Genomic DNA, 144,179 nt, shown 5'->3' with positions numbered 1-144,179 from the left:
TCCTGTGGCTGAAAACAAGCTGGCTCATGGATAATCCAACTCTGCATTCCCATTAGCAGAGATAAGGAGTGAAAAAGGAGAGGGTTGTTATCTGCTTCTTGCTGTTCAATGACAGAAAACGAGTCAGTGGTTAATGTGCAGATATGCACACACAGAGACATTATGGCCAGAAGAAAATTACACTATGAACTCTACTGAGCTGTTGGAGGCTTGTTACTTGCCAGCAGAACAGACCCTTGGCAGCCCTTGAGGGGAGATCTGCTGTGGCATTCCTCTCTGCAGGAGACACTACACTACTTACCCTTTTTCCTGCTGTCTTCTGACTCTGCATTTGTAGGACTTCAATACCTAACTTCAGCAAGGATAGCTGGGCCAAACTCTATATGAAGAACCACGAGTAACATATTTCCCTTGCTGAAAAGTATTCACTTTATTCAACATCCAAGCAGTAAGTAAGGCACGTGAAGCTCCACCTACCAAAGCATTAGGTCCCATGGCTCTTGCAGGGGACTCAAAAGTGCAGCTGAGACTTTGGTAACTCTCCTGTTTCTACACATGTGGCTGTCTCTCAGGTATCACAGTATCACAGTATGCTAGAGATTGGAAGGGACCTCGAAAGATCATCGAGTCCAATCCCCCTGCCGGAGCAGGAACACCTAGATAATGTTACACAGGAATGTGTCCAGGCGGGTTTTGAATGTCTCCAGGGAAGGAGACTCCACAACCTCCCTGGGCAGCCTGTTCCAGTGTTCCGTCACCCTCACTGAGAAGAAGTTTCTTCTCAAGTTTAAGTGGAACCTCTTGTGTTCCAGTTTGTACCCATTACCCCTTGTCCTATCATTGTTTGCCACTGAGTAGAGCCTGGCTCCATCCTCGTGACACTCCCCCTTTATATATTTATAGACACTTATAAGGTCACCCCTCAGTCTCCTCTTCTCCAAACTATAGAGACCCAGCTCCCTCAGTCTTTCCTCATAAGGGAGATGCTCCACTCCCTTAATCATCTTCGTTGCCCTGCCCTGGACTCTCTCCAGCAGCTCCCTGCCCTTCTTGAACTGAGGGGCCCAGAACTGGACACAATACTCCAGATGCGGTCTCACCAGGGCAGAGTAGAGGGGAAGGAGGACCTCTCTCGACCTACTAACCACCGCCCTTCTAATACACCCCAGGATGCCATTGGCAGTTTGACTGTTGGCTGGTGAAATGGCTGAGGAGCACAGCAAGGCTTCCAGCATGCAAAAACCTGAAGTGCCCTGGAAGGTTCCCTTGCATGCCGTGCTCACAGGTTCACCATCTGTGTTGTACGGGTTAAAAGGCCTACAGAATACAGACAAGGACAGAACACTGTCCTCTGGCTGGAACTCAATTTGGGCACCCCTAGCTAAGACCAGGCAGATAGTGGCCTCTTTAGCCCCTGTGATGACCCTTCAGACCTCCTCTCCAGCTTTACTACACCTTCTTGCAAAAGTCCAGTTAAGTAGCACTCTGGGATTATGTTTACAGGTATAACTTGTCACACATGTAGAAGCAGTGTCTTCTGAGCTTTTCAAGGCTTTGTTCATACTTTTTTTCAGCGTCTCTGTGGGGTTTTTTTCCTGTCTCTATTGTAACATATGGTAGAGAGCATGACAAAGCTTTCTCTTGTTCATCACTTGAGCCATGGCTCCTGTGTGCTTTCACCAAAGTAGAGAAACACTGATTGCTAATGGCTTGACATCTGTCTGGTTGAAAAAAGACAGAAAGCACCTCTTAGGAGCTAGTGGTGCATTTCATATCTATTGAAACAGTCTGCTTGATGATTTCAAGTGCTGCTGATGCATGACTCATACACAGATGCTATTCATTTTAGATGCAGGTCATGTTGCCCTAATGCATGACAAGTTATATATGGCGCCATAGGTCATGTATCATGATACTTTCCTGTTTTCAACAACATGTATAATATTTTTAGTTCCAGTACATCTTGCAAACAGATTCTTTTATAAAGCAGAAGTACAAAACTGCAGCCATTTCATACATACCCAAAATATTTGGCAGAATCAGGTTATTATTCTACTTCCTTAAATGTTATAACTATGTAGTAACTTTATTTGTAGTGAGTGGTCAAATAGTTTAATCGCATTAGCTACCATGAGTATTTAACGATGTTTTGTTTCTGAGGTCTTTGTAATTTGGTTTAACACTGCCCAGGCTGTTAGACATAATGCATTCAGTAGTATCATCTGTTGTACAGTGAGTAAAGCCTGAAGAGTTAGTAGCACACAGTAAATAAAAATGTAGCCCAAAGCCTATGGATAAAGCAAATACTTTCGATGAAATACAGGTAGAGAAAGAAGTTTTAAGCTTTAGTAAAATATATGTACTCTTGTCCTGGGTTCAGCAGTAGCAGTCATTTTTCTCCTTCTTGGTAGCTGGTGCAGTGCAGGGTTTTGACTTTCGGCCTGGGAACAGAGCTGATAACAATGATGTTTTGGTTTGGCCAAGGACTTTGTGAGCCTCATGCTCTGCCAGGGAGGAGGGGAAGCCGGGAGGAAGCAGAGACAGGACACCTGACCCAAACTGACCAAAGAGGTATTCCATACCACAGCACGTCATGCCCAGGATGTAACTGGGAGTTAGCCGGAAGGGCTGGGAGACTGCAGGGTTGGAGGAGGTATCGGCTGATGCTTGGTCAGGCTGGGGAGGCCGAGTTATCGGTCAGCAGGTGGTGAGGTGTTGTATTCTATTCCCTTGTTATTTCTCTTTATTATTATTATTATTGATAGTAGCAGTAGTGATTTGTGTTATACCTTAGTTACTAAACTGTTCTTATCTCAAACCGTGGGAGTTGCATTACTATCTTTCAGCTCTGGAGCAGGTGTTTGTTTATTGCTTCATTCATTGAAAACTGCTTTGTGACTGTTTTTTGGTTTTTTTTTCCCCACTAAAATACTGTGATTTGTATTTGTCCTTGTTAGAGGATGTATAGAAATGTTCACTGTGGTGGTTTAATGAACAGAAACTTTGTACTTCAAAATATCTTTCCTAGTGCCTAGATTTCCTCTTGGTATCTCATGAGGGTCTTTGCCTTTTACTTTTTTCTTTGTCCTAGGGACCTCAGTTAGGAGCTCAGTCCAAGCTGATGTCTGTATTCAAACATTTGAGACTTTGATTTAGGTGGCCAGATTAACTGCCTGCCTGAGCAATTGCTGTGGTCTCATTGGCCACCATGGTCTCAGATGACCCAGGCAGGGATCACATGTTATTGACCTGAGATGTGGTGAAAGTACAGTTGAACACATTAAAGAACAGCATGACTTTCCATGTGTATTTGCCTGTGTATTTGTATTTAACAGCTGTGAGGCACTTCCACTGGCAAAAAGCTACTGAGCACAATTGGGAGCCAGTCTTTTTGCCAAAATAATGTGTGGTTTCTTCTCTTCAGTATATCAAAGAATTTTAACATCCCTTGTGAAGAGATGTTATTCTCTTTTTCATTGAAGGACTTGTTGATTTTTAAATGACAGAAGTTCTCACAGCAGTTAATGCATACTGGGTGGGTTTTTTTTGTTGTTTGACTGCAAAATATTAGCTTTCCTTGCTCTTTTTCTCTTTTTTTCTTTTTTAAAATTGCACTTACAGAATATCATGCACCAAGCTGGTAACTGGAAGTAAATGTGTTTGTAAAACAAACCCTAAAATCTGTTGAGTTTGTAACAGAAGCATGATATCAATATAAGAAGTTCTATCAGAACACATGAAACAACTGTAATGACCTTAAGTTCTTCATGACACAAAGTTAACAGCAGTTTATGAAGCATTTTAGATTAGTTTATTTTCCTTTTGAATAAAATGTAGGTCTCCTTCTACTCCACTAATAATTAAGAATAATGAGACTAGAGATGAGGCAGTTGTTCTAGACAGTCTCGGGATGAGGACAGGTTGGGCTGGGCTCTGAGCGGCCTGGTCTACTGGAAGGTGTCCCTGCCCGTGGCAGGGGGTTGGAACTAGGTGATGTTTAAGGTCCCGTCCAACCCAAACCATTCTGATTTTCTGATTTACGGGGAGCCATCCTGTGGCTTTTCCCTGTACAGAATTGGTGTTTCACAGCTGGTTGGTTTCAAGTAAACTGAAAATACAGAATTGAAAACTCTGAGCAAATGTGAAGCACAGCAAAATCCTAATTAGCTATGTTCTGTTTTGCCAAAGCAGACTTACAGATTTCATACAGTACCAGTGAACACACCCAATCTTGTTACTTACAGAGCAACAAAAGAGATCAAAGACAAATATTTGCATTATTAGACAGGGATGCTAAATCTGTCAGGATCAGAATGTATAATAGTGCTTGCAGGTATTTCTGTTTTCTGTTTAGAAAGAAAGTAAATGCTACATTCAACATTTACACTTTAATTCCAAAAGTATTTAGGAAAAAGTTCATATTAAAAACTGCTACTGAAATATTTTCCACCCTGTAGAATGAGTCACTTACAACCAAGAGTTAATTAAAAAAAAAAAACACAAACAACCCAACAATGATTGACAAGTTCTCTAAGCCTCTGATGTATGTAACAGATAATATCAGTAAATGTCAAAGTCTTTGACAGCTTGCTTTTAAAAGCTGGAGTTCCTAATTTTGGGGACAAAACATTGCTCTTTTGAACACCAAAGTATAGTTCTTTGTGTCTTCTCTGTGATGAATGAGGAATGAGTGGACACACCTTCCCTGTGGAAGTTGTCACAGAAGTTACATCAGTGATTTGACTTGTTTATTTTGGAACTTATCTTACTTTCTAATATGTTTACTGTATTCCAACCCTGCTTTTTAGTTAGAGATGCTTGGAGTGAATGTGACTCAACTGCTTTATGGGCTTGCCTGAGGAGATGGGATTTTAGAGTTTTTCAGTGGTTGATCTGAAGTTATTACTAAGGGATAACATGAGAAAGATTTCCTGGGAACTGTGATCATCTGAAAGGAGGGAAGGTGGCCTTGGATCTTATTATAGTGACTCACATTCCCTCTGGAACAGACACGAAACAATCTGTGAGGAACTACCTCCTGCACCAGCTAAGACATGAATGCAAGTATAGCATTAACTTTTAGCCACTTTTAAAATTACATTTAAAACAGCACATGGTATCAGGACTGTGTGATTTACACTAGCTGGCTATTACTTTTTTGGCTAAAGTTACCACTTTACTTACTTTACTCAACCATGGTATACAAAAGAATTGAGTCGGTCACCCTCTGTTCAATTGTCCTTCAGAGGACTTCAGGTTTGAAACATTCTTGGTTGAAAAGTCCTCCCAGTCTTGGCAGTAGCATAGTACAATAGTACCTGGTTCTCTGTAGAGGTAGTAGTGGCACCAGAGTTCATGTCTTAAGACAAAAAGGGAAATTGCAGTCAGTGTTATTAGTGGCTGTCTTCACTGGGAGCAGGAAGTAAGGAGTAATTAAAGATGTACTGTTTTCCTGTACACTTAACTTAAACTAAGTAACCGGAGCCTAAGGTGGCATGTTCTTTCATGTATGTGTTTGCTGGGGATGGAAAAGCTGCTGACGATTACATCTCCTTGAAATTAACATCCTGGCCCCTGTCATCTTCAGGGGGAACAGAGGCCAAAGCTGCAAATCCTATTGGATGATCATAAATGAACCAAAGAGTTTCAGTATGCAGTAAAATCCTGCATGGCTGTGATTCAAGAAAGTACCCAATGTTTTTTTGTTAGGGAAGTAAATAATGTAGAAGCAGTTTCAACTTTTTAAATGCTCCTCAGGAAAACAAAACACAGTTTTGACTGTGCAGGTTTTTGTGCTCCACACCTTCATGGATTTTTTCCACCTTGAGGATTTTAAACTTTTTTAATCACAAAAAAGCTTGTTATTTTCTTGAATATGTTACAGTGTGCATTTGTTTCCACAGCGGATCACTGAAACCCCAAGAAGGCAACAGCTGCTGTGCACGTATAATCAGATTGCTCAGTTAATTTGTGGTTTTAAATGGATATGGGTTTTTTCTCTGCCCCCCCCCCCCCCCCCCCCCCCCCCCCCCCCCCCCCCCCCCATGATTTTAGCGTTGATGACACTGTTAATAAATTCTTAATGAGCAAGAATGTTATATAAATGTTGGGTAAACTAGGTCTTCTTTTATATTCAAAGCATAGCACGCAATTAAAATGTACCATGGATAGCTTCATTTAACTCATCTCAACCTACCCACTCTGTGCTGAAATGAATACAGCCTGCTTTTCATCCTGTTGCGTTAAATGTACCATACTGATCTAAAAGTGGTAAATTCTGAGGGTACCCAGTATTGTTATCAGAGCCAGATGCTGTACGCTTGCAAGACATGCCTCTGTACAGCTCTTCTAGTTAGTCCTTTCAAAACAGCTTTATAATCAATTTCCTTGCAAAAAAAACCCACTAAAAGCACAGTTTTCCCATTAAAGCTGACAATCTATTAATCGTTTTTTTCTGTAACGTATTCTGGTTTATTCATGGTGTGATCCTGGTTAACCAGCGAATAGCAGTGCAATCTGTAAGGCTTTTTAAAAATCAGCTGTAAATCATTGCTATTAAAAACCGATATTCAGGATCACTTCTCGACATTCATTTTCAAAGCATACTGTGGGGTTTTTTCAAGGGTTCCCCCCAGATTTACAAATGTGATTTTAAAGATAGAGTGTTATATTTAAGAATCACCAACCAGAGGTTGAAATCTTCTGAAAGCCTTCCTGTGGCAACCTCTGCCAAGTATTGCTGGCAAGTAGGGGGAAAAGAAATCCGAACAGAAAATGAGAGCCCTGCAGATTTTTAAAGCACAAAGAAATGTTTAACAGTTTGAAGTGTAAATGAATCTAATTTCTTCAGTAATCTGAATTTTTTAAGGAAATACATATTTATGGTAAATCCTCTTTTTTTTTTTTTTTTTTTTTTGAAGAGAACGGACATGTGTCATAAGTTCTATCTCTCTCACCAGGATTTTCCGGTGGAAAAATCCTGCTGTGCTGTGTGTGTTGTTAACCAGCCTCAGAATACAGAGAATTATTTAGCTCTTGTATACTCCAGGGTAAGGAAGGCTCTGTAAGCTTCCACTTACCATACCAGGCCCCAGAATCTGTGAAACAATCTTCCTATAGATCATTACATTTGCTCTACAATTCACAATGTTTCTGAAAATACTAAGTATTAATTTATTTGTTAGCCTTCTGTTTTCAAAGAGTTTGGTACTTTCACTTTCTGTGCTTTGATCCTCAACTCTAAGGGCATGGGTAATTCTTAAAGGGGAAGTGGGGTTTCTTCGTTGGCCACATAAATGCAAGAGCTGGGGTTTTATGAAAGATGAACTTTCATAAAGATATTATGAAACTAGAGATGAACTCATCAGAATTAGCGTGGCTGAGAGGACAGCCTTAGGGCATGAGAAGTACTAGGTGTTAACGAACAGAGTGAAGGGGGAAGATAAATAATTCTGAGCTCTGGCGTTGCATGCCAAAAGCCAAGTTACCTGCACTGAGAGTTCAGCTTCACTGTTCCTTTTCATTGCAGGCACCAAGCAAATATTTTCTTACATGCACCCGTTTAAACATGATTGGCTTGTCTATAATACCGGGCAGAGATTTATCTTATTTACCTAAGGTCGGTCGGATGATTTCAATCCACTTAACCACCTGTAAAAGATTTGGTACTTATGTGTCTCTAAGGTTATATTTTCTTTAAATATGTTGTTCACTCAACAACATGCTGAATATATGCAGTAACAAAGTTACATTGGCCTACGTGCAGGGGCCAGAGTTGTAGATCAGAAAGGGAAAGAGCTTTTCAACTGATATTCCAGCTGTTGTCATTGCAAATGTTGGAGTGGTGCCTGTGCAACTCAGTAGGTAAGCCCTGCCAATCTATTAGCTAAATGGTTTAACATGGAATTTGATTGACTTTCATTCAAATTTAATTTTTCTTGGAAAACCTAGCTGTTTGTTTTCTGGTTTTGCTACAGTTGTGGCTGATATCTTGAGATCTACATTATAACATGAATAAATAGATGATTGTATTGATATGGATTTTTGTTTGGCATCAGCAAGCTATATTCATGACTGCCACCAGCAGCTGAAGCAGCCAGATGTGTGTGTACGTGCGTGGTTTTTCAACCGCATAAGCTTTTGCACAATAAATCCATTAGGGCTGATTGCTCCCCTTTCTGTAAAAGGCTTTGCTTTTTCACTTCATTTTACTATCTCTAAGTCTAACTCTAAGTCTAATTCAGCAAATAGCTTTTAGTAAAACCCTAAAGAGTAGGACATTTGTGAATTATAGAATTTAATGCATTAGTCACAAAATAGCAGATGAACTTGTTAAGGGTGAATCATGACTTTATTGCCTGCATCTTTGAGATGTAAAACGGACCTTTGTGGCTTTATTTTTTTTCTCCAACCTTCTTTATTCTGTTGTGAATGACAGAGACCTCATCTGTTTTATGGCTAGGAAGACATGCTGTATGAAAAAGGCACCCGCTTTCTCTCTGGCTTTAGCCTGCATTTTTTATTGTGTTTGCTGATTACTATGTGTGAAACCTCACCCTTTCCTATTTCTGAGCAAGCTGTAAATATGGCTTCAATACACACTATGTTCAATGCAAGCAGGGTCTGTCTTGGCATTTTGCACTGGGTCTCAGAGTGGCTTGCAGAAGAGGGAGAACACCCCTGGTCCAGCTGCTGCTAGTGGTGTGTCAGAGCACAGCTGGGGCCAGCAACTGTGTGTAGTACAGTCTCTCAGCGGCAGAATGTCCTCTCTTGAAGGCATAATTTCAGTTTCCAAATTATAAGTCGCTCGATGGCAGTTTATCTCCTTGGCCTTGAAATGAAGCTCACAGCTTGAGAGTCAATCTTCTCTCCCAACAACTAGTATACTACTTCGGAATGTGGCAACCAAAGGCACCTAAAGGGAGAAGTGATTTCCCCGTGACCCCCATGATACATTTTGTACATTTACTGATGTGTTTGTACATTTCTCAGCATCCAAAGCTGCATTTTGTAGCTAAATCGTTACAACACGTCCCTGCCAGCAGGAAGAGATGTCTTCCTTCCTCTCCACATCCCTCTCACTGCCCAGTTCCCAGCTCTCCCTTCTGCCCACTGCTACTTATGAGACCAGTCAGGGAGCTGGGACAGCCCGGTGGCTTGGCAGCGCAGAGCCAGAAGACAAGGAAGGAAGGGAAAGCTGGGGCATGGGAGAAGATGCCATCCCCTTTTGGTGGTTCTGAGATAAGCTTGTGCCAAGGCCATAAGGCATGTAGCTTCACCAGAGTTTCACTTTTCCCATCCCATAGGTGGTTAATCGAAGAGTTTTTCTCATTGCCATGCAACACAGAAAAGGGTTTTTTTGAAGACTTGGGAAAAGCATCTGGATGATAATAAGATTTGAAGGTATGTGATGGGTTCTCCTCAGGGAATAAGTTGTCACACTTTCTTCTCAAGATCCCTGCCTTTTTTATGGTCTCCCCAAATACACCCTAAAGCAAGAGACAATGCATCTTCTTCATGGGGTAGATTCAGCAGATCCCTCAATACAAGGCCTGTGAGTCAACCTCTTACTCATTTCCATGCACATGCCAAAGAGTCTGTGTTTTAAGGCATGTACTTTCCAGGCAAGTAGTGCCATCAGAAATAATTGTAGTGATGCAGCTCTCTCTTCAAAACAAACCAGCATTTCTTAGTTCACTGGACATAGTTGGCAGTGCCCTTTGATTAGCGAGCTGAGTCAGAATTCAGATTATGCCTACAGGTGCAGAAGTAGCCATGCACTGCTTTTGCCAGGAAATATCTTGCTGCTTTCTCTCCCTCTGTGTGCCTCCTATTATGCCTCTTTGCCTAGTATGCTATGTCCTTTTAAAATTTTAATTACTGAAATTACTCCTCAGTTACCGGACCTTCTGTTATCTCCACCATCAGGCTTTTCCCTCTGGAATAAAGCCCATTTGGCTCTTGGCATATCATTTCATACCAGCCTGTCTTGGGTACTGTTTGCCCATATTCTGCTTTCTGCACTCCCAGCGTGTAGAAACTATGTGTGATTAACTATTTTTCCACCTCTCCCATGTTCAGCAGCAGACAGGAACCTGGAGGAGCACAGACATAGTTCAAAAAAATAACACCCAAATCTCCTCAATCCTCACGGAGAGTCCATCCTTGAAGACCAGGCCTGGCTACACTTTATGGACTTTGTGAGGATTTTGTAAATAAAGGCAATTCTGTTAATGGATAACAAAGTCAATAACAAGACTGGGAAAACTGCTAATGATATATTTTCCTGAGAGCAGGGCAGAGCAATTTGTGTGATGATGTGGCATATCCACATGCATACACAGACATAGCCCAAGGAGAAGTGGGCAGAGTATTACAAGTGGCACGCAAGGCTTCCCAACTCACTGCACAAGTAATACAGTCAGGGGAGCATCACTGAGAATGAGTCCTTCCAAAAACCAGTATTATGTAAAGTCAAAATTCACTCCAGTCGTGATAGGTTTGATTTCATCTTTGCCTGCCCACACTTTGGATGAGAGCGATAACTTGTGCGAGTCCTTGACCTGGAAAATCCGGGTCCCTGCATGTTGTTGTGTTGACTGGACGCTTCTGTTACGTAAACACTGAATCATGTGGAATACAGACAAAGAAGAGAACTGGTTTGCACTGGGATGTAGCCCTATGGCATTCAATCATCTCCATTTCAGCCCCACCTCTGAAGAAGATGGTTGCTTTGCTTGGGGCCACTGCCTAAGTGCCAGCTGTTGAAAATTAATGACCACTTTGTTCCCTGCCTTTGCATCGGAGAAGCTGATCGGCGTCTCAGAGACCTGCCCATTATCTGTGTGGCATTTGTGCTGGGCCTGCCACAGTCAGTACATTCCAGCAGTACTTCTGCTAATTAGCAGGGCATGGTTTTGAGAGACCTCTGACCCACCATGGGCATCTTCTTCTGCAGGCTGCGGAAGGGCTGCTGCACTCTCCCATCTTTCACTGCCTGTCTGTGGGCCTCACTCAGTAACAGCAGATGATGCTCTGTTCAAAGGGAGCTTTCACATCTGTCTGTAACCATAGTGACCAGCTTGGTCATAGTGTTTTGGTTTCCAGGAGCTAGAAATGCAAGTGCATGTGTAATGTTTCTCTTCTGTGGCTTCTCCCATTCCTGAATATACCTGAATGTATATACCTTCATATTATAGCCATGAAATACAGCAGGCTTATGGAAAGTAGTTCCCCTTGTTTTTAAAATACTTTTGGAGCCTCTTTTTTATTTCCAAAGGAGAATCACTTGGCTTCCAAAGTATGTGTTTAAAACAACATGACTACTTTGACCATCCTTCACCCACTGGATTTATATAAATAGCATCAGTAAAATAAATACTTGAAGGATTACTAATACAATGCAAATCATAATCTTAAAAGGTACCTGTCTCTTGCTCCCTCTTGTATTACAAACTCTGTATTTGCTGGGTAGTTTCCCTTTTCATTAAGAAGACTTATCGCTGCTTGGCTTTCTGCCACTTCTCATTGCTTAACTCCTTTTTGATAATTAGCAGCTCTCCTGTTTATTAGGTTTGTATCAGTTTAATGAGGCATCTCCACCGAGCACTGTTAAATCTCTCTTGAGCAGCGCTCCTTGTGCTTAGTGACTAGCTTCTCTTGTCTCTACAAGCCCATGTAGTGAAATCCTAAGTATCTCATCCTGAGATGATCTTAAGGTCCTTTCCGACCCTAACCTTTCCATGATTCTAAGTGCAGCACACAGTCAGTGTTACAACATGCAGTAGTGGAGGGAAATGTCCTAGTCACAGGTTGACCTCACAGCCCACTACTTTCGTACATGAATCCTGATCCTGCAGTGGCTCCTATGCAGTTAAATGACTGTCCCCACCACTGGAGGCTTTGCAGACCCCTGGAGATCTGCAGGCAGAGCAGCACATGAGTGAGCCCCAGCTTGAGAGGAACACACTGACATAAACCTTTTTTAAGAGGAGCAATACAGACACGCCAAATTCCTTGTAAATTATGTGCATAGTAAAGTTAGAAAGTTACTGAGTACCAGAGTGACCAAAGGAGGTGGTGTGAATTCTGCTGGGCAAGGAAGCACAGCCTAGATAACTATTTTCGCTACCTCTCCATGCTCTGTTTTGTCTGTTAGACTGATTATACTTAGCCTGTCATGTACACAGCTGCTATAGGAGTATGTATGTAAACATTCACTAAAATAAATGTACCAGCTTTGACAAACACACCTCCTCTCAATGAACCTGACCAGGTAGCATAAATTAGTACAGATATTAAAAGCAGAGATACTAAGTAGGAATTTCTCCTTTTGTGTGTAGATGCCAGTAAACTTACCACCTTTGCCATGATAGTGATACCTATACCACAAGCAGTCTATAGCCTAACACACTGTCTGCACTGTGGAGATGGAGGAAAGGAGGGTTTTCCTCAAGACAGACTTAAAAATAAGAATTTAATCCTTTAACAAGACATAGGTGGCCTCATATTTATTCACTAATCCTTCAGAGCATAGAGTGTGCCTAGGACCTCCATTCATCTGCCATAGAAAACAATGGACTGTGGGAGTCACAGCCAGAGCTGTGTTTACCGTGCTATCACACAGGCAAAGCTCCCACAGTACCAGGCCTCTGCAGCTCCTTGCTCCCCTTGTTTTCTGAGGCTCAGTATTACAAAGTGACAGAGCAATTCTGGCCATGCTGAAATCTCTCAGCTTCCATGGAAATTAACTGAAGTGGAAAGTGCTAAATACTTTCCAAGAGTTACTTGACACTCTGCAAGCTGAAGCTGTAGCAGTTTGTCATTTATTTATCTTTCATTTGCATGTTGGCCATCTTGCTGCATGGAGCCTGATGTGTACTTGTACTGAGGTCTCTCTGAATCACTCCAGCATTAAGATGTGGTGATGAAACCTCAGCTAGAATGCAGGTGCACTTGTGTAGTTGTTATACAGTCTTCAAAGGCCAAACTACTCTCTATCATTCTGAAAGGCTGGGGCTAAACCATCACATGCTGCTTCTTTGCTGGGGACTGTCAAATAAAAGTGCTCATGAAGTGACAAGTATTTACAATAAAATCTGATAAATAGAGGAAGGAGGCAAAAAAGAGCAAGCAAAGCTTGTTACCTGCATACCACATAATTGGTCACTGGCATTCTGAAGTTCCCTTAAGACAACTGCATCCTTTCAAAAGAACAGATGTACAGCTTATGGTATCTGACGCTTGCCGCAAACTGGAAAGTTTGGAAACTGAATCTGAGGACCTGTGCCTACTGAAGTCTGACTAATGCTTTGTGTCTTTGTTACACTGACTTGATCCACAGTTCAAATTACGGCTCAGAAACTGACCACATAATGTGGTAAAAGAGAAGTTTCTTTGTATCAGACATAACCTTTGCATCTCTTATGCCTAGTCTATCTCTGGGTGAATGAAAAAGGAAATAAACTATTTCCAAATCTTTTACCCATCTAAGAGCTATCTTTGCTCAAGCTTACCCTACTTCTGTTTTCCTTTTATTTTCTGCCAACATTTGCAAAAGGGATCTCTTTTTACTTACATTTCAGGGAGCTTTTTTTTCATGGGCCAGTGTTAGATAAACTCACTAGCAGGCAAGTGCGTAGCAGAAATAACACATATGATTTAGCTGACGAGTCACATGAAACAAATAATGAATTATGGATAGTACAAGATAAAAGAGAAGTCACAAGCCCAACGCAACATTTAAGTCCTGTTCCTCATGCTCCTAGGACAGGGGATGTAGAAGTGGCATGGGAGGAGCAGGGCTGAGCCACCCTGTTTCTCACAAGCAAACAGAGCTGTGCCAATCTGGCGGCCTCTTCCTGCTCTGGCTTGTAAGGCTGCTGCCTCCTCCCCTGCCTGAGGCAAGGCAGCTGCCTGCTGCGCTCCACCCCTGGCTGGCCCAGCCTGCCGGAGCAGTGCTGGGAGATGCTGGCACTGGCAGTGCCTTCTCCAGCACCTGTGAGTCTTCTCAAGCCTGCCTCAGGAGCTCCATGCCACCTGGTGCCAAGGACATTTGGAGGGTGCCCCAAAGCTGAAGCACTGGGCCACACTGCGGGGAGTAGAGCAGGGTCTCTTTCACCTAGGCTCAGAAAGACAAAGCAGAGCACTTGACATTCCCAGCTGGTTGATGTCCATTAAAATCAACCAAGATGCTGTTTTCCTGCTAAGACTCTGCTAATGTGCTTAGGTTTGGAGGGTCTTATGGCAAAGAAAAATGCTGGGGATGGGTCTGTGAGAAATGGTCCTGGAGGGCTGGTGCTCATGTAGAAAAGGCAGAAGGATGCCTCCTTCTCTATGCCCTTTCCAAAACACCTTCCAGCCCAGTGCAGGGGCTTTGCACCATCTTGTCATCCTGCTTCTGTAAGGAGCTGCGTGGGTCTTGCTGTCACCTTGGGACCTCCATCTCTTCCCTTCCCTTAGTGTGGGGCTATCAGGGGGTTTTGAGAGGCTGCTGGAATCTGTGTTTGCAAAAGCAGCTTCTCCTACCCTCTGTTCCAGACTAGCCTGCAACCAGAGGTAGCACAGTTGTCCCCTTGTTGCCATAACAAATAATGTGAGTCCTATGCCTGTCTTGCACCTCTGCCACAGAGTTGATTTTAACAATTCCATACCCTCTCAGGGCAGAGTCTCAGCCCTGAGCTGCTTGCTGATGCAACCTGCTTTAACCTCTGGCTGAGGGCAGTCAGCCACCCATCAGGGTGCCTGCTTACAGAAAAGCCATAGGAAAGTGAGGCTGGGTACTGCTCAGAAAGGTAGGAACTGCTGTAGGTGAACTGCTGTTTATTTGTAGCATTTACTTTTACTCACAACACAATGTCACTCAAATGAATACTTTTGGTCAGTTCCATCTGGCTGATCCATTCCTATTTAGAGGTAAATTTCATGCTGGAAAACATGTGAAGTCACCTGACAGAAAGGGAACAAAGGCAAAGCTTTCCTCTGTTACACAGAATGATGATTTTGTTGTTCAAAATGATGCAATTATAATGAGCCTGATTAATTAGCTCTCTTTAAAAGTCATACACCTTCAGAGATAGTGAGTTTTACATTTAAATTCCATTTCTAAGTGACTTGGTTTGACCTGTTTTGCTAGGAATAGTAATCCAGTTCATGAATACCATCTGCCCATTCAGACTGCTCGTGCACCAGATGTCTTCAAGGCTGGAGCTTACGGCTTTAACTATCACATGATACAGTCCCATGCCTCTTAATCAGAGCATCAAGTGATTTATTCAATGTGCTTTTTTATTTCCTGCCACAGCCTGCCCTCTCAGAGGTTTCCAACAGCTCAAGGCAGCCAGAATTCACTCTCAGGGCTGTCTGTTTTCTGACTAGCAAAGCTTTTAGAAGCAGCGGCCTTTTCTGCTTTAGCTTGCTGGGCTTGTTTCTCTTCCTACAAACGTCCCACAGAAGAGTGAACATTGTCAGACGGAGCATGCAATTCCACAATGAAGGCAGCAAGATCTCCCCTGCCTCCATGCATTGCAACCTGATTTAAAGAAGTCATTTATTTGTACAACACTTGGCACACCGGGACCCCAAATGGGCTAGCCTTTAGGCTATACCACAGTGTAAATGTTAATAGATTGACAAGATTGCATGAGTAAAACTACTTGGTGTTTCCGTGTCACATTGCTACAGAAAAGCACAGCCTGTGAGAATTTGGGAATTGGCATTTTTGAATTTACATGGCTGTGATCTGAAAATGGCATCTTGTAGGAGAGCCATGTGTCAATCAGTATGCCACTGTATGCTTACTCCAAGTTCACTAGTAAGATGAGCAGCCATAGTCATTTAGATGCATACAGAGCATTCAGTTAGTCAAATTTTCTGCTGGAAATGTGACTAGACCTGGTTGTGCAAATATGGTCCAATCATCAGACATTTGATCCAGCATTTTTTATATCAAAATCCTGACCTTTTCCATCTGTATTGAAAGCATGAGTCAAAGATCTGTTCAAGGAACAATTTGGCCAACAATGGAGAGATGTTACAGAAAGGAGGAAAGAAACAGATTGTTGGGTCCCTAATTGTAAATGTTTTATCTGTGTAGGACAGTCTGCTTATTTGTTATATTTCTTATTTCACATCAGTTGTAGTTGAGGTTTATGCATCAGACCCAGCTTTGATGTGAAATTGCTGTTTGATAACAGGGCGGGCTCAGTGCACATACAGCAGGGGACCGGGCAAGGATGGACAGGAGGGAATCCTGCATGACAGTGTACATTTCTTTGTAAGTCTGTGAGCCAAACCTTGGGGGAAAAGGGCTAGTAGTGAAGTTAGAGCACTATCCTAAGTTCAGCCTTCTTCTAGGCATGAAGGACAGGTAATGTCCAGGGAGAAGGGCATGATACCATGTTCCCATGGGAAACCTGTGTCTCCAAACATATGACAGGTCTTGGCTTGAATGATCAGATTAATAACAGGCAATGACATTACACCATTCTGACTATAAAGTGCTTCTGGATAGGTCCTGTATATAAACAGTATTTCCCTAGTGTTGATCATAACACGGCCTGTCTTCATCTCCTCTGACACCTATTTTGGTGGTAGAATCACTGTCAGCATTTTCCCCAACTAACCCTCCTGGAACATCTGTGCCACAGTCTAAGAGCAACAAGCTTTCCCTTTGGATCACTAACAAACATACACGTTTCTGCCTTTAATTTCTGTGTAACAGGCCTGTCTTTTCAGACAGAAGTGGTTTGTTTGCAAAAACTTTGCAAAGTCAAGGGTCTTGCCACATTAAAGACCTGATGGTGTGGACAGAAACCTTGAAGGCATTTTTTCACATCTTAAAAGTTCTTAGAATCCCGTAAGCTAAGGAAGCACATCACTCACTATTTCCTAGGGCAAACAGAGACCAAAGCTATTGAGGAAAATATTTGAAAGCTGAATGTTGATCTCCTGACTTGCTGCCTGTGACTCTAATAATCACAAGACCATCCTTCCTCCCCAAAAGCAGCAACCAAAACCAAATTGAAATGGGACAATAAAGTCTCTCATTTGAAAGCACTTAAATACTAAGATCAGGGATGTAGGTTGCTGTCTTTTTTTATTTTAGGTCAAGGTGAAAATAGGGAGGGAACTATTTTAGTATTTCCTTTTGAGATAGTTATTCCCTGAATGCAGGTGCATGGTTTGATTCTGGCCATTTTATCGAAATGACAAGTTCCATCTATGACTGAGTTGCACTGTGTTTCTCTTGCAGTCCTGAAAGCAGAATATAGGAGCTGTTACACTGTACACAGGGTGGGGAGGGAGGCTGTTTTAGAGCAGTGGAGCATACAGCCAGGGATACCACCCCCAGCCCTTCTTGAATCTTCGATGACTTTCTGCATTTATGTGTTTTAGGTGGAACATCACACTGTCACTGAAGAAGTAGAGCCCTCCAGGATGAGTCATTTGTGTATCCTGTGATTGTGGTTTTGTTTATCAGCCTGCCAAGATTAAGATTAGCATCCTTTGAAGGGGGACTAAAAATTGTTGTATGTTGCAGCTAAATCAGCATTGGCTGTCTACGTTAGTATTATCTTCTAAATTTTGTAGTCTTTCTCATCCATCTTTTAGAGATTTTGTTTTACCAGAAATAGGCATCTAGCTTTCTTAAAGGGCCTAGCATTGCTACTACTGGACAGGACAGTACTGTTGAGGTGAAACTTATTATGACATCCAAAGTGTTAGAGCATGATTTCCTAAATGTGTTCAGTATGAGAAGGAAGTGTTAAAGCAGCTGGTATGCAGACTGCATTCCACAGGGGAGACCCTTCAGTCTCTAGTATTGCCTTGTGAAAAATATGTATTCAAGAACTGACCTGGTAAAGTCAGAATCAGCATAAGCAAAACTGACCTTGCTTATGCACTGTAAAGGCTTTATTCCAGATGCAATGGTCTTCCTTCTGTCTCCATGGTGTTCCTATCAATTCTGTCTATAGTCACAGTGACTTGGACAGCAGTCCCAGCTACTTGAAGCAATAGCTTCTCGTAAGTTTTCAAATGGAAGCCCTGCTGTATAATGGGAGAGGACAGAGTACTATTATAATCTGCTGGGCTACTCCACTCAGTCCTGTAGTGCCAGCACTGCTTGAAAGCTCTTTTCTCAGAAGAGAGATGAAGGTGAATGGTAAGTTTTTATTTCCTGCTGGTCATGAATAGCTGAGAGATAGCTGAGAAGTTTTCAGGACAAGCCAGAACTCTGTATGATGAGACAGAGACTCAAAGATAGCTCCCAGAATTCATGATGTTGTCATCAGACACCTTTGAGCAGCAGTCTGACAGGATGGCTCCATGGTGCACCTGAAAGAGCTCTTTGCAACCTCTTTTAGATCCAGACTCTGATCATAAAATGGTGTTGCTGGGTCCCAAAATGGAGAATAGCAACTGCAGAACTGCTGGATGGTGAAATGAGTTTATCCGTGTCCTTGTCAGGAGCACTACTGCATCACCACTCTGCCAGTTTGAAAAGGAGCACAGTGGTGGCCACCTGGAAACTTCTGTTTTCCTCTTGGCAGCATCCCTCAGGCAGTGGCTTATGGCTGGGAGACCACACAGCGTTTGGAGGCAGAGGTGAATGGTACAGCAGCACTCCTGAGAAATGCAGGTAGATGAGCTCCCCAAGAAACCTCAAGAGGAACTTAAACTCTTTGGTTCTCTTCTCCAACAAACCCTGTGGAATCATAACTTAAACCAGCCTGTGGTGATGCGGATGTTAGAGTGCTGCTGTGGTAAGGGCTGGGACATGAATATCTTGTGACTAGACACACTGCATACAAGAATAGTCCATACGCTCTCTTTCCAAGTGAACTACACTGAAGCTATTGTTACTGTCTTGCTGAGCATCTGACTGAACATAACAAGCATTGATGAGAATTACTTTTGACTGCTTGGGTAACCATGAATAATTTTACTTGTGTTTTCAACTAACTCTCATACCAGGATGAAAATTACTAGAAAGTGCTGAAGAAAATGACTGAATGAATTTCTGTAACCAATAGTGGACATCTGACACAAGTTTTCCTCAGGAAAGCAGCTGTAATGAATGAGCTGAGTAAGTTATTTAGAGATATAATCACAAAAAGTGTAATGCCACAGTCATTAAATCAGGTACAGAGAGAACTGAGCAGCTTGTCAGATAATGGTATAATGTGATATTTGGAATGGATGAATTTAAAGACAAATGTTAATGGGCTCCTTTATTTTTCAGTCAAAGCACGACTTCCAATGTAAACCAAAACTAATTGTAACCAATACACTTGTGGGAAAACCAAGCATTTTCTGTAATAAAGATAGCCAACAAAATACCTAGTGCAATAAAACCTGATGAGCTATGTGATATTTTCATGTTTTGGTAGATAGTCATAGCTTCATTAAAAACTAGTAATATGCACTTTGTTTTCGATTTGTTGCCAGAGTAAATTCTTAAAAAGAAGATCACAGATACCTTGGGTTGTGAAGTAAGCACAGTGCTAAACTGAGCTAACAAGAACATCCTGCAACTAAAAAAAGAAAGAACAGTCTTCTGTGTATCAGGAATAATAAAAGGAGTGAGAGCTATGATCCTTTATTAAGCTGTGCAGCCACTTACTAAGTGCTAATCAATAGAGACAGATTTAGAAACAAATGTTAAGTCATTTCCAGCAACAGAAGTAAGCAGAGGACTCGAAAATAGCATAGCAACAAACCTGCTGTGCCTGGAGGAGGCCATTTCCATCACTCAGGCTTCATTGCCGTCAGCTGTGACACATGCAGCCCATGGAAACTGTACCTTTCAGTGCTAAGTGCATGCAGCATTTAGGCTTTTCTGTTCCCAAATTACACATACTTACAATCTGGTCTAAGCAGAAGTGTCTGTTTAAAACTGCAGTCATGGTAAGATTTATGTCCTACCTGGACTGGAGCCAGCAAGTGACAAATCGACTTTGTACAACATGCATATAGACTTGAAAGCCTGATGCTCTCCATCCCTGCCAGAAGAGCATTTCCAGACTTTAAGGTGCTGCAAACTTCTGCACCTTCATCAGGCAGTTGTGCTTGTCTCCAGCACATCCTCAAGATGAGCAGGATCTAAACTCTGCCCTGGCTTCAGACCTCTGCACTCATGCTCAGTGTGTGGATCCTCTGCCCGTAATAGTCACCTACCTGAGAAAGGAGACCCCGTTCCCACTCCAGTACAACTGCATAAGCCCTGGGACTTGCCAGTGACCTAAGTACAAGCTGTAGCAGACCTCCAACCCTATGGATCCTCTGGTTACCTGTTCCATAGGCAAATAGTAGCCCAAGAAGTTAGAAGAAAACAGGATTGCACAAGTTTCAGACAGACCTGTGCATAGCTTAGACAGTACCTAACACAGCTGTATATTACCCTCACAGGCCACTTCATCCCCATGAGTCTGGGTTTTCTTTGGTTTATATGAGGCCCTTGATGAGCCCAGACGAGCTCCTTTCTTTCTTCAGTTTAAGGCAGTTGCCTTGGCTTCTTCTACCGTCAGCGTAAACAGAGGGAGAAGGGTATTTTCAGAGGCCAGTTCACCCTGTTTATGCAACATACCTGTGCTAGGATGGACTGATTCATCTTCTGGAGGTTCCTATCTCACCCCATGGACCATATAAGAATTTTGGTTTAGACTGCAAGTCTAATTTGCTGGGGGAGAATTAAATGAGACAAACTTCAAGCCTCATCTGCCTATTGCAGATGTCCAACTTCCAAGCAAAACTCTAAAGAGCCATAAACATTTGTATAAATGTCCAGGTAGATGTATAAACAGGTTGCCTGCTCATCTTATGACACAGATACTACAGGGCCATGCAGGAATTGTTTTAGGTTTCTGTGTCAGACAGAAAATTCCACTATAGTATTTCATAGCCTCCTGTGCCAGGTTTTGTCTCCTTGAAACTGAGAAGCAGCTTTCTCTTGGTATAAAAATAGGAAAGAATTTTACATCTGGAGAATTTCCAAGAGCTTGCCAAAATTGAGAAGACAAACTAAATAGTGATTACTTGTTTTCAGCAACATTGCACTGGCAGTGATCTACATCTTCTTCCTTCACACAAGCTGGTTCTTGCACAGGGATGCCCAAGTTATCCCTCAGACAACATAAATTTGGAGTAAATCCTCTGAAATTAAGGTGTTGCAGTTCTGGTGACTGTAAACGCAGACTTAAGCACAATACAACTGTGCTTAGCCAACACCTGCAATGTTTGACCAGTGTATGGTAAACTTTGCCTTCATGGTGAGGCTTAGGAGATTGACATGCTGACTGATATCAAAATGGATGGTGCTGCCCTTCATCTTGCAGATGCATGTCCCCCTCTTCCCTTGCAGTGGCATGGTACTCGTGACTTTGCCGTCAAGCAGGTCAGCAAGCTGATCTGGTTGAAAACTTGCCCTAGAAAAACAGAAGATTGTTTTTCAGCTGGGTCAGTGGGCTGATCCAGCCGACGATGGGATAAGCATGAGCACTCCCTTTCCAGCACCTGGGCTTAGTGAAACCATGCTCTGAGATGTGGCTATGTAGAAAGTAAAATATGAATGTGCCCAGCAAATAGTTGAGGCAAAACCCAAGACCATGTTGTACTGACAGGAGAAGCCATCAAGGTAATTCAGTATATTAAGACTAATGGGTCAATTGTCATGATGATATGTGGCAGGAAAGCTCAAAGAAGCAGTCTAAACCATCAATTCTTCATGAGAAACACAAATATGATATTGAGTGCTCAGCTAGTGCTCAGGGAGGTGCATCAAGTGTCAGTGACTTCTCGGTTCTAGCTGTGCTTTTGGCACTTGTCTGCTGCCAGTGCACTCACAGTTGCAAAGGTAATCTTTGTACCTCCTCCAAGGGTTCATGGCTCTGGATCTCTTCCCATTTAGCTCAAACCAGTGCACTTGTGTTTGCCATAAAACAGTTGGTGCCTATGAAGTTGGGATCACTCACATAAGTAATTTGGTACTTTAGAACAAATACAATTTCCTTATTGTGACTAGAACAGGAGGATCCTAGCCTTGCCGTCCTTGCAGATGGAAATTTAAAAGGAGGCATCTAAACCCGCAGGCTCAGAGATGCGTGTGTGCATGTGCAGATTTTGACTTTCATGGTTTGATCAGCCGTTCATTATTTTTATTATTGTGCTCAGAGAAATGACATCACTTGGAGACCAGAAACTTTTTTTCTTTTAAAATCAGCTCAGAATTGCTCACTGAAATTTTTTTTTGGCAGAACAAGACAGAGTTTTGTGTTCACACAGTCATCTCAGCTCATGAATGGGACCTTAAGGCTGAACTGTTCCTTTTTTATATGTCTATATACAATACTCAAGCAAACAAAATGGAATGGCATATTGGAAAGCTTTTAGCATCTTGTACCACTTAGCCCAATTTTTTTAGCTGTCTGCATTGTTTACTCATCCTCGTGCACCACTGACAGTAAAAGCCTGCAGGAATTCTTTTTGTCTTTGTTTCCCTTCCTCTTTTTTCCCCCACCAGCAGCACTGCAGACACAGTAGCACAACCAATTCAAAGAAAAACAAACCAAAGCAACCTGCAAATTCCAGACCTCTGCAGGACAAGCTGCTTCTGTGAAGCTGAAAAAGAGCCAGAGCATACAGCAAGGAGGCTGGGATTTCATCCAGTCTGACAGAAACTCTGAGGCCTCACTGCAGCACTTTGTGCAGATGCAGCAGCATCCCTCTGACCGGATCCATGTGAAGTGCTAGCAGAAGAGTCCCTAGAAGGAGGATGCCCAAGCAATTCTGTGTCACTGCGCCCTTGCTTTTTAGTTGCAACTCTCTGAGGAATCAGGTATGCTCTACAGGTTTTTAAACTGTTTTTATTCCTTAGGATGATACCTAATTTCCAAGGGAAGGGTAAGCTGCATGGAAACGGGGAACACCGATGAGGGAAAGAAAGGTCCCCAAGGAGGGTCACTCACCCCCACTATGGGGTAGTCAGGTTTCTTGTGGGAGGAAGTGCAGGAGAAAGAGCCTGAGCAGAGGTGGCAGGGGCATTTGCCAGGGTGCAGGCTGGCAGGGAGGTTTCTGGTGAGGTCTGTGTGAGGGCTTAGAAGTGAATAGCATGTTTTGGTGCTTGCCTGAGGACTGATATTTGTGGCTTGATATTTGTTTGTCAGCTTGTGTGTCACATCAGAAGGCAGGTGAGCACTGCTGGCCAGGTGGGAAAGAAGGTTCAGGATGGTGTGTGCTGGGTTAGAGAAACACTGAAGCTTATAGCAAACCCATTTGCATCAGTGTGACTTTGCTGTGACTGCTCTAAGCAGTAGAGTAATGCTGACAAAACTGTGAACAGGATTTGGCCTTATAATGTGAAAATTGGAAGATTTGGCAGAGGGCCTGGAGGGCTGCTGGAAGCTACTCTCTGGATGTATAAATGCATGTGTTTCTAAAGAAGTCTGTGCTGGTTGCTGGATAGATATCTGAAGCCCTACGAGCATGCATCACCTTTCATAGGAAACAAAGAAGCTGGAGCATTTCAGACAGCCTCCCCACTGAATTATTCAATGCAACTAAATAACTACAGACCTCCACTGAGTCACAGAAAACTGCAAAACTGGCTCCCATCCTTGCCTTGAATCGATGCTATTTCATCTTTCTGAATGCTACAGTATAGCATCAAATGGATGCCTTGGAGCAATGCTCAAGACAATTGGAGAAAGTCAGAAAACACAGTAAAATGAGGATGGAGGGGAACTGGCATAAGACCAGCAGAAAGGTTCAGACTGAAGCACAGATTGCTGCTGGTTGTGGGGAAATGACGGCATCTGAAATAGAACATGCTTTGTCCCCTGTTGTGTCTTCAGAGCTAGTGCTTGTCCAAAAATGCTAATCTGGAGACAGCACTACCTAAAAGAAAGCAGAAAAGCACAAAGGCTGAGTGGTGTTACAGTGACTACTTCATGTGCTGGGTTTATTCCAAAGCAGGTGATACAAACCATGCATACCATCCACACTGGCTCCTTTGCACCCTTTTGCTTGCTCAGCATCATCACTCTTGTCAGATCTTCTCACTGTGCCAGAGCTGAGCCTGGTATATGTACCAATGATTCTAAATGTCCTTTTTCCAGAGCTGTCAGGCTGGGGGGGAGCAGCCTGTCCCCATTAGAGCAGCCTAAGGAAATATTCCTTTTGCAGTGCTGACACAAACTCCCATGAATAGGTGAGGAAACAGGCACTGAATCAGCCCCTCACCTTCCCCTGACACCACACCAGTACTTTCTGCATGGGGGGACAGGCAGCCACAAACCCCTCAGTGCCAGAGGACTATTTGAGAACAGCCCCATAATTGCTCTGTGTCTGCTTTACCAGCAGCTAAGGAGCATCCCAGATGCTCCTTAGTATTCCATGCATGGAGGTGGGATACTGCTTCTGAAGATGGAGACATCCAATGTTCTAATCAGAAAAAGCACGTCTATAAATACAGAACGTTTACCTTTGCTGAATTACCTTTCCTTTTTCAGCATAGATAATCCACTAACAAATGCACGGCTGGACTGAAAAAAAACTATGAGATTGCTAATCAGAAATCACAGGGAGAAGTGCAATATGAGTCTCATGCAGGAGAAGAAATGTTTTAAACAAGTTGGTTTGAGGTTTTGTTATGCAGAGTTAAAATGTTTGTAAAAATCACGGTCAGTTTGCCAGAAAATTCTAATGTTTATCTCATGATTTATTCATAGTGTTGTGATTAACTTTGTGTTGTTGATCTGGCTTATCTATTTTCCTTTAAAAAAAACAACAAAAGGTAATCAATAGAGAGTATGTATGTGTGTGTGCGTGAGACAAAGTTTTGCTGCTGAATCCTTCTAATGCAACACTAACTATCATGAAACTCATTAAATTTGGAAAGGCCCAGCTTTAAAGAAGAAAAAAGAAAAAAAGGAAAAGAAAAACGGTTATCACAACAAATGCTTTAAGTTTGTCTTTATGTTTATATTTCAATCATAGAATCATAGAATAGTTAGGGTTGGAAAGGACCTTAAGATCATTTAGTTACAACCCCCCTGCCATGGGCAGGGACACCTCACACTAAACCATATCACCCAAGGCTCTGTTCAACCCCGCCTTGAACACCGCCAGGGATGGAACATTCATAACTTCCCTAGGCAACCCATTCCAGTGCCTCACCACCCTTACAGTAAAGAATTTCTTCCTTATATCCAATCTAAACTTCCCCTGTTTAAGTTTTAACCTATTACCCCTTGTTCTATCACTACAGTCCCTAATGAAGAGTCCCTCCCCAGCCTCCCTATAGGCCTACTTCAGATACAGGAAGGCTGCTATGAGGTCTCCACGCAGCCTTCTCTTCTCCAGGCTGAACAGCCCCAACTTTCTCAGCCTATCTTCATACAGGAGGTGCTCCAGTCCCCTGATCATCCTCGTGGCCCTTCTCTGGACTTGTTCCAACAGTTCCATGTCTTTCTTATGTTGAGGACACCAGAACTGCACACAAGACTCCAAGTGAGGACTCACGAGAGCAGAGTAGAGGGGCAGGATCACCTCCTTCAGCCTGCTGGCTGCTTTTGATGCAGCCCAGGATACGTTTGGCTTTCTGGGCTGCAAGTGCACACTGAAGGTGGCTCATGTTCGTTTTCTCATCAACCAATACCCCCAAGTCCTTCTCCACAGGGCTGCTCTGAATCTCTTCTCTGCCCAACCTGTAGCTGTGCCTGGCATTGCTCTGACCCAGGTGTAGGACCTTCCACTTGGCATGGTTAAACCTAATGAGGTTGGCATCAGCCCACCTCACAAGCGTGTCAAGGTCCCTCTGGATGGCATTCCTTCCCTCCACCGTATCAACCGAACCACACATCGGCAAACTCGTCCATGTCACCGACAGAGATGTTGAACAAGACCGGTCCCAACACTGATCCCTGAGGGACACCACTCGTTACTGGTCTCCAGCTGGACATTGAGCTATTGACCACAACTCTTTGTGTGTGGCCATCCAGCCAGTTCTTTATCCACCAAGTGGTCCACCTATCAAATTGATGTCTCTCCAATTTAGAGACAAGGATGTCCTGTGGGACAGTGTTGAACGCTTTACACAAGTCCAGGTAGATGACATCAACTGCTCTACCCCGTCTATCAGTTCTGTAGCCCCATCATAGAAGGCCACCAAATTGGTCAGGCAGGATTTCCCCTTAGTGAAGCCATGCTAGCTGTCACCAAGCACCTTGTTGTTTTTCATGTGCCTTAGCATGCCTTCCAGGAGAATCTGCTCCAAGATATCTGACCTGAAGTGATCATAAAGAGTTGCAGAAATACTGACCAAATTGGTAGAAACTGTAATATGTAATATAGTTAGCAGGTGCATGAACATGTGTGATACAGTGAGGACAAAACTATATAGTCTTTGTAGAACAAAAAATATCTCACACATCTCCTGGAGTTTCTGGGGAGGAGGGAGGAGAGAGGAGTGATCTGTGAAGTCTCAGAAATCTGCTCCTAAGATTTTTTGGCATAGAAGTTATCTGGAAAAAGAAGCATAGTTTGAGGTGAGAGAACTTCCTGATGGCAAATTACTCTAGGCAGCAAAAATAAAAGTCAGCTGGAGAAAGGATAAAGCTATGAGTTATGGGGTTAAAATGGCAGGAAAAAGAAATTAAAAAATCCGCGTTGATAACAGCAAAGGAATGCACCCCAGTCAAAACAATCCTGCCTTTGCATGGAGAGAGAAGTGTTGAAAAGGGAATTCCCATTACTTGGGTAGAAGAGATCCCTGAGTTACGGCACATAGTTTTATGAAGTTGTCATCCCAGTGCTCAGTGGTGGAGGAGGGAAAGCAGTATAACCTTAGGAATTATGAAGGAGCGAATAGAGAAGAAAACATAAGCATACTATGCAGGAAATCTGTGATGAACTCAAATATTGTCTGCAGTTCCAGTTCCCTTGTGCTAAAAAAGAAGAAGAAAAGGTTCAAAGAAAGGCTGAAGCAAATGGTACACAGAATTATTAAATAGTCTGGGACCCTCCGGAGTGGAACAAAAGGAGCAGAAGGGAAATTTGACAAGTCTTAAACCATGAGCAGTGTAGAGAATGAGGCTAGAGAATAATTATTTCCTCTTTCACAAAGCAGAAGAACTAGAAGAAACCAAGAGAAATGGGCTGGTTAAAAGTCCCAAATACATAAGAAGAGGTACTTTTTAGCCAGCTCTGTAACTGAACTTTGGAATGCTGCAGGACTTGGTGGGTGCCAAAGACTTACACGGGCTCCCACAGCTACTGGACAAATCAATAGAAAGAAAAGTAACTGAAACTCACAAACCAGGAGGATACCACATGTGTCCCAGGACATTAGTGAGCAGCAGTCTGCTGCAAGCTAGAACAGATACTACATGTCACCGTACACTTTTGTTTGTGTAGCTTCCTGCAGGCAACTGCAACTGATGTTGGACTGAACAACCCTAAGGTCTGACCCAGTCTGGACATTTTTAAGACACGTCTGGAATCCAGGAGGAAACTGGAACAGTGAGAACGCCATGGAGGTATTTGCATTGAAACAGAACCAAAATGTGTATCCCAGTCCCCACCAAACTAAGCAGCAATGAAGAGAGGTTAGCTGTCGTCAGAAGAATAAGCAGCCTCAGACTGTTTCAACTGTGTCTAGGCAAAATGAACAATTTTTTAGTTTTCGCAAAAGGAAAAAGGAGGGGTACACCAGGAGTGGGAGGGACAAGGTGAAAGGATTCAACATGAAAGCTTGGCTAAGCTTTGCCCAGGCAAATACAAGGTGCTATCACCCCTACAATACAGTCAGTGGTGTTTGGTCCTGCAGTTTCCAGATCTACCACTCTGATGATTTGCTCCTTTGAAAGACAGATTGTTATTCTGATAAATTCTCATGGATAACCTTTATTGTGACATGAATGGATGAGCAAGTTATGACAAAAATATGCATATGGTAACAAGGTCATTTTCAGGGGCCTCTTTGTGCTTTTGTGAAGTACTTAATTTTGGTCTTGCCTTTTCTTTATAAAATATCCACCCATCCTAAACTTTTCAGTCCAACCTTAATTTATTACTTTGAGAAGGGCAAAAATTCAGAAGTGGTGTATGAGTGGTGAACATGAAAATCTGAAAGGCCTTTTCCTATGAAACAGTTCTAACAAGAAATTAAAAAAAAAAAACAAAAACTTATTTCTATGAGTTAGCTAATTTCATAATGTTTATTGGGAAAAGGTAAGTATTTGTTATCGTGAACTACAGATACTTTTTGCGTTAGATCAGGGAGATAAGGAGGTCTAATATTTTTGCACGGGTTGTAGATCCAGCTAAAGACAATGGTGGCCCTGAAAACTGAAAGCCTGACATGCCTTTATTGAGATCTCATCTCAGCTTTACCTCTTGAACTGACTCAATTCAAAACACATCCTTCATCTGATTATTTACTGTAGAACAGGGAGGAGTCTTTAGACATTGTTACAGACACATAGAATCGTAGTATCATAGAATAGTTAGGGTTGGAAAGGACCTTAAGACCATCTAGTTCGAACCCCCTGCCGTGGGCAGGGACACCTCACACTAAATCATATCACCCAAGGCCTTGTTCAACCTGGTCTTGAACACTGCCAGGGATGGAGCATTCACAACCTCCCTGGGCAACCTATTCCAGTGCCTCACCACCCTAACAGGAAAGAATTTCCTTCTTATATCCAACCTAAACTTCCCCTGTTTAAGTTTTAACCCGTTACCCCTTGTCCTGTCACTACAGTCCCTAATGAAGAGTCCATCTCCAGCATCCCTATAGGCCCCCTTCAGATACTGGAAGGCTGCTATGAGGTCTCCACGCAGCCTTCTCTTCTCCAGGCTGAACAGCTCCAACTTCCTCAGCCTGTCTTCATACGGGAGGTACTCCAGTCCCCTGATCATCCTCATGGTCCTTCTCTGGACTTGTTCCAACAGTTCCATGACAATGTATAACTGCAAGAGACCATGATCTGGTGTAATTCACACATTTGAGAGCCATGAGAAGGTGCAAATTAAAGCTCAAAGTCCTGTATATAGGTTTTTACACCATTTGCATTTCTCATTAGGCTTCTCTCATTCTTTGTAGTGGAAATAATTCTAGCTTCAATCATTTCTATAGGAATTGATTTCAGTGAAGTTTTGTTACCTCATTCAAACTCACTGCACTAGAGGCAATTTAATCCTAGCTCAGCATACATTGCAGCTAGTGATTCACCTCCACTGTTTTTGAGTAAACTTTAAACTGGATTAATTCCTCCTAAATGAGAAAGCCAAGGCCGGCCAAAATAGGATCACTGGTTCAAAACTGACAATGCAAGTCTTTTTTAATTCTTTCATCTAGATTAGACACTGAACAAATTTAGGGGCCGTACAATGTGCTACAGCCAGGCTATCTGGCTACCTGTTCTTCTATTCTGCAAACAGGAACTAGAACCATCAGTAAGTACATACTTACACCAGTGTGTGCTGACCAGGAATTACATCAATAAAATCATCAAGCATCTCTGGAAATCAAGCCCTTACAGTAGGCAAGGCTAAACAAGGATTACAAACAGCTAGGGAAGGCTTCCCACAGTCCTTATTCTTTAAGTAAGTTCCCTTTTGGAAGCATTTAATTCCACCTTTGTAATAGCTTTCTGCCTGCTGAATTATGCTTTCCTTTTCTCTGTGGTCTTTCTATACCACTGTAGTCAACTAGTCAAACATGAAGAACGCAGACATGAAACCTAACCAGCTTGGATTCCTTTGTCCTCAAATTTATTCAACAGCTGTCTCCTCCAACATTGATCTGGAAGTGCATCTACTCAGAGACTGTTTCTCCTCATGATGTTCATAGACCCACATCTAAAATTGTATGTTTGGGTTGGGTTTTTTTTATGAATCCCTCAACCACCCCTTGATTTCCTAAGTGCAAAACTATTTGTCTATTTTATTCATTTTACATTTTATTCATTTTTTTACAGTGCCATAGGAAAAAAAAATTGAGTAATGTGCTTCTTTGGGAAAACAGACCATTATTCTTTCCTTGCTGAAAGACTGCTCATCTCAACTGACAAAAGATACCCTTTCCAAAAACCTCTCTGATTTAAGATCGTGGATTCAAGTCAGTTTGCATATTGTATGTGTTACTCTATGGTTTTTATTATCAACTCTATCACATCAACTCTATCACATCATTAAAACACAGGTCAATTTTCCTACACAGCTGAATACTGAATTGGAAAGGAGAGAGAGAAAACAAGACTGTAGAAATGGGCCAAAAAACTCTAGGCCTTACATTATCTTTGTAATGCTTTCAGCTGAAACTTTGATGGAGTCTTATGAAAAATGTGTAGTGGGTGTTTAGGGAGTTCTGAGAATGGACAGTGGCTCATTGACCCCAACATTTTGGAACCGTTGATCTAAATCTACTGTCTGTGAACATTAATACCACATACTGATAGAATTTGAGGGCCACTATGACTTGTGCAGATCTCAGTACTGTGGGCTTGTTGTATGTCCAGGAGAACAGTAGGGAAATACAACTAATCTTCTTCTCTCTTGCTTGCTTTCCATCTCATTACATTCTTCATATATGCAGAAGACAGAAAATTACAGTAGGAATTCAGAAAGAATTATGCTGAAAAACTTCATAAATTTATAGTGAGATTCAGATACTTTGGTAGAACAGAGTGAGTTATCAGAGAATCAATGTTGATGTTAAAGTTATTCTGCCATGAACTGGTGTCATTCTATTCAGTTTCATGGTGCTGCTGCAAAATTATATTGAAGCACATGAATTCAGAATGCATAGTACTCTTCTGAAAAAGTCATATTTAAAACTGAGCAACAGGCATGCTGTCATACCTGTGGCAGGATCTTTAATTACTACAATTACAGGAAATCTGCAAGAGCTGGAAGATATGTTGCACTTTGAAGTGTTCAAGTGAGAAAGGTCATCACTGTTCTGATGAAATCTTTAACTGCACCTACTTACTTTTCTCAACAATTTTTTAGTCCAAACAGTTTCTAATATTTTTTTTTTTTTTTTAGCACACACATGACAACAACTGCTTTCATGTATTTTGATTTAGGCTATGGCTAACTTCTTTTCAAAGGTTTTAATAGATACCTTGCAAAAATTGACTCAGATGTTTGTGTGTGGTGGCCAATTCTCATCTGAAAACTTAGTTTCAGTAAAATGTGTTACCAAGCTAAAATGTTTCTATTCTTTGAACTTTAAAAGCTAATATTCTGAGGGTGAGCTGATGTACTGTTGGCTGATGGATTCATTTTCATTGCTGTTATTTCAGTTCTGCCATAAAACAGGCTCATATGGGCTGCTTCATTTCACTGGTCTCCTTAAGAATACCATAGACAATGTGTAAATGTTGAGCATCATGTTAGCTCTGCCGTACATCTGCTGGTAAGGAAAACCAAGCAGCAGCAAAAGTACCAGCAAAGAGCCTTGGAGTTATTGGCAGGCAGGAGTTTCATGGGAGAAGCCAGAAGAAACCTGTCTTCCTGCCACTGCCAGCACCGAGGATGGACACATGCGTGTAGTCTTCCTTTGGCAGCTGAAAGATCTGAAAGAAAGGTCAAACAGCTCTACCTCTTCTTTTTGGTAAACAGGAAACCCTGGTTCAGAGATAAAAGAGACTTCCCTTTCTTCTCAGCTGCAGGAAGTGGAGTGGCTTCACAAGAGCATTAGGGAGTTTGCTTCAGGTCGAGGACTCCCTGAGCCCAGGGTTGGGAATCTTGGTTCACTTTCTTCCTCAGTAGATGAAGTGCCAGCAGGGATAGGCTGGACCAAATCCTACCATGTTCTCCAGGACTGAAAGAAAATCTAGCTTGAAAGTAGGGTTTAGTCTGCCTGAATTAACATTGGCGACATAGACAGTGGGACTGAGTGCATCAAGATCGCTAATGACACCAAGCTGTGTGGTGCAGTCAACACACTGGAGGAAAGGGATGCCATCCAGAGGGACCTTGACACGCTTGTGAGGTGGGCTGATGCCAACCTCATGAAGTTTAACCATGCCAAGTGCAAGGTCCTACACCTGGGTCAGAGCAATGCCAGGCACAGCTACAGGTTGGGCAGAGAAGAGATTCAGAGCAGCCCTGTGGAGAAGGACTTGGGGGTGTTGGTCAATGGGAAACTGAACATGAGACGGCTTCAGTGTGTGCTTGCAGCCCAGAAAGCCAACCTAGGGTACACCTGAAGAAATGTGACCAGCAGGTCGAGGGAGGTGATTCTCTCCCTCTCTCCACTCTCTTGAGACCCCACCCAGAGTACTCAGTCCTAGAGTGCTCAGCACAGGAAAGACGTGGGCCTGTTGGAGTGAGTCCTGAGGAGGGCTAAAAAAAATGATCAGAGGGCTGGAGCACTTCTCCTATGAGGAAAAGCTGAGAGAGTTGGGCTTGTTCAGCCTGGAGAAGAGAATGCTCTTGGGACACCTTTTAACAGTCTTCCAGTACCTAAAGGGGGCCTGAAAGAAACATGGCCATAAGTAGATGCCATGGGGAAGAGTATGAGAAGCAGGGTATACAGGCAGATTGAAGTTTATAATTGCAAAAGACATAACTGCTGTTACCTCGTGTGTATTTAAACTTACTTTGGCAGGTGGGTCCTGGGATTCTGCTGTCTGAAGCATTCCCAAGGTCTGTCTCTGTCCATCCGTGTAATCCTTGCAGGCAGCGTGGCTTAAGTGTTGCAAATCCAATGTGCCACTGAGGTAGCCAGTGGGCCTGAGATGGTAGCTGGAACACAACCACAGAGCTGAACCAAGTCCTTCCCAGGAGAGGCAGCAAGGCTCAGGGGAGGCCAAAGCAGCAGCCAGAGGCCTAAGGATGTGGGAGGGACGTGTTGAGGTAAGGTCATGCTAAGGTCTGATTTCAAGAATCGGGAAGGTTATGCCAAACGTAGGCATGTTTCAATATATGGAACGTATGCTTGTTAGCATCATGGGTAACGTGCTGATGCCATGTTCACAAAAGTCAGTAAGGGCCCTGGCTGTGTGAGGTGAATTCCCGGTGAGGGTGAGAGCACTGAAATGGAGTCAGGGCATGTTACTGATTTATTTGCACACATGAACCAACTCTGACAGGGCGTCTGATCAAGTGGCATTCGGGGCAGTCCTTTCTTCCAGGCGCCTCAGTTGAGCGCCAAAGCCTGGCTCTGCAGCTCTGAGAATTTACTTGCAGCAAGGAGCACAAACTCTCCAGGTCAGATATAAGGAAGCAGCTCTTCCCTGTGAGGGTGGTGAGGCCCTGGCATAGGTTGCCCAGAGAAGCTGTGGCTGCCCCATCCCTGGCAGTGCTCAAGGCCAGGCTGGACGGGGTTTTGAGCAGCCTGGTCTAGCGGAACGTGTCCCTGCCCGTGGCAGGGGGTTAGAACTGGATGAGCTTTAAGGTCCCTCCCAACCCCAACCGTCCTATGAGTCTGTGAAACTCTCCTCTGCTTGCAAAGCCCGTCACACCCCGAGCTCTTTGTCGCGAGTCGAGCAACGGGGCACAGCGCAACTCGGGAAAGGGCTTGCAGCCACCAGGCAGCACCAGGCTCGAGCACTGGCGCCGGCGTGCGTGCTGGGAGCCAATGATGGGACACGGGCGTCACGGGCGTTTTTAACACTGGCGTTAAAGCGGGGTGAGGGGGGGGGGGTGTCTGAACCGTTACGTGCGGCGCACCCCACCCGCGCGCTGACGGGCTAGGCTGCACGCGAGCACACTGCCCGAGCCGCCGGGGGCGGTCTGGCGGAGGAGTCAGGTGGGGCGCGGGGAGGGGCGGGGCCAGGGGCGGGGCCACGGGGGCTGCGTTGCCCGGGAGACGAGGGCGGGCGGGGCTGTCCCGCCATGGGCTGCCGGGACGCTGTCAGCGGGATAAGAGCGGAGCTGGGGTTCGGGCGCGCTGGTTCTGGCGGGGCGAGGAGCGGGTAAGGGCGCGGCGGGTTTCACCGCCTCCGGCCTCGCGTTCCGGCGGCTCGGCTGGCGGCGCGGGGCCGGGTGGGAGGCAGGAGGCTCGGAGAGCACAAGCACGAAGGGGCTCCCCGCCACGGGCCGGGAGCCGCGGTGCCTGGGCCGGGGCGGGTGGACTGTCTTGTCAGCCAGCGCCGGCCACCGCGGCCGTGCGAAGATGCCTGCTGGTTGCTGCAGGGCGCTCAGAGCAGGCTGACGGCGGCGGCTGTGAGAGGCGGAAGAAGCGGCCGCTGGTGGCGCAAGCGGGGCCCTGCCCGCCCCGAGGCTCCCCGGGGCAGGGGCCTGGCCCGGCCGGGCCGCGCTGTCCGTCGGCGGCGGGGGGTGGGAGGGGAGTGCGTGCTCGGTTCCCGCATGCCTCACAGAGACTGGGGTCGGGGTTGGCCCCGTGTTTGGTAGCTTCGGTGAGGCGGTTTGCGGCCCGCAGTGTTTCTTCCTGCCTGTGACCTCTGCTTTTACAGAAAAGCAACATGTAATTCTGTGTGCGGGTGGTGTGTGTTGTGCGTTCCTTCCCGTGTTGCCGGGATGCTGCGGGCTCCGCGTCACGGCAGGCTGTGCTTTGTGATGCGTTTGTGCAGTACCGGAGCGCAAAGCTGCGCTGACAGCAAGGCGTTTGTCGAAGGCAGGAGATAGCAACTGAAGAAAAGCAGATCTGGGTTATGCAGGGAAACGCGATAATGTTGACGGCCGTGGAATGCTATAGTCGCAGCACCTGAGCCATCCTTTCCTTTTTTTAATCGATGACTGAACAGAGAAGCAATGAGAACTCTTCCAGGTAATTTCTGAGCGTGGAAAAAATGTGCGAAGTCCCTCTTGGGGGAGGGGGGGTGGGAAGAGGGAATAGAGTTGGGCGTTACTTGGTATCCCTAAATGAATTGAAGAGCTGCCTTTTACTTACCTGTAGCGTGTGAGAGAAGACGGAGTAAGCAGGTGCATCACTGAGAGAATAAAGCTTCTTGTGTAAGAGAAAGCTTAAGTAAGCTGAAGAAATTCACAGGGAGGATGACATCACCAAATATAGTGACCTAGGAGCTGGAAAAGCATCTAATGTGGTTATAAATGGGAACGGGGTAAAGAGGAAAGTGTGGATGTGAGACTTCTTAGTGTAGTAGTGCTACATGAATCGGTAAGAATCCTTATTAAGATCTAGAGAAGCTTAGAATTAGTGACACAAGACTGCATCACTAGCAATTGTACTGTTGCTTATGAGGTGCTGGGAAAACCTTTGACAGAAAAAGAAGGGACATCTGTTTTAGTCATTTATCATAATAGGGCTACACTGTGTTAAGAATTTGGGAAAATACTCTTAGTCTCCTTCCTGCTTTTAACTGCAGGCTCACACACTGGTAGTGGAAAGAAGAAAGTATCCTCTTGGATGCCTTAGAAAATCTGTGATTTAGTGCCACTGAGAGTTTCTGGTGGGTGTTTAAAATAGAGTGAAAAATTAGAATGCCTTCATATTTTGTCATAAATAAGGAAGAAAAAAAAAAATCAGCTGTTTGTAGGGTATTTTAAGTTTACTCTTTTACCTCATTGTCCTGTCGACAGAGAATCTTGCAAGCTAAGTGCAAGTAGCTTTCAATGCCTCTACTTCTAAAACCAAAGTTAATAGTAAATGAGACCTCAAGAAGCCAGTCATCACTTGGTTTGTAAGACTGCGTACAGATTTCTTAAGAGGAGCTTCTTTAATGTCACTCTCTGCTTTCCCTTTTCTCCTTCCCCCATTACATTTCTTTTTTTTTTACTGTACTCAAAGACAGCTTTCCATTCAAATGTTTAATCAATCATAAGATTTTTTTTCTGTTAGGCTAGTAATCATTTAATTAAAATTCCTCTTAAATGCTTCTTTTGCTTTTTCCTTTCCCTTAGTCCCTTGTATGTTTTACTTGTGTCTCTGCATCAGTTTTTAATGCAGTTTAAGACAAGAGAATAGACTGTCAGTGCCTTGAACAATAGTATAGGAACTGTTGGAAAGTAAGACACTTGATACATAAATATCAGGAAAGAGAAACTGCATACTGAAAACTTATTTAAAGTAAGTTGCTGCTTTTGTTTATTTCTCCTTACAGTTAAGCTCAAAGAGCATAAGCAAGTACTTGGAAATATGAACAAAACTTGAGGAAGCTATCAGTTCTGTATTTTTATTGTTAGTGATTTCTTTAATAGACTGTATTAATGTACAGTTGTACACCTTTGTAGCTTCTGCAGGGAGCTAATTTCCTTTTTACTTGAAGAATTTTGCCAATTTCATGCTAGTCTCTTTTCAAATAAGATGAAGTTGCACATAGAGGAATTCTGAAGCAAAACTGGCTTTAATACTTGTCTTGTGAGGGCAGAAGGGTACAGAGGGAACGCGGGGTGAAATGATTTGGTAAGAGGATTCTGTCAGCCCAGGAGGTGCTTGCTGTCCAGGACATGCTTGCTTGTCCTCTGCAGGTGAATTTAAGTCCTTTGGAGTGAACAGTCTTCATCAGCAAGACCTCATTAATATCTATTGATTCCTTTTTAAGGCCTTACATTTGAACAAGTCTTTTAGTGACTTGTTGAAACTGGTGCATGGCAGTGTCTTGCTTCTAGATAAAGCACTCTGTACTAGAAGTGATACTAGAATGTGTTAAAGGGAAGGGAAAGAAGAAAGTGCTGTGTGAGAACATGCTGTCTTGAGGATTTTCTTACTATAAGCTGTTGGTTCTTCATGGTTCATGTTTGCAGCCTGGAGTTACCAGGATGCTGCAGGCTCCGTATTACAGCATGCTGTGCTTTGTGATACTTTTGTGAAGAACCAGAGCACCCAGGAAGCTGAGCTCCTTGGCTTCGGTTGAAAGCATCACTGTGCTCCATGTAAAAGTATGGGAGCATGAAGTATTAAATGTGAGGTGGGAGGAGAGAGTTCCTGGTTCTGGAAACCTGTTACCTTTCTGCTTTCCAAAGAGAAAATTGGGAAAGTGAAATATCAGAGGGAATTACTGTCAGGTAATGCCAGTGCAAAGCTTTATTGGAAGTATTAAAACTGATATTAACTTCATCCAGTTTTATTTCAGCAAATGTCTAACTGCGTCTCTAGTATTGTGGAGGCATTTACTGAAGATCTGTGAAGAATTTTTTGGGGGGGGCAATAAATGGCAAAGAGCATCAAACAAGGTCTGTTAACCTCAGTAAGCAACTGATTTGGTTAAATTTTATTGTAGTAACTGAAAGATGAGTAACAAGTAACAACAACAGCAGTCTGAAGAGATGAATAGTTATCACTATTAAGATCAATAATTCTTAATTCTGGAAAAGTGAATTGGTAAGGAAAATATTTAAGACTTCAGGATATATTCCTGATAGTTAATAATTGTATTGCAGCAACTGATGGAACTCCAACTTTGTTATACTTTCATTATAGTGTTTCAAAAGTTTAATTTTGCCCAGTTTTGTTTCAGTAATTTGACACTGGAATAGTCCTAAAATTAACTCAAAAGTGCAACTCTTTCACCATCCTGTTATCTTTCCGTTGGAAGGCAAGGGTTTAACAAACCTATTTTCCAAGAATTCAGAGCAAAAATTCTTATGACTTGCTGTAGAGAAAAGAAAACAAAAGCCCCAATACGTAGGACTTTGTGTGCTACCTGAGTTATGTATTTATCTTTGTATTGCTTGCAACTTTCAATTTTGAAGGGATATTTGAGTCGCTGAAGAGTGTGCGGTTTCTTTCTTGATTTTTATGTTTCAATTAACAAAAGATTAAAGGAAAGCAGAATTTCCTTTATGTCTGGATATATAGATGAAATGCTGTGTGGGGTCTTTTCAACTCCAGAAATTACTCCTAATTAATCTGTAACTATTTTTGGAAGTCTAAATTATTCCAATTACAATGTCAATTTGATTATTGGAGTCCTGCTAAATGCTTGGCACTTGCAGAAAAATTGTGTTATGTTTGGTTACTGGAAATACTGCTTGGATGTGTAAGTGGCCTTCACCTAGCACACTTCATCCATCTCCTGAGTCTTGTTTGTGTGTGCATGTGTGATAGACATTTAGTTTGGGGACTTTTTAAGCATAGTTTGGTTATCTTGTGCGTTGTTGAATTGATGTATTAAGGGTTTTCTACAGTGGTTCAAAATTTTCTTAAATATTTTTCTATCTAGTAGTAGGTATACTGTGAAACTTTATGCTCTAAGTCATTATTACGTGAAATTAAGTATAATTATTGATTATAGTTTCTCTATACTGCTTGACTTGAATGCTGTTTAAACTTTGAGAATAAAATTAAAATCCTAGCTGTTCCTTGTTTGTACTCCCACTGGAGGAAAGCTACCTGAAGTGAGATGTTACATGACTAATTTTGCCTGTAGCTTTCTTGGTTGATGACTGGGTCTTCTGGGGGATGGTCAGTGCCAGAGGGGTCAGCACAGCTAGAATGAATACTTCTTTTCTGCGAAGTCTGGGGGAAGCACAGGCTCTGCTTCCCTAAAGTGACCGAAGCTCTTTGTACTTAGCTAAGAAGCTGTCAGACTGAGCTTGGCAAGGATAACTGCGTATGAAACTCTCAGATTTTTAGGTAAAAACATACCTGTTTTAATACCACCTGCATTGCTGCCTGCTGTCTTGTCTGCATTTGATTACTTGTAGAAATCACTTTTGATTGCTTGTAAAACTGACCAGTTTTAAAGTCCCAGAAGCAGAGTTAGTTGTCATCGTGTTAACTCTGATCATTGGCCTTCCTCTCATTTAATTACTTTTAGTGGGCACTTTGAACACAATACTAAGATTTTACTTTATAGTTTTAATCCTCTAACAGCTAAGCTTTCAGTTTCAGTAACAGCCTTTGCTCATTCACATCCCTTCAGCAGAAATGCTTCAAGGTGCTGCTCAACTTCATTTTGCCTCTTTCATGTATCTGAGTATTGGTACAATCAAAACTTATAATCTTCTAAATTGCAGAAAGTTTCTATGGTCATGATTTATGAAAAGGTTTCTATGATCATTGAGTGGTACATCTGTTGTTTAAAATAATCTCCAGGTAGACTCAGTGTATGCATGCTTGTAGTGTGGTCACAATTACAGTGATTTTGCCAGTTGTACTGGAGGCCACGCTATCTGCCGCGCTGCAGGTTAATGTAAGATGGCATTCACAAAGTCTGCATGGTCTGTGCAGGCTTGCTGCTGGAGAGGCCCTGAACTTCTGACTGACCTTCTGTTGTAGCCTGCAGCTTTCCTTTCACTCCACAGAGTCTGTGGAGGTTATTGATCTCCAGATTTAGTTATTAGTCATTGCTACGCAAGCATGGCTGTTGAGGCTTGGTCTGTAGTCTGTTCGTGGGATAAATATCAAAAGCTAAGGTTGAAAGAATGTTTAGGACTATTACCTATATATATTTTAATTTGGAGAAGAACATGTTAGCAGTCTGTGAGTAGTGTTCAGAAAAAGGCTCACTTGGGAGCTATGCTGTTTCAGCCTTTTCCCTGCTGAATTATTTTACAAATCTTCATCCTTCACACAGTTTATTTTCTGCATAGATTCTGTCTTGTGGTGGAATATTTGTTGATTCCTTTCTCTAGTATTATGTGTTTCTTTTAGATGTTGTCCTCTGGAACTCCAGATAAGATCTGGAACAGATCCTTGTCTTCAACTCTACTAGCAAAGCTTGCTTTAACATTTTCATGCTGTTGGTAATACCATGGTATTCTTCAGTGTGTTATAGCTGGTCTCCATGATCGCAAATGTATTTGTTTCTAACATATTTAATGTTGCAATGATTATCTTTGAAGGCCCCCAGCTTTCCCCATGCCTCATCTAAGGAATGTTTATTCTCTGTGCCTGCATGCATTGGTCTGAAGTATGGGAGTTTTAAATGAACTGGATTCAATGTGGTTAACTGTATTATAGTTACTGATTTTAGATAGTATAAGATCACAAGCTAAATATAAACTTGATTAGTGTATGTACAGGCTCAGTGCATTACTTGAGTGTGTAGGTGGTTGGTTGAGAGCTTTCATTAGTGCTGTACATTTTATCTTGTAGATGAATCATCTTTCATCTTTAGCTTCATTTCAGACTCAAATGCTTTCACAGGTGTTTTGTATTGTTTGATGACTAAATAAAATTTCATGTTACTTGAGAAGCTGTCCCCAAGCATTTTTGTAACATGCAGCTAGCCTGTGTGATTCTTTGCCATTAACTCTGTCTCAATGATATTTCATACAGACTCAAAAGGAGGAAATTGTTGGTAATCTGCTAACTTGTAAAGGGGATACAGATCTTTATAGCTCAAGGCAGAACTTGATAACCTTCTGAATTTTAGCAAGAACAGCCTTCCTGTCACTGATCGCTTAATCTCTGGTGCTACTTTCTTAGCATATAGTTGATACTACATTGCACTGTTCCGTTATGTCAGCTTGCATTTGTTGTCATTGCAGTGAACACTTCTTGAAACTGCACCAAAGACTCCTATACACCTTATTCTAAAACTCTTTTTCCAAATAAGAGTCAGATATGTCAAGTAGGTATTATGTGGAAAATCTAGGATGACATGGAACTAAAATGTGTTATTTTTTTTGCCAACACATTTTTCCCTTCCCCTTTCTTAGATGTTGGTACATGTAGTCAAAAATTTTGATAGTGTGTTATACAAGTAGTCAGGTGTCATTTAATTCTAGTTCCCCAAGGTAAGAGTACTTTCCAAGAAGTATATATTAAGCACAAATGGGGTTTGGTGGTGCTATTTGTGTCGATTTTCACAAATTCATTTTTAAAGCATCCTGAAATTATAGCAACAGAATGATCTACTTGTAAAAGCCCTGTCATGAGGTAATTTTTTTGCAAGTAGACTTAAATGAAGAACAAATCATGTGAATACTTCACAATCCGGTAGGACAAGAACTTGTAGATTAAGTTAATGTTGATGAAATGCTGTTAGTATTTCACTGCTGTAAATGTCTCAGTAGCTTATGATGTACTAAAAGCTGCATCAGAAGATCATTGGTTTGACTTTAATGAGATATTCTTAAAACTCACTCTCATTAGAAAGCAGACCAATGAACAAAGTACAGTTGCTATACAGAATTATGTTAGGGATTTCATTTAAGACATGCACAGCTGTTGTCCATGTTCCAAAGTATTACATTGTTGATGTGGTGTGACTGAGCACAACTAACACTGAAGAGAAATTAGGATGAGAGGGGGTTGTTAACCCTCTCAATCTCTAAAGCTTGCTAGGATGGAGTAACATGTAGGTTGGCTTCTACCATACTCTAGTGTGTGTGTGTGTATGTGTGTGTATATATATATATGCACAGCTGTGCATTCTCTCCCCAGATTGTGAGGCCTTGGTAGGCTAGGGCTGTTGTTGAGATCCTAAGTTTTGCCTGTAGCTTTGTGATGGTAGAATATTCATTATAATCATAATGATTATGGCTTTAACCTTTGGAATTACAGACCTTTAAAGCATCATACAAAACTGCGTATGCCCAACTTTATTTTTAGATCTCTGGTGCATTGCTTATATGTGGAAAAGTCTGCAGTTAGTTTGTGTGTGAACTGGCTTCCTTTTTGGGTGCTCAGACCTTTAATCACTTGATCTTTTCTTGCTAAGTTATCTTACAGTTTTGGTAGCCCCTCTTTGGTCAACCTTTGAGCACAGTTTATTATATCTTAATGTTCTTGACTTTGTTTCCAGTCACCTGTGTGCTGATACTAGTTACAGTTTTTCTATAGTCAGTGGCAGCTAATAAATTAGAAACTTGCTGGTTTGAGATGATAGCCTCCAGTGCCATTGTAGGACAAGCTTATGTGCTTCACGGCCATTAGTACATTTTGCATTTAAGGAACAGACATCTTTGTCAGATACACAGACTAATGAAATGACGGTATACAGTGGAAACACTGGAGATGTAAATCAGAGTTCATTTAATGGACGTCATGTCTTAAAATCACACTTCGGAAACTGTTAAACAGGAAAACACAGTTGTGGGTAAACGAGGTGTTCTGGGGTTTTTTTGTTGTTTTTTTTTAATCTGTAAAAACATTGCATACATATTAATCTGTTGTGCCTTTGAGTTGAGCTTCTGTCATTCATTCAGAGCTGTTACTAATAATTATGCTAGAGAAAAGCAAGATTCTAGAAACAGGCTGGGGAGAGCATGACTTAAATACTTATGGATCAGAATATATCCAAGGATACAGATCAAACTCCAGCACATACATTTTAGGTTAACTTTGCAAAAATAAACTGGCCAAGTTTGGGAAGTGTGGTCTGGAAGAAACTTTGTGCCCAAAGAAATTACCCATGTGCTTCATTTCTAATTGTTAAAAAACAAGAGGCCTGAAAGTACACGGCAAATGATTTGGGGTTAAGGAAGAGTTTGGATTTCTTCTTCACTGATATTCAGGGAGGTGCACCACAGGTCTGGGTGTTGATCAAAAGAATGACATCCTTGAAACTGTTTGAGTTGACCTGCTTGTACATGTAATGCCACTTTGTGTATCTCTAGGTGCCTGTAACCTTGGGTGTGTTTTCTAATTATGAGTTTGATGACTTGTTTGTAGATATCTGACTGGTATTTTGGAAAGTGCCTCTTTCTTTAATGTTTTAAATCTAGCATAGTATTTGTATGATCTTTTACTTCCTTGGCATTCTTATTCTACAACAGGAATGGTTAGTTTAGCCATCCATGTCACAGTGTTTCCTGACTATATGCAATATGAAAATGAGGGGTTTTACTACTTTAAAGGCTTTTATTTTCAGAAAGCATAGATAATGTAATTCCTTAAAATTCTTCCCCACCCTCCCCCAGTGGAAGATACAATATTTTCACATCCACTTAGAGACAGAAATTTTCTAATTCTTAGATTGTATAAGCACTGAGCTTCATGGACTAAATTTTGTTTTAATTACCCAGGCAGCAGAACACAAGTAGACTGCATACTTACAGGAGGATTAAAATACTTTAGTATTGCAAGGCAAGCATCCCACATAGGTGAGGTGGAAGTTAAATATACTTCTGATCTTACATAGAAGTAATATTAGTAAGATCATGTATGTACAAACACCTGCATGCACAGCAACACCATTGCTATGAAGATCTTAACATGTCTTTCAGTGTTCATTAAAGTAATGCTTGTTTACCATCTTGTGAACTTGACACCCTTTTCCCTTGGTTAGCTAAAGGGATATTGCATGTGCTATTTATCCAGAAGTACTAAGCATTTTTATTTTTCACCTTTTTATTCTGGGGAGAGAGATTCTGAGTAACTTATTTGGATGTCATACTCATCTAATGAATTACACAGAAGACTAAAAGCTAGCTACTGAAGGCCTTGATAAAATAAAGGATTTTTTCAGAAGTAGAACTGCACTCTTATGAGAAGTTCTGTACGTTAAGAGGTTTCTTTGCATGTGCAACCTAATGACTGGAGCAACACTGCCTTAGTATGTTTTAATAAGATGTCTGCTTCTGTAACTCCAAATAGTTAATAATAGGAGAGAGAAGGTGGTTGGAAATTGAGTAAGTATGAGCTCTTTTGTGGAGCTGGAGTGTTGTCTGGTGTCTCTGTTTTGCAAAAGAACCAAACATGAAGTGTCGTGGTTTTGCTGTTGTTTGCTCATGTTTTTTAATATCAGAGTTGTTGGATGGTTAGCAAATGTTCTCTGCCTTTTATAAGCTAGCTTTTGGCTGATTGCCTTGTGCTGTAAAACAAGGCATCAAAGCATCTCAAGTATCTCAAGTTTTCTGTTGATGCTCTGCTTGAATTGCAGGTTCCTGTTTTCTTCAAAGGCTTGTGTGTTGCTCCCGCTGTGTAACCTATTTTGGCAATGTCAGCTGTGTATTTGTTTGTAGCCTGCTTAAAGTTTTGAATGATACCAAAAAGAAAATGAAGTGTGCTGATCTCGGCAACATGATAGTTTGAAGCTTTGCTTGCATTTCACCACTAAGTACAGACCTGAAGGCTGCACTATAGGGTATGCTCCAGGCCATGCTGGAGTCATATTCCTATTGCACACTCACGTGCTCTAATTTCTTTTTCTTCAGTTTGCGCAGAGAAATGAATCATATTGTTCCCTTATTGTTAACAAATTTCTTTAAATTTGGTGTCAGCTACTGACAATGTAAACTCTGTTTCTGTAATAAACCTGGCAATTGGTGCTACAATTACAAAAGCCTATTATGGAGTGTCTTAGTGTTAGTAATGTGCTGATGTTCTTCATTATGCCTGTTGTCCTCTGCTGACAGAAGCTTGAGCTTAAACTGAGAGTTTAACCCCAAAGTAAATCTGAACAAAATAACTTATATAATCATATTAATGTTAAAATCATTGAAGAGGTCACACACATGTTCTCCAGAGCATAAATGTGAAGTACAAGCAGTGAGTCTGGGGCAAGTACTTTTAAAATAGAATTAATACTGTAGAAAGTAAATGTAGTGTTTATTGGTCAGTGATGACTCATATGTACATATACTTTATTCTAGAGAATGGGTAAAAGAGCTACAAGCCTTTGAACTGGAGGCCAGAAATAACTAGATTGACAGTGGCTTATAGAAAGTATGTTTTGCAAAGTATTAATGCCTACTACAAATGCAACTTCATTGTACTTTGTACTCAAAAGGACTTGCAGCCATGCCATGTGTGGCTAGTGTTTGTCTCATCTGAAACGGAAAACTAGGGAGGTAAATTAATTATATGTTAAATATATCTTGTTAGGTATATTCTCTACTCTTCTTTGCATGACCTGTAAAATAGCTTCTTGTAAATTTATTTTTCTTATGAGATTGGCTATAATTCCTTTGGTGCATGAAGATGCTCACATAACCAGGTAAAAAAGACTGCTTTTATTGAAGATGACATAGTTTGATACAGGAAACTAAGGCTTGCAGGTGCTTCAGATGTGCCATACATTACTTTCTTAGTACATTAGCACTTTGGCTTAGTCAGGCAGTCAAGCTGTGTGAACAGCACTCAGTGGCATGTTCATTTTAGACTGATATAATTATTCAGTAATGAGCCATTTGAAGGAATTTATCGACATTAACTTCACAACAGATAGGGAGTAGTTAAGTAGTTTTGGGTTTGTTTTTGGTTTGTTTGTTTTTTTTTGCTAGTGCTATAAAACTAACATTTCAAGAAGTTTTATAACTAAGTCTGTGGGGAGGAAGGTTTAGTAGAGCATTAAGGGGGGCTGTTGGTTGATGGTGCCCACCATCAAACTTTCTGCCTCTCCTTTACTCTTGCTGTAGCTGTTGGCCAACAATTACTGCAAGTAGTAATTTAAATCAGTATTACCAGATTTGGACTTCAATTGGCTTAGTACTGTATTTTATTACAATGCTGCTATAGTAATTTAATAACTACTACTTCTTACTGTATTACTGGACATTCCAGGCCTTTCTGGGCAATGAATTGCTGAAAACATAACCAAGTAAAAGGTCCTGTTCACTCTCATATACAGGGTACTAGCTCTGACCTTAAGCTTTTGTTGCATTTTCTGTATTTCTCATGTTACTAATTATGAGCACTATGTAAAGGTAGCATATCCATGATTCAGTGTTCAAGAGTGCTAAACTGGTCTTAATTTTTAGTTCTGTCCTTTAAGTTATTTAAAGAATGATTTTTTGTCTTTAAAGGCTTCAAGTCCACTGAAATAAGTACAAGGCATTCCTGTACTTTGAGATGCTCAGGCAATGAGCAACTTGATAAAAATGGAAATAAGTTTTGGAAAAAAAAACAGTTTCAAGTGCAGGAAATCGATTTATACCACAATAGCAAATAGAAATAAGTCACTTGAGAGCTGGTGCAGAAAGGGGCCAGAGGGAAGATGTGCTATGGGTAGAATTATGAGGATGCTAGAAAGATGGGCATGAAGAGGAACAGATTAACTGTGAATGTCACATTATTCATGGTTAAGTGATTTATTCTTTTAAAGCTTGTGAGTTTTTTCCTTTTAGAAATAATAGTAGAAGTGTTTTTTATGAAATCTGATAGTAATAATCTTCTAGAGATGAAGAATGTGCCTATTTTTTTCCAGGGCAAGCTATAGGAACCCCTGACACAATGTGTTTTCCAAGTGTCCCATTGGGACTGTTCACTGTGCTGTGAACCGAGATTCTGGTACATTTCTTTCTGCTTTCATATGGCTTTATGTGTGATGGTTTAGATTTCGTGCTTTTTTCCCTAATTAAGGTGACCCGTGATGTCTAATGAGGGGTGAAGGCATTCTACCTCAGTACAGGCATTTTGTGTAGCATCTGTTTAGGTATCACCCAGCAGTTAAAGATGTATCACTTTAAACAAGAGAAAAAGTCTGCAGTAGAGTAGTTCCAACCTGAAGCAAGTTGACTGGTATACTTTCTTGGGGTGAGATGAAATGCTATGCTCTGTAGGTTGTAGTATCAGCATACGATAATCTGCATCAGAAGTGTGACAGGCATCTGAAACCTTGGAGTAGGGGTGGATTTATTGTTTTTAAAAACCAAACAATGCCCTAGAAAACAACTCTGTAGAGTGTTTATGTTACAGCATCAGCAGGGCAAGTTGTTCACCAAGTTCTTTGAAAAGCAGTGTGCTTTAAGTGCTTGACTCACTTGTTGGGAAACAAGAAAGGGAAGAAGGTTGTCTGTGCATATGCAGCTTTTTTTGGTGGGATGAATAATGAGATCTGTTTCCAAAGACACATTTGTGCTGTCATTCAATTTTATAACTTAATTGCAGAAACAGAAATAGGTACAATTGAGAAGTAGCTAGCACTTGTTGGAGCGAGACATTCTAAAAGAAGCTCTTCATTATCCAGCATGGTATCTCTTTACATTATTTTTTCTGCATTATAGATGAGAGGATCTGAATTCTTTACCAATTATATATGAAATTATTGCCTTAAGAAGCCATGCTTGATGCCTTTTTGCATTAGCATCAATAAAATATCTTTTATCTTAACAGTGATGCTGAGAATTTACCCTTTTTCTAGAATATGGCAGTATATGTTAAATCCATGTAGCAGTGCAGGAAACCTGGAGACTGAATTTTCAAAGGGAAGGGCACTAAAACATGATGGACAGCATATTTTTACATCTTCTAATAGCCTGGTAAAACTGCTAAACCACTGCCTGCTTAAATTGATCAGTTGCAATGAATTGTGAGTGATAGCTGCATGGGTAGGTTAGTTTTCTGTGAGGCTGTGAATGAAAAGTGGTGTTCCCATGCACTCAAAGCAGGGAGCAAATAGTAAGAACTTGCGTGGAGAACCTACTATTTCCCTCCTTCCCCAAGGACATTTTTCCTGTAATGTTCATGCTTATCACAGTTTAAGTGTAAAGCTGAAAATTTCATTTTAAAGTTAAAAACTCATAAATCCTTTAACAGTTTAGCTTAGAGCAAGGAATATAGGATGTTAGGGCTTCATGAATGTATTCTCTCTACAGCAGTCATTTTCCTTGAGTTATTATAGAACCTTTGTGCCGCGCTCACAAAAGCAGGGCTGGTGTATGTGTTGCTTTCTTCTGACTTTTTTTGCTAGAACATGTCCTAGGTGTAATTGTCTTGTCATTTCTGGCTGTTCTGGAGTGAACTGGGAGATTGCTTCTCCCTACAGTTATCATAGTCTTTTCTTAGTGAATAATTGCAGATAAAATAGGGATAGCTTAAAATATTCTGTGGTGGAGGAAGGGACTGCACTGCCTGTTCTGATCCTTTGTTAGGATTGGATGGGGCTAAATGAGTAGGAGAGAAGTAACTCTTAAATTGCTTGAGTGGTCTGTACAGAGCACATACAATACTGTTCCTTCCCAATTTTTTTTGTTGCATCTTCCCCAGTCCTTAATGTAGTGTATTGGTTGTCTGTTAGGACAAAATAGAAGGGCAGGTTTAAGAAGGTCAGCACCTGACTGCATAATTCAGTTTCCTCTACTATCCATCACTTGTACCTAGAGCTGCAGGTGCTTCAAGTATTATATATGCAGGTTGTAGTCACTCAGAATTCATACTGCTTCTGGAGAGAAGTGTTTAAACTTGCATACCAACCACAGCTTACATTTTAAAAACTAGTGAACTTTATTATGTTAATTTACCTCTCAAGCACCAAGTGTTTTCTCTGTCATAGGATATTGGCTGTGCTCAGTCATAAGCTAAAAGTGAAAACTAGACCTTTAAAACTCAAAACCCCTTCAGGACTCTTCTTAAACTTCATATAGGTATCTTAAATGAGTTTTAAAAACATCATGGTTAATATGCAATTTCTTTCTATTTTTCTCTTCTTAAAAGCAGGTGAACCAAGGTTGCTGTGTTTCCAGAACATACTTGCTTTTTCTTCCACATAGAAGATAAATGTGTTAAGCTGGCAAGGTAATTCTGGTAAGAATTTTCCCATTACTTCTACAGCGAATGTCATTATAAGTATTCAGTCTTGCTCATAGGAGGAGCTTTCTAGTACCACTACTGCTGCCAGACTTGAGCTTTCATACAGGGTCTTTTTTATCACCTAATAATTGCATGTACATGTTTCTTGGTCCAGCAGTGTTAATCCATCTGCTATTTTAAAATGTTATATTTTAAGTTATTTGGCTCTGTTGCATATTCTATGCTTGCGTATGAAGAAAATATTTGACTTTTTAAGATTTTACTTCAGCTGTTTATATAGAAATTAAAGGAGTTTGATATGCTGTAGTATCAATTGAACGGGGTTTATGTGGCTTAAATGTTCTGCTTTCTGTAGCTGCTGTCACTGATTCTTGTTTTTGTTTTTCCTTCCTCAGTGATACTCTTGAGAGTTTTTTACAGCTGTGTCTTGCATTTCTTGGTTTGTTTGATTCATTTTTAAATGTTTCAACATGTACTAGTGCTGACCAACAAAGGATGCTGTGGCATGGGAGAAAATAAGAGTGAATAGACAAAGTGTTGAGGGCCTTGTGCACATTATCTGAAGTAAAATAATTCAGTTTGGGAAATAGTACCAATGCTTTTGGAATTTTCTCCTGGAAATTCTATTTGCAATAGAATTGTTTTGAATTAAGTACACTATAGCTGTGTCTGCCACCCACCCAGTCTTGCTTGAGGGAAAAGACCGAGTTGGTAAATCTAAAGTGTTGTATTTATGAAATTCCCACATTTATCTTAACTACTTAATTTTTTCCCCTTGGAACAGTCTGTACTGTTGGAATACATAACATGATGGAAGATAATGTATTCAAATAAACTATTAAAGAAGATGTTTTCTGTACAATGCTATGTAAGAGCTGCCTGATTTGCCTTTATGCTTCAGGTCAGATACCTTTTAGAAACAGGCAAAGGTTGAAGCTCAAATATATAGCTTACAAAGAAAAGCTGAAATGAAGTCATTAGCTTAGTGGGAGGGAATGTTGTGTGTCACAGGCTTTTACCTGATAGATTTATAAAATGAGTGTTTGGGGTTGTGAGCTTTTTGCTGAAATTGCACTGAAATAAAAGAAATTATCTAAGGTTATCCTTCCCATTCCCTCCCACATGCATTAGAATATTTATTTCTTAGTTCTACAGACACTCCGTGCCTTGGGGGCAGGTAGGGTGGGATACAGAGAAGAAACATGCCTCTCTTCCCAGCCCCCACCATGTCCTCTTTCCGTAAGGAATGTATTTTCTGACAGATTTAGTTTCTGTACTTTCCTCTACTTACAGCTCAGACATGAGCAGTGCCAGTAACTCACTGGCACGGGAATTCTTGACGGATGTCAACAGGCTGTGCAATGCAGTGGTGCAGAGGGCAGAGGCCAAGGAAGATGAAGAAGAAGAAACTCATATGGCAGCACTGGGACAATACTTGGTTCAAGGCCGTGGGTTTATTTTGCTTACCACACTGAACTTGACTATTGATCAGGTAATACTCTTTCTTACAAGGTTGTAAATTTTTATTGAGCTTTGACTGTGTGAATTTGGCTTCGTACTGGTTTTCTTGCCTTTTTGTGATAGTGTGAGTTAATTGTGACAAGTAGGGCTTCAAGAGGGTATGTTTGCACTTGCATTCTGCCCTTCAGCAAGAAGAGAAAAAGAAAAATTTAGCTAATCATACCTGTTTGCTGGCTGATGCTGATGGTTGCCAAGCTTCTGTCTAATTGAGGCATGTGTGAAGCTCAAATGCAGTGCTGGGTGGAAAGAGACAAGGGGTTGGAATTTTCAAGAGAATGAGTGCTTACTGAGCCTTCAGTGCAAACTGAGAGGGTCCTCCTGGTTTAAGGTAATAAAATTAAAATATACATGTTTTTATTTTGTTCATGTGCCATGAGATGTTTTTGCTCTTTAAGTAACATGCTTTTGAACATAATAGAAAGGAAATATTTTGTGACTGTGCCACTGTGCATCATATTTGAAAAATCATGGCAGTCAGGTGAAGTTCCTGACAACTGGAAAAAGGGAAATATAACCCCCATTTACAAGAGGGGGAAAACGGATGACCGAGGGAATTACAGACCAGTCAGTCTCACTTCCGTGCCTAGCAAACTCTTGGAACAGGTTCTCCTGGAAGGCATGCTAAGGCACATGAGAAACAACAAGGTGCTTGGTGACGGCCAGCATGGCTTCACTAAGGGGAAATCCTGCCTGACCAATTTGGTGGCCTTCTATGATGGGGCTACAGAACTGATGGACAGGGGTAGAGCAGTTGATGTCATCTACCTGAACTTGTGCAAAGTGTTCAACACTGTCCCACATGACATCCTTGTCTCTAAATTGGAGAGACATCAATTTGATGGATGGACCACTCGGTGGATAAAGAACTGGCTGGATGGCTGCACGTGAAGAGTTGTGGTCAATGGCTCAATGTCCAGCTGGAGACCAGTAACGAGTGGTGTCCCTGAGGGATCGGTGTTGAGACCAGTCTTGTTGAACATCTTTGTCACTGACATGGACAGTGGGATTGAGTGCACCCTCAGCAAGTTTGCGATGACACCAAGCTGTGTGGTTCAGTTGATACCCTGGAGGGAAGGAATACCATCCAGAGGGACCTTGCCACGCTTGTGAGGTGGGCTGATGCCAACCTCATGAGGTTTAACCATGCCAAGTGCAAGGTCCTACACCTGGGTCAGAGCAACCCCAGGCACAGCTACAGGTTGGGCAAAGAAGAGATTCAGAGCAGCCCTATGGAGAAGGACTTGGGGGTGTTGGTCGATGAGAAAATGAACATGAGACGGCTTCAGTGTGCGCTTGCAGCCCAGAAAGCCAACCGTATCCTGGGCCACATCAAAAGGAGCGTGACCAGCAGGTTGAAGGAGGTGATCCTGCCCTTGTGAGACCTCACTTGGGAGTATTGTGTGCAGTTCTGGTGTCCTCAACACAAAAAGGACATGGAACTGTTGGAACAAGTCCAGAGAAGGGCCACGAGGATGATCAGGGGACTGGAGCACCTCCTGTATGAAGATAGGCTGAGAAAGTTGGGGCTGTTCAGCCTGGAGAAGAGAAGGCTGCATGGAGACCTCATAGGGGGGCTGTAGGGATGCTGGGGAGGGACTCTTCATTAGGGACTGTAGTGATAGGACAAGGGGTAATGGGTTAAAACCTAAACAGGGGAAGTTTAGATTGGATATAAGGAGGAAATTCTTTACTGTAAGGGTGGTGAGGCACTGGAATGGATTGCCCAGGGAAGTGTGAATGCTTCATCCCTGGCGGTGTTCAAGGTGGGGCTGAACAGAGCCTTGGGTGACATGGGTTAGTGTGAGGTGTCCCTGCCTATGGCAGGGGGTTGGAACTTGATGATCTTAAGGTCCTTCCCAACCCTAACTATTCTATGATTCTATAAATATTAACTATTATTTATATAGCTCTATGACTACATTTGAATTTCAGGCAACCTTGAATTTTTGGGAAGGATGCCGCTTCAGCTGCGTATCCCTGAATGATGTTATCTGACAAAATGCTGAAGTCAGTTTTTTGTTTGAAAACTTTTGATCCTTAGGACTTGAAACCATTCTGATAGTGCTGCATAGCACCCTGAAAACAAACTGTGTTTGAATTCTGTTACTTCTGCTGTTCCCCTCTGCATTGAAATTCTAAGTGTTTGAGTCTTAGAACCCCAGTAGGGTTTAGTGGTTATTCTGTTGGGTTTGGTTTTATTTGGGGTGGGGTTTTTTGAGTTGTTTTGGGGGGTGGTGGGTTTTTTTGTGTTTTTTTTTTGTTTGTTTCAGAGTGATTTTCCTTCTTTCATCCCATAAAACCTCACTTTTCTATTGTGAGTCAATAGCATCACTTGGTAAATACAGGCTTTTTTATTTGCAGAAGGTTTTGTTTTGGAGAAAGTATGAAGTTTCCCATGAAGTTTTTCTAAGTTACATTGTTTCAAACTTGTCTTGAGCTTCCTGCTGTCTTTGTTTATATCAAGTTATTTGCTAGGACTTTTCTGGCTTTGTTCTTCAGGTGGGCAATTCCCTGAAAAAGAGGGATTAGGAGAGCTTTGTATAGGAACAGTTTCAGAGGCATAGTAAATATCTCGGTTGCTTTCTGATTGGCTCTAGTTAATAATTATAGCACCCTTTGCAGTAAGGTTACTTCTAAAGTGCATAAAAAAGCAGAAAGGCTTAGGGAACGGAATGTTGAATTGCTCTGTAAAATAAAGGTCAATCTAGTTTTAAAAATACAAAACCTTTTGTTTCTACTTTGTCCCTAACATAGGAGCTGACGTGTCGGGAAGAACTTCTGACCCTCCTCCTGTCACTTCTGCCATTAGTGTGGAAAATCCCTGTCCAAGAAGAAAAAGCAATAGGTATGTTTTATCACTTACAGTATTAAGTACCTGACAAAAGTGGTTTGTATATTACTACAGAGCCTGGGATTCATGACTAGAGTAATAGTTCATTGTAATATACATCCTCTTAACACAGAATTAAGGTGTGGATTCTGCAGTGAATTTAAACACAAGTACCAATGTTCTGCCAGCATACAAGGAAGAGTGAAATTGTACAGAGAAGGTAAATGCTCTTGATCAGTGTGAAAGGCAATGTTTATATGACTGTGTAGCTGAACTTGATGGTGGTGAGGTTTTTTCTTCAGGTGATACAGGGGAGATTTGAAATGGAATATAATATTTTTGCTAATGTTAAGTGTTTCATGCTGAGTAGAAGAATACTAATTGTTTTTGTAAAAAAAAAAAAAAGTGATACATGCTGACACTAGAGACAGAATGAGACAGACTTTCTTCTGCAATCAAAGAAATGGGAAGTACAGAACTAAGCTTAAAGCCAAACGGTGGACAACTGAGTGTGAAGGAAGTGTGATGTTACCAGGGAGGCAGGCCCTGAAAAACAGAGTAATACTGGATCATTATAAGAACCAGGCTGCATTCCTTAGAAAATATGATGTGTTCTCTGTCAGAAACGGATGTGCTGGTTGTGGAATCAAATCACAAGGATTCAACTGCCAGAAAGAGTGAATTAAAGAAATGAAAGGGATAATACAAAATAAGCTGCAGAAACTGAACCATGAAATGGTGGTGATTTTTTTTGCTTGCTTGGCTTTTTTCTTTTGGGCTTTTACATTTGTGTGATGCATTCTTTTCACTGTTGGAGGGTAAAAAAAGAAAAAAGAGTATGAAGCAAATGAAGCTTCCTGTCTCAGAGTTCCTAAGGCTTTTTACCTGAAGCTCCCCCAGTGTTTTGCTGCTGTTTTTAAAATAATGCATGTTGAATTTTTTTGTTAATTTTTATAGACTTGTAGTATTTAAAATACCAGTTTCATAGCACTTACTATATGATAAACTTTCCTGCTTACTCAGCTGCATTATCCTATAAACTTGAGTGAATTAAAGGAATGCTTTGGTTATCATATGAGAGCTTAGTGACTTTTCCAGGAATAGTTTAAAATGCTCTTGTATCAATGTGTTGTGTTTTGAGGGTTTGTTTTTTTAATTTTTTTTGTCTGTAGTTTTTTGGTTGGGTTTTTTCTTTTCTTTTTTTTTTTCTCTCCTTGCACTGATAGAAATCCACCCGTTTTGGGCAGTTTTTTTATTTCCCATTTGGGAAGTATCCTTTGTTTAAGTGCTCCTGGTTAAATTCCTGCCTCCAAAGCAGTTGATGATTCTTCCTTAAACATCACAACTATGACCTTCTGAAACAACAAAGCACCAACCACCTTGCTTGCACATGGAAGCATCTTCTCTTTCACCTGTTTGTAGCTGTTGTGTGGGCTTTAGGCGTTCTGTGGGCATGGGGGGTGTTACTGAGAGCTATCACATTTTTTCAGAATGCTGAACTTAGTGGATGGGAGCTGCTTGCTTTTGTACTGTGCTGAGTGTTTCCCTGCCCAAAGCATCCAGAGACAGTCCTGTCACTACTGAAAGAATGGTGATGGATTTAATCCAAGAGCATAGAGTTGCCCACTTTTAAACAATTTATCATCTGAGTTTGCCACTACAAATAAACTGGTAGTACTTGCATTTTATTCTTCAAAATCTTCTTGCCCATTGAATCAGACTTTAATTTTATATTTGCTGTTTTGTACTCTGTAGTTGAATTTTTATTGTCTTGACTTTTGTGGGAATATTGAGCACCCTGAACATTGTTTGCCACCTCCCTCTGCTGTTTGTGTTTGGAACAATGAATGCTGAAGTAAATACTGATGTCTGTATATTTGAAAATCTTCACTGTTTCTAGGTAGAGAAATTTATCTTCTCTGTTACCACTAGCACACAAACAATTTCTTCATGCAGTTTAGGAGGGCTGTGGGTAATGCACCAAGTTCCTATAGCAGCTCTGTTGCAAAGAGTGACAACGGATCATAAAGCTGAACAAGACCTTTTCTTTCTTTTTTCTGTGTTTTTTCTTCACTTGGGGTAGGGCCATTTGGCAGGGCAGACAGTGAGACTTAAAACATATCAAACGGTATGCAGGAGTAAATATCACTGGAGTAACTGTCTAAAATTGCTTCCATTGCAGTAATAGAGGAGATCTCAGTTTGTGTCCTACTGATTGGCTTTATTTTCTTAGACTTCTGTATTAGTATGTCTAACTTATCTAATTTTAAATTGATGCAACTGGATGCCTGTGGCTATATTGTTCCTTTATAGCCTATGTGTAACAGGTAAAAAAGATTTTAACAGGTCAAAACAGGGTAAATTTAGATTAGGTATTAGGAAAAACTTATGCACTGTGAGGGTAGTGAGGCACTGGAACGGGTTACCCCAAGAATTTGTGGATGCCCCATCCTTGAGGTGTTCTGGTCCAGGTTGGATGGGCTTAGAACAACCTGGTCTAGTGGAAGGTGTCCTTCCTGCCCATGGCAGCAGGGTTGGAAGTGGATTATCTTTAAGGTTCATTCCAATCCAAATCATTCTGTGATTTTCAGACTAAGCTTTCTTCTGTTTGCTTACCAACTGTCTGTTCATCTACCCTGATAACATCTTTTCTGAAGGGAATAGCTTTGCCTACAAAAAAAGCTTTAGGGAACCCTTTAGCGGATTTTTAACCCTGGTTAGAAAATGAACTCATTTGTCTCTGCTTTAAAAATAGTCAATAAACATAGATTGCTGTTGACATTTTTTTATACTGAAAATGTCACATATAGGTATATACAAAATGATGGCCAATTAAGATATGAATGCTTCATATTTTTAAGCTGGGAGTGTTAAACTAAAATTAAGAAAATTATTTGCATAATATTCTTGAATGTTCCTTTAATGTTCCTTATCTTTCTGTTTCAACAGACTTTAATATACCTTTTACAGTAGACATATGCCTGACCAAAGAGAATAATTCAAGTTCTGTGAAATCTACTCAGGAAAAGCTAGGCTTGGATGGAAGCACTCGTTCATCTCTTCAGCCGTCTGTAAAACCGAATCTTCGGTCTCGAAAAAGCGGGCGCCTGCGCAAAACCACCCATCGTTACTCTGTGCGTGATGCACGGAGATCTCAGCTGTCCACTTCAGATTCAGAAGGCAATTCTGATGACAAGACTACTGTAATCAGGAAACACAGACGCTCCCAATTACTGCAGCCTTTTTTAACACATCCAGTTAGGGACAGCTACCTTGCAGGTAGAAGTGATGGCCTATCTGCAGAAGCAGTACCAAATTCTCATCCTGATGCCCCTAATCTAGAAAATTCCAGCAAAATTATTCCATCACATGAGCTAAACCAAGAGACTTTGAGTGAGCCAGCTGCAGGAATTGCTGGGAGCAACACGGATAACTCTCCTTTCGACTTATGCCATGTCTTACTGTCTCTCCTAGAGAAAGTGTGCAAATTTGATATTGCTTTGAATCACAGTTCTGCTCTCTTGGCTAGTGTGGTGCCCACATTGACTGAGTTCTTATCAGGATTTGGAGACTGTTGCAATGTAAGTAGTAACACAGAAAATGAGGTAGTTTCTGTAGGGTGGACAGAAGAACCTGTAGCTCTTATCCAAAGGATGCTTTTTCGAACAGTGCTGCATCTGATATCTTTAGACATTAGCAATACAGAAACCATGCCAGATAACTTACGAAGAAATTTAACAGACTTGCTTAAAGCAGCATTAAAAATCAGAATTTCCGTGGAAAAGCAACCGGATCTTTTTGTTCCAGGATACAAGAAAACACTACACCAGCCAGTTCAGGATGACTACGTATTTTCTAGATACCATCACAGAGCCTTGCTTCTACCTGAGGTTATAGAAGGGGTCTTGCAGATTTTGATATGCTGCCTACAAAGTGCAGCCTCCAATCCATTCTACTTTAGTCAAGCTATAGATCTGGTTCACGAGTTCATACAGCACCAGGGATTTAAGCTGTTTGAAGTAGCGGTCCTTCAGATGGAATGGCTGTGTATGAAGAATGAAGGAGTAACTGGGGAAGCCTCAGAACATTTGAAAGTCCTAATCAACAGCATCATGAAAATAATCAGCACTGTCAAAAAAGTAAAATCGGAGCAGCTCCATCAATCGATGTGTACAAGAAAGCGACACAGACGATGCGAGTACTCTCACTTCATGCATCACCACAGAGATCTCTCTGGGCTCTCTGTATCCACTTTTAAAACCCAAGCATCCAAAACCCCCTTTGAAACTGCTGATGGTGAAATTCAGTATCCTGACAGATGCTGTTGCATTGCTGTTTGTGCACATCAGTGTTTGCACTTGTTGCAACAAGTTTCTTTGAGCAGTACCAGTGTGCAGATCCTCTTGGGTGTACATAATGTAGGAATATGTTGTTGTATGGATCCGAAGTCTGTGATTGTCCCATTGCTTCATGCTTCCAAGTTACCAACACTAAAAAACTTTCAACAGCACATATTGAATATCCTTAACAAGTTCATATTGGATCAGCTAGGTGGAGCAGAAGTTCCGCCCAAAATTATACAGGCATCATGCAATATATGTACTGTGGACTGTGATCAACTTGCTCAGTTGGAAGATGCCTTGCAGGGCAACTGTGGTGATCTTGGTCCAGCATCTAGTTCCTCTTGCAGAGTTCAGGGAATTCTGCCTAGCACTGGATCTGAAGATGTGTTGCTGAGATGGCATGCACTGGAGGCTTATCAGGACATTGTTTTTGAAGAAGACAAACTACGTGGCATGCAGATTGCAAGCCATATTTGCCACTTAATTCAAAAGGGAAATGCAGTGGTCCAATGGAAACTATATAACTGTGCTTATAATCCTGTGCTACAGAGAGGAGTACAGTTAGCTTGCCATGCTCAACAACTTGGACCAACTACAGTTGATAAACACACGTGCATTTACCATAGCCAGTGTTTGCCTTCTGAAGTACTTCAGATTTATTTGCAGATGCTCCCTGTGTTACTTAAGTCCAGGTTGGTTGATCTTCTCATTACGTACCGAACTTTGTATATTTGTTACTGATCAGAACAGAAGTTTTATTTGGACAGTAGGCAGCACTTGGGTATTGCATCAGTGATAGCAACAAGGTAAATGCTTGAATAACATAAGATGTAATCCTAGATTCACAGACCATACACAGTGAGAGCTCTATACTGATGAGTTATGATCTTTTAACAAGCCAAAGTGTGTAGAAACAAATAAAAAACTTTGTCCAATGTGACATGCTCTTAGCCTTTTTATTCCTCATGCTGAAGTGAGTCAGGAATGTTGAACAGGTTGGCATGTCACTTTTCTGTGGGAATTAGACTACTTAGGTTTTTGTTTCCCTTTTCCTTGCAGAATGGTCTTCATGGAAACCACCTTTCAAAAACAAGGCTTGAGAGATTTACTTGTCTTGAAATAACTGTTTCCTAACTTGAAAAACCCTGCCCATTTAAACATGGAAAAAAAAAACAAACAAAACAAACAAAAAAACCAACCCAAAACAGAACACCTCCCCCCCCCCCCCCCAAACCCCACCAAAAAAAAACCAACCACAAAAAACCCACCCAAACCAACAAAACCACCCCCAAGCTTTCTTCCAAGGCATGAAATAGAAACTTTCCTGTTTATTGTTGAATTGATGTAGTTGTTTAATATAGTAGCTCCAAGTTTATTCAGAATATGAATGAGTCCAGTTGTGCAGAAAAGATTTATTCTACTGGAGTCCTGGTAAACTGAAGTGAATTTAGTAGGGTTATCTGAGACAATTCCAAAGAACAGACTGGTATTCCAGTCCATGTAAAGGATTGTCTAATACATTTTATACTTTTATCCTAACAAAATTTCTCAGAAGCTGTTATTATTTTTTGAAAATGCATGTAGTGGCAAAGAGGTAAGAGAAATAAAGTTTAGATTTTAACAAGTTTAATATATGCTATTTATTTCCTACTGGCTTAAAGATGGGAATATAAAAGTAAATGATTCATTTGATTCTAGAGTGTGTAACCTGGTTATAGTAAAAGTTGACCCTGTGGGCAGGAGATGGGAGGGAATGGAAGGTGGATGTCTACATGCAAACATAGTACCCTAAGAAGCTTGTAGATCCTTACCCCAGATTCTGAATTAACTCAATGTGATAGGAAGAAGGGAAAATATACTTGGAAACAAATATACTGAAAGGTGGTTTTTTTAACATTGGACAGTGTAAGAACTGCACAAGAAGTTGTGCTTGAAGGGTATTCCTAAATTCTTTCTGAAATACATCATCCATGCAACTAATAGACAGCTAATAAAATGTCTTAAGTCTTCAAGATGTTTGAGAAGGAATCTCTACTTTCTGGTGAAGTCATAGAACTGAAGGAGATTTACTAGCTCCAATTGCTAATAAAAAGGTAGGGGAAGTACCACTAAGGAGCAAATGTCATAATTAAAGTTCATTAAACATCTTTTAATATTTTGAATATCCTACATCTTTTGTTGTCTACATTTCACATTTATTTCCTACTCTGTATCTTACAAAAATTGAATTTTCTCCTACCAGATGGATGATGCTTACTTGGGATTCTAGAGTACTGCAAACAAGTTCCTTTTCTCTTTAATGTATATTTATAAGCTATAAATTACTGTAAACACGATCAGTCTTTGGGTATGTAGGTATGTAGAACAGAGGGTAATTTTTGGTTGTGTCATCTGAACTACATGAATTTGTGGTTGATTTATATATATATATAATATATATATGTAAGGTAATTCTTGTGCTTTCTCTTGCAGGGTTATTAGAGACTTGTTTCTGAGTTCTAATGGAGTGAATCAAATGATTGAGTTAAATTACTTAGATGCTTTGAGAAGCCATTCTTTGAAAGTGTTAGAGACTTTGATACTCTGCCTTGGTGATCAGCAGAAAGACCAAGCAATGGCAGAGCTGGAAGGTCTGAACAGTGAACAAGAATCTACATCTGCCTTGCCTGCTTCTCTTTGTAGCCAGCATGCTGTTTCCGAAGTTCCTCAAAGCCTGAGCAAGTTTTACGCTGGCTTGAAAGAGGCTTACCCAAAAAAGAAGAAGTTTGTGAGCCAAGACGTTCACGTGAACACAATAAATCTCTTCCTCTGTGTTGCTTTTTTATGTGTAAGTAAAGAAGCAGATGGTGATCTGGATTCAGCTAATGACTCCGAAGATACATCAGGATATGATAGTACAGCTAGTGAGCCATTAGGCCAAAAATTACCGTATCTGTCACTGGAAAGCCTCACTTTGCCTTCTCTGGAGCATATTCACAGGGCTGCAGATATTTGGTCCATGTGTCGTTGCATCTATTTGTATAGTTCAGTTTTCCAGAGACAATTCCATAGACTTGGAGGCTTTGAAGCATGCCATAGATTACTAATTCTTATAATTCGGGAACTTGCAAAAAATAAGGAAAAGGAGCAAGAAAAGAGGGAGAGAGTATTGAGTGAAAGCAACAAAAATTCACATGGGAGTCCTCATGGCAAGCTTCTCAGCAAGGATGACTCTCAGCTGGCTAAAAGCAGAGAGGTGACACAATTGGAGGTCGATAGTTCTGACAGTCTTGGTTGTGCAGAACAGCTGGTGCCTGAATGCATCTCCTGTGATGGCCCTTTGAGTAGGGGACACACTTCAGTTACTTCAGTTGCCAACCTTGAAGGGATAAAGACTTCTGTAAGAGAAGAGACTGAGTGGGCACTTCAAGGTATCAGACTTCTAGAAGCTCTGCTGACAATCTGCCTACACAGTGCAAGTGCCATGCAGCAGAAGATGGAAGTGGAGTTTTTTCACCAGGTACTGTGAAACTTCCCTTAGCTTACTTTACTTGTGTGTTACATACAATAATATTTTATCAGTGACTTAGTCAAAGTTGTTTGAGAGGTGAAGAAACGTTATGCTCTTATTATGGTACCAATTTTTTTGGTGTATTACCGAAAGCATGCAGTTAAATGATGTGCTTAGTAGTTAGCAGTAGTGGTCAGCAGGCATGAAAGATGGGAGTGGGTTGATGAACAAACTGGCCGTTGTGATTTCTGAGGCAGCATCTTCCCACATGTTAACCTGTCACTTTTTGTATGGGGTGAGATGCTGGTAAGGATCCTTTACGCCTTTGCTTGTTCTCCAGCATGATGCTTGTCCTCTGCTCTTTTGGGTTGGATCCCTGGTCATGCCAGTTCCCTGCTCCTTGGGGATAGGAGAGAGCTTTCTGGAGTGGTAGATTGATCCAGGCTGGATGAGTTTTTCACTTTGCTTGCATTTTCTGCCTGAAATGGTCCTGACTAGAGGAAGGGATGGCTTCCTCTGACCATAAAGGCAGTAGTGGATGTCAGCAATTCTGAATTTCTGGCTGACTCTATCTGCATGTTTTTTCTGGTCGGCTACAGTCTGCTTTTTCTGTTTTCCCCTGTGTAGTCCATTTGTCCAGTCTTGCATTCTCTGATGGCTATCTGGGCTGATGGGCTTTGAAGAGTGGGAGAGACTTGGTTTTTTTTGAAAGAGTATTCAGTGGAGAATGTGTGACACAGGGGCAGTGAAGGAGAGCTGTGTAGGCAAGACATGAGCATTATACACACTGACCCACATGTCGTGTTTTTGGTGGCAGTTCTGAGCAAAACATGGTGCTTGAGAAAGAGAGCACAGGGACTGAAAGGACATCTGAAAAAAACAAAGCCTTAAAGGTGAACTAATTCAGTGTACCACAAAGTTGTTAATTTGCAGAAGACACCTTCACTGGAATTTAGTGTCTTCATTGCTGTCTTGAGTTGTACTTGGCAGTTTATTACAAAAGCAGAAGGTATTGGGTACAGAAGAGAACGGGAAACTGGAATTCTGTCTGGGCCACTTGTAATTTTTGTGGACTTGGACATGTTACCGTCTGTCTTGCTAACTGCTGGTAATGTTGTGGTGTGGTTTGAATGCATTGTATACTTGAAAGAGATGTTTGGTTTTGAAACAGTGCTTTCCCTTGCAGTGTTTGGGAAACGGCATGTTGGCAGGCTTTTCTCAGTGTGCAGATTGCTTAACCAGCTAAATCTCTGTCCTGACCAACAGAATGAATCTTCCTTATTGCAAGAGACTGGATGAAGTCTAATGGTTTTGGGCAAGAACTCGGATTAGTGTAGGTGGAAGAGGAAGCTTTTAAATGAAAGTGCTAGACCACTTAGACAGATTCTGTTAGCCAAACCAGAATAACATGAATCAAAATGTTTGTCTCCCCTAAAATGCAGAATCCCTGTGTGGATGATATCTTACATCAAATAAAAGAGCAACTTGCTCTATCAAAAGTGGTAGAAACTGACTTGGCAAAGCCTCTGTTTGATTCACTGCTTCGTGTTGCGTTGGGTACTTTTTCTGCTGATCTGGATCATTCTGAAGAAAAAGTGGAAAAGGTATGAAACACCGAGTGATGGAATTGTAAGCATTGCAAGGTTTGCTCAGTCAGATTTATGCTTGGCTCTATTTTTAAAATCAAGAGGACACGTTTAAGTGCAGTTACTGTGGAAGATTAATTCTCTGATTCTCTGTATAGGCATGTAAGTTGAATGCTGGTTATCGATATGGTCCCCACATTTACTGCTCAGAAATAAGTCATGCCCCCAAAAAGAGCAAGCTGGGTTACACTTTATGGACATACCTGAAACCTCATGTTCTCTTCACTCTTTCATCCAATGACAGTGTGGCAAACTTTCAAAGGGAGAGCTTCAGACAGATTTTGACTGACCTTAGTGCTGCAGACCTATCTTCACCTTAGAATGAATGCCAAGATGTATGTTTATGGTGATAGTGATGTTGGAAACAATTATTCTTGATGCATTGGCCATCTGCTTACCAAAGCTTTGGTCAGGTAGTTAGGAAGAAAAATCCATCTCTACAGAACCAATTTTTTAATGTAAGAATGACATTCTTAGAAAGTATCTCAAGTTCCGTGAAAATATGTGATTAATTTGTTTCTTTTGCCACCGGGCTTGCAGAAAATAAGCATCTGGAAGGTTCTAAATTACTTCTTTTTCTGACCAAAGACAGTAAATGTGCTTGATGTGTTATACAGAGCCATTACACTGAAAAGGAGCCCGTGCCACAACCTGGAGATATTTCTGAGGAAACTGAAGAGTCACAGTGCTGTAGTCTTAAACTTTTTGCTGAAGAGGAAGGATATGAAGCAGATAGTGAAAGTAACCCTGATGACAGCAAAACCAGGAATGAAGGTAAATGGCAACTTTTCTGAATATACAAAGTAGTCTTTATGACATATCAAAGCTTTCTTGTCTTTTGAGATGCAGAGAGTTAGGGTGAGCATCAGATCTTTTACAGAAATAGTTTATTTTACTTCTAGTAAGATGCAGTTGCACATGAAGAGACTGTGAATATTCTTACTGAATGTTACAGAGCTGTTCTATCTTGGTTGTCTTTGTGTGTGCAGCTCTTACTCTAAAGGCATGTTACTCAAACATCCTTTTGTGGTCTGGAAGCAGTTTCCTAGTTTTCTCCAGAGATGCTTATCATTGGTTTGTCTCCAAATCAGTTCTCAGATTTTTGTTTAATATTATAACAAACTAGTAAACAATAGATTAGACTAATGATGTTGTAGAAAACTGGGTTGGAAGGGATCTCAAGGATCATCTGGTCTAACCTTTCTTGGCAAAAGCATGGTCTGGACAAGGTGACCCAATACCCTGTCCTGTTAAATCTTCAATGCCCGATGTTGAGGAATCCAACATTTCCCTGGGGAGATTATTCCAGTGGCTGATTATTTCCATTGTGAAAAATTCAATCTGGTGGCCAGTTGGAATTTCCCCAGAAATAACTTGTGACCCTTGCCCCTTGTCTCCCTCGTAAAAAGGAAGTCTCAGTCTTCTCTGTAGCCGCTCTTTAAATACTGGAACATAGTGCTAAGGCTGAAGAAAACCATTTCTCTCAGTTTTTCCTTACATGGCAGGCTTCCTAACCCTTTGGTCGTCTTTGTGGCCCTTACCTGGACTTTGTCCAGCCTCTCTACATCCCCGGGAAGTAAGACTGAGCACAGTATTCCAGGTGTGGCTCGGCAAGGGCTGGGTAGAGTGCATGGGATAACGACGTCTTTATCTCTGTTAGTGATGCCCTTGCTGATGCAGCCCAGCATCCTGATGGCTTTCTTTGCTGCAGCTGCACACTGTTCACTCATACTGAGCTTGTTGTCTATCAGGACAACAGCACTGGTCCCAGTATTGATCCCCGGGGGACCCCACTAGTGGCATGTCTCCAGTTTGAAAGGGGGCCGTTCACCACCACCCTCTGGGTGCAGCCACTTCCCCACTCACCACACAGATCGCTTGTCTAGACCATAATGCATCAGTTTCTCTAGGAGGAGGCTGTGGTAAACTGTATCAAAAGCCTTGGAGAAATCCAGGTACACCATGTCCAGCGCTTGCCCCACATCAACTGAGCAGGTTACTTTGTTATAGAAGGCGATGAGGTTTGCCAAGCATGGTTTGCCTCTGTTGAATCTGTGCCGGCTTTTCCCAGTCACACAGCTTCATTTGGCTTGTGATAGCCCCCTTGTGATGCAATATATCTCTTTATATTCATTCAACAACTGATGTGAACATCTCTATGTATTCTGTTTGTAATTAATTTTGAACATGAATTTGCTTTAATGTTTTCCTTTCAGCTGAACACCTGGGTGCCTCTGTTATTGTATGAGGTCAGCCTGAGCAGTAACAGCCTTTAATAGAACTGCATTCAAGTGTTGCTGTTTACCTGTGTGACTAGGCTCTGCCGACAGATACACAGAACTGTAAAAGCATTTCTGAATTCAGAATTTAACCTGAAGTATTTCCATTTGCATGTAACCTATGTCTGTCCCAAATAATTAAGTAACATGTTTTGAGGTGTCTCCAAGATTTAAGGCTTAACTGTTGGTTTTTTTTGACTGTCATGCAGATATTGTGTCATGTGCTGTCATAAGCATTTTCTCAGTCAAATAACAGCTGCTTCCCTTGACCTTTTAACAGAAGTCATTTAAATTTATCTCCTTTCTTGGCAGGCTTAGAGTTCTGTATAGAAGCTTGAAGCTCTATTACAATGATTTTACTGTCATGCTTCATGAATTGCATATTTCATCATTACTATGTGTCCACTTCAGAAGAAATGAAGGCACATAGTTTAAGAGCATGTAATGGGAGAGACTGTGTCCTTGCCCTTCTATATAATAGGAAAACTTGAAGCAGAATAAAAGATTATACTGACTTCTGAAAACTGCCTAAGCTAGTGACTGGTTTCGGTTTGTATCTATGAGAAGGCTGGAGAAAATATGTCCTTGGATGTTCTGCTTAAATCATGCAAACTGTATTCAGCTGAGTAAGTTTCAGTAAAACAAGTGTTTTCTTTCAGGAGCAGACACAAAGGCAAAACCAGGGTATACTGGTCCTTCAGGTTATTTTGATGACCTAGCTGAAAACATCAATCAAGGACAATTAATGTATCCTGAAATCTGCATGTTGGAATTAAACTTGCTTTCAGCTGGTAATGCAAGTTTAGACGTGCTTGCTCATGTGTTCCAAAGCTGCCTGAAAATCATCACTCAGAAGGAAAGAAATGCCACTCTACTTCTAGAACAGGTAAAACGTTAAACAAAGGCAGTAGCTTAGCAGTTGTATATCTTATTTTCTTCAGTTTTGAAGCAATAGTATATCTAATAGAGTGGTCTCAGAAATATTAGACCTAGAAAACTTGAGTTTTATAGTTGCCTTGTTTTATCAAGCTTGGTCAATCACTGGAGCTATAGGTAGAGAATTAATGACAGGCCATTGAAAAAAATGAAAAAGAACCCCCAAAGTAAAATACAAAAGCAAATATGTTCTTGTATATGTATTCAACATGTGCTTTTAGAAACTTTCACTGATGTACTGCAAATATTCATGCTTTTATTCTTACGTTTATATTGGAAATCAGTTATGCATATGTCGATGTCCTCATAATCCTTTGGAATTTCTGATGGTTACCTTTTTTGCTTTGTATTAACCACATTAGGTATGCCTCTTGCAAAAGAAGAAAATATAGTTAAGTAATTTAAGCCTTAAGTGCTTGTTTATGTAATCATGTGACTAAGAAACAAAGTGCTTCACAGCTTAAATTAGAAGCAGGAAAGGAAAACATTTTAGCACTCCAATTCTATGTGTGAATTGTTAACTTTAAATCACTAGCACATATGTTTCTTTTTTTCTGAACTTCTACACATGAAGTATTCAATATAACCTCATTTTCATTGTTTTTCAATATTATTTAAAAAGAGCAGTCCATCAAACTTACCAGTTTAGGGATTTTAATTATCTTCATTGATGTTTTCAAATTGCCTTTATCTAAGACACACTTGTGAAGGATGCGCCTAACTACAAAATGTAATATATATAAATGATGTACAAGTAATTTCTTGTAATTGCTCTTTAAAGCTATCTTGCATAAAAAGGTTAGGGAAAGACTGAATTTGCTTTCAGTATGGCATCACTATATAACAATGTGCTGTGTTTTGTTACAACCTGTTAAATCCCCTAATTCTGTTATGATGGAGTAGACAAGGAAGATCATAGAATCAATCAGAGAGTAGTTTCAGTTGGAAGAGACCTTTCAAAGTCATCTTGCCCAAACCCCCTGCAATGAGCAGGGACATCTTCAAATAGATGAGTTCTCAGTTGCTGGATTGATAATGGCTTAAATGCTTCTTTCTAGAATAACGTGGATTTCAAAGTGTGCCTTCTGAAACTGAGCTGTACAGAACATGAATGAATGTTCATTAGAAAATATGAAAAGTATTTCCATAATTTAGACTAACTGGTGTGTTATTTAAATCAAGATCAATAAGACAAGAATTGATTGAAAGAAATTGTTTTTCTTCTTGGGCTGGTGTATGTTCTTTGGATATCAATTTTCCCTGTAATTTTTTAACAGGGAGCTGTTAAACATCTTTTGGGAGGATTTCTGAACATACTGACACAAACAGAATCTAGTTTTCATGGTAAGTTCAAGGTCTAAGTAATATCATTTTCTGTAAGTGAAGATATGCACGAATTTTTAGTTCACAGTGCAAAGGTGAAGTTAACAAAGCAAATTCATTGGCATGTGTGAACTTACGCAGCTGCTTCTTTAACTTGTAACTAGCATTTCATTTATGAGTAAATACAAGGTTATTTCTGAGCTAGTGGAAATCTGCTGTTTAAACACCTGCCTGCAGATCTGAAAATTGTAGTTGATATAAGAAGCCCTAGGGTGACAGTGTTAACTGCTATTTTTCTGGGCAGTGTTTGTTATTTTACTGTTTGTATCTGACTCCATCACAAGCTAAGTTCTTCTTTCAAATTTCTTTGTAACCCAGGTCTTGGTGATGCCTTGAGTTTTATTTCTAATTGGAAAACAGCTAGCTAAGCCAAGAATGTGGAAGCAAATTAAATGCTTGCCCTAAAGTAGCCTAACACATGATGAGGTTGCTCCACAGTGTGAGATGATGTGATCCTATCCTAGGACTTTGATCCCTGGCTTTGTGGAGAGAGCCTTTCCAATGGGATGCTAGGTTCCCAGACTTGCAGACTCTTCTTTGCAAACCTAGGAGTCAGACTTGATGTAGCCATCTAGATTCATTCAATGAAATTTTAAATGATAGTGCAGGAAGCACTGTTGGATCTCTGGAATTTATCTCATTGTCACTGCTTCCTGAATTTGAAATGTTTTCACAAAATACCGAAACTCGTACTAATCTCTCCTCATAATAGCATGGAATAGGAATTTTTAAGGCTTTGAAAAATTGTTTTCAGTAATATTGTCTCCTTATTTTTAGCGTGTCAGATGGTGCTGGTAGACCTATTAGTTTCCTTGATGAGTTCACAGACATGTTCGGAAGAGCTAACTCTTCTTCTAAGGATATTTTTGGAGAAGACACCTTGTACGGTAAGCATGAAGTTGCACGTAGCAAAATTTGGAGGCTTAATGGGAAAAATGGAGCAAAAGAAATCCTTTAGGAAATAAGGAGACTAATAGCAACATTCTGACAGATCAGAACAAGTAAAATGTGGTTGTTGAAATAATTTATCCTACAAATGTGGAAAGGAAATAGAAGATAAGAGACAGTTCTGAAGTCCTGGGAGCTCCCTTCACAAGAAAATAAGATTCCTGTTGAAAAGACTGGCATTGTGGGTCTGAATGACAGAACACTGTAATACTGTGCAATTTTAAGTCATTTCTTTGAAGTTGTAAAGCATCTTGGTATTTCAGGAATGCTTCAGCTGCAAGAATTACCTTCAACAGTGTCTTAAGTTGGTTTGTGTAACACTGGAAACTACTGCTTGCGTGGGGTATACTGCTGACATACAAAGTGTTGTTTGTGTGGAAGCCTGTAGGGAGGGGAAAAAAAGAAGGTGGAAGGAATAAAAAGAAAAACGGTGGAGTCTGAAATAGTAGCAAGCAAGGAGACACAGGTCAAGTTTTCAAAGGTACCTTGCAATAATTGGCCAAGTAACTAGAGAAACTTCCTGGCTTAAGGGCTCAGCTGGTTTTATTACCAATTATACAATAACAAAAGTGATGGCCTGTGTGTGCATTGTTAACCGGCCTCAAACACAGGGTAAAAAGTGTGGTCTTTTGTTGAGGTATAAGCTAATCTATTAACACGTAAATATGAGATGAGATTGTGCGATGACCACCTGCTGTGGTTCAGCTGATTTCTGAGCATGGTAACTTGAAGATGAATCTGCCCTGACTAAATTCCCCAGATTGTCGGGCTGTAGTCAGTTGAAGTTATTACTCGATGCTTTGTAAATGTATGTCAGTTTGGATATGGATGTCTACTCTGGGGAAACATAAATCCATGTTTATGAGTGGTATTCTGTTTAGTTAGATGACACTTTCTGATTGTTTCTTTCTAATTTGTTTGGTTTATTTCTTCCAGGAGATACTACTCAAGGGTGTGTTAAAGATTATAGAAACCCATATTTATATGAATCCATTACAGTACCTTGCCTTCCCTTTGCTACATGGCACTAATTTGAGTAGTAGTTCTTCACAAAAATCTGCTAGCAATTCCACCAGCAAAACTGCTGGAGTATTAAAAAGAGCAAAACTTTCACAGAGTAAAAGAGAAGCAGATGGTGAAAATTTGAGTCATCAGCTGCTTTCTTCTTGGCATGTAGCCCCAATTCACTTGCCTTTAGTTGGGCAAAACTGTTGGCCACACATGTCTGAAGGCTTCAGTGCCTCACTGTGGTTTTGCCTGGAGTCTGCTCACGAAACAGAAAACTCAGCAGAAAAGGGGAAAAAAATGAAGAGAAGAAGCAGGCCAGTAGCTGTAAGAGAGAGCAGCCTTGACAGCGCAGGTGAGGATATAGTACTTCTTGCTTCTATTTAAGTAGTGCTGGAGGATTCTGGCTACAAGTATTGCTAATCAATATGTCATATGCAAAAGGTTGAATTTTTTTCTTATGATGGATATTAGACAGGTGTGGTATTCTTTCTAATTTTTTTCTTTGAGTAATGTATCATACTTAAAAATGAAACATTTCCAGCCTTAGCCCATAAATTAGATTCTTCTTTCTTAGAGATTTAGTTTTCTCATTGAATCTGTAGCTTCAGTAAAATGTCTTTATGCTATTTCATGTGAAGATGAAGAAAGTATTAAATGCTGCAGCGAAAGTTCATGGGAAAAGACTGTTCAAGTTTATTTGGTCTCGTGCTGATGAAGCAAGTGGCTTTTGTGTTCTTAAATAGCGAGATGATAGTAAAACTTTGTGAGTTAGGATTTAAATATTGAACTCGGCTAAAAGATGCTCTAAATCCATTAAGTCAGAGCCTGAGGCTGACTTAGTATAAATCCTCTTATTTGCCTTGTGTGTGTGCGCCATTTTAAATATTAATAGTTGTACAGCATTTCTCTGTCTGTACTTTTGTAGAGACTAACCTGCTCTCAAACTCTTCTGAGCAGACTCTTTTGGATTATAATCTGTGGAAGGAAAAAATACTTCAGTTACTTAATGCCTCCCAACACTTGGGATAACTTTGGCTGTACTCCCCACCCACCCACAACTATATTTGAACAAAAGAAAGGAAAACCTAACTCTGAATCTTGGAATTCACCAGAGCTGCTTTTGTTAGAACTGTGCTTTTGCTTGGTAAAATAAAAACATTAAATTTTAGACCAGACTTAAAGGGTAGTGTGATTTGTGAAGGAAAAATCTAAAGATTTCTTGGTGCACACTGAGACTGCCAGTTCAACATAGGAAAGTAATATGGTATGGCATGTCTAAAGCATCATTGTGTTGGAATGTATTCATGCTTAGTGGATTTACATGATTACAAAAACATCTTAAGTGCTGAGTTAATATCAAGCTCTTCTCTTTTGGTTTCCAAAAGACCTAGACCTCTGAAGAGAATAATGCATAATATTTATTGAAAAAAAACCAAAACAACAAAGCAAAAGGAAAAAACAAACCTAAAACAAACAAAAAAGCCCCACAAAAAACACAAACAACAAACCCACAAAAAAAAAAACCAAAAAATCCAACTGAACAAAACCCAATTCTCTGCAGTACATGAACTACTTCTTTTCACACTTGATAGTTGGTAGGACAGGCATTGTTGTATTGTATTGTAATTGTGTATAAACATGTTTCTATTTCTAGAAGACACAAAGTCCACAGGGGTGGAATACCTGAGCCTTGGAGATAAACTTGTTGAAGATGGCTGTATTCATATAATCTCACTGGGTTCAAAAGCACTGATGATACAAGTCTGGGCAGACTTGAATACTGGAGCATTCATATTTCGGTATGGTGTATTAATCCAAAAACAGTCTTGTGAACATATGCATTGTTATTTCCAGTAGCAGCTTGTTACAGAAAATACTGATGGAGCATAGAGAACTAATTTCTATGGTAGAGATATCTTGCACAGTGATGTCAACGTCAAGTAAGTTTATTGCATACAGATCTACAGGTTTATTTGCTTAGAGTATTAGTCTCTGATCTTGCATGTTTGATGTAATCATATAGAGACAATTGACCCAAGTAAGATGCAAGATCAGTCATAAACAATGCAATGCACGGTAGAAATTCACATATAAATGAAATGGCACAATAAATATCTGAATATAAGCAGAAAGGTTCCATAGCTGTAGGTTTTCACACATCAATTGTGGATGTGGAAATTGCTGTTATTTAATACTTACCATAACAATTTTGGGTTTAATCTTCTGAACACATTTTAGCCCTAATTTAGTTCTCATAAGTAATATACCCTTAAAATCGGTCTAAAGCTGCAATTTTGGAACACTTTATTTTGCAATGTGCAAAGCACCTGCATTTTTTCCAGTAAACTGAATTTATCTTGTCTGTAAAATAGAGATATCTTAAATGCAAGCAGAACTATGCAAACAAGTTCAATTTGAAACCACATTGTGAGGACTTCCCTACTTATGCTGACCACTCTAAATACAGCGTTGTGGTAAACATTATCTGTGAAAGTTAAGGAATGCAGTCTCAAGTAACTGAGGCCAAAAATTGCAGATTTGGAGTTTAAACTGTAAACTTGAAAACAAATACACTGTTTTTCCTTTTCTGTTGTTTTGATAGTATGTGCATGGATCCAAATGATGAGATGAAAGCTGGTCTGCTGGCACAGGCTGAATCTCCAGAGAACATCTTCCTTGTGGGCAGGTGGCAGCATTTGGCAATAACATATCTGCAGCAGCCAGAAGGCAAGAAAAATATCCATGGAAAGCTGTTGCTGTGGATTTCTGGTCAGAGGTAAAGTATACATTAGTTGTATCTAGATATTTGTCATCTTTGAGGTGTTCCCTGGTAGCCAAACATCTGTTCTATTTTGGTGCAAACTGAAGTCATGGTTGAGTAGTCTTCTGGGGGTAGGAGAGAGATGTCTTACGCTATTAGGAAGTCCCTAGAAATATCCAGAATTGTCTTGATTGCCTGGAGAATCTTGAGTTCACACCATGAATCTCTGCAGACATCAGTGTTTTGGCTCATCATAAGCAAGTGAAAGAGGCAGGTACTACAGAGTCTTAAGATCCAAAAAACAATGGCATGAAGTTAGTAGGAGGCATAATGTCTCCAGTTAAATTAAGAATCTGAACTAAGGAGGTATAGTTCATGTATTGGCAATGTTATTCTAAATGGGAATGAAAAGAGATGGGGAGAAGGTAGGTGGTCATTTTGAGAGAGATGGACAGGGAAGAAGTTTCAAAAAATATTTCAGATGAGATCTGAACTGGCAGTGCCAGGTACTGCTGCTTCCACAGGAAACTTCAGGTCCACACTGCTAAATGTGGTACCTGATGTTAGGTTGAGTGGGCCTATGCCTGCATGAAGTATTCATTGGTTGGAGAAAAAGGAATTTAATATCACAGTTTTCATCCTTTCTTCCTGAAGTCCAAACTATGAAGGCTTCCTTTGTGTCCTGAATATGAAGCAGGTAGCCAAAATGCTAGGTTGTAGAGCAGTTAGATGTAGCACGAAATTTCTTTACTACTCCACTAGAATTTGGTCAGTAAACAAATAACATTATAAAGACATCTCTCAAAGTCTATCTCGGAAGAAATGTTGCCGAGTTTTTCTTTCTGCAGGTAAACCTGGATTTGTAAAGTACGATATCTGTTTTCACTTTATTCTTGAAACTGTGTAGAGTTAGTTTTTCAACATCTTGATTTCCTCCCCCTCATTGTTCAGTCCGTGCATGCTTATATGCAGTAAAGTCCAAAAATGAAGGTATAGAGGAAACTAAAAGTTCTACAGTGTTCTGGACATGTGCAGTTAATGAGGCCCATCTAGATAGTTAGTTGCCAGTTCACTAATATTTAGGCTCTTCCAGGAAGCTTCAGATGACCTTTACAGTACAATTGGTCTGTTTATGTAAATGCACATAAGGTTAATTGCTTGCTTTCTGAAAGCATCAGACTTATTGCCTATGGCTCTACAGCACACAAGCTCTGACAACATTCCCTGGTTGAGGATGTTGGGAACAACTGCCTAATCCTCAACATGATACTTTTCAGCATATGTGAACCACAGTGTTCATGATGTGCATTAGCATACTCAAAGGCTTTTGACTTCTTAGGAATTCTTGAAAATTTGTCTTATTTTAGAAGTGTGTATACTGTTATAAACAGTTTCTTCTTTGAGGTCAAAGGGAAGCAGGAAAGAATTTCAGATCTAGGAAATCTTGTGTATATGGCAGCCCTGGCTGGGACTCTGTTCTGTGTAGTATTTGAGTACATGCATCATTATATAAGTAAGTTTTAAAGTGCCTTGATGTTGAAGATGGCTTTAGTAATGTATCATTAACAACATGGCTTCTTATCTACTAAATAAAAAAAGTACTTTAAGCTTGAGGTGGATACTTCATCAATTTTGATCACTTCTTAATATTTAATCTTGTTTCTTTGTATGTATTTTTAGAAAATGTGAGATTAATTTAGATTACGCACTACCAAGGAAATCAAGTTTATCAGCTGACAGTAATAAAACATTTTGTATGATTGGCCACTGTACATCGTCTCAAGAAGATTTGCTTCGATTGTCGGGTAGATGGGATCTTGGAAATCTGCTTCTATTTAACGGTACTTTTATATGCTTTTTACTTGAGTAAGTTTTCATTCCCTCTTCCCCCTCCAAGAACGAAGGCTTCATTTAATATTTTTTTTAATATGCCAAGCTTCTGCAATAAAAGCAACAATACAGTTTTTGCCAGCATAATATATCAGGGAGGCAGTTGGCAAATGTTTGTGTTGGTTACTTTGTAGTGTGTACTTCTGACACTGTTCTCTTGCTTCCTTTTTAGTGTTGTAATTGGCATTGCAGTTACTTCTATTTCTTTAAATAATATCTTGAGGTAGTGGTTGGAGGAATAGTGGTACCTGCTCTGCTTTTTTGTCTTAAAGCACTCAGTCTCTCCCGGGTGGAAACACTTCAATTCTAAACTACTAGCTGTCTGTAATCTTGCTACACTTTGAAAACTGAGGAGGTTTGGATAGATGACTTCTCAATTTTAAAAAGTGTAAGTGACTATTCAGAGCTGTTCAGTTCATGCAGATCATTTTCCTGACTTGGTTTCAGTGCCTTTGCCAGTGAGATCTTGCATGTGATGTGTCCAAAGTCACTGATCTACAGTAGCTAATAGTGAGCACTAGACTGTACTGATTGTTTTTTGTCAGCAGGGCCTACAAAAACCAAACAGTGATCTTCCTTGTAAAGTCTCTTATGCAGTCTAATAGCCAATGTATGAATTTTGCTTTATTGCATACTGAAGAGTTAACAGCTTCTTTTCTGGATTTTAGGTGCAAAGATTGGACCAGAGGAAGCATTTTACTTATACACATGTGGGCCAGACTTCACATCTGTAATGCCTTGTAAACATGGCAAAACATCGACTGATTGCTCTAAATATATAAGTAAAGAAATTCTACAATGTGAACAAATTAAGGAACTCTTCATGGCAAAAAAGGAAGTGGATGTTGGGCCTTTGATTGTAGGTTTTTACTTAGAAATGGTTCTTAATCTCTCGGAACTGATTAAGAAACTGGAAACATGCTTCCTGCTGTCTCCCAAAGGGCTTCACTTTCTCAAAGCAAGCAGGAGGAAATCCACTTCTCATTAAAAACACTGCAGGGTTCTTCCCACTTATTTCAATGGGAGTTGAATTCTACATGGGGTGGCCATTTCATCTTGCTTTAGGTTGGATTCTGACAATTTGTAGATGTTCCAGCATCTATGAAATTGCATACTTAATCTATGAGATAAGAAAGCACCTTCAGATGCCCTAGGATGAATATATAGCTCTTCTCTCCATTAGTGCAAAATTAGCCCAGGACAGCTTAGTTAACCTTTTAACATTTAAACTGAGAGGGGAGGAGAGAGGAGGATTTATCTGGCTTTAAATGGAAGCAAAAGACTTAATACCAACTCTGAGGGTTTTGAGGGAATAAGTTTACATCAAGTTTGGCTGGAAAGTAATTTTCTAGCTGGCATATCTTAGTTTTTCTTATTTCCTGCCTGAAACAGCCATAGCAGATGCAGATGTAAATATAGTTATGCTAGAAAAAGAATAAAATACAACTTCTATAATAAAATTAATACTAATTTATATTAATGAACATGCTGTATCTGGCAAATTGTCTTCATGCTTTGGCAATTCCTGCTGTATGAATTGTTTCCACTAGAGGGATTTTTCTGATTTTGTTCTACAGCAGCTCTGTAGCTGCAGGCAAAGGGTCATTCTGTGTTGGATGTGATCCTGGTAAAGAACAGTACTAATTTTTTAATAGCTTAAGAAGGAATGAGTAAAAAACCTAGCAAATCAGTCATGCAACTTTTAAGCTTATTTTGCCTTATAGAACACCAAATAACCGGAGAGAACTATGCTCAAGTGATGAATTAATCTCTACACTTCTGTATAGAATGCAAGTGCCTTAAATGTAATAATTTTGTTTTAAATAACCTTCCAAATGTGATCATTTTACATTTTATGTGACAATGAGTTTTACACAGGAGCTTTGGTTCTGATCTAAGTCTCTTCATCAGTGATGGAACTTCTGTTGAAATCATCTCATGGCAAACCTGATTAAAGGATAGACTTAAACCAAAAAAATTGAAGATTTTTTTTTTTAAATAGATAACTTTCTATTTTGGACTCGCCACTTTAGGAAGGGAAAAACAATTTTCCCAGTACCTCTGTGTGCTCAAATTCTTTAGAATTTGTCATTAAGTTTTCTTCTGCAAAGTAGTTGTAATTCTTGAGGGAGTAAAAGGGGGATCCCTGGTGGAATTTTTTTAGTCCTTTCTCTACTTGAGTGCTGTAACTATTGCTAAAATATGCTAAAATTTAGGAATCCTGTTGCATTTCAGTGCACGCGCATCCACATAGAAGTGAAGAGCACACTAATGATAAAATAGAAATGAACTGCCAAGGTTGCTACTGCTTGCTGTTTGGTGGCTTTTGTGTGTGGCTTTTGGTGGTTTCAGGGGTAGTGGTTTTAGTTTCTGTGGTTTTGCCTTAAACTTTCTTGAAAAGCTTATAAAATTCTCTTGTTTCAGGAGAGTCTTGCTGTTGTTTATGCCACATGCTGCCCTGGTCAGTACACCATATATGAACCTGTTATTAGACTAAAAGGCCAAGTGAAAACTGTACCTTCTCAGAGACCTTTCAGTTTAAAAGAAGTTCAGAGCAATGTATTGGACTCTCATCACCTGAAAATACTTCAGCCTGTTGAATATAAAACTCTTCAGGGTATACTACATGAGATTGGAGGAACTGGTGCATTTGTTTTCCTCTTTGCTAGGGTAAGGGGATGGAGAAGGGGGTGCATGTCTGTATTCTCCCAGATAAGCTTCCTTGGATCTTGGGTAGCAAGTCACATATTCTAGCTGCCTTGCTTTAATCTGCATATGATCATTTTTTCATACAGAAAATTAATGGAAAATACCTGTGGCATAACACAGGTTGTTTTTAATCTGGAAACTTAATTATAATTATGTAATGGTTTTTATAATATTATTAGTATGTAGTATGTGGTGTTACATTCTGATTTAGAGATGAGGTTTCTAAATGTCAAAAGAGTTTAAGAGTGTAGAACTGATAATATTTTTCAGAAGCCCTTAAATTCATTGCACATCTTTGGCATTTGAAACAGAATATTCACAATGCAAGTATGAATAAATGTAAAACTACACAGTGTGCAGAGCTCTGTTTTTATCTAATAGAGTTTTTCAAGATAGCTCTTCAGCCATGTTCAAAGACTTATCCTGTTTAAGAAAAAATGTAATTTCAGAAATTTGGAGGCTGTGAGCCTTAACTTAGTTATTACTTAATTGTAGTAGCTGAGGCTAATACTTGTGCTAGGAGTCTCTCAAGTACTACAGTTAATTCGAAATATTAATGTAGGCCTAAAACATGTCAGTTTTGTGTGCCTCTGGCAATGGTAGTGTTCTGAAAGTTGTGTGGAGAGTAACCAATACACATTAGACTAGTGGCACTTGCGCTTTCAGGCTTCTGGTTATGAAGCCACTGCCTGCTGTAATTTTAACATCCATACTGAAATATTAGGAGAAAATCCTTATTCATGTTACTGTGTTATGTAAATGTATGTGAAGTGCTACAGATCTTGCTGTAGACTGCATCGGTAAAGCAAGTAAATGATAGATCAGTTTCCAGCCAGTGCAGGTGCGCATGTATCTAAGCACAGCAGAATTAATAGGTATGTACTTTTCCAGGGCAAACAACAGAGTTTATTCTTACAAGTGATTATGTATTTCATGATCTTGTGACTTTATAGCATGGCAAAAATTCTAAATTTTACTTAGAACAAATTCTTTTTTAAAAAAGGGATTCTTATAATGGGATCTGTTTTCTTAGCAGATCAGAATTTACCACAGCAGGAATTATCACTTGATGTAATAATATGTGAATGTACACACATAAGCTAAAAATGAAGGTTATGTACATAACCTCAAAATCTCCAAAACAGACTTAATCCAGAAGTTATGATTTAAGGCTGCAACTAAGTATTTTTAAGGCTCTTTTTTCTAAGTGTTTATCATTTAAACTGTTCGACAAAATTTGTCTTTTCAGGTTGTAGAGATTAGCAGCTGTGAAGAGACTCAAGCTTTAGCACTGCAACTTATACTGTCTTTAACAAAATATAATCAACAGAGAATACAAGAGATGGACAATTGTAATGGCTATTCTATGATTCATCGCGTGTTGATCAAACCAAAATGCATTGTTGGATTTTGCATGCTGAAGGTACAGTGCTCTTTAAATCTGATATTTTGGTCTGTGTTAGCACAAATTTAGAAACTTCTGTGAGTTTCATTCTACATTTGAAACTGTCTTCACAAAGGCAGATCAGTGATTTGGAGCAAGTTTGGCATAGGAGAACTAGTAACTCCTGATAGGTAAGGGAAGAAAAAAGAAGTATTGGGAGATCCTGAGTTCAGAAGAAATGGGAAGGATGCAGCTGACAGAGCAAGATTTTTGAGCAAGCTTAAACTTGAAAGCAATTAATAAAAATATTTTGGTGCACTTGAAAAACTTTTCTTTTTTTCAAAATTGTACTGGTGTTATAACAAAGAAAGCTTTGCTATAACACCAAAATAAAAATAAGCTTCTTGAATGCCTCCAGTGGGGTTACTAAACTCGGTAACAATTCTCAAAGGTGACCAGGTAGATGTATGCCTTCCCTATTAAGAGTTTGTCTCTTTAAAGATTCTTTTTTTTAGAAGTTGGATAAGAAAAACTGCTGCTTTGTGCTTATGACACTAAAAAAAATTTCCCCCCCCTCTTCAAGACACTCTTAGAAGGATGCTGCAGTGATGAGATTCTCTATGTAAATGAAAATGGGCAATTCATGCTTGACACAGATTCTACTGCAGTCATCCAAGATGTCCAAATATTAGAAAAGCTGCTGCTTGACTGGAAGATATGGTCTAAAGCAAAGGTAATTATTTCAATTTTGGAAAAAATTTAAGTCTAAAACTTAATATATAAAAAGAATATAAAAAGACTGTGAGGTCTGAAATTAATTTCTCATTAGATGTCAGTAGTTAGTCAAACTTTCTAAAATTAATGGTCTTTATTTTTCTCTAACTAGCTGGTAGTAGCATCAAGTTCCTATTATCAATGATGCAGGTATCTGTAGTGTATTAAGTTTTGTAAATGTAAATTTGCTTGAATTGAAGGATTAAATTTTTGGGGATACTTGTCAAGACTGAGGAAGATCTGCTTCCCTCTGGAGTTAAGCTGCTGAAATTAACCATCTGCTGTTAATAAAGTATGCAAAATGAGTTTTAGACGAGAAGTAATTTTTTGGTAGCTTAATCATAAATATGCTTGCTTTTATATGAGCATGACTTTTCTGATGGTTTCACACCTAAGACTACAACTAAATAACTGCAAATGATCAGGTCAGAACTAGAAACTAACTTGAATTGGTTATGTTCCTAAATTGTTTTGTTTGGATTTTGGTTTTTTGGTTTGGAGTTGTTTTTTTTTTTGTGGTGTTTTTTGGTGAGGTTTTTGTTTTCTTTTTTTTGGGGGGTGGTATTTCTTTTATTCTCGGTGTGTAGACTCGGAAATCTATTTTTCAAAGACATGTTCCTGTTTTGTTTTTCAGCAAGGTGTTTGGGAAACTCTGTTAGCAGCTCTAGAAATCCTTATCGGAGCTAACCATCACCAGCAGATGTTTAATATTAAGCAGCTGTTGAAAGCTCAAGTGGTACATCACTTCCTGTTAACTTGTCAGGTTCTGCAGGTACTTTCACTCAGAAATGCTACCTTGTGCTCGGCAAATACTCAGTTTTACTTGGAGGTGGGATGGTGGAGACTAAATGCTATAGAAAAAAACTGCTTTAGTAGACTGTCCTCCATGCTTCCAGACCAATTTCATGATCTTCAGCAGACATTCTGTAAACTGATACAGTTCCTTTCTGGGTGCTCTGTTTACTGCTGGACAGAAGGGATGGGAGCAAGAGATTCTAACCGTCTGGTACTATTTGAAAACCTAGGCACCTGGTTACCTACCCAGTCCATACATGCGTGGGAGCTTAAATGAGATGCGAGTCTTTTTATAAAAGACCTGAGATGTCTTGTACTAGTTGAAGTCTTCATTGCTGAAAAACAGAAAATGTGGAAGCAGGAGAAACTATCCTGTATCTTATCAGAGCTAACAGGGCAACTGGCCTGTAGTTCTCAGTCTGAGCACTCTTCCCAAAATTTTGATCCAGTAGTAGTTTCTTCCATGGCTTGGAGATAGCCATTCTAAAAAGGACTTTGGGGAAGTGCTTCACCCCTTTGATAGTTGCTTCTTAGAAACATAATTTTGAAGTGTTTTCCTGCATGTAGTATGTATCTATTTGTGAAAACACATACTGTAATCCTTTTTTTTCCCTACACTGTATTTTCTATTTTACATTTCTCTTTGAAAACTTCATTTAGTCTTTTCATACAGCAGTCTCAGTGAAGATGCTAAAAAGAGGTGAAATTTAGAGAAGTTAGGAACAAGTTAATCACCATGCTCACATTAGTGAGGTTTACCACAAGTTTCTTGAAGTCCTAAAAATCATTATTTAGTTAACAGATTTTTTTTCCAACAGCCATTGTCAAATGCTATAGAATGCTTGATCAATCAGAAATTATAATTATCAATGAAATATCAAATATCTGTTTATAAAAATAACTATTGAAGTGGAAAAACAGAAGACCCCGTGTATGGCAGTGATCAGAAAGTTCTTAGTATTTGACATGTTAGTATCAGCAACTATTTCTCTACAAATATGTAATATAGTGAATGACAGTAAATGACACTTTCAATGGTGATTTGTGTCCTAAGGCTCCAGGATTTCAAGTCAGAGTAGTGTAATTTGTAGAAGATTTTCATGTTCTGAAAATAAACTTCTGTAACATCTGCAGACTTTTGATTGTGCCTGAATTTTGCATGCTGGACTTGAGTAACATTGAGAAGGTACAATAGCTCCTCTCTAAAGAGTGCAGGCTATTACTTAAGCTTAGCTTTTTTAAACTTGTCTGACAATTTAAAATTAAAGAAGAAAGACCGTTTATGTCAAATGAAAAATACAAGTAACTGACAGTTGTACTGCTCTTTCCTTCTAGGAGCATAAAGAAGGGCACTTCGCATCCCTGCCTCGGGAGGTTTGCAGGTCATTTGTGAAAATAATTGAAGAAGTCCTTGGATCTCCCCCAGACCTGGAACTGCTGACACTGGTTTTCAATTTCCTCTTAGCAGTTCACCCTCCCACTAATACATATGTTTGTCACAATCCTACCAACTTCTACTTTTCCCTGCACATAGGTAGATACATCACATTTAACTAGGAAAAAATAAGATTAAAATCTAGTCATTAATTAATAGCTCAGTCTTTCACTCTTATAAATTACTATTCTATGAATATATTATTTGATTGCTACATTGTAATAACTATATGTAAAAATTATTGAACTCTTTGGGCTTAGTAACGTAACAGTAGTTCACAGTATTGAGAGACATAGTTAGACTTTGCTTGGCTTACTTGAGGTGCTTTCTTCTGTCTACAGCCATAGATAATTTCTCTGGTGGTTATGTCTTTAACTTTCCTTAAAGATTGGTGCTGCTAAATGGAATGTGTAACATTAGCTCCCTGTATGAACCCATTTGCCTGTGGTCAGATCTTAGATTAAAACATTTAACTTATGTGTGATTGAAGATTACTCAAACGTGTACATGGACCTTTTTACATCTCTACTTTGTTTCCTGTTACTGAATTCCTATAAAAATAGAAGGCCTGAGAAGCATTTTTAACAAATGATCAGTTGCACTTCAAGATATCATTGACAGGCACCATCAGCACATTGCATGCAAGTTAGTGAAAGTACCTGTGTGCTTAGAGGAGTCTAGATCTAGCACAACAGCTGTCTTAAATATGTCTGTACTAGATGATCACTTTGGTAAAATGAGTGATAGGAGCTTTAAAAATTCATTCTTTTTATTTTGAAAAATGAGAACCTGGTAGATGTATAATTCATGTAGCATTGTACAGCTTTTTACCGTAATTTATGTAAATGTGGAAAGCGTCATCCAAGTTTGAGCTATGTTCTCCTTTTGCAGATGCCTGTGAAACTCCAGTTTTAGTAATCAGTTTCAAAGGCAGTACAGTTGTTTTATCTGTATCTGTCCTCTAATATGAGGAGATGTAAAATTCTGAGCAAGAGTAGAATGTACTTTGTGATATACTTTGAGCCTTAGTAGATGAAACTGACAACCTTCACCTGTTTTCAACATGGTGAAAGTCATTTATTACTGCTTGTATGACTGCAAGGACTATCTTTAAATGCAATTACTTTAGAACATAATAATATTTTCAGTGTTCTGAAGTAAACTTCAAAGATATATCACTAAAACAAAAGTTTTTTCTCAAATGCTTTTTCTGATGTTTGAGTTGAGCACTTCTCATTAGCCTCCAGTGCTAAGCTTGAAATGTAACCTGACTACTGTGAGGCTCAATATATATGAGGAATGCAAACTCAAAAAGCTCTTGGCGAACTTTTCCCCTTCTCTTTTCTTTCTAGATGGCAAAATTTTTCAGGAGAAAGTTGAATCACTTAGGTACCTGAGGAATTCCAGCAGTGGTGGGAAGTCAGTGGACAGCTCTGCATTTATGATTACAACTCCAACTGGATTTACAGCTTTACCACTGGGAGGTAAAACAGTGCTGGAAAAACGAAGACTTTAAGACACAGTCATTTGGCAGATGACTAGAGTGCTTTAAAGTGTTACTTTTCCACAGATATTTCTTACAAAGCTCTCTCTGTCCCTTGGAGCTTGATGTCTGAAAAACAGAGTAAGGAGGATGCAGTTGAACATGCTACCTAAACTGCTTTTCATTCTCAAGTTGAGATAAGTTGCCATATTGACAGCTCAGGCAGAGAAGTGGACCAGATAGCTGAACAATTTCATTTGTTAAACAAATCTGGTAGAGATGTATAAGACTGCCTTAACCAGGCATTAGTTAAAATTGTGAGTTGTAAGCAGCTATCCTATCTATGCAAAAGGCATTAAGCTGATATGTTTTTCTGTGCATAATTAAAGTATTGGCATTTAGTTATACTGCAGGTATACTGTTCCTACATGATAGAGGATGGGAAAGTTTATCTTGTAAAGAACAACTTTGGATACCTTGGTTATATAAATTAAAATCTAATAATTTTCTAGAAAGAGTCTTATTATATAGCATACTAAATAAGTTGAGGTCTCTGAAGATAGCTGCTTGAATCAGTTTTTAATTCCTCTGCTATAGATGCTGAAATAATGAGAAGTTATTACATAGTTGAAGCTGGTAACTTTTTCAGTGACCACTGAAACATGTTTGGTAGATTGGACCTCTGATGCAAGAGCTTGAAACAGAGCAACCTGCTCTATTTGAGCCTGCTTTTGAGCAGGAAGGTTGAGCTAGACAATCTCCAGAGGGCCTTCCACCCCCAATGTTTCTATGATTCTGTACAAATCCCTTTTGAGGGTTTGTTGAGACAATCATAATGTAAATCCAGAAACTCCAGTATATATGCAGAAATTATTTGTCATTTTATGTATTTTTCAGATTTATTACCTGCTGCTTAATAGTTTACTATCTCTACTTGATTGGCCAAATTTGAGCTATGCCAGGTATTGAACTAGTTTTGCCACGTAAAATTAGCTTGGGTCTTCAATGTGTTAAATATGTGTGGAGTACAACACTAAGGGAAAAGCTTGTTTCTAATATAAAGTGAATGCTCAAGATATCCTTATTTCTCTAGGGAGCACTTCCAAGGCTAGTGTACAGCAGAAAATAAGCTCTCGGACACCTAAAAGGCTTTGCAAAAGCTTACCAGCATCTCCTACTTCCTCACCTCAAATTCATCAAAAAAGACTGACTGAAAGAATGGGAAGGAGCGTTGATGACCTGCAGGCTATTGGCAAGTGTGACTACATTGATCTGCAGGGTAGAACTGGTTTTGTAGGAAGCTCTGAAACTGTAAAGAGAGTACAGGAAGAACTCTTTCTTAGCAGTTGTGAGTCTGCAAAAACAGTTTGTGACTCAGAGTTAACATCTGCTGAAACATTTGAAGATATTGCCAAAGAAGAAGAGTTAACTGAAAATGCATTTGAGAATAAAGAAGTAGATGCAGACCTCAAATGTAATGAAGGTGGTGGTGCTGCAGCTGAGCCATCGCCAAGTCGTCCAGACAACCTGAAAGGACTGCCTTCATTTCAGAAGACTCAGAGTAATTTTGCAGGGTTGGGCTTATCATTTTCTGTTCATGGAGGATCATCAGCCATTGCTCGCTGGCCAAGCCTTGTGGACAAGAATGTACTTGCTGAAGACTGGGAGAGCCTTGCTTTTTCTTCAGCTAATGAGAATATCGAAAAAATATCTGAAAGCCCTGATGATAGGTAAGCAAATAAGCAAAATAGTATATTAGCAGTACCTCAGTATATGAGCTTTAATTTCGCAATTCTTGGTCTTGATTACTTTTCTACAAAAATTGTAAGCCTGAAAATGAAGGGTATGTTTTCAATGGCTGTCATAAATCAATTCATTCAGCTTTTAGTCTGTAGAATTGCATTGTTTCAATTTTTGCAATCTTCCTTTACATAGCAAACTTTAAAGATCAAGAATTTGGCGTCTACAGTAGGAGTGGGAACTTTTTATGCTACCTCACAAAAAATCTCAAGCAAATAGTTCTAGTCAGATTATCCTTTTTGCTCTCTGCCATCCAAAAGTAAGTGTTAATGAAGAGTGGTAATAGGAGTCTTGGAGAAATGCTAGCCATATTTCCTCTTTCCTCTTCTACCCAAGAGTAGCAAAAGATTATGCATTTTTTTAATATTTCCTGTTTCTAGACAAGAAACTGTAGTGCAATATATTCCTCTGTTTTCAGATGTACAGAAGACTATCTTGTGCTTATCTGTTGCGGGTTATATGACCTCTTGCGTGGAGTTCTCCTAATCCTACCAGATATCATGCTAGAAGATGTGATGGACAAACTTATCCAACCTGATTATCTTATAGTTCTCGTGAACCACCCATCTCCTCTCATACAACAAGGAGTTATTAAAGTAGGTCTATGCAAAATGCTTTCAGCTAAAAAATTACAAACTAGCGTTGTTAACATGTTGGAAATATCAGGTTTTTTAAATACCTTTTAATTTGCTTTCAATAATTTTCTAGGTTTATTTCTGAGTTTTAAGATATATTTCCACCCCCACACAACACAATTTTGAATCTTGCAATAGGTAAATATAGTCTATGATCTAAGCCAGAGTATACCACAGCTTTACTGATGTAAATGGAAGCAACAGTGCAGGAAGTTGGTAACAGTCTCTTGAGTGTTAAATTCATGATGCATTCTGTTAAATTAAGGTGCAGGCAAAGTTTTGACTAGTAACATGGTTGACTTTCAGTTATGCCGGTGTATCTGTGGCCTGAAAGAGGACTTGAGACTTCAGACTGTTTTCAGAGATTTTTGTAGTATTGACAAAGACGGTGTTCCTGGATGGTAACATTATGTAGATTTAAAACTACATGGATTTCTGTTTTAATTTCAGGAAGAATAAGATTATGCAACTTTATTAACAAAAATTGCATACACACCAAAGTGCAGTATATAACAAGTATAGAAAGTCTGAATGTATTTATATATGCATTCTGACTGTGTGATTTCATCTCCTCCACTCCCACCCCAGTTGACTAAAAACCAAAGTCTTCATATTAAAAGGATAGTCAGCTGACAATTGTAACAGGGCACCATAGATGGCAGTTACAATAGTGCAACTGATGTTTTTAATCTGAAATTTTAATTTTTTTATTTCAAACTATTCAAGCCACAGATGAGCTTAACTTTCACAGGAGTTATTTTAAATATTTAACTCTTACATCATAATTATGCATTTATTTTTAGTTGTTGGATGCATATTTCAACAGAGCAAGGAGGGAGCAGAAGGAGAAGTTCTTAAAGAATCGGGGCTTCTCCTTGCTAGCCAACCAGCTGTACCTTCACCAGGGGACTCAGGAAGTTGTAGAGTGCTTTTTGGAAATGCTCTTTGGCCGCTCTGTTGGCTTGGATGAAGAGTAAGTTAATGCTTTGCTTTTGCATCCTGTAGCTTATTTTAAGTATAAGCAGTGAGCCTTGTAGGAGGCAAGGGTATGTGATAGATTTCTAATTTCTATTCTCTTCCTAGCAGTCAACAACCATAAAAAAAAATGTTCCTTGAAAACTGTTTTGAAATGTTTTGCCTTGTGCCTTTAACATTTCAATGTATTAAACTTCTTATGACTACTGTGGCCCTTAAGCTGTTTGTAAGCAACTTCCTCTAATGGGTGCTATCAGCTGGGAATTTCTAAACCCTCAGCCTCCCTGAGGCCTTGGAGGCCTTTGTACTTCAAATGTCCTGTAATTGGTTTAACTCTTCCTCTTCTGAGCCCACACAGAACTCTGATTTATATCCTTAGATGTTTTAAGCAGCAGTCACTATACTGCTGCTCCTGGATTTTGATAGGTGATTAAGGAAAAAGCTTGATGCCACAGTTGCTTCCTTGGCTTAGCCCTGAGTTTAAATCCCTATTTCCTTTAGAAAAATCCCACAGGTATGCCATTTCCTTGAATCAAAGAGCCCCCTCATACTGAGAGGAAAGATTACCTCTAAGACAACTATCTAAATAAATTCCATTAAGTAGTCTGACTACTTAATGTTTGTACAGGGAGAACATGCATCTAAGGTTTAGTCAGCAGTGCAAAACTTAATGAAACTTCAGAAGTAATGGATATAGGACATCAAGCCTGCTGTCAGTATATTGTTATATCGATGCCATGCTCTATCTGATTTCTTGACAGACTGTGCCAGTTGTAATACTTATAACTGGAAAGGTGATTTGTCATATTCTACATTGATTAAAAACAAAACCAAACCTCTGTTTTAATGAAATTTGTATTGTAGATGGTAGTTAGCTGAAGCTTCAGATATACTTTTAAGATACTTTGTTTCCTTGCGGTGCTTTGAAGTGTTTATTTTGCTCCATGTTTTATAACTTTTAGCAGACAGGTGTTGTTACTGCAATGAAATGTAGGAAATTATCATCTACTTCTTAGCCAAAATACTCATAGAGACTGGTATTCCAGTTGCATATACCAGGTTGCTATTTAAATGATGTCACAAACATTTTATGTTAATAGATTTGATCTGGAAGATGTCAAGAATGTTGGACTCTTTCGAAAATGGTGTGTCATTCCTGTTCTGGGTCTTATTGAGAACTCTCTGTATGATAATGTTCTGCTGCATAACTGCTTCTGTCTCCTGCTACAAATCATGAATTCCTGTTCAAAAGTTGCAGACCTACTGCTTGATAATGGTTTGCTCTACGTGTTGTGTAATACATTGGCTGCTCTTAATGGACTGGAAACAAAGTGAGTATTGTATCATTTTCATATCATTGGACATCATTGTATGAATGATACATTTATATCATTGTATCATGTACAATTGTAACGATTGTATCATTGTTGCTATGAAATAGGCCAGGCACAACCTGAAGTCTAGCAAAAATTACAATTTTTTTTTTGTTGTACTTTGTAAAATGATCAGAGAGAATGTACAAAATAATACTCTTTATGAGGCTTTAGGATTTAATTATACCTGTAAGTGAAAATTGATGTTTAGCTGTCCAGTTCAAACAAAGGAATGCAAGATGTTCTTTCCATACCTTAAACTTTCAAGTGATAAACTTTGTGACATCTTAAAATGCAAACCTGTCATACTGTGAGCACTTTGGATGCTTTTTCTACTAAAACTCACCTGAACAGTAAGATAAAGGTCCAGGAGATGGTAGCATTCTACTGTATCTGTAGGTAAACTCTCCTGTGCTGCCTGTGATTTAATATTTGAGAATTTGAGAAAACTAAATTACTTCATTAATTGCATGCATTCTGTACTTTAAGAAAGGCTATTCAGTGAAGGAAGGAGAGATGCGTTTTAGTTAATTTATTTCTTTGGTTGGTATCCTGCATAAATAGAGATTTCCTTTTTACCCCAGTATGGTTAAAGTTTAGCGTAGTTACAAAGTGAGATACTACCCTGTTGGTTTTTGATTTTTTTTTTTTGTGGGTTTGTTGGTTTTTTTGGGGGGGAGGGGGGGTGGGAAATACAGGATTTCAGACCTGTTCTTTAATTTAAAAATCTGGTAGTAACACATCATTGCTTTTCCAATATAACTTTGTCGCAATTTTAATGCTAGATTGTCTCAAAGAATTGCAGGTATCCAGGCTGCTAAGGTTAATGTTAAAGAGGCATCTTTTGATTAGTGTTCCAGTCTTCAGGAGTAATATTTTAACATAAAGTACAATATAATATTAGATACAGTTGGCAAAAGTAACAAGGGGAATAGTAATGTGTCTTGTTATGGGTTACAATCTATTAGAATTGTAATGTTTCTGGTAACTACAACTTTGTTTGCAGCATTCCCTTGAATGACTACAAGTTACTTGCATGTGATATACAACAGCTGCTAGTAGCAGTTGCAATTCATGCCTGCAGCTCCTCAGGTTCTCAGTATTTTCGTGTTATTGAAGACCTCATTGTGCTGCTGGGTCATCTTCAAAATAGTAAAAATGCAAGGATGCAAAGTAAGTTATCTGTTTATTTTTGGGGTCATGGGACTGGAGGAGTAAATCCCTTCCCCACTGATTTTTGTTTAATGTTCCTGCTGAGGGAGAAGGGGGAGTTTCCTGGTGATGGATATTTTTCTTCCAAGTGGTTCTTGAAGTAGTAGTTTTCCTCAGGAGTCTGCCTTGTGGTAAAGAATTTTTTACTGCTAATCTGAACAAACAATAAATCATTAAGGGCATTTAAATGGAAATGTTCTATATAGTTTGATTTAGCTTATTTCAGGATAAGCAAATTCAACAGCTTTTCCATGAGAGCTCACTTGCGGACTGTCTGTATCTGTGAAATAATGAGGGGACTTCTGTGGAATCAAGAGCTTTAGCTCTTGGCATGTTTTGTATATTTTTTACTTGTTACAGACATCTGGTAAAAAAAAATCTTGGAACTAGATGATCTTAAGGTCCTTTCCAACCCTAACAATTCTATGATTCTATGTCAGGTATCCTTTGTATGCCTCTTTCTGTAGGTATCGCAGTTGTTCTTCAGTTAAGAGTTCTTCAAGCAGCCATTGAATTAATAAAAACTACAGCAAACCAGGATGCTCAGGAGCAGGTTGGTTCAGTCCCATCACAATCTGCACCACATCGTGCCATGTTTCAAAAGCGTAAAGGGATTGCTGGTGAGTACCTGAAGTGTAATATCCTTGTACCTTTTCCTGTATGTATTACTTTCAAACTATAATTTCAGTGATCCAACAAATGGGTCCAGTTGCTTTGCTTTATCTGTGGATTTGCTTTATAAATCAATAAACATATTTTTAGAATAGTATAGCCTGTACCCATTTTGAACTTGTGGGGTTTTGTATTAGGATGAGGAAGTAGGATACAAAAATGAAATCTTTCACCTTGCTCTCACTGCAGTGTCTAAAGCCAAATATTACCTTTTTTTGGGATTCTCTTCAATTCACAAGTTACTAAAAAACATCTTTACTAAGTAATTCATAGTGGTTTTAGTAGCCAACTTCACAGTAAGGAAACACCAAAATGAAGTTATTGCTTGTAATTTTAACAGAGCTATGATGGGGTTTGCATTGTTGCACAACTTCCAATTAGTTAACATTTTGAAGTAAATACGTGGCAGTCCAAATTTATAGTTGGGAATGTGAGATTTCTAGATTCCACTGTGGTTGTGCTTGTAAAACACTCGTACAGTTCTAGCTGTAGAAGTAATACTTGCTGTGTATTTAATAGCTTATGAATCACGTAAAGGTTTTGGAGTTTTCTGGCTGGAAATTTATTTTTATATATCTCCTATGAATGAAGCTGTATTTAAGACTTTGTACAAGGTAGTTTTAAAACCTGACATGTATTTGATTTAAAAAACAAACAAACAAACAATACCAAAAACCTGCCTCAAACTAAGAAAACTGCTGTTAGTCCCAGTTACTCCAGGCCTCTCTATCAGCCTCGGTAAGTATAGTGAAAATACTTTTTATATCAGCAAGTCTGGTAAGGCACTAAATATGACTCAAAAAAATAGTTATTTCTGAAAGAAGCAAGTTCAGTCAAGGCCTACCAGTTCATTTCAAGAAAATTTTAATGAATATTCTTCCAAGTTAGAAATAGTACTTCTATTGAAATTAGTGGCAATGGCTGTGGTACAAAATGTTGTTTATAAACTTTTAATACAACTGATGACTCATTTGTGCTGATAAACATACTTTGATATGCAGTAATTCTCTTGCATGGTTAATTTTTAATCCTTTATCATCATTATACAGTAAAAAGATAAAAATTACTGTTAGAATCTGCTTTACACCAATACAAGTTGTAGAATAAATATGATCCTGAGAATAACTCATTTCAAAGTATAATTTCCTGAATTTTGTATATTTATTTTCCAATAGAAAAGCTTTTAAAAGAAAGACAAACTTCCAGATAACATGTATGTTCTCTTCAATAGTTATGTATTTCAAATGTTTCATTTCCTTAAATGATATGAGCTCTTTGGATGAAAGCAGTTGCTGAATGATTAACTCTTTGTGTATTTTATGAAGATGCTATTAGTGTTTCTCCCTTTAAAGGCTCCAAAAAGTTTCCGCTTGCTCAGTCTGATGCTCTGCTGATGAAAATGCGCTCACTAGCAAGTGAGGAATTCAATATGATGATGCAGCGGAGAATGAGCCAAGAAAATCCTATTCAAGCCACTGAGGCGGAGTTTGTACAAAGGTTACAGAGGCTGGCTGTTCTAGCTGTTAACAGGCTCATTTATTTAGGTAGGATTTCCTTTTGTTCATCTCTGTTTTGACAGCTAGTGTAGTGCTGTATGAAAAATGGGTTCTTGCTTTTGAAAGTGTTGAAATGTTTGAGAGGAAATTAATACCGCTGATGCTAGTTTAATGGATTTAACCATTCTCTCAGTAATTTGTCTCTCAGTATTATATAACTGACAATCTGGATACAGTTTTTATCTGAATGAACCAGATGAGTTGTTTTAATTCTATGTTAGTACATTCATGCATTAACTGCCTGAATTATTACCTGAAGATTTAACTCTGCAAAAGGGAGCATCTGTTCTCTGTAAGTTTATTAGTTTGCATGTTTCTGTGAGCTGGCTACATTTTGTTAGCAAGACTTGATGACTTCAGGGGCTAGTTCAAATCCCACAGAAGAAAGGGGTATGTATAGTAAATATAGTAGTAAAGGCAGTATTTGATTTAATGCCAACTGAAGGATCATAGGTTTGTCTTGCTTTAGATGGTACTGATCAGTATGTGCTTCTTTAATTTTAAGCATCTACTGAAGAGTGCCTTGATGTACTGGGTATCACAGAAAATACAAATCAAAGCAAACTTTCAGCATCCCAGCTGGAAGTTCCTGAAGAGGAAAACCAGCGTGATCTGCCTAGCAGAACAAATCCTTTTCTTAAAGAAATATTCAAAATGTTGGTGGAAGGCGTCAAAGTAGCCATTGTAAGTAATTAGATATTGTCCACATTAAATAAAGAATGTTTCATAAAGTTTCTTTATTGGGAACTTTTAATGCATGAAATCTTCTGTCCATAAATGCTTTTCTTACTGTCTTAATTAAGCTATGGCATTAAAAAGTCTGCTTAGCCTCCCAGTTACTCTGCAGTTGTAAAACAATAAATGCATCTGTTCTAATTTTTACCTTAACATTTAGCAAAACTGTGCTTCTTAGACAAGCACACTAGACTTCTGTGTGGTCCACAAATTTGCTTTGTCTCTTAAACCTCAACATTTCAGTTTGGAGCCTATAAAACAACATCTGCTGTGCATCCACAGGTTATAGAGAGTTTGGGCAATTTGTGTCTATAATATATTTTAGAGTTGAGAAGGAGAGTTTTCTTTGTCAGTTGTAGCCAAAGGGTTGAGAGTTTACTAGGGTACAGGCGGTAGCCTGTTCACCTATCCAAGGTGATTGGGTTTTGCTTGAGTAATTTGAAATATTTTATTGGAAAACAACTTGCTGTTTTTTCTTTATTTCTCTTAGACCATCTTTATAAAAAGTAGCTCAACCTAATTTTCTTTCTAGCTCTGGAAAATTAAGTTTGTTAGGTCGAAGGAGGTGATCCTGCCCCTCTACTCCGCTCTTGTGAGACCTCACTTGGAGTATTGTGTACAGTTCTAGTGTCCTCAACATAAGAAGGATATGGAACTGTTGGAACAAGTCCAGAGGAGGGGCTGGAGCACCTCCCATATGAAGACAAGCTGAGAAAGTTGAAGCTGTTCAGCCTGGAGAAGAGAAGGCTGCATGGAGACCTCATAGCAGCCTTCCAGTATCTGAAGGGAGCCTACAAGGATGCTGGGGAGGGACTCTTTATTAGGGACTGTAGTGATAGGACAAGGGGTAATGGGTTAAAACTTGAACAGGGGAAGTTTAGACTGGATATAAGGAGGAAGTCCTTTACTGTAAGGGTGGTGAGGCACTGGAATGGGTTGCCCAAGGAAGTTGTGAATATTCTATCCCTGGTGGTGTTCAAGGCCAGTCTTGACAGTCTTGGACAAAGTCTTGGTTGTCATGGTTTAGTGTTTGTCCCTGCCCATGGCAGGGGGGTTGGAACTAGATGATCTTAAGGTTCTTTCTGACCCTAGCTATTCTATCTTTCCATCATGCTTTAGTTGTACTTACCGAAGATGGCAGTTTCCTTTTTGTGAGCACAAGTACCTCAGTCCAATGCCTGGTTTCTAAGCTTTTGATGTAATTCATTCAGAAGCAGGTGATTAACATAGGACTACTAATTAAAATAAGCAAAAAAACCCTTTTATTTTTAAACCCTCTACATCACAATTCACACTGTTTGGATTGTATAGTCCATCTAACTGAAAATCCATTTTTTTTCCTTAATATTGGCAGATTGAGAAAAATGTGCTTATTTTCCTAGAATGAATAAGCCCTTCTTCAGCTTTTAGTAGAACAGGTTTTAAACTTTAATAATGATCTTTAAACTAAAATTAAATGCTTTATTTTGGTAGAGGAATCTTTTGTCTTTACATTTTGATTGTATTAACTGTGTGTTGTGTAATGTGAAAAACTTGGTAAATGCAAATTCTAACTCTGTAATATTAAAAAACCTCTTACTTAGGGCACCAGCAGAATGAATGCACCAAAGCAACAGTGGAAGCGAATCCTTTTGTCCTGTAAAGACACATTCCGTACACAACTCGGCAGGCTTGTTGTACATAACTTGTCTCCAACAAGGCCACTGCAAGAGAGAAAACAAACTTTGGAGATGGTACATGAAATAAATCACCAAGAGATTATGCGTGACTGTCTCAGCCCAAATTTGCAAGTAAGTTCAAGAGTGTGGAAAAAGTTTGTAAAACCTGTATTCAATGCTTTTGTTTAAATTTTACAGTTATTTAGAACTGTACATAGCTAAAGTTGTTTGCTGATGTTTTAGCAATGTTTAGTGTAATGAGAAAGCTATGTCATACAAAATGCTTATGTGTACCTCTGAAATTGCTATATTACCTTGAGGGTAGACGGTTTTCTAAAAGGCAGGGTAGAATGATAATCATAGAATCATAGAATGGTTTGGGTTGGAAAAGACCTTAAGATCATCTAGATCCAACCCCCCTGCCTTCGGGAAGGATGCCTCACACTAGACCATGTTGCCCAAGGCTCTCTCCAGCCTGGCCTTGAACACTGCCAGGAATGGAACACTAACAACTTGTTTGGATAATGAAGTGCCAGTGCCTCACCACCCTCACAGTAAAGAACTTCTTCTTTGTATCTAACCTGAACTTTCCCTGTTTAAGCTTAAACCTGTTACCCCTTGTCCTATCTCTACAGTCTTTGATGAAGAGCCCCTCTCTAGTGTCCTTGCAGGCCCCTTTCAGATATCGGAAGGCTGCTAAGAGGTCTAAATGATGATGTCTGTAATGTCTAGATCTGTTGACTCTGTAGCACATCAACATCACATCTCCATTGTAGGGCAGAAGCAAAAGGTTGTACTAGTTTTAACATGAAGAATTTTACTAAGGATGCTAGAACTTAAGCAGATTAATGAAGGAACTCTGCCTTGGAACTCTCAACTGCAGATTTCCTGAAACTTGTAAGAACTGATTGCCACTGGATTTTAAGAGGCAGTCAGTCCTCGATCAAAGCAGTACTCTATCTTTTCTTACTTAGCCTTTATTGATTCTTAAAGTGGTATTATGTATTCTATGTTCTTAACTCAAATAGCCAAACCGTTTCCCCTGCCTTTCTGGGCTTGTCAGGAAGAAGCTTCTCTTGATTGTACCCTTGGTGCACATTTTAAAGAAAACATTTCTTAGAGCCATGATCAGAAACGGGGTAAGAATGTTGCTGTTTGAGATCTTTGGGAACTGCAAGAATGAAAGAAATTGCGTAAGATGGGCCACAGTTTGACTTACTATATACTAATGAGAGAAAGTGCTTATTGGATGAACCTATGACACTTACATGTTTCTGATATGTTGTTCAGTTGACACTTTTACTAGTAAGAAAAGAGCTGACATTCTAGAAGTGGCTGCTTTGGGAGAGTGTCACATTGAGTGCATTTATGCCCTGTGTCTGCTTAATTTCATTATGTCAGCTCTAATTTGGTTACTCAAATAAGGTGTAGCATTACTGCCAGGCAAAAAACAGGAGTGCCTAGCACATATTTCGTGAAGTATAAACAAGGCTGCAGGAGCTGAGTCCTTGGAAAAGAAACTTGGATTTCCTATAAGCCATTTGAAAAGTCTCAAGATGGTAGAGGAAATTTTAGCATGTGGAGGATTAAATTCAGCATATTTTCTACTTTCATAAAAGTTGCTCTTCAAACATTAAAATGGGCATTTTTTAAAAATCACAGAAGAATTAGAAGAAATCTGCCCAGGCTGACTAGGAAAAGGAATAAAGCTGAAATTACAACCTGCTCAGCGTTGTGTTGTGGAAATGAGAATAATCATGCATTTGTTTTCCTGTCTTCCCTTCTTTTCATCTTCTAGCATGGACCTAAATTAGTGCTTTATTTGTGTGAATTAATGCACAATCACAGTGATGAAATGACCAAAGAAGAGCAAAGAGCAGTAGGAGACCTTGTGAATACGTTGAAATGTTGTGGCTATAAATGCATTCCCCTGAGCCCCCAACCAAAACCAGATCTAATAAAAGCTTTGAAAGAGGTTTGTGAATAGAAATTATACTTCAAAAAGTGGATATATTTGAGACAATTCTCTGTAAGATGGGGTCAGAATTTTACTGCAGACAATGGTTTTGTTTGTTTTGTGCATGGTTTATGCTTTTGGGGACTCTTTGGGTTCTGAATACTTCTGTCGCTCATATTCAATGCTTCACAGGAAGCACATGCTGGATCTTCTTGGTTAAACATATTACTTAACCCATACAAAGGCAAGAGTTTGTAATTAGCTACTGGTGTAGCTCGTTTGGGGAAGAATTTTTATGGTTCCTTTAAAAAAATACAAAATTTAGATATAATGTAATAAAACTGTGGTAACTGAAATGATGTCTTGATGGTTTTAAATACTGTGAAGGTATCAGTTGAACAATTTTGTTGGCACATCCGTTAACTTCTGCTTCTTTATTTTGTCCTTTAAAAAAAGTAATGTATAAAACTTTCATTCAGGATCAGAAGAAATACGAGATGGAAGAAGGTGTGAACAAAGCTGCTTGGGAGAAGACAATGGCTAACAATCGGCAAAAGTAAGTGCCACCTTAAAGGGGGTGCATGGATCAGTTTTTGCTCATTTGGCATTTCACCCTGTCCTGGGTTCAGCAGTAGCAGTCATGTTTCTCCTCCTTGGTAGCTGGTGCAGTGCAGTGTTTTGACTTTCGGCTCGGGAACAGAGCTGATAGCGATGTTTTGGTTTGGCCAAGGACTTTGTGAGCCTCATGCTCTGCCAGGGAGGAGGGGAAGCCGGGAGGAAGCAGAGACAGGACACCTGACCCAAACTGACCGAAGAGGTATTCCATACCACAGCACGTCATGCCCAGGATGTAACTGGGAGTTAGCCGGAAAAAATTTTAAAGCTGTTGTATCTCTCCATTCACCTTTCCTGTTATGGGCTGTGCAATAAATGTAAGGCAGGTGCCCCTGCAACTAACTGATCTTCAGTGAATAAAACATTGTATTAATTGTATTATTTTAGCACTATTTGGAGCTATGTAGACTGCTGCTATTTGGCATAATGTAAATTTTGGTAGCTTGTGGTGGATCAGGAGGTTTTTTTTTCCCGTTAATTTAGATTGTAAGTTTTGCCGAAAAAATCAGGTCTGAGATGCACACACGTTTCAGTGTAGGTAACTAATAGCTGTAAAGGTCAGCTCAGTTAAGAGAAGACTTTACTATATTAAATATCTTAAGAGATTTGAGCAGTGGTAAATTACTATTCTTAAGATGTTTATTATAATGACTATACATTAACTAGTAAGCCATACTAATAGGTATCTGTTGATCTGATGGCTTAGCTTGGCTTTTGCCACAAGTAATAGCTTTTTTGAAAGGCTAAGAAGCAGAAGTTATTCCTGAGTATTGTGAAAATCATGTAGGCTAAGCTGCTTTGCATCTGCCATAATGACCTATGGGTCCTGAGTATTGTGAAAATCATGTAGGCTAAGCTGCTTTGCATCTGCCATAATGACCTATGGGTATCTATTGCCAAGCTGACTGTGTCTGATAGGGCATTTTGGTGTCTTGACTTCCCTTTTCAGTGTGTTTATTTGACATTTTGAAACAACTCTCTTTCCTCAGTCTCTTTCAACGTCTGGATACAAAATCTAAAGACATTTCTAAAATAGCCGGAGACATCACACAAGCTGTGTCTCTGTCACAAGGAATGGAAAGAAAGAAAGTAATCCAGCACATCAGGGGGATGTATAAGGCAGAGCTAAGTGCCAGCAGACACTGGGAGGAACTTGTTCAGCAGCTTACCCATGATCGGTAAGTTGTTCTCTCATCCCAGTGAAAAAATGAGAGGAGACAGACTCTATGCCTGATACATGCTTCTCATTCTTCTTAGAGGTAAATGAAATGTAGATGATTAGCAAAAGTAATTCTCATTTTAACATCATATGTTTAAAGACTTGATTTATTCTTCAATTTTTCGGGGTTAGTAGCCAAGTCCTGTTTCTGTGCCATTTAGACAGCGTTTTTGGCAGATATATTTTGCTCTACTAGAATGAAGAATGTCATAAAAAAAATGCCATATCTGGCATTACACTGATGAAATAACAACATTTTGGGGGTCATGTTATTCACATTAGCATACAGGTATTGTGGTCACTAATCTGCGTAGAGCAAAAGATGTCTTGACAAAAAACAAAACAATGATATTTTTACCAGTACAGAACAAGTATTATGCCATGCTTGCAGCAGCCGAGTTTTCAAAATAAAGTATTGGATGCATTGTATTGCTGCTCTGATCAGAAATAAAGTATTGGATGCATTGTATTACTGTTCTGATCAGAATTTGCCATTTCAAGAGCAGTCTTGCAGTAGTAGCTCATGAGTAGTCAGTCAGTGGGGTAGCTTATGAGAATAAATTACAGATTCAGTCTTTTGATACTTTTTCAGAAAAAATTGCCCAGTGTATTACTCTAAAAATTTTGCCTTTCTACTATTTAAAGAAAAACAGAATGCATAAACATGTATACTCTTACCTTTTTTCTTTAGAGCACTCTGGTATGACCCAGTCTATTACCCAACTTCTTGGCAACTGGATCCAACAGAGGGCCCAAACAGAGAGAGGCGTCGGTTGCAGAGATGCTACCTGACTATTCCAAACAAGTACCTTCTCCCAGACAGGCAGAAACAGGAAGGTAATTACAACATGTTCTAAGAGCATACCTCAACTGTAATGACTGCTAGTGCCTTATCATTTGTGGGTTTTTTTTATAGGCATGATAAAAACTCCATTATCTTATCTATTTGAAGACAAAACACATTCTTCTCACTCTTCTACTGTAAAGGACAAAGCTGCAAGTGAACATATAAGGTAGGGTTTGAGTAACGATTACCTCTTTCCTGCCTTCTACTATTCCAATGAAACAGTTCCACTTACCTTTTTGTCTAAATAAAAATTGAAAAATAATTGAGATAAGAGACTTTTCTGCTGTACTCGTGAGCAAAAGATCAGAGTTACCAACATGTATATTTTCTGATTCTTTAAACAGTCTATCTCCACGACTTCAGAAATCATTAAAAGCAAACACCGTTTGGTGTGATATGGGCATGGGACTTCTGTGTGATAACCTGATGGGATTTCTTTACTTATTTGTCACTTAGATATCTAAGACAGGCAGTGCTACTATATCTGGTAGGTCTTTTCATCAGTGTTCAAAAGTAAATTGTATTTTCATCTTCACTGCTTTTATCATTGTGCTACTCAAGTCTGCAACTGTGTCAATTTGCCATCTATTACAGGCCTAAAATAATACATCTATACTGCCTAAAACCGCCAAGAGCACACAAAGAAATAAATACAAATACAGTAATGTGCAAGTCCAGAGAGCTGAGGTTCTGTTTTCTTCCCTTCCTTGGGATTTGAACCATTAGAATCATGATGTTGAAAAGTCTGAAATGGTAGCCTTTGAGGCTGTTAATCTTGGGTACTTGCTGAAAGGTACATAAATCCATGGGCAATAATACACTTTGAAATATTTCAGAGTTAATCGAAGATGTGTAAGTGTAGCACCTTCTAGAGAGACTGCTGGTGAACTGCTGCTAGGTAAGTAGATTTTGCAGTCCTTGTAAATATTTTTGTGTAAGGTTCTCCTGTATACATAAACTCAGCTGTTTTTAAAGTAATTGAGTTTGTATTACATCTACTTTATAGATAAGTTTTGCTTTATTTCCTTGTTATTTGCATGAGTGCTATTTGGACTGTAGATAGGTTTTAAAGTTGCAGACTTAAAAACTTAAACTTGCTAAAAGATGTGGAATGATAAATTCTATTTCTGTCAAGTACTGTCTTGCCCAGGTACTATTCTTAGTATTCCTAACCCTTGGACGCTGATTACATAACACTAAGATGCATTATACAAAAAGTAGTATCATGTACCTTTTTACAACTATTTTTTCCTGCAGGAAAATGTGGCATGTATTTTGTTGAAGACAATGCTTCAGACACAATTGAAAACTTGGTAAGTATTGAAGCATATTGTCTAGCTTTTAATATTTCCAAACTATGACCATGAGTAACTTTTGTCTACTGCCACTGAGATTGCCAGAGTACTGGAGTCAGATGTCTCTGGAAAGGCCAGCCAGACTGACTAGCACTACAGTTAGAGGTCTCTGGACAAGGCTTCTGTTGCCTCTGGCTGTGGAATTGGTGGTGACAGAAAAAAGCAAAGATGTGGGCCTGGGGTTGGGAGGGGATGAGGAGGGATGTGGGGAGGCTTCTGTACAATGTTGGTTGTTGCTCTGAGTTCAACAGTGTAAGTGCTTGAGCTTTCTTTGATCTGCACACAAGAACTTTTCTTACTGGAAGCTGGAGCACTAGGAAGTACAGAAACTCACAAGTGTATGAACTGTGCTGTACTCTGTAGCATAGGATGTTCTTACTGCCCCCTTATCCTGTACAAGAGAGGACTATCTCATGGAGGAAACTGGACCTGATCTAATCCTTTTGATAATATGTCAGAGCCTTTGTATAAGCTTATACATCCAAGAGACATGTCAGAAAAATAAAGATATGGTCTATATTGCTGAAAGCATAAAACTATTTTCAGGGAGCTCTTCCATGCATCCATTAAGCATACAGCTGCTGTGATTTAAGATGTTACTAGCTGTTTTGCTGCTTTGTCTTTCATATAACTGTCAGAATTGAGATTTGTGGCAAAGCTTTACTTGCTCTGGTTGGCTGTCCGATATTTTAACTTAAGAGATAGTGAAAAGATGGCATTAGGTGTTAGTTGAGTTACCTGAGGAGTATGCATGTCCACTCTCTTGAGGAGAGTGGAGGGTGGGAAACATGTATGAAGAAAATCACAGTAATGTTTTAAAGAATCACAGCAAAATTAAAGTTTGCCTTACAAATGGCTACATGCTGGCTGCATTTAAAGGTAGGCTGCTGCAACCCTTAAAGAAGAAGGATTTCTTCTGTAAAAACCTACTGTTCAAAACAACTTTTTCAATTGCAAATTCTGCAGAGTTTTCATGGAGAAACTGAACCAGCATCGTTTTCTTGGACTTATGAGGAAATTAAGGAAGTTCATAAGCGCTGGTGGCAGTTAAGAGACAATGCCGTGGAAATATTTCTAACAAATGGCAGGACTTTACTGTTGGCTTTTGATAACACAAAGGTAATGTGGCACTGATGCATAATATATCAAAGCATTTTGCTTTGTTGCCTTAACAGGTATGTTCATGCCTTGTTTTTTAAGGAGACCTGTTGCATGGATTAATTAATTTCTGTCTAATAACTTTGAATGAACTTTGCTCAGCTAGACTGCTAGACAAACACAGTCATGTTGTAAAACACATCTCTGATGTACTAAGACACAGAAGAATCTTAGTAATGCTAAACAGTAGTGCATTATGGCATATATCTGGAAATTTGTAAAATTAGAGAAACTTACTAAGTCTTGATAGTTTGAAGCTTTTTAAATTATGTGATTAAAGCTGTGGTGTTTTCTCCTAGGTCCGTGATGATGTGTACCACAACATCTTAACTAACAATTTGCCTAACCTTTTGGAATATGGAAATATTACTGCTTTGACCCACCTGTGGTGCACAGGACAGATTACTAACTTTGAATATCTGACTCATTTAAACAAACATGCGGGCCGTTCCTTCAATGATCTCATGCAGTATCCAGTATTTCCTTTTATACTTTCTGACTACATCAATGAAACGCTGGACCTAAATGATCCATCAGTATATAGGTAATATGAAATGTTTGGAACTGGTTATTTCCAAAGAGTTGAACTGATCATCCAGTATAGCTTTTTAACTTCATTGTACTAAACTGCACACATATGCAAATGGAATTGTTCGGGGGCAAGCCTGATCTGTAGTAACTCTGGGCTTGTTATAATAAGTGAGTGCTTCACCTCAAATATTTAAATAAAATGCCTAGTATTATGAGTGTGTATAATCAAATGATGCTGTGATTTGGACTTATTTACTGTCTTAATGGGATATTGATAGTCTACGATAAATAAAAGCTGGATATTTAAATTGATGTGAATGAAGACTTGTAGGCCAGTTAGTGGAAGTTGAATAGAAAAGGAAATATTGTACATTATTTGGCCAGTTACAAAATTATATTGTCTACATTGTGAATTGTCACACCCTGATGAATTTCTGTTAAGCCAATTTAACATGTGTGCAAAAAGTCTTTGCCTTTATGTAATGCCTCTGATTTGACAGAAGCACTTTGCATTTGCTTGCCTGTTTCTGTGCTATGGTGGGTAGCCTGTGGGTCTGAGTTTGCCTTCAGCACTAACTGAAAGTGGCCTTTTTGTTTTCTGAACGCTTGTAAAGTGCTATTAAATTTTGCTTGTCACTTTCATTACATTAAATTAAAGGCATTATTAAAAATAATGCAATATTAAATGATGTGAATCAACATCTTCATAAAAATTACAAGATATCAGTACTACTTCTGTTACAGAAATCTGGTTAAACCAATAGCCGTGCAGTGTAAAGAAAAAGAGGATCGTTATGTGGATACTTATAAGGTAATTTGGATAACTTGTTTCTTGCCTTTTTCCTGTGTATAAATGTTATGGAGGCTTTAATTTTTCTAAAATATATTGATGGGATGAAAAGAAACCACAAAGTATTTTATGCCTCTGGTATTCTCATTTTCAGTATACTGTGTTGCTTGGAAATTGTTTATAACATGCTTGTAACCTGTGTTTGTCCCTCTGCCTGAAATCACAAATCAGTTTAGTCTTTCCATGCGATACTGCTGAGGAGGTTAAATTGATATCTTCTTACATATGACCACACATATATTTAAATATCCCTAAAAGTCAGAACGATAACTTACTGCTGTTTGAAATTACTCCAGTGGAACTTATATCTGTTCTTTATTTGATAAGAGAAAGCACTTCTTTTCCCTCATGTACTTGTGTTATTTTAACATGCCCTAATATGATTAAAATGATCTTTGCTTTTTTTTCCCTTTAGAATGTTTTAAAGGCTGCAGGAAATGACAACATGCTGGGGAGTGAAAGCATCTGCAGCTGAGCCTTCAAATATGTCTATATCATTGTGGTTTAGTGTATTATTTGCAGATATATTTTCCATTTAGTATTGAAAAATCTTTGCAATGATTCTGCTGTGTTAGAAAATGAGGGGAAAAACTAAAGCTAAAGTAATAAATAACAGAAAAGATTTAAATCTGCATAAGACTGATACTGAACTGGATTGTAAAAGTGATCATGTCTTTAGACACTTAAAATTTATTTGATTCCAAATCACTTTGAAATGTATGTTCTTTTAAAAGTTTCAGGTTTTATTCCTAGACAACTTAGGCAGCTCTTATTTCTGTTACTGGAGTGCAGTCTAAGTAGGAGGTTCATGTTGGGGTTTTTTTCTACTACTTTTCTAGTATTTGGAAGAAGAGTACCGTAAAGGAGCACGAGAGGATGATCCAATGCCTCCTGTACAACCATATCACTATGGATCTCATTATTCCAACAGTGGAACTGTGCTTCACTTCCTAGTTAGGCTGCCACCTTTTACTAAAATGTTTTTAGCCTATCAAGGTAAAGTTACTTTTGCTTGCATTTGCCTTTCACATCTGGGCCTTGTCCCACTGACCCAGGAATGCTATTTCTTACTCTGTTTAGCATAGTTTATCAATCCCAAATAGCTGAGTTCAATAAAACTGAATCTGGTATGCTTTCACAGTAGACCCATATTCTGAAATTGTCAGTCTAGACCATAAAGCTGTACATCTTACATTTATAACTTAATCTGGAATAAAAAGATGACCTTAAGTCCATGTGTAACACATAGTAATTGAGATAGAAGAATTCCAAATGTTCTCAGCTAACTGGAGAGCAGTTAACTAAGAAGTTGCAGATGTACAACTGTTATGCTGTCTGCCATTGATATAACAAATTCAGTTTGTATTTCTTTACAGATCAAAGTTTTGACATCCCAGACAGAACTTTTCACTCTACCAATACAACCTGGCGACTGTCTTCATACGAATCCATGACTGACGTAAAGGAGCTTATCCCAGAATTTTTCTATCTTCCTGACTTTCTAGTTAACAGAGAAGGTATATTGAAGGATGACAAAACTGTATTCCGAAACAGCTGTACAGTTGACCCTATAGGTTGAAACTGAGAACATTTATATCTGTAGACTGAATATGCTAAGTAGTAAATGTATGGGAGAAACTGGCACGTTTGCAGGATATGCTAAAAATGCTGTTATGTAGGACTTGGGAGAAGTCTTTTCATAATTATGTCAGCAGTGCAAAGACGTTTCCTGTTGTCCGATTTTTCCATTTGAAAGAGTTTGTACAGCTTGAATGTGTTTGGAGAGGTGGGGTGGCTTGTTAATGGTGCCGCTTTGCTGATCAGCAATCTCTGTGCTTGATGGCTACGTTTCATAGAACCCTATAAAGACCTTTTTGAAGTTACTGTCAACTAAAATGTTGGAACATTTACTCCCCTCTCTGTAGGTTTTGATTTTGGAGTACGTCAAAATGGTGACAGAGTAAACCATGTCAATCTTCCACCCTGGGCTCGTAATGATCCTCGTCTCTTCATCTTGATTCATCGTCAGGCCCTAGAGTCTGACCATGTTTCCCAGACAATCTGTCACTGGATTGACTTGGTGTTTGGTTATAAGCAAAAAGGCAAGGCCTCTGTTCAGGCTATTAATGTCTTTCACCCTGCAGTAAGTATTTGTTAAGCAGTGTGTTGCTGACTGTACATAGTAACTTAATGGGAGAAAGTGCAGTCTGACGTGCTTGGAAAACATCCAGCATGAAGCAAGATCCCTTGCTTGTGAAGTCTTGAATAAGAAAAGGCTTTAACCATTTCAGTGCAGAATTGATAAGATCCCAGGAACTGCTGAGACTTACTGAATTTGTTTGCTTTTCTTGCCTTGTGATAGGTGGAGGGGTGATCAGGTATGGGGTTCAGCCTTTCTGAATAGTTGTTTGCAGTGGTATGTAGGTACTACGTTTACCTGCTTCCATGCTGTTCAGAAGAAGCTTTTAATTTAGGCAGATAGTGCTGCAGCTTTTGATACAATTAAAATAGTTCAGTTTGTCCTTAGCTCATTACTTGTGTTCTTCCCTTTATATACATCTTGTGCTTTGTCCCTCTAATGGGTACTTCCCCCTCCAGTAAATTTAATTTCAAATAAGTCTTCCTTACATGTAAAGAATTCCAGAATTTCACTACTTAATTGTAACACAGATATCTTGGATTGTATTGTTTAGCTTCAGTCCTTACTATCACAAGGCTTGCTCAACCAGGCAGTCCTGGTTTCAAAAGCATTGAGATGTTATCCATGTATTTGCTCATTCTATAGCTGGAAGAGCTAATAAAACAGTAGTGTTTGTCAGTGGTGGCTTTTTCTTTTCAAGTAGCCATCCAACTGCTTTCCTTCCTTATTTTGTGCTTAAGTATTGATCTAGTTACTACCTTAGGTCTCAGATATTAAGTCTGTGAGTGTGTTCATCGGGTTCTTTTTAAAGTGAAAAGTCAAAGTCTTTGTCAGTATGACTGGGGAAAAGTGTGGTACACAGAGAGGCATGAAAAAGACAAGTAGAGAGAACTTCTACTTTCCTGAACTATGAAGCTTCTTTCTCCTAACGCACCCCCAACCAGAGCTTTAACATGTTAATTAAAAAGATAAAGAAAACAAACCTTTTCAATTTTTTCTTTATCAGACAGCAACCTGTCTGTTTTTGCACAGACTGGTAAAAGTCTACTGAGAACTTCTTTGTCAGAAATTAGTCATGGAATACACATGGGAGCAGCTCCCATGGTAAGTCTTAAAAGTGGTAGTTACCTCCATCAAATATGTAATGACAAGGTTACTGTTCTCAGTGGCTCTTTAACACGGCCATTGGGGGATGGCTTCTGGTCCAAATCTTAACCGAACAAGTGAAGAGTCTGCCTCTAAATTTGTGTTCAGGTGTTGAGAGACCTTTCTCAAAGACAAACCTTATTCTTGCCTCTCCCCTTTTATTTTTTCCCTCTCTAGACCTACTTTGGGATGGATGTTTCTGCTGTTGAGGATCCTGTTCAAAGAAGAGCTCTTGAAACAATGATAAAAACATATGGGCAAACACCTCGCCAGCTGTTCCATGCAGCACATGTTAGTAGACCTGGATCCAGGCTTATAATGGAAGGAGAACTTCCTGCTGCCATGGGATTACTAGTGCAGTTTGCTTTCAGAGAAACCAGAGAACACACTAAAGAAATAATATATCCAGTATGTCATTTTGATTTCAAGATGGCTTAATTATCATTCATATGCTGTAATTGTTGTACCATTGCGTTTACAGTTTTCTCCCTAAAACTACAACTTCCTACCCATATCATACTGTAAAGAAAATACACAAAATTAAGGTGGTAGTGAAAATTATTTTCATGGTTTTGATACATTTTGTATATATCTATATTTTGTATATAACCAAGATCTGAATTTCTTGGTTATAGCAAATAGATGTTGTAAGGCATTTCACTTAACCATTTTTATACTTTTAGTGATGAATTCTGGAATCTGTGTGGAAACCTATAGTAGATAACCACATACTGTGCTTTCTTCCATCTTTGTCCTACAGACAAAGAAACAGTTGAACGTTCTTCACTTTAAATACTTGTTTTTCCTAAAGTCCAGTGAGAAACTGAATCCTTGCACCTAAGGAAACCAGAATTTGTCACTACCTACCTAAACTGTGAGCTTGCTACCTCAGCCCTTAAAGAAGTGAGAGAACTGCCTTAAAGCTGATAGTTCAACTGATGACACTAGAGTGTTTCATACTTGTCTTTCTTGTGTTTTTAGAATACTTGCACAGTGCTTACCATGTCATTTCTTACAGGAATGTGATATGAATAATTCTCCCTTACTAATGAAATAATGTTTTCCTGAAAACTTTTAACCACTTTTTAATTTGACCTTTATCTGTGCTTGGTTTAGAGTCCATTACCATGGATAAAAGGCTTGAAGTGGGGAGAATATGTTGGTTCCCCAAGTGCTCCAGATCCTGTTGTCTGCTTTAGCCAACCACATGGAGAAAGGTTTGGCTCTCTCCAGGCTTTACCAACTAAAGCTATCTGTGGTTTGTCCCGCAAGTTTTGCCTTTTGATGATATATAGCAAGGAGCAAGGTATGAATCTGTGCTTATTCTCTACATGTACAATACATGTGAAAATAAGCCATAAAAAAATTAAATCTAATGCTACTCTTATTCTCCAGTTAATTTCCCAAATTAAGTTACTTTTTCCAAATACTGATTTATAAATCCAGTAACAGCTTCCTTGTGTGTGGTATCTTTCTGGAGGGTGGATTTTACTTGTAATTTTCAAAACTACAACAGAGGTTTCCTCTAAGTTGATATTTTTGATAACAAAACCAAGTAACCTTCTTGAAGGAGAGGGCACTGGAAAAGGATGCCCAGAGAAGTTGTGGCTGTGCCATTGCTGGAAGTGTTCAAGGCCAGGTTGGATGGGGCTTTGATCAACCTGGTCTAGTGGAAGGTGTCCCTGCCCATGCGAAAGGGGTTGGAACTAGATGATCTTTGTAGTTTCCAACCCAAAACGTTCCACAATTCTATGAAGTTATGAACAATCTATCCTCTGTCTGGGAAGTATTGTCAGCCTTTTCCCCTTTTCTCCACTTGTAGTGGAGAACATTTCTTCAGAAAAGCTTTGTCCAGATTGCAAACTGTCTTTAGAGAACACTCAATGTTTCAATAGTTTCTGAAAGCTGTTTATAATATACTATGGATTAAGCCACAGCCCAATAGAAAACATCTTGTTTTGTAACTTCAGGGGGTTTTATATTCGAGCTTGTGGTAAAACATGGAGCTGAGATTTTTATTGTTGACTAAAAAAAAGTGATCAACTTCTTGGTTGCACATGCAATGCAATATTGTGTGCCTTCCTTCAGGTGTGAGAAGCATGCACAGCACAGATATCCAGTGGTCAGCTATCCTGAGCTGGGGATATGCTGATAACATTTTAAGACTGAAAAGCAAGCAAAGTGAACCTCCAGTCAACTTTATACAGAGTTCACAGTTCCATCAGGTAAAAAAAAAATCAGATTTTTCTGCAATTTAATACTGGCAATTTAAGTGGTGGCCTCACCTGGCAGAAAGTATTCTTTCTTTCATTTTTCTTGGAGATGAGCATCCCAACACCACTATCTAATTTGTTTCATTCCGCTTTGGAGTGCGTCTCATTGCTCTAGTGTGTATCATCCCTGAATTTGCTCCTGTACTAGGCAAAGATACCTTTTGAATGCCTTTGATCTTTGTACTCTTACCACCTATGGAATATTGGTGTGCATTTATAACAGCTTAAGTTCTGGGTCAAAAAGAATACAGGAAAAAATTATAGATGCTTCACGTTAGAAGTAGAACTCCTCTATAGCTTAGAATTCCTCTGAAAAAGAGTGTCTAAAAGATTGTTGGGGAACACTGCATAATCTCTGTGCTCCAGTGGTTGGTGAGATTCTACACAAAAGATTTTGGCTGATGATATGGTTGTAGATCTATACGTCTGCAGTGATTCTCTGCTCTAGCTGTAAATTATCGGCTATACAGAATTTTCCTCTTTGCTTGGTTTCCAAAGTAATAACAAATATGACCTAGAGCAGGTATGTTTTAACTCCTGGATTTCTTTAGCTTAGGTATTTTATATGTCTTTCCAGTCAGAATAGTTTCTGTTCTAATTTTTTCTAGCTTTGTTTTGTTTTTCCAAGGTAACAAGTTGTGCTTGGGTGCCAGACAGTTGTCAGCTGTTCACAGGCAGTAGATCTGGTGTCATCACAGCATATATGAACAGATTTACTAGTAATACGGTAAGTTCCATTGGATAGGATTTATATTTAAGGATTTAGCTGTATTCACTACTTCAGCTTTTCTTTAAACAGGAAAAGTGAGAAAAGGGTTTAAGGATTTAGCTGTATTCACTACTTCAGCTTTTCTTTAAACAGGAAAAGTGAGAAAAGGGGATTGTTATATTTGGAACAATTTCTAAAAAGATTTTGATTTTTTTTTTAATTCTAGCTAAATATAATTTTTAGAAAGATTTAAAGTTCTTGTTTAGTATTCTTTGACATTGGTAAATAGACTTACCTTGGCATGTTTGTATTTGGTTTTGTTTGTTTTTGTTTTTTTTTTTTTAAGATGTTCTCATACTGCTAGCCTCTAGTCAGCCTTCATCATCTGAATGCACATACAGCTCCAGCTATATTCAGGTTAGGGCTTAGAACTGAAGCACTCTGGCACAATGAAGTCCCCTACATTAAGGAGTAACTCCTGTGAATGACAGAGAGCTTTTCAAAGCCTAATTGAAACTGCGGAATGCATTTTCCCAAAGTAAACATTTCAAATGTAGAAGACACTTAGACTATGAAAAACCAGGATGAAATCTCAGACAATATATATATTAACCACAAAGCCGTTTTCTTCACTTTGTCCTATTCCCCAAGGGTAAAAGCTGTGAGGCGGGAAGGAAGAAGAGTAACTTGCATTACTTAATGCATTAATGGAAGATACTGAGATACTAGTAGAGATCACCCTAAAACTATGTGGTAACAACCATGGTATAAAAACATAAATAGAAATTGAAATTCATCTTCTGGTTCGGACCAAATTTGAGTTCTGTCTGACTTTGCCAGCAGTAACTTCTACTGTTCATGGTATTAACAAAGATTTTGCAGCTTTCTTGAGAGGTAATTTTTAGGTATCTGTAGGGTTACCTGTAATAACTAAACTGAATTCTCAAATTTAGGTTAATGCAGATAGATACAGGTATTGGCAAACACATTTACAGTATTGTGCTCCTTGATGCTCTTCAATCACTGCATTAGCATGGGCAAGAAGGAACCTTGGTATGATCTGCTATGCCTATCCAGTTTCCTGTTTTAAATGACGGCAACAGCAGATGCTTAGACTGGGAAAAGCACAAACAGTTCAAGCAAGTCAAGCTTCAGTGAGTTGGATCTGAAGTCGGGCACCTTAACTGCTCACCAGAATAGTGAATTTGTAAATAACCTGTATCAAGACTTAGATGCCAGTTAAAAGGTTTTTTGAGTCCTAAAATAGAAATATATTTGCTTCTGCAATGCTGAAAAGAAACTCTAGTAGTGGGGTTTCCCTGCATTTCCTACAAACAAGTGATTTTTTTGTTCAGCTATGCAGATGTTCTCTTTGAGACTCTCTTCGCTGAATTTCTCAGTGCTGACAGTTTTACATGCCCCAGGCAGACTGACCTTATGCCAATTTTGCAGCTCCTGTTGTTGAGTTCAGTTACCCGAGTCAGGGCTGCAGGGAATGCAAATACGCTTCCTAGCATCTGTTCTGTATGCATCTTGTCAGCTGTTCACTGATAGAGTGAACAGTGTGTTATAATGCAGTACTTGAAAGATGAATATTTCACCCTGCTTCACATTTAAAATTTCAATGCATAGACATAAAACAGATCATGTTGTTAATTGAATATGGGAATTCAAAAGCGTACTGCCAGAATTCAAAAATACCTCTGTTATCTCAGTTGCTCTGTTTCTTCCTAGCCTTTAAAATGGTCAAAAACCAGTGAAGTACTGCTTTGAAACTGTGATCTATCTTGACAATAAGTCATACCTTCAAGAAAACCCCAGCTAAGGTTTTCTGGTTGTACAAGCTACTCTAGCCTCCATTTGCTGACTATTGGGGTTGTCTTGCGAACAAAGAGAGTGTGCTTTAATGATCTGTTTGAGTAAAACTGGCAGTGATTGTTTAAATGCTCCACTCAAATGCTGTAGGCGATCATTTTGGGTAGCCAACAGAAAGAACTGCTATTTCAAGGTAGATGCATACCTGCATGTTTTACCACATCTGAATACTGGTTTAGTGGTTGTTATCAAAAAGCAAGTGGGAAGTAAAGAGGGGATGTTATTTTAGCCATTAGGTAATTATTTCATAACTTATTATACCTTAATACAGTTGCTGCTAAAATTCTAAAAATGTGAGGACACAAGCAGAAAAAGGCTCTTCTTTTACAAAGATTATTCTAATCTCTATACAGCCAGTTGTCCTAAAGCCTTAGTATTCTGATTAAGCAGCTACTTCAATTTACCCAGTTTTCAGGAAGTCTGAATCATTTAAAATTATGTAACTTGAATAAGAAGTACTATTTAGTGTTAAACTTGCTGCTTAGTTTTTATCTGGATGTTTCTATATTTAAATTGACTTCCTGCATGTTTTTCTATCTTGGTATCACTGAAGGACTTGGCACCAATTTGAGGAATTCCCAGTAATTCCCTGTACACAAAGCAAAAAGTGCTGAGCTAGTTTTTCTTTCAATTTCCAAGTACTTCCTCTGGATGCTAAAATATTGAGACTGTCATTTTGCTGTCATGTAGAAATGGCAGTCTTGTAGAAAACAAATTATCCAGTTTTGAGGTGTGTAATTGAGACAGAAGTACAATAGTTCATTTTGATTCATTAGACCACATCAAAAATGTTTGTTTAGACTAATGCACTGGAAGCAAAATGTTGAACATTAATGATCATGTTATAAAGCAGTAAACAATACTAAAGCATCAACAACATCATTAAAAGCAATAGGAACCAATTTTTGAAATCTAAGAATGAAACTTGTCCCTAAGCTTATCCTTTCTGAGGGGGAAGGGGGGAAACCAACCAAAACCAGCAACCCACCACAACAAAAAAAAAAAAACCCACACTTTTTTTTAAATGAGTTCATGTTTTACCTTGCTCTTTTCCAGCCTTCAGAGATAGAAATGGAGTCTCAAGTCCATCTGTATGGTCACACAGCAGAAATAACAAGCTTGTTTGTGTGCAAACCATACAGTATAATGATAAGTGTCAGCAAAGATGGAACCTGCATCATATGGGATTTGAACAGGTACACCTACATATGTAACTTTTTCCAATGGCTTTAGTTTAAATGCCTGTTCTCTAGCTTCAGGGTATCTTTACCCTTTTAAAGTTAACTCAGTTTGTTTTGTGTATATTTTAATGTGAAGTCAAACACTTACTGGTTTGGTTTTTTTTCCCACGGACAGTGCTGAAATTCTATAATGAATATGAACAATACCATCATCATGCAAAATGCTGATTGAAATTAATATAACTCTTAAATATTTTCCTCAAAGAACCTTTTCTGTGTTTGAGTCTGAATTTCAGGCTTGTTTTCTTTATTTTCTTCAGGCTGTGCTATGTCCAGAGTCTGGCTGGACACAAGAGTCCTGTGACTGCAGTTGCAGCTAGTGAAACAACTGGTGATATTGCAACAGTTTGTGATTCAGGTATATTTTTTCAGTGGAGAAAACTGTTCTGTCTTGAGGACCAAATCTATCATGAGTCTTGCTATTAGTTACCGAGTGTGTATTAATCATCTGAGGATAAATTTGGTCATATAGGAGCACTCTTTTTTTTACATAGTAACAAAATAAATTTATCCAGAAATTATTAGGTAGATGTTGTTGGAGGAAATAGAGATATAAAAGCTAACAGCTTGATCTCTTCATAAAGGACTTAAAATTTCAGTGGATTCCTGGGAGACCTAAATTCTGCAAAGTTGGCCAAAATGTTGTTATTCACTCTAGTAATTGTTCTTATATCACTTTAAATGCTTCCATATCTCTAGAAGCAAGCATAGATCCTCCCCCATCTTATTTTAAACCAGGTTTTTGTACTGTCTTGTGTTCACAGAGTACTGTATCTCAATGAGGTCATTATGACCTGTTTGAGCAGTGGGGTTTTGAGTATCTTGTAAATTGTGTGCTCATTGACTTGAAGATTGACTGAGTATCTGTAAAGCAGGGCCAAGTCCTCACACCATTTTACTGTCTATAAGGATACCAGTGTGTATTGTGTTTATCTTGAGGCTGGGCTCCATCTAAATGAAAGAATATTGTTCCACTGATCCAAGGAGGTACAGAATAAGAATGAAGAGAGCTTCATTTTGTTCATCCATATTGTTAGAAGGTGGTTATCGACCCAATTCTCATTTCATTTGGAGCAATCTTCTTTCTCTTTTGCCTTGAGTAAGAAGGGCCTTGCATAGTGCAGTATCTTTCAGCCACTGTAGTCCTCCATCGGCAGAACTGAAACGAAAACTGTTCCAAATCAGGGGAAGAAGCAAAGTAGCACAAGTGAGTGGTATTAAAAGACATAGCTTCAGAAACCTAGTATTTAAGTTTTAAACTGACATGGAGACTTTCAACTCCATTTCTATAGCTCACAAATCAGGTTGGATTTGGGTTTGGGTTGTTTGTTGTTTTGGTTTTTTTTTGTTTTTTTTTCTTCCGGTTGGTTTTTTTTTTTTGGTTGTTTTTTTTTTCTGGAAAAGATGGTAATCTTTAATTGGTGAGGGATAACAGTTTCAATCGTTTTTAAGACAGAGCAGTAGTGGGGTTGTTAATTCTTTAACAGAATCAAATAATCCCAGATAAGATAACTGTGCTTGCTACTTCTAAGCATTTTACTTAAAATGCAAGCCAGGGTACAAGAACTAGCTGTTTAGAGTAGATAGTGTGAATTCCAGGGAAGCTCTTAGTGCTTTTCTGTTAGTACATGAAAACTGGTCATTAAATTCGTATAGCATTTTGTAAGTACAATGTTCCATAAACATGAAGTGGTATCTTCTAAATCACTGCAATGGCTTGGTGGTTTACATGCTCTCTGTCACAAAAGGAAAGAAGAGGTAATTGTTCACTGCATAACACATCACTCCAAGTCATTTAAACCTTATGATATTTCAAGAAGTTTAATTCTTTAACACTTAAAGATTCTGTTGCATAGACCTAGCTGTGGTCTTGATTTATTTTTAATGCTTCTATGCTATGTTCTGTTGCAGTTGGAGGGGGTAGTGATTTGAGACTTTGGACTGTTAATGGTGATCTCGTGGGACATGTACACTGCAGGGAAAGTATTTGCTCTGTTGCTTTCTCTAACCAGCCTGAAGGAGTGTCTGTCAATGTGATTGCAGGGGGGCTTGAAAATGGAGTTGTAAGGTAAGCATTTAAAACATTTTTGTTAAAATGCGTTGTAACTGAGGCTTACAGTTTGAGAGCATGTAGCCAAAGATCATGCTGATATTTGGCTTTAAAGAAGGTGGATGAGCTGTTGTTCAGTTTCAAATCTTAGTAGTTGCTAAATAGACTGTTTATCACTGAAGTGTTTTTAAAATTAAATGTGGAGAAAAATTACTTTCTTTCAGACTATGGAGTACATGGGACTTGAAGCCAGTACGAGAAATAACATTTTCGAAGTCAGCCAAACCTATTGTAAGGTAAAAAGATCTTAAGTATACAATAAATGGATTTTTCTCTTTAGAAAAAAAAACAGCAAACAGAACCACAGCAAAATATCCTTGAGTGTTGAACATGGATTTGATATGAGAGCAGGAGGTAAACACCCATGTCTAAAAAGAGCAATGCAATCCTGCTAATTATCCATGAAAGCAAAATAAACACAAGTGTATTTGTAATGGCAGTAATAACTAGATTCTGCTAATGACAGATAGAAGTAAGCAGGATTCTCTTAAGAACTGAACAATAGCTACTCTTCTTAATATTTTTTCTCCAGAATCTGTAAAAATCATGAGATAACTGTCAGACTCCAATAGAGGAGGTTTTGTCTCCCCCAGAAATAAGTTTAAACACCACAATTGCAATTTTTTTCTAAGTCCCCTTGATGATTCATGTAAGCAGAATTATTCTCATGACAAAGTTTTCTGAGCACAGAAGATTGAGTCTTTGTCCCCAGTGGTACAGGAGGCTGCACAGAAGTCTTACAGTTATGCCAAAATTTTATCATCTTAGTGTAGTAACAAATCACTCTGAAAAAATGTTTTGACCGTTGCTGAAGTATCATTTAAAACCCAAACCACTAATCAATGGTTTTTAGAAATGAAAAACATTGACTGATAGCAGTTACTGTCTTTGTTACCCCCTTTAAAGAAGCATATTTCACAAAGCTTGTTGATAAGGACTTAGTGGCTATTTAATAATTTAAAGTTTCCTGTTTAAATGAGACAGAAAATGGATGCTGACCTTCATACTCTCTAATACTACCCATAGCATGACTGAAGGGCTTTACTACTGCTATAGCTCAAGAAATGCCTGGCTGAACAAAAGTCCTGTCCTGTACCATGAAATAAAATGGATTTAGTTTCTGCCTTTGTCAGCAAGCAGGTTCAGAGGGCACAGAATTCTGCTGCTGAAAAGCCTTCCCTTCAGAAGTAGAAGGGGCAGCCCAGGCAAAGAGTAGGATTCTGCTGCTGATCCTACCTTTTTCTGTGACAGTGCAATGAAATAAGTACTATACTGCACATTGAACTGTTGGACAAAGCTGTAGTTCAGCCTTTTGGTTATAAAAATGAGTAAGTGGGTATAAACAAATGTATTACTGTGTAAATGTACTCACTAAGTCTCCCCTGAGAGCTAATCTTTGTTGGCTCTACTCTTAATGGGCTTTTTATGTCTTCCAGCATTTTAAATAGCCAAATCTAATATAAAAATAGATTGTCTTCTTGTTTTACAGCCTGACATTTTCCTGTGATGGTCATCACTTGTTCACAGCTAATAGTGATGGAAACGTTATAGCTTGGTGTCGCAAGGACCAGCAGCGTTTGAAGCTACCCATGTTCTATTCATTCCTTAGCAGCTATGCAGCTGGGTGATGACAATTTTGCTGCTAACTTGTCTCTGATGCACTTTAAATCCAAAATAGATCATAGAATTTCTTATTTAACTGGATTTTGAAGTAGTTTGTCTCTAGAATGACTGAACACATCTTTGATAAAGAGCAGTCTAAGGTGGTTGTATAATTATGTATGTGCATGCACAAACTTGAAGTATATCCAGGTCACCAGGAAGCTCTGGTCATATACTGCAATACCAGCAAAGTGACTCGTAAATGCTCTAACATACAAGTCAAATGCTGCAATATAAAACATAATAGTTTTTTTAAATCACTTCTGGGACAGAATTAAAAAAAAAAATAAATAATGCTTATTCCCTCTTTTCTGTTGTAAAATACCGGCAGCGTTAAGTGCTGTAAATATCTATTAAAGTGTCAGCGTATGTATATCTGGTTTGTTGAGCGTGGTATCCTTAGCTCTGGGATAAGCAACCCAAAACTTAAAAAATCCAAGGCCACTTAAAATTGCTTTTTTGAGAAGCAAAGAACTCAGTAGGTGCTTTTTGCACCATCTTATGGTATAGTAATGCTAAAAGTTGAATTTCTGTTATCTTTATATTTGTAATTTTTGTCATTTCTCTGTTAGCATAATAGTCTGCAACAGGCAAAATTAAAATTTGTCTTAAGTGATGGGTAGACACCTCATGGAATCACGAAGTAATGAGATCATGTTTTGTTTTTGTTATGTTTTTTTTTAATGTGGTATTAACTCCCAAACTTTGCAACACTTAGCTTTTGCAGTTCTGTGGCAGAATATATGTTATATACACCCACATCTTATCTTGCAGAGCTCTAAAAAAGGTGTTAAGGCACAGATGTGCTCCTGTTCTAGTGTCATTGAAGTTCAATACACTGTCAAATATTTTAATCTAACTGCTTGAATAATCAATGTTCATAGGCATCAGATGATTTGGAAGAGTTTACACAGATGCACTGTGCAAATAGGTTAGTTATTCCTGGGTGCTATTGTTTTGAGGAGGAGAAAAATAAGCCTCCTTAAAGGCTTAACATTTGAGTTCTTAGGCCAGATCAAAAATTAGCGTTTCACTTGATGGATTTGAAGACCTCTAAGCCTGCCACCATGAATGGGTGCCTACCGGTTATGTGAATGGCAAAACAAGAATGTTCTGCAAGTCTGATGTCATTTTTCTTTTAAATTGCTTTACTTTTTAATCACTGGCATGTTCTGTGCTTGCCATACAGATGAACTGCTATGTTTTCTTATATGAGGGTTTATCTGCCTTCACAACATTGTATATGAAATTGTCAAATTGTGAGGAAGACAACATAGAGGGAATCTTTCCACTTTTGAAAATTCCAAACAGCCTTCAGAGAGTCTTGTAACTTCCTGATTGAAGAACTTTTCAAACTAGAAAAACTTAAGAAATATTCTCATGGGCCATGGCACATTACCTTGTTTTTTTTTTTGTTCAATTAAGCAAGTGGCTACATACTGTATGAATTGAATTTTAAACTGTGTATATTGTAGCAGCATTGTATGGGTTGGATTTAGTCATGTTTTTCACTGTCTAAATGTTAATGTAAGGTCCAAATACAGACTGAAAAGCTTCATAGCTCGTGTTGAAGTGATGTGCTTTATCTAAGAGAAAAAAAATCCACACTAATACTGTGGTTTGGGGGGTCTTTTTGTGCTCTCTGATTTGGGGTGTTGCTCACAAAGGCTTATTTTTATAAAGTAGACTTCCACTTGTTACAAATCAATATGCAAAATTGTTGGCCTTGTAAAGAGTGCAATATTATATATTTTTATGTAAAAGTAAAAATGATTTTTTTGAAGCAAGGAATATTTATTCAGCTTAACATTCTGGAACTATTCAAATAACATTGCAATAGTATCTGTGCATGACATGTACTGAAATTTCATGTAAATGTCACATTCCACACTGTCTTTGTATATATATAGTCTTTGTATATATACCGTCACATTGTTGAGTAATAAACAGATCTTTGTACCAAATTGTTTGATATTAGAAACATAGTTTTGGCTTAGTTTCACCTCTTCTATTTTAGGGACCTTGCACAACTTGCTCCAAATCAATTTCTGCTGGTTCTCATATCTTGCATATTTTAAAAATCATGAAATGGGAAAGTTCTGTTCATGGACTACATCATGTGGCTGTCAGACTGGATGGGAGGGGTGTAGGACTGCTGCCAGTGGGAAGCCCTAGGCATGTTAGTTTGCACATGTCTGTATGTCCTTTCTTCCCACAGGATTTGTTACAACAATGCAGGTGAAGCCATGGTGCTCAAAGCAGAGATATTGCCTTACCCCACAGCTGCCTCTTCCCTGAAAACCTGTCTGAGATAAGAAAAGGCAGAAAAGCAGCTCTTCTCTGGATTCTCTGAGAGAGGGAAGAAAAAGGTGCTGGGTAGAGATTGGGGATCTCTGGGGGCCATCTCACACAGGATGCAAGGCTCTCCCTGTTGGAAGCTAGGGTTTGGGGAGATTCATGTGGAAGGGCCTGTCTATCTGATACCACTTGCAGGACTTTGGTAAAGCCAGATCATTGTGTTCTGATTGTGGAGAGAGAAATGTGAGAAAGGGAAGTGGTGGCAGTAGCCATATACTCATTCATGAAAGGGGTAAGGGGAGAAGAGGGAGTCCCTCTTACTGAAAAAGGGAACCCTCATCTCTGGTTTACAGATCCACTGTGTAGACAAATGCCTGACAATGACTAGGAGAAACAAGAAAATCAGTAGAGAATGGTTATCTGTGAACTGCAGTAAACACAACAATTTTCTGCAGGAAAAAATGGTTTCTAAAACCACTTTTCAGTATTTACTCTGAAATATCAATTTTGAGGATATTCTCTTTGGAGAAACTTCCTTCATACTGAGCAAGAACCTCCCCCTTGATTTACTATGATTGCAAGCTTCACTATGCATTTTGTGAAAAGAACTTGTGTAGGGAGCAATGCGGAGCAGTATCACCTGGTTTGCTGCTAACAAACTTCAGTACTTTTAAGTTTACCTTCTTAGTTTTCTTCATGGTTTTGTGTTGGATTTTTTTTTCTTGTATATACTGCTACTTTAGCATAAAAATAATAAAATTTAAAAAATATTTAACAGCTCTGCTTGCCTTGAAAAATAGCCACTGGAACATCAGTTAAACTTCCGGAGCTACAGACAGTGTTTTCTTTGCTACTGTTACAAGTTGCAAGCTACTGACAAATGACTTCTGTGTAGAGATTTACTTGCCACTACTGCTCTAGAGTTGGGTCACAGCCACTGATTTTGCATCTGGATTTCTGTAATAGGCTATGTTTTGGTATTTTGCAATTTGGGTTGGGTCACTTTTGAAAGAGGATAAACAGCTAGCGTGTGTTCCCAGGAACTTAATAGAGAATCTGGAGTTTTAAAATGCACTTCAGTGAAGCTCATATAAGCTTATTGGGTGTAGGTCACGTAGATTTAAGGAACCAAAATTGATGCTAGCTGTTACAGATACTGCCTTCAGAGCCTATAGCCCAAGTCCAGCAGGAGACTACTGGCTGTGGTAGAACATACAAGTTTGCAGATTAAAAAGGAAACATGTTTATATAATACATGATGAGAATACATTTTTAAAATGACTCCACCCTTGTATTGTGGCTTAAAGAATAAAATTGTTAGAAATTGGTGACAGCAAAATTACTAGAACCATTTAGTATGCATTCTTTGCCTAATACCATGTAAATAATTTATCTGGTAAATAGAACCTTTGTGGAATGAGGGTGTAATTAAATGTGAATGAAACAGTAGCAATTTTTGACCAGTTTCTGGATGTCTGTTTAGGGTAAACTTATGAAGTCACCTGTTTATACTCGGTAATACCTTTGTCCTTCTCCCAAGCCACGACCCTCTTGGCTCACTCTTTGAAGAGGCTGCCCATGCTCCAATGCACCTTTAAAAAGCAGGGCTTTTCCCTCTTCTCTTATGTATAGAAAAGATATGTCCCTTGGAAATGCTTCTGCTCTGTTAAGATGGAGTGTGAAAAAGTGCTGACAGCAGGATGATAAATGTACGCCTTTCCAGAGGGAACAGCCATGTTACAGGGGAACAAAACAGATGAGGTTGTGGTGGTGGTACTCCTGCCACGGTGTTAGCTATTGGGGCAGACAGTTTTTTCAGTTAAAAACGTTAACGGGCGCATTAACTGCTGCTGCCCTTTATCCTTGACTTTCAAATTTGTAATTGAGAAGTATATAAAAATGAACTATAAAGCTAAATTATTTTATTCTGGCATACTTGCCTTCACAAGGTAAGTCGGAGCGGTCCCTTTTCCACAGTGGTTTCTTTTTGCGGTGTGCTTTTGGGTTCTTTTACTTCATCTTTGCATTGTTCAGTGCGAGGAAAGGATAGGCACTGCGGGCTCTTACCACGCCGTACAGGGTTCAACACTGCAGAAACAGGTGCCACCAATCCCCCGTGAGCTACTGCCTGGACGGAGGGAAGTAGGTGCCACTGCACGGGAGGGCAGGAGGGGCGGCACCGGGCTGCGCTTCAAGTTTACCTCACGGCCAGGTCCCGCTTCCCGCCCTGCGCTGGTAACGGCCGCGTCCGCCGCGCGGGGAGGGGCCCACAACGGCTGTGGCGGCCGTTGGTCGCGCCCGCCCCGCCCGTCAAGGCCGGCAGCGCCATGTGCCGCCGGGCAGCCCCAGCCAGCACCCCCGCCTGCTGCCGCCCGCCAGCTGTGAGTGCCCGGCGGCACACCGCCGCTGCACGGGAGGCGGGAGCGGGTAGGGCGGGTCGGGGCGGCCCCGGCGGGCGGGTAGCGGCCCTTCCGTGAGGGGGTTTCTTCGCCGCTGCGACGGCTCTGGTGTGCTGGAAAACCCGCGGCTGCCTCCGCCCGCCCGGCCGGTCCCGTCGGCTGCCGGTAAACAACGCCGCTCCGGCTACCCGCAGAAGCCATCTCCGGGCTTTGGGTTTCATTGTTGTCGTCTGCGGGGTTGGGAGAGATCGTCCTTGTCCAGACAGCCCGCTTCAACCCCCTGTACCCCTCGCCGCGGGCGCTGAGTGAGTGGGGTCTGCTCCCCTCCCTCCGGCTGTCTGGTGCGACGGCGCCAGAGAGCGGCTGCTGCGCTGCTGGCGGCTTCGCACGGCAGGGGAGTAAACCCCTTTCGTGTGCGGGGTGTGAGCGGCTGCACGGGGGAACGAGTGACATCAAACTCGGAAAAGCGACTCGAAAAGCGGCTTTGTCCTGCAGGTAATAGAGTGCCAGGCTTCTCAGGGGCGCTTTCTTTGCTTTATGTGTCATAATTCACTTCAAATACGTTTAAACCAGGATTTAAGTGGAATGATCAAACTTCACCGTATATTTGTTTTCAAGATCATAGCTATCTTTTAAAGTTAGCTGAAGAGGTAAAATAGAAGGTAGGAATCACTTTTCTGTGTCTGGTGGTTTGCTGGACTGTACATGCACATAACCTGTATGCTGATGATAAATATATTGCATAAAAAGAATTGTCCTTGTGAAATGTCATATTGGTTCAGCCATTGTTTCCTTAGATTTTTAAATGTTGAAAAACGAGATGATATTTTTGGATAAAAGATTTGAGCATGGTGACAAGACTTTTTGGAAACTTGACAGTTGGACTGGGTTGTACCTGTGTTAGGTGAAAATTGAAGTTGGGCAGTTTGCAGTTATGTGGTCAGTTATTTTTGAAGTCACCATATTTATGACATGAAAATTATATTCTTATGGTCAGCAACAGACAAATAGTCTTTCCTTTAATCATTTCTGCTTGTACTACTAAGCTTATTCTTAGCGGATGGAGTATCAAATTGTAGTAATTCTCTATTACTTCTTCATGCAACCATGGGATAGAGAAAGCAAAAGGGTTCCTTAGGCTCCCTCTGTGTTTACAGAGCTACATCAAGTGCAGTAAATCTTGCAGCAAGAACTGAGATAGCAGGGGTAGTTCTTCCTATCCCCTTCATGCCTTGCAGGTGAAAGGGGAATGACCTGTGTCATGTGGACAGTGATGCTAGCACAGATAGCTACTGGTCTTAATGCAGGGGTATTTATTAAGTTTCTCTTACCTAAATAGCAAATGTAGAACTCTCTTTCCTCATTTGCCCCCCCCTTTTTTTCCCTCTTTTTTTTTCTCCCTTCTCCCCCTTTTCTTCCGTCTTCCCACCCTTTTTCCCTCCTCTTTTTTTTCTCTCTCTTTTTTTTTTAATTTATTTTCTTAAGTATATATTTTTTTTTTCCTTTGATATGCCAGTTTGGCATCTGTGATGTTTTGCTGTCTGTATTCTTAGTGTGTTTGCAAGTGGATGATGAAATGTGCAATTTAGAATGTGATTTGTAGGTCATTATTCAGGGATGGTTCCCACTGAGTCCCTGGGACTTAGTTGGATGATTATGTTAACTCTTCTGTTGTGCTGCATGGTCCAAGAAGTGCAGAGCTTGTGTGGAAGGTGTTCTTCAGAGTCGTGAACCCCAGGTTCTCTAGTCTAATAATTTAAGGTCCATTACTTTAGATTGCTGAAAGAAAACAAAATCAATTGGGATTAGGACTTTTTAGCTTGAATTCTACAGGTCACTTTTTTGGTATGGTGTTTTAAGGTCGTACTTGAAGTGGAGGGGGGAAAATTGTAGGGCAGCTTTTCAAATCTGTATTGAAAGGCTTGAAAATTAGATTTTTTTCTTCTGTGTTACTCAAGTTTTCAGACTTTTTCTGCATTTTATTAACAAGTATTTATGAAGTTTGGTAAATGTAGGTTGCACTCCTTACCTTTATGTAAAATCAAGCTTTACTTGCAAATACTATGCAGCTTCTTGGCTTATGAGATAGATTTGCCGTTGAAGTGCTGTTGGGTACAATCTAAGCTGTTCTAAAAACAAATAAAGAAAAGTTGCTCCTCACGAGCATTTTTATGAGCCCTGGAGATTAAGATCTTTGGCACAAATGAGTGAACTGCACCCAGAAAAATGATGAAGTTTGTGTGAGTTCAAAAACCCCAAACCCCAGAAAATTTAGGTGGCTGGGAGGCTGTCACTGCGCAGCTTTCAGGAGGGATGCTTTAGGAAACACTGACTAGCATGGTGTGCCAGTCAGCAGAAACTACTTGGCTGAAAAAGGCCATGTAGCTGCTGTCACTGTTCTTTGTTAATGTGATCAGCATTCCCCTTAAAGAAAAGAATCACGGAGACTAAATTAATGTGCTTAGTGTACTGCATAGAAATACACTGGACAAATGAGCTCCTATACAATCTAGCTCCACTGGCATACATCAGTAATGTGTAGACCGCACGTAGTCTGATTGCTAACATAGTTACTGTAACTACGGTGATTATCGAGACCTGTGTATGTCTGTTTTGATCTAACTTAATAGGGGGCTGCTGGAAAAACAACCAGGAATGAATATTAGCAAACCCAGCTGTGTGATCTCTGGTTCAAGGCTTTTTAGGTAATTTGAAAGATGGGGAGAAGTTACTCTTTTTGAGCATTAAATGGAGCATGACCAGCAAGTCCAGGGGGGTGATTCTTCCCTTCTACTCTGCTCTTGTGAGACCCCACCTAGAGTACTGTGTCCAGCTCTGGAGGCATCAGCATAAGAAGGATGTGAACCTGTTGGAGTAGGTCCAGAGAAGGGCCACAAAGATGATCAGAGGGCTGGAGCATCTCTCCTATGAGGAAAGGCTGAAAGAGGTGGGCTCGTACAGCCTGGAGAAGAGAAGACTCCTTAGGAGACCTTAGAGCAGCCTTCCAGTACCTAAAGGGGGCCTACAAAAAGTCTGGAGAGGAACTTCTACAAGGCTATGTAGTGACAGGACAAGGGGGAATGGCTTTAAATTGAAAGAGGGAAATTTAGATTAGCTATTAGGAAGCAATTCTTTACTGTGAGGGTGGTGAGACACTGGCACAGGCTGTCCAGAGAAACTGTGGCTACCCCATCCCTGGCAGTGTTCAAGGCGAAGCTGGACAGGGCTTGGAGCAACCTGGTCTAGTTGAAGATGTCCCTGCTTATTGTAGGGGGGGTGAAGTAGATGACCTTATAAGGTCTCTTCCTACCCAAACTTTTCTATGATTCTATGATTTTGAAGGCTTCCCCCCAGATGCACTACAAAGCTAACTGTGTCTTCCCAAGGGTCTAAAGACCTCGAGAACACTTGACTGTTTAAAAAGAGCCGTCTTAGGAGGGAGAGCCAGAGCCAGTTTTCAGGCTGCAGCTTCAAAGAAACACAGAGATATCCCATGAGAGGGTGTTTGGAGGAAGCGGCTTTCACACATTCCAGGGGACAGTCATTCAGGGAGAGTGTAATAGACTCTTGTTATTAAAACTTCTTTTCAGAGCTTTATTTCTAAGTAACTATTATTTCATTAAAGAATATTAGGCTTAAGGTTAAGAAAGAATATCATAGGCCCTAAGGAGAGCAGAACTAGATCTCAGCCAAAGCTTTGTCTGGAAAGAGGACCAGTTCATCACAGCCTGTTTTGAAAGTGAGTACAATTCTCATTGTCAATATCACTTTGTATTTAATAGAGTCTTGAGTGATGCTGTGCAATACGTACTGTATTTGCAGAGAGTAAGAGAAGGCAGGCGTATGTGTAGCCTCTTAAGAGAAATGTGAAACAGGAGGAATCCATCTTACAAAGTTCTGGAACCAGAACAGTCAGTATGAAAAAAAGACATTAGATACTTAAATGGATGCTAAGCGCTTCCAGAAATATGGTAGTTAAATATTTAAGTGTGTGTGAAGGCTGGGGTAAGAGCAGGATTTGGAACAGAGCAAGTGTTTGTGCTTCAGAGGATAAACAAACCTCTTACTCGGGATAAGTGGAAATTTTCTCCAGTGGCTGAAACACCTCGTGCCAGACTATTTTTTTGAAGTTCTCTTTACGAAGCCTCCTATTCTGATTGTTTTCTGATATCATGAAGTAGTTTACCAGACAAGATACATATTTTCTTTTTTAACTTTTTCCCCATTTGCCATTTCAGAAGGTAGATAAGGACATACTGTGTGGCACTGTTTTCAAAATGGGGTTTGGATTTTTTTTAAAGCATTTTTGTGCCTGATAGTCTTTTCAAAATTGCATTATGGTCTTACCTCAATCTGGTATTTAGTAGATAATTAAAAACTAGCTGGAAGTACTAGAAGCAGTGTTTTCACCTACTTCAATGCAGCCAGCAGCAGTTCAAATTGTCTGGCTCTAATGTTTATAACTTTCATGGTTTGATTGAAGGAATTGCCAGAAAAGCTTGGGAGGTTGGAATTCTCTGGACTTCTCATGGAGTTTGGGTTTCTTAATTCAGTTTAATTTAAAAGTATCGTTCAAAATTAAATTTCTAAATTGCATCTGATCTCTTGAGCTGTGGCAAATGTAGAAATCGGTGACATCATTGAGTTTTGCCTTTTTGGCTCTGTGGTCATTAGTAGTCTAGCCATGGAGATGGTAACAAAGTTGGAATTATTCATACTTGGCGGGGGGGAGGGGTGTCATTTTGTAAATAAAGATAAAATGTGGTTTTCTTATTTTTATGGGTAAGTTGAGACTTAAATCTAGGGGTTGAGTCAAATAAAAAGTCCAGAGATGAGCTGTAATTCAGAATCTCCGGTTCTTGTGAATGTCTCATATCTTTTCCACTTGTCCACTGCAAGTCAAAACACATCTGAAAATTGTTTGGAGGCTGTTATTTGGTTGTGGGGTTTTGTACTATACATGGCATTTTATGCAAAGCCAGTTCCTCCATATGTGTTTAATCCTGTGCCTTGTGAGGAATATGAGTTAAAAGATTGTAAACAAAGATCAAGTCAAAAACCAAAGCTGCTGTGTTCTGACATGATTTTAGTTTGTCATAGTGCATGCAAGGGGGAAACTTGTGTTCCATTCAATGATACACGTGTACAGAAAACCTGTTCTTTGTCTTTGCATATATTAAAGCTCTTGTTTTATTTGGCACAATTAATACATTTTAAAGTAAGTTTTCCCCTGTCTAGACCTATACAAGTGCTGAAGAAGATTGTTTTGCTTCTTCAAATGGAGCATGACTCATCATCATATTTGTATTCTACTATCCTATTTTACAGGACAATCTACCATTTTTAGAAACAGCCATCTTTGTCTTGTCTTTGGACATCTGTGTTTAATGAAGTCAAAGCAGTTAAAAAGCTATTTCTTCATTATTTTTGTGCTCTTGATTGCGTACTTCTGTTGATTCTGACATGCTTAACACATTGTGTATACTTCTTTTTTTTTTTTTTTTTTTGACACAAGCATTTCCTGTATCCTACTTAATTTCCTGTTTGTATCTTAAACCCAGTGACTGGACCAGGTAAGCTGTTGAGGTTCAGGAAGGGAAACTTGTGTAGCTCTAGGTGTTCATTTCTTGTCCAGAAATAAGCTGGAAGTACTCATTTTGAAAGATCCAAGCCTAAAACTCTTTTGGCAGCAATACAAAATGCCTCCTTTTGTGTGCTTTCCCTTGCATCCCATCTGCTTCTCACACCCCATGTCCTTTGCGTTGCCTAGTTTTGTACTGGTTTCTAACACTCGGTGCCAGGCTAATCTTCCTTCAGGTGGCATTTGTGGCATACTATATATACAGGACCATAGGCGAGTGTTTTGGCTGATTGAAACCTCAACATCTCATCTTACTAGGTAGTATAACTGGTCCAGGACCTTTCTAGATCATCTCTATCTATCCTTTTTTCCACATGGACTTAACTTCCAGTGACTTCAAAACAGTAACTGTTATTTACGCTATTCTAGTCCTGAGTAATAGTGTCAGCAGGAGGTCTCCTAACATGCAGACCACCTAGGGCATATGTAAGTTGATCTACCCTCAAGCCCTCAGGGAGTAGCAATGCTACTCAACAGAGAAGCAATGCTTCCCAGCAGCTGCAGATGTCTTGAAAAATAATGCATTCCTATACTGTATAGTATAATGTACTGGGTTTCAGTCATCTTTAGACTTCACTGGGGATGTATAAGCGAGAAGTTGGAAAACACCATTCTTCTTAATCTCTCTTTCTGATGCTTGGTGAGAGCAGTGTGATATTCATTTCCATTGTGCACGTTTCTGAACTAGTTTTCATGTTACTAGGTGTACCTGGGGTATGAAGCCAAACTGTGTAACGGCTGCAAGGTCTGTTTGTGAACAGCTGTTCTGTGTTGGCAACCTGAACCAGGGCAACCATTTCTCAACTGAAACAATGGCCATGCAGTCTGCATCTGTATGTTGTTTGCAGTATTCAGTTTGAATACTGGCAGTGGAAGATGAAAATATACAATGCAATAAGGTGCTATTTAACAAGAGAACAGAAATAAATGGTGTTTGGTTTGTATTTGTGACCTACAGCCTGGTAGTGTCACAGTGCAGTAGGTGAGGGTTGCTTAGATTTCACATAACTATCTTCTTGGTGATTGCTATATTTGCTACCTGTACTTTTAAATTGCTTCAACTTTGTTTCTTCTAGGAAAAACAAAATGAAGGAACTGGTGTCAAACAGTACAACCAGTATATCTCAAGCCAGGAAAGCTGTGGAGCAATTAAAAATGGAAGCATACATGGATAGGATGAAGGTAAACTTAGACTTATCATTGACGTTTTGCATTTACTCACTAGTTTGTGGTACATCTTCCCTTTAATATCGCAGAAGGACTCAATCATCTGAAATTAAAAATCTGTGTTGAACTATAAACCAATATTCAATACTGTGAATTAGTTACATACTAATTGCTTGCTTCTCACAAAGTGATTTCCAGGGCCTGGCTTCTAGTCTGCTTCTGTATGAGTGCTTTTTACATCTGTCAAAAATGATATTGTGAAATATTTAAGATCAGTTGGCAAGCACAGGTGCTTGTCTTTGTCATCTGTGTCTGAATGCTAGTGTTTCAGGTTTCTTAGTTCTTCTTTAAGAACTGGAGTAATTCTTTAAGCTATTACAGTATTTTTTAATAATGAGACAACCTGAATTGCTGTGCTTTGTTTGATTCAGCAAAGCTGTCATTGCACAAAAAATATGTATGATTGCAATGTTCAATTATGATTCTTCACACTGTTGTGTGAGGATTTGATTTTATCATGCCTCTAAATGTATGCGGATTAAATATTGTAACTAAAGGCACTATTAAACAGAGGTTCTCAACATTTTTAATCCGAAAAGCCTGTGAATTATTCTTGCCTATCATTCTGCTTTCCACTAGCCTAAAGTTTTGTGAATAAATCAAGCACCTAAAACCTAAGTATGTCATGGAAAGTTTTAAGAGTGCAACACTCATCTCTTGCGTGCGCTTCCACTATCTCTGAAAATGGGGAATAATTATTTGGATGAAAAGTCCTCACAAGTAAGAAGAGTTTAGAGATGGAAAGACTACAGAAGAATGAATGCATATAAGTAATCAGGTTTTCTGCAGATAACTGAGTTGTTACAAACTGTAACTGTTTTCAACTGAGGTTACAAACTGAAGACAGCTTAGAAATATTGGACATTAAATTCTTCATGTACTCTTAACTCATGTCCATCTGTCCTGTGTGCTGAAATTCTGCATGCAGTCAGCATGAAGGCGATAGTATGTAATTATTATTTTAAAATAGTATCAGATCATAAACTCATTCATTAGAAATATTGTATTTATAATTCAGAAATATTAGTGCAATTCACATTAGCAGTCATCTTGCTTATATGAAAATAGACATTTTGGTTGCTCCATTTTGTTGCAGTTTTTAGCAATGTCTTGTAAGTCCATTGAATTTGCAGATCTGTAGTTTCTGTCTTGTATAGTGTCTCGACAAATTGATCGTGTAATAGATACCTGTTCACAGGGACAGATATTTCTATTTCCTTCAATAAGGGAAGGTATGCCTTTTCAGTGTTCAGTGGGGTTAGTCCCCTGATTCAGGTCACATGCAGCTGCACAATTGACAAGAAGGAATAGATGTGGGTGAGTGGCAGAGGAAAGGGTTGTGAAAATATGGCTCAGTTTATTGGAACTTGAAAGTGATGATACTTAGTAGATTGTCTTAAACTTGCTTTTATCTAATCAGGAGTAACTTTCACATAGCACGTCATTAGCTCAGTTATGCAGATAGCTTCATTAGTTACATGTATAATGTTCTTAACTGCATATGTAAGAAAGACACAGGTTATTCTTACAGGTAGTTTAATTAAAAAGCCACAATTATTAGCAAGTGTGGTAGACCTAAAAACCAGATATGTTGAAAGTACAATTGGTTCACCTTTCAATACAGCATGGGTCCAAAAAGGTACTAAAGAAAATATGATGAGTTTCAGTATTCTGAGAGTGCCTATACTGTCATAAACAAAGTACAATTTGCAGAATGTTTATGTCTTGTGTCCTAGAATTTCTTTGAACAAGTATATGAGGGTTTGTAACAAGGGGTTGGTTGGCTTTTTATTCCCTCAAGATCTGTTTTTCTTTTTTGATCTTGAAACAGTTAAGTGTGTGTTTCAGTACAGCCAAATTTTACCAGGAGACTTTCCAGTAGTTTCAACAGGAGATTTTCAGTTCTTGGATCATAACTGTAAAGTGAGAGAAACAAACATTAATTCCTTTTTTCTGCTGTCATGCATCTGCTTAAACTAGTTAGACATATAACAAAAGATCAGTGTTTTCCAAATAATTTAATTAAACACTGTTTTGCAAGTAGCTATGGCTAAGTGGTTATTCCCATAATAGACAAGACCACATTGTTAGCATTAAAAAGGTGCCTGTATTATCGACTGGGGAAATCAAAAGTTCCAGCTTAATTTTTTGCTACACAGGCACTTTGTTTTCCATGCATAGTAGCTGCTGTAACCAGCAAGAATTGGGTCTGCTCAATTAAAATCTTGTAGTTACAAGTATGATGATAGTTGCCCATTCATTCCCCACTGTGTTCTGGATTTTTCATCTGAGTTAAAAATTAAGTCCTATAACAAGTCAGAGCAGCAAGCAGTGCAGTGTTTTGAGGTTCCACAAAGATAGCTTGCTGTTGAGGTGTGAAAGAAACAATTTAAAAGGGGAGAGTGAAGTTACTGATGTATTGATTGGTAGCTGGAAGGTGTATTACTGTGGTGAGTTTTTGAACCTAAGAAACTCAGAACGACTGTAAATTAAACCTGCCTTACTTCACTGCAGGAATGGATAGAATTATAATGGAAAGGTAAGTAGAAAGCAGGAGGTGCAAATTCCAAGCTAGGAAATACCAAATGAAATTGAACAGTGGCCTCATGACTAGTAGGATAATGTTAGTAGTAAAGTTGAGAAAGCAAAGATAATATTGGTGCTTTATCAGAGTTGTCCCCAGAATAAAGCACTATTTGATCTTCTCTTTGCAAGCAGAAAAGCAAGAAGGAGTGCTCTGACATTTAAGAATCTTGGTATATCAGTTATTATTCCATTTTCTTTTTTCTTAAGAAGGTAGAAAATATTCCTAGCTGGTTCTGAATAGTGTTGGGAGATAAGCAATAGAATTGCCAGTAAATTGTGTGTGAATCTCTTTGTTTTAGATGTAAAGGATAAGCAGAGTGGGTGTTATAGCAAGAACGGTAATTAGTCACAATCCATGACAAGACAGATGACATCGTAATTGCAGCATTTTGCCCTGTCATGGAAGCTTATAATTATTAGTGCAGCTAACAGGATTATGTTCTAACTTCGGCTGTTTTTATCACCTCTGTTATTCTGAACTATAATGGTAAAATTCCACAGTCCTCCTGAGACTAATTCTTTGAAGCATCAGGCTTGAGTGTTGTGTTGTGGGGTGGTTTTTTTCTTTTGGCAATTTGACAACCAGATGTATTTTTCACTACACAGAATAAAAATAATAGTATAAAATGTGAGGTCGGTGTGATACCGATATACTCCATCTCCTCTGCCTATGTACTTTAACAGATTAAAAAAATTTAAATGTTAGCTTTCTGTAAGAATTCATCAATCAAACTGGAGTCTGATTTTTTTTATTCAGCCACTTCTGCTATATATATAAATTACTTTGAATCTGCAGACCAAGCTGTATTGCATAAGAGAGCTGAAATGATAAGTGTGCTAGCTTCACTGGAATATTCAAAATACATGTGTTTATTTTAATTCATAATAAAATCTATTCTGAAACTGTGCAGCAGCATTCAGCTACAAATAACCCTAAAGGTGAAGTAAAAGCTGTGATAGAGTGGCCTTCATGTAACTTCCTCCATGACACAAATAGGATGATCAGTACATTATTTTGTACAGTAACAAGCTACTATGTTTGCTGTGAGGCAACCTTTGCATGCTGACATACGCTAACGCAGCCGTCTCTGCTGTAGCCCTAATGTGATGCTCAATGCAGAGGTCTTCCGCCACTCTTGTTTGAAATAATAACACTGAGCAGGAAACTTGCTGGAGGCAACATTGTGTTTACGTTTGGTTTTTTTTGGGCCACAGTTCTGACTTCGCTAACTGTGCTCACAGCCACCCGAACCAATGTTTTCATTGCTCCTGGAATGTGGTCAGCTAACTTAACTCTCCATAGTGAGTGGTCATTATTCCACTGTGCAAACCCGAGCTACTCCACTTTTAGTGAAGAAATGCTTCACTGCTGTAATCCCAATGGGAGGATTTCTCCTCCCAAAGCCTTTTATTTTTTCTTAAAGGATGAAAATACAAGACCTCATACAGGTTTAGTTTGCGGCAATATGCCAAAATGTGATCACGTTCCTCAGTTCCTTGTTGCAGGTTTGTTTTCTACTAAATAATACTATTTAGTAATACTATTTATCAAAGCAAACTAATTTATGATTTAAACACTGTCATATTGAAGAAGCTGCTTGCTCTGCTTCGTGGCTATCCTACCAGCATTAGAGGACAAGTTAGATACAAAATATAATGCTGTGCTTTTGCTAGTGAAAATCCTTTTTATTGTTATATGATGTCAAAGCACAGTAATCTGTAGAGAAACAGAAAATGATACTATTGGGTTTATCTCTTTGAAGACTGAAATTGTACATCTCTTCCATCAAATGAAAAGCAATATGCTCAGGCTGTTGTTGCTTACCCATACATGGGACAAAAAAGGTAGTTATAGGAAGGTTGGTCTGTTGAAGTCCAGTTTTGGTTCTCTGTTCCTATAGGGGTCAGTCTACTTAAAAAGATTGTTGGTTTAGTGCATAAAAGAACTATTTATTAGCTTGTTAATCAAAGATGAAATGTGCTGGGCATCTTAATGACCCCTGTCTCTGGGACTCAGAGAATTAAACTAGCTGTACATTAGGTTTTATGTCACCAGTGTTTTTTATGACATAGCACTGAAAATGTCACAGAACGTTTTTGTGGGCACCTGTGGCTCTGAGCTTGACTTGCTCTGTTTGAATGCAAGAGTTTGGGACCAGCTAATAAATTAATTAGAGCATAGAACTGCCTTCATTTGAGACGTGCAGCTGTGCTTGCAGGACAATAGAAAAGTGAAGATATGTATGCTACGAAAATAGGAATGTATAATGGCAATATGAATCGATTGCCATTACTTGGAAATACTTTCCAAAATGTTGTGGTGGTACATTCCTCCTGGAAACATGCTAACTTCCTCTTCAGTGGATGCATTCTATGCTAGTTTATACCTTGTTGAGGCATAGCATAAATCATTAGCAAAGAAAAGTACGTTTTCTGTCTTTTGATTTTTTTGGGGCTTGATAGGAATTTCATAGTCAGTCTACATTGTGCCTTTCTTTGGAGAATCTGCTTTTTTAAAAATCACAAGTAAATTTTAATGAAAATTGGGACTATGATAGGATTCATAAGTTTTCTATTTGTTCATTACAGTTCTACCTCTCTATTTTAGACAATGCCCTCACACCTTAAGCCTCATTCTTTTGCCTCTGCTTACCAAGCAGCCTTCAGTAGTCTGAAAATAATTACAATCCTTTCTCTGTACTTCAAAGTCCATAATTTTCCACACACTTTTGTCTGACCCGCTTCTCTTCTGAGAAGCACTGGTCCTTCTGAATACCTCTGCACATCAGAGCAAATCAGCTCAGTCTTCTGCTTTGCATTGGCCCAGCAATATGTTGTTCACATGTAGCCTGAACTCTTTGTTTCTTACAAGCCAATTCAAAGGCAAACTAATTTTAAGTAACCAAAACACCCTTGCTTCCTCTGCTAGGAAGATCGTCTATACTGGGATGCCAAGCATAGGTACTTTATGGGTTTAAGCATTCTACAAAGGCATGTTTCAGTGGATATTTAAAAAAGAAAAAGTTATTTTGTCCTGGAAGTTAATTTAAATTATGCAAATCCTGACCCAGCACCCTTGACTTCAGATGTCTAATCTTAAGCCTACTACAGGCTGAACTTGCCAAAGCAAGCAGGGTGTGGGGAAGCCAAAGCTAACACACCTGCGAGAAAAATACCAGAAACCTGATTTGTTTTTCCTTTTCACTAGAGTTGTGTGAATGTGCTGACCTTGGGAGAAGCTGTCACGGTGCTCAGAGGAAAGACTTTGTAAAGACTTCCTGTCTCATTTTCTCAACTGTCATAATATTGAAAACACAATAATTAAAGCAAAGAGATACAGGGAGTTGTAAATATTTTACTGACTCAGCAGAGCAAAAATGTTTCATATATATATATTAAATTCTTGAAAAAATGAGTCACAGTAGCCTAATGTCACCAATATTAGGCCACAAAGCTGCAAAGGTTACAAGATTTCAGCTACAGCTGAAATGGTTTAATATTTCATTTTTCATTTTTTTTGAAATTGTCTTGTATGCCAACCCACTGTTACATTTCTGTAGGACTTTTCAGTAAGCATTAACCAACCTGCTGAATTTGGAGATGTTAGAAGTATAAAAAGATTAAGGTAACGCTCAAGTTTAATGCTATGATTAAAATAGTACTTATAATAACTTACTAAACAGAAGACATTAGTCTGACTTCATTGAAAAGAGCAATATTTAGCTTAAATGAGAGCTACGACACATGATGGTCAAGTTTGGTTTCTGATTTCCTCTTTCTTTTTAATCCCATGGTTATGTGCTTAGAGGACTTTTGTTTTGTATCTGGAGGAGCAAAGGGTAGAGAGACTGTTTATGGAAAACCTTACATCCAGTGGCTAGGAATAAGAGCTGAAGCAGGCAACCTCTACAGAAACATAGCTTGAAGGAGAATCCCTGTTGTTTATGGGCCATTAGCATATACGTGTGTCATGGTTTAACACGTTTCAATGAGTGTATGCTTCTGACCTTCCTTCTGAGGGAGGACAGCTGAACGCAAAGCATATAAATTGATACCATCTAATGTCACTATGTTATATAAAATATATGTAAGGATTAGTAAGCCTAGTAAGAGCAAATTCAGAGCTGTGGTCTCTTGTAATTTGAAGGATAAACCGATCTACTTCTATTTTATGATAGCCACTGTTACTGTATGTTATATGAAGAATATTTATGCAATGCGGATTGGTTCAAAATTTTTACAGTAGTTTTCTCTTCTATAGGTATCCAAGGCTGCAGCAGATTTACTGGCATATTGTGATGCTCATATTGGAGAAGATCCCCTTATTATTCCAGTGCCTGCATCTGAAAATCCCTTCAGGGAGAAGAAACTCTTTTGTACTATCCTCTGAGTGGGTTTTCAATTAAAAATATCTTCTGCTAAAATTTGGTGTCAATGTTGCATGCTTTTAGTTTTAGCACTTTTTTCTTCAGATAACAATACTTAGACTATAACAACACTATTTTTAGAGGGTACTGCATTTTCTGGTTAAAAAAAAAAAATCTGAAGAATTCAAGGTAATCCTTAGCTTTCAGACCAATGGATGACTTGAATTTCAGTTCTTCATATAGATTCTTTTGGTCTTAATGAAAGCATTGAGTACAGTATCAAATTGTAGATGTCTTTGCCAGTCATAGATTTTTCTGAGACCTAAATGAGTCATACCAATTCTTAAGCTATTTTTAACCTTCTTATTTTCTTTGGAAGGTGAATTTAATTCATTTGCCTTTACAGATTTCTATCTAAAATGAGTAGCATGACCTTTCCTCAAGTAGCACTATTTAGGAAAAAATCCCAGTGATTTACGATGTTTGGAATGGTCAGTCTTATACAGTAGGTGGTGTTTATAAATGTTTTCTGAAGACTGTAATAAACTTGAGTACAGAAACAATCTTAGTAAAGGAACATTGTAACTACAAGCAAAATGAAGATGTATAGTTACACACTATCAATAAAACTGTAGAAAAACCTGGCTGCTTGTATTTTGAATTATATTGGTTTAAATTGTTCTGCAGCTCTCAGTGGAGGTAGTAAATCTGCCCTGATCGGTACAGGGAGGGGAATTACGTTTTCTAAGCACCTCTCTACATGCTTTTGCCCACAAGAGCAAGACTTTGTGGGAATGGAGAGTAATGGTAAATTAAAGTTGTTCTAGAATGTGCAGCGAGACCACTGCCATTGACACGTAAGTTTGTATATTTTGTAGCCCCAGGTTAGTAATGAGATAAGTTACCAGGAAGTAATTTATGGAGATTCTGAGAGGGTGTTTTTGGTTTGACTTTGCTTAAAGTGCAGTGAGAGGAAATGAACGGGGTATGGAATATGACTGTTCTGCCTTCTTCAGTAAGTAGAATCAAGTCCAATCAAGGCATCTGATGGAAACAACTGTTACATTATAGACTTTTTTTTTTTTTTTTTTAATTCTCCTTAAGAAAAGTGAAAGCTCCTTTCTGGTCTGATCGTGAGAGTTCTGTCACTGCAGTGCTTCATATGTACAGTGTGTCAATGTACTGGAAATGTCACTCCTTAGAAAAGCTGGTGGAGACAGCCCTACACCTAAGGCAGGAGATGATTTCACTGGAGAAGAGCACTGGTCTGACTGACCCCAAAGTACACATGCCTGCTCCAAGTTATGTTTAGCAGTTTCCACCAGTATTTGTTGTACTGGTTTGTGCAATGGAAATACAAGAAGTCTGCACTGTACTGGTTTTGTTTTCTTTGCCAATCAACATGAATAATGTGCTGCACCTAGCTGCCAGTCCAGTTACATGAGATGGGTGGCTTTGGACTGTGGTTCTGCAGCCGGACAGCTCACCCACCATGTGTGTCTAACGTGGAACCTCCATGTCAATTCTTGGAGTGGTATTGTGGGATAAATGATACTCCTTCTAACCAATAGGCTTGTGGGTTGTCTTTCATTTAGAGGTTTGGGTTTTAATTTGGCAGCTGAAGACATCAGTAGTCAAGTACACACAGGACTACTTCACAGTGCTCTGAAAAACATTCAGATCTCTTGGACAGGTCCTGGCTTGGTTTAGCCTTGGTTCCTATTTTAAAGTTTTCAGTTTAAGATTCTTATTCCTAACTTTTAATGAGAATATTTCTTAATGTTCAGCTTTTTGCGGGGGCTGGAGAAATAGGCTTTAGCTAACTGAGTAGCGGCTTTATTGACAGTGAAATAAAAATGGCTTTCTGAAAATATTTGTTAAAAAGGAGCAACAAAATGCTTAATAAGGTTCTTCAGGGAATCCTTCCTACACTGTATGTGATTTGGTAAGGGCTCTGATCACCATGGCAACGTTTCCATTTGTCCTTCTGCATGTATGGTTTTAACTGGAACAGCATGGGAGGGGAATATAGGGCATACAGCTTTATTCTCAAAGGCTTTGTAACAACTTGCATTTGTGGCTCATCATTAACATTCCCATCTAAAATAACAAAATTGCCACAGCTTATTACAGTACCTCAAACAGCTTGCTTTCTGTTTCCAATTAGCATTAGCATCGAGCTCCTGAGATTGAAACATTTCACAGTAGTTCTGAGCAGTGCTAGCTACAAGAGCTGCATTTACAAAATTCCTGTATTATTATTCACAAGAGGGGAATGTCATTGGTTTGGACTTAACATTTTCTCCAAGATTACTCTTCAAGTAGTTGTGAATGTGTTGGACTTCTTATGTTTCTAATAGCCAGTTCCCATGTTTGTGGTTTTTTTCATCAGTTCAAAGCTTTGATCAGGTAAAACATTTTGTATCTGTTAAGATGTTTTTGTGTTTCTAATTTTAAGAAAGGAAACACATAGAATAGCATAAACTGCATATTTATTTTACCAGATGTCTATAATGTACCTGAAGAGGTTAAACCATGGAAGCTTAGCTCCTTAGTGGAAAGCAGGACAGATTGCTCTACTATCATCAGGCCTTACCTACCAGTTCCTTGAATGAAGATCTGCTGCTGGTGGGGGGGCACTCCTGGAAGATCAACAGTTCAAAATAATTGTAACAGCTTTGCGCCACATTGAACATGTGGCTTTATTCAGTAACACCATCAAAATCCTGACTCTCTGAAGAGAATGGTGCCATTTGGGGTTTTTTATGACAGCCAGATCCACAAAAGAACATTAAAATTAATGTCTTCTCCCTCAGTTCCTCCAAACTATAAAATGTCTTTGTCATTATTATATTTTTTGCTGCTTTAACCTTTGAGGTGGTTTAGATTAATCTGCTGTTGATGGTTGAGTTTCGTGCTCAAACATCTTCCCTCAATCTCTACACAATACCTGAGGATTCTTGGACATTTTTCTAAAACTGAATACGTATATTATGAAGTATAGCATGATTTTAAAAACCAGTGCGCTCTGAAATGGCTTTGTCTGACAAGTTTGCTGTAGGCTGAAGCAGTGAGGTTTTATCTTCATCAGACGGTCTGATTTGATTCCCACTAACATCACGACTAGGCCTGTCACCGTCCTGGTGTCATACTCTCTGTTTTGTTTCATATGCCATTAGGTTTGTCGCTTTGTATTTCAGGCCTGGAAAATAACACATGTTCCTTGTTAGCAATGCGAGCTGGGGCTGTCATCTCAGAGAATGAGAACTTCAGAACAGAAGCTGGATTCCAAGAGTTTTTGCCATATTATTACCAATACTTTGTTCATATGCCCTTGTTTGCTGCTCTGATAAAATAAGACTTCCCAGTGATGGATTAACGGTAAATGCTAAAGTGTCAGTAGCGCTTGTGGTGCTGGCTGTTTTGCATTCCTCAGATTAATCTCCTTGGTTTACCTTGAATGTTAAATATTATCATTTCCATATTAAAAACTATTTCCCTTCTCTCTGTTAGGTACTAAATTCCTCTTATTTGCTTCCTGAACCGCATATTAAATTAGTAGCAGAGTGTTTGGCTATTGCTGATTGATAGGCAAGATTTTAAAGCTAGTCTCTACAAATTTATGGTTGAAGGAGGGGAAAAAAATGGAAGTTAGTTTAAATTAAGCTATTCTAGGTCACACTGTAGAGTAAAATAAATACAAACTTTGCTGTTGGTGACACAAAGGTAAACAGAGGAGCTGTTGCCAACTGATTGCAAAGGACATCATAACAAAGCATTTTTGTAGAGACTTACAATACGATCAGCTCCAGCAGAAGGAAAGAACACTTTTAAGAGTAATGGTCTGTAAAGGTGTATTTTAAAGCCTGGAACTTGGATATGCTACTCATTTATCTAGCTGGATATCTGACACCAAAGGAGTAGCAAAAGATGTACTTTGGGAGGACCTGATTATATAGTTTAGCCTGTCTCATTGTCTTCACTGTACAGGGGCAAAAATCTCCGTATGTGATTCTCTTAGAAAATAACTGTAGTTACAAGCTCTCCTTTGGGTCTGCATCAGGATCTAGATTTGTTTCTTCAAGGAGACTTAAGAAAACTTGGGGGAGGAGTGGTTCCTAAGAAACAGACACTTCTTGTACCAAAAGCTAATAATACTTAAAGTCATTAGACTGACTTAAATGGTACTGTGATGTGTGAAAAATAGTGGGCAAAATTACCAGCATAAGTGCTATATAAAATGTTACACCTGCATATTTAATCTTTTGGGAGAATATTTGGAATAAATATTGTACATTTGCATCTAATTGAATTCAGTTTTATGGCACTATCAAATTAAGTACAGCCATAAATACCAGAACTGGTATGGGAGCAACTTTTCTGTCTGTTAGAGGAAGATGTACGTCTGAGTTTGTCAAGTGTATTTACACCACTCACGCTTGTGAACAAACAAAACGAGCAGCTTTACCCTAAAATAGGGTCTTTTCTTTCCCACATGTCTGTTACAAGTAGAAATTGCACAGGATCATCTGTTACTGCCACCTACTGATAAAGTCATAAACAGAAAAAAGTACCAGCATCAGCTAGAAATGACCTCAAAGGGGGATGCTCAGCTAATATACATACTCTCAGGAAGAGCAAGCCGGCACTTCTGTTTCGATGTGTTGTGTAAGGTGTCGCCTGTCATTCTGGTACTGCTGGGATGTGGTTCAACCTCACGCTTCAGCTCCGGATGTCTCAGTTTACAGGAAGATGAAAGTCAAATGCATGATTTGTTTGAACAGGTCATGTGTCTAGCTAAAAACCACTTTAAAAGTTGTGGAAAGCTTTGGGCGGGTGTATCAGTTGCCGTTGCTCTGAACTCCCTTCCTGAATTTCATTTTCCAGTTTGACATGTAAGTTGGACGCCTGTTCCTCATTGACAGCATTCTGCCACTTGTGCCATCACTTACACTTCTGCCTTTTGCTGCCCTGAGCCAGTCATGTGAATGCAAAGGACAGTAAAGCCTGTGGCCAAGTGGGCCCCCAGCGCAGCCAGCCCCTAATAATTTCTCCTGTTTGCCCTCCTCATTGCAGAACTGTAAAACAGCTTTCATGTGACTGACTAGCTGAGCTACTCCTTCACACTCAAACTTTGCTCCTGGCTGCTGGAGGGTTTTATTTTTTCATCGTGTGCCATGGCATAAGTGCACAGCCAGAACAGAGCTTAGGCCACTGCCTATGTTTAGAATAGGACTTAATGCACTAGGCATGGCATAAGGGTTTCAAAAGACCACCCAATCCACAAAACCCATTTGTTGCATAGCCTCTCACTGTATCGTATCCTGTTGTGCCTTTGAACTTCAGGCTGCATACTTGAGCCCTTCATTCTTTCTACAGCATGCTCTAAAGAGATGCATATTTTTTTTCAGTGAAAGGAAGGGAAGAGCCAAACTTACAGGAAAGAACCACTGTGACTTTTCAAAACCCTTCAAGCAGTAGTGACTTTAAAGATCTTTACAGTGAACAGCCTCTCTCTGGCAAACGAGGCTCATGTGACTTTTGGCTCTAAAATTATCTTCAACTTTCTTATTGCGAAGACTGTTCACTACCATGGTTCTTGCACTGATTCTTATCTGAGAGGTTTTCCCCTGGAGACCACGCTGGCTTTTATCCTGCTCATCAGAACACAACACACAGATTTCCAATATATATATATATATATCTGCAGTGCAGATATGAATACGTTAGTCATATCCTTAAAAGATCAAGTGAATAAACTTCAAATGCTAAGATTCTCATGAAAAAATACCTCAACAGAACCTTTGAGAATATAAAGAATGTTACAGATAATAGCCCCTCTGAGGCCTTTTCTCCTTTCTCAGGCAGCACGTGAATGTTTTGTTCTTGGAGTTTGCTTCTGACTCTGGAAAATAACTATAGAGAGCAACTATGAAATATCTATTCAGGAGAAATCAGAAGGCCAAAAGACAGATTGTATTTCTTCACAGTTCTGCTCATACCACTAACCTAATACTTGCAATAAGGATGTGAACACATTTGAGGATATTTAAACAGAATCTGAATAAATGAAAAAATACATTAAAAAATCATTAAAGAAGCTAAGTTAAGCATGCATTTAAGAAATGTCAGTTAAATTTGCTCATGCATCTTTCGTTTGTCTCTCTCATTTGTATGCACTACTGTCCCAGATTGCCATTGCAGGAATTCCCACAAGGCACAGTATAGGCAATGCTCAGTTAATGAGCAGTTACTCGATACTATTTTGGTGTCTTTATTCATCGTGTAGCCCCGGGCGTGATTTACTCACAAATTCTGTTTTCAATGTAGAACTATTCCCTGATGAGCTTCTCTGTGGTGCTCACCACAGATTGCTTCACAAAGTATCACCACATCATCCTGGAGGAATGCGAGGGTGGAACTATTCCCATTTTACAGTGGGAAGCTGAGGCAGAGCTTCAACAGGACGGGTGAGGTTGTCAGTACCTGCCTCTTCAGAGTAGTTAGCTCTTTCAGCATCTCAAACAATATTCCCATTTGCCCAAGCTTCCGCTATGAATTCTCAGCTCTACAACCTGGAATGACTTTTGCAAGTCAAACACCCAGAATCTATGGGAAAAAGCAATGGGAAATGTTTAGTTTCATGATTTTCCTGGTATCACACAGAGGCCATGACAGAGCCCAGGTCTCCCAAGCAGAAATTACCTTTAGCCTTGTGACACAATTTCACAATCTCATCTCTTTCACCTGGTGCATTCTCCAGTGGAGCACGTCCATCCTAAAGCAGGGTAAGGACCACAAAGGGAAAATAGCTCCAAGTCATGTACATTTTTTTAGATGAGATATAGCCTGAATATTATTTATCAAGTGATCGATAATAATGAAATGATAAACAATATGTGGCCAATCTGCTGTGAAATCCACCCAACAGCTTAACTCTTTACCAAGCATGTGATTAAACAGTGTATTTGCTCAGTCGCAGGTCTCAGCAGGAGTTCCTATAAAGCTTATTCTTTTCTGTACCCACATCCTAAATCTTTGTGACACTTGTTAAGAATAGCTGCAAATGAGCTGCACAAGAATTATCTAACCCCAACAGCTGGCTGTTGCCTGATTACTGGATATTTAGTGTTGTTCCATACTTCTGCAAGACATTCGCCTGTTTGCGCTCTGAGATGTGCCTGTCAAGATTTAGCTGCTACCATACAGGTGGGTTTGAGCCCATTTCTATTTTTGATTGTCATGAACAGGACAATCAGTCAGCTAAGAGTGAAATTTATTATTGCTGTAGTTGTATGTTTGGATAACTGTGGTGTCCTGCAAGCTGATTTTGTATGGTGGTTATCAATTCCCATGCAGGTTACGCTGGGTCTGATTAAAACAATTAAAATCCAGCTGAGCAACACCTTCTTTCCAGAAGATAGCAAAGATATTCTAATTTACTCCTGTCTAGAATAAGGGATGGTGACTTGGTCGTCCAGCTCAAGTGATCACTTTGAGAGAAGACATGAAACTTGAAGCTCTACCTTTCCGTAAAGGTGAGTGGAGGAAAGTTGGATTGGCTTTGTCTGAATATGATGCCAGAGTTGTTTTTGTTGCTAAATTCTTGCAATGCCAGTGAAAGGAAGCTGTCAGCCCTGAACTGATCAGGCAGCTGGACTAGATGACCATTGTATGTCCTTTCCAACTGAAATGATTCTATCCTATCTTTTCAGAAATTATTAAATTATTTTAGCTGGAACTTCCCAAAGGTGAAACAGGTCATTGTCAATGCAGCCCTCAGCCCTCAGAGCTAAATAGCTTCAAGAGTCCATTCTTCAACTGGGAAGCACTGGGCAGCCTTAAGAAAAACCAAAACCAAATGAAACCAAAACCAAAAAAAAACCTAAAACCCCCAAACAAACAACAAAATCAGTGCCACCTATGACACCCTACAGTTCTCTTGGTTCAGAGTTTCTTGCAGATCCCAGCTACAGCCTATTTTAAGATCAGCTGGTATGAAGGCATTGCAAGATTAAGTTCCATTGCAACCATGCCTTGAAGCAGTTGACCACTATGATGGAAAGAGTCAAATCAATGTGGTTTCTGTAAAAGAAATATTGCCTTCTTGACCTTTTTCATTTCTTGAATCTCTTAATAAAGGAGAACATAAAGTAGAATTGGTAGTCATACCATATCTGGACTTTTTTACAAGTGACTAGTACGTGTCCCTTAAGAGACCATTAAGGAAGATAGCTGTGGGCAAAATCTTGTTAGGTTATTGCCTCCATTCAGTGTATAAATGAGCAGAGGCCTCATGCTACACTAGCTGCATGCTTCCTGCTACCCAAAGCTGTCTAATAGGCATCTCTTCATGCCTGTCCATCACAGTCCTTAGCACTGGCAGGTCACATACCATTGACTTCTTTTTGCTGCTGTTAATGATATGAGTTGGCAGGCCCGTCAGCAAGACAGCCTGTCTTCCAGAGATCAGTTGTCACAGGATTCCTTTGTCTGTCCTCAGGAGACCCCAGCAACACTGACTACATTAACAGCCCAAGCCGGGGAGTCTGGGAACTCCTCTGCATCTGCTCTTCATTGGATTGGAAAGACAAATGGGAAGGCAGGGAGACATCTCTTCTGTTTGGGAAAATAAGCAAAACCTATTTATTCTAAAGAGCCTAAGGAAGATAGGGAAAGGGTTGATAATTCCTCAACACAGACAGTGAATCATTTTAGGTTATGACACTGGACAAGAAAAGACACACTCTTGGGATACAAATTTACAAGCCTTTAATAAAATCCCTTGTACCACGATCTGTAATCTGTTTGTTTGGTTTTTTTTTCTTTAAATAACTGAATACACAGTGATTTTGTAAAATGTAGTATCTCGGTATTACTGCAAGGTGTGGAGAAAGTTAAGCCCCAGGTCCCTAAAATGGAATCTATCACCAGTCCTTCCTCTGCTTTCAGATGGAGCACACAGAGATCAATAAACCACACAACTCCCTGGGGATGAACTCTGCTAAACACATGCAGCTCTACCCTGCTTCTTGCTCTTCTCATCTGCTGCTGGTGTCCTAAAAACATCCCCATCACCCACTCAGGCCAATAGCTGGGCAAACACTGAAAAACTAAATGCTATGAACTGGCTAGCTGTGGTACCTAACTGCAGCTTCAGTGTCCATCATGTCCTCTCCATGTCAGAGAGGAGATGCTTATCCAGAGACATTATGTAAATTTAACAGAAGCATCTTGAGTTTGCAAGAAGCCTGGGGACTAAAATTTGTGTCTTTTCTATCTCCAGCTCTTGCGCCTAACATGTTGTGCCTGTACTATACTTTGTGTGCCAGAGGTACCACCTGAGTCTGTAATGTCAGAAGAGTAAATCTGCTCAGAAATCTGGTGTACTTTTGAACAAATGTTACCTAGAATTGGCATAACCCAAATAAATTTTTTTTGTCTTCCAGGAAAACAATTTAACATTACCTAGAATTTATATTCCAGGTTCATATGCCTTTATATAGTATATATTCATGATTCTCAAATCTCTGGAAAAATCCCATTTTCATATGGGCCACGACTTTTCAAAAAGTATGTCTGAAACTCAGTGCCTTGAATCCATGTTCAGACACTCTGATATCAGCTTGGCTCCCCAAAACACTAGTCCTCATTAAAGCACTCAAGAATGCAAACTGAAACTGCTTTGCTAATGGGAACTTCTGAAAACTGGGTTAATGGTTGGGTCTGAGCATCTACAATTTATACATAGGTGTACATAGATGACACTTCCAGTGTCGTACACTAATGAGAAGTATCACTGCTTGCATCTTCTACAGATGATGAAGCTGGGAGGCTTACGTTAAATCTTTGGCTTTAAAAATCTTGCAGAGAAAGTGATAGAAAATGGGGTAGGAAAGGCCAGCACTCTACAAGTAAACTGTATTTTTAACCATTTCCTGCATGACTAACAAAATGCATATATATATACACATATATATATATATATAAAAATAATCTTTTTGACAAGGATACCCTGTTTCTGTACTGTGGAGAAACAGGTTTCTCCTGTTCTGCACAATATATAGTCCTTTATCCATAAGCATGGTAGGTAATACCATAGAGAAAGCAAGATATTAAGGATTTGGTTCCTCCATTTCTTCTGCAAGGAAGTAATGCCTGCCAGACATGTTTATAAGATTGATCCCCATCTGTTCACCTGGCCTGTGGTAAGGCTTGGGAAGCAAACAACATACTGACTACAAGGAATACAGGCAAATACAGAGTAATATTAGCTGTTGGACCAGGTTTTATTTCTGAAGCTGAACCTGCTGAAAGGCAAGAAAATGTAAATAGTGGAGAATAAAAACAGCACTTCTTGTGTAAATGGTACTATTCTTTGCTACCAAGTACACACCCAGTTCTCTTTCATGGACACCCCCTTGTCCTGGAGAAAGAGCTTGCGTGCCCTTGTGAGGTTGGGAGCTATGCTGGTGGTGCCATATGCCTCCAGTAGGGTCTCCCATGCCAGACAGGTCTCAACTGAAGAGTCAGACAAAGTGTGTCCATGGGCTCACTAGCCTTCGGGCAACCATCCTAGGCGAAGGACAACTCTAACTTCAAACCTGGGCAGACGGAGCTCGTCTAGCCTTGTAAGGGCATCCATCTAAGAGAAGGATACTCTAATCAAACCTATGACCTGAGGACTTTGCTGTCACCATTCAAGCTCGCTAGGCCCTGGCAGATAAACCTCAGATGTAAAGGTCAGTTCAACACATGCTGTGCCTCACCTGAAAAATCCACTGCGCAGGCCCGGAGGGTTTACTCATGCTTGCAAAGCCCTGTAGCGACAGGCGAGGGACAAAACGGCAGGTGATAAGGTGCACTGGAAGCTGCAGACCCAACCCAGCATGCAGGCGGTTCAGGACATTGGTCACTCCATAGCGCCATTGTCTCCTTTGAGAACTCACGCAGAATTAGTCTTGAGGAGAAAAGACAACGTAGGAAGAATCGTGCCTCGCCTATACCACCTAGAGGAGACCTTTCACTGTGCTTTTTGCAACCAGATTTGCCTATCCCACATTGGCCTTTTTAGTCCTCAGCGCGCTTGTAGTAAGCATGGGTAAAGCCCTTCCCAAATCTTCATTCGCGAAGTCAAGCCATGATGATGATGACACACCCAGTTGCATATTAAATATGCGTAAGTATGTAAACTAAAGTTGATGTATTTCCAACACATTCTCCTTTTGCTGTTTAAACCCAATATATAAAGGTTAAAGTCATCAGTTGATGAAAAATTAATCTTAATTAAGCTGTTTGAGAGGACTTCAGGCATTTTCCAAAGACTTCTTATGACCTGGGGATTTAAAAAACCAGATTTTAGTCTTCTTTTCATAAAACCTCAATCCTTTCTTTCAATTATACTTCATACATATCAGGTTTGATTATTAAATTATGTGTTCCTGATA

General features: G+C 39.4%; 2 protein-coding genes and 1 long non-coding RNA gene across 13 annotated transcripts; 2 read left to right on the top strand and 1 right to left on the bottom strand.

Moving 5' to 3' along the window:
- The first annotated feature begins 33,788 nt into the window (after nucleotides 1-33,788).
- Nucleotides 33,789-116,120, top strand: LYST (lysosomal trafficking regulator). 8 transcript variants are annotated; one of them, XM_057414532.1, is made up of 55 exons: nucleotides 33,789-33,926; nucleotides 48,203-48,280; nucleotides 49,589-49,787; nucleotides 52,571-52,661; nucleotides 52,780-52,866; nucleotides 55,596-57,681; nucleotides 59,462-60,488; nucleotides 61,922-62,083; nucleotides 62,743-62,899; nucleotides 65,064-65,290; nucleotides 66,618-66,684; nucleotides 67,501-67,610; nucleotides 68,608-69,031; nucleotides 70,334-70,478; nucleotides 71,282-71,455; nucleotides 73,121-73,281; nucleotides 73,999-74,189; nucleotides 75,755-76,000; nucleotides 77,289-77,462; nucleotides 78,007-78,156; nucleotides 78,832-78,969; nucleotides 80,328-80,526; nucleotides 81,780-81,911; nucleotides 81,998-82,051; nucleotides 83,004-83,640; nucleotides 84,129-84,306; nucleotides 85,149-85,318; nucleotides 86,421-86,651; nucleotides 87,700-87,866; nucleotides 88,373-88,525; nucleotides 89,930-90,121; nucleotides 90,639-90,817; nucleotides 92,452-92,658; nucleotides 94,325-94,501; nucleotides 94,963-95,039; nucleotides 96,088-96,276; nucleotides 97,009-97,154; nucleotides 97,234-97,330; nucleotides 98,001-98,062; nucleotides 98,422-98,477; nucleotides 99,486-99,638; nucleotides 99,977-100,221; nucleotides 100,953-101,019; nucleotides 101,898-102,054; nucleotides 102,435-102,575; nucleotides 102,984-103,201; nucleotides 104,522-104,752; nucleotides 105,461-105,650; nucleotides 106,433-106,569; nucleotides 107,246-107,344; nucleotides 110,258-110,397; nucleotides 110,703-110,800; nucleotides 112,354-112,510; nucleotides 112,717-112,788; nucleotides 114,042-116,120. In XM_057414532.1, the coding sequence occupies exons 3-55, from the start codon at nucleotides 49,596-49,598 to the stop codon at nucleotides 114,178-114,180; spliced, it is 11,556 nt and encodes a 3,851-aa protein (XP_057270515.1). In that variant the 5' UTR covers nucleotides 33,789-33,926; nucleotides 48,203-48,280; nucleotides 49,589-49,595; the 3' UTR covers nucleotides 114,181-116,120. The 8 variants fall into 8 exon arrangements, with proteins under 8 accessions (XP_057270515.1, XP_057270513.1, XP_057270518.1 ...); XM_057414530.1 differs by having other exon boundaries at nucleotides 48,203-48,289; XM_057414535.1 differs by having other exon boundaries at nucleotides 48,203-48,289; nucleotides 114,022-114,160.
- Nucleotides 116,121-118,356: 2,236 nt separating this feature from the next.
- On the top strand, nucleotides 118,357-132,876 carry GNG4 (G protein subunit gamma 4). 4 transcript variants are annotated; one of them, XM_057414539.1, is made up of 3 exons: nucleotides 118,357-118,461; nucleotides 125,629-125,734; nucleotides 132,627-132,876. In XM_057414539.1, exons 1-3 carry the CDS (start codon nucleotides 118,412-118,414, stop codon nucleotides 132,753-132,755), a joined length of 285 nt encoding a protein of 94 aa, XP_057270522.1. In that variant the 5' UTR covers nucleotides 118,357-118,411; the 3' UTR covers nucleotides 132,756-132,876. The 4 variants fall into 4 exon arrangements, with proteins under 4 accessions (XP_057270522.1, XP_057270524.1, XP_057270523.1 ...); XM_057414541.1 differs by lacking the exon at nucleotides 118,357-118,461 and adding an exon at nucleotides 118,921-119,076; XM_057414540.1 differs by lacking the exon at nucleotides 118,357-118,461 and adding an exon at nucleotides 118,921-119,406.
- Nucleotides 128,871-139,441, bottom strand: LOC130602035 (uncharacterized). The gene is made up of 3 exons (XR_008972803.1): nucleotides 139,043-139,441; nucleotides 131,594-131,660; nucleotides 128,871-129,185 (listed from the first exon to the last, which is right to left on the bottom strand). It is a non-coding gene; the product is annotated as an uncharacterized LOC130602035 (long non-coding RNA).
- Nucleotides 139,442-144,179: the final 4,738 nt, after the last annotated feature.

This window comes from Pezoporus wallicus, unplaced genomic scaffold (genome assembly GCF_028554395.1).
Source record: "Pezoporus wallicus isolate ANWC-B61680 ecotype Strahan unplaced genomic scaffold, APGP_CSIRO_Pwel_v1 contig_8042, whole genome shotgun sequence".
NCBI classification, from domain to species: Eukaryota; Metazoa; Chordata; class Aves; order Psittaciformes; family Psittacidae; genus Pezoporus; species Pezoporus wallicus.
The sequence above is the reverse complement of the archived record's forward strand: the minus strand, read 5'-3'. Positions and strand labels throughout refer to the sequence as shown.

What these genes read in the sequence shown, in the direction of transcription:
- LYST (XM_057414532.1), top strand. Translation starts at nt 49,596, where the DNA reads ATGAGCAGTGCCAGTAACTCACTGGCACGGGAATTCTTGACGGATGTC. An exon ending in AAGTGGAGTTTTTTCACCAG is followed by an intron (nt 60,489 to 61,921) that starts GTACTGTGAAAC and finishes CCTAAAATGCAG; the next exon opens with AATCCCTGTGTGGATGATAT. An exon ending in TAACAGGCTCATTTATTTAG is followed by an intron (nt 90,122 to 90,638) that starts GTAGGATTTCCT and finishes TTTAATTTTAAG; the next exon opens with CATCTACTGAAGAGTGCCTT.
- GNG4 (XM_057414539.1), top strand. Translation starts at nt 118,412, where the DNA reads ATGAACTATAAAGCTAAATTATTTTATTCTGGCATACTTGCCTTCACA. An exon ending in GGCATACTTGCCTTCACAAG is followed by an intron (nt 118,462 to 125,628) that starts GTAAGTCGGAGC and finishes TGTTTCTTCTAG; the next exon opens with GAAAAACAAAATGAAGGAAC. An exon ending in CATACATGGATAGGATGAAG is followed by an intron (nt 125,735 to 132,626) that starts GTAAACTTAGAC and finishes TCTCTTCTATAG; the next exon opens with GTATCCAAGGCTGCAGCAGA.